The 144,179-nt window shown below is 44.7% G+C and overlaps 3 protein-coding genes across 3 annotated transcripts in view; 2 read left to right on the plus strand and 1 right to left on the minus strand.

The window, feature by feature from the left end:
• Nucleotides 1-4,510: 4,510 nt before the first annotated feature.
• MRPL45 (mitochondrial ribosomal protein L45) lies at nucleotides 4,511-10,683 on the plus strand. Its single transcript, XM_044298251.1, has 8 exons — nucleotides 4,511-4,608; nucleotides 6,800-6,998; nucleotides 7,642-7,759; nucleotides 8,318-8,416; nucleotides 8,687-8,735; nucleotides 8,822-8,971; nucleotides 10,123-10,293; nucleotides 10,374-10,683. The coding sequence occupies exons 1-8, from the start codon at nucleotides 4,567-4,569 to the stop codon at nucleotides 10,470-10,472; spliced, it is 927 nt and encodes a 308-aa protein (XP_044154186.1). The 5' UTR covers nucleotides 4,511-4,566; the 3' UTR covers nucleotides 10,473-10,683.
• A 47,261-nt stretch (nucleotides 10,684-57,944) lies between these two features.
• LOC122942011 (probable G-protein coupled receptor 158) lies at nucleotides 57,945-113,491 on the minus strand. Its single transcript, XM_044299506.1, has 13 exons — nucleotides 112,528-113,491; nucleotides 78,981-79,490; nucleotides 78,718-78,946; nucleotides 71,467-71,575; nucleotides 65,761-65,845; nucleotides 65,385-65,578; nucleotides 64,196-64,264; nucleotides 63,993-64,102; nucleotides 63,671-63,909; nucleotides 61,324-61,462; nucleotides 60,950-61,055; nucleotides 60,727-60,870; nucleotides 57,945-60,511 (listed from the first exon to the last, which is right to left on the minus strand). The coding sequence occupies exons 1-13, from the start codon at nucleotides 113,489-113,491 to the stop codon at nucleotides 58,124-58,126; spliced, it is 5,286 nt and encodes a 1,761-aa protein (XP_044155441.1). The 3' UTR covers nucleotides 57,945-58,123.
• Nucleotides 113,492-134,851: 21,360 nt separating this feature from the next.
• Nucleotides 134,852-144,179, plus strand: part of SOCS7 (suppressor of cytokine signaling 7) — a 24,495-nt gene continuing 15,167 nt past the window's right edge. Inside the window, exons 1-4 of the mRNA XM_044299507.1 lie at nucleotides 134,852-135,552; nucleotides 140,772-140,836; nucleotides 140,912-141,016; nucleotides 141,283-141,384. Coding sequence (XP_044155442.1) covers nucleotides 134,966-135,552; nucleotides 140,772-140,836; nucleotides 140,912-141,016; nucleotides 141,283-141,384 — 859 coding nt within the window. The 5' untranslated portion in view covers nucleotides 134,852-134,965. The remainder of the gene's footprint in view (nucleotides 135,553-140,771; nucleotides 140,837-140,911; nucleotides 141,017-141,282; nucleotides 141,385-144,179) is intronic.

Raw genomic sequence — 144,179 nt, forward strand, 5'->3', positions numbered from 1 at the left:
TTGCATACTATGTAGTGGGAAGCTGGACAAAAAATGCAAAGTGTGCAAAGCAGTAATCAAAGCAAAAGGTGGCTACTTTGAAGAACCTAGAATATGACATATTTTCAGTTGTTTCACACTTTTTTGTTATGTATATAATTCCACATGTGTTAATTCATAGTTTTTATGCCTTCAGTGTGAATCTACAATTTTCATAGTCATGAAAATAAAGAAAACTCTTTGAATGAGAAGGTGTGTCCAAACTTTTGGTCTGTACTGTATATATATATATATATATATATATATATATATATATATATACACACACACACATACATATAAGCAAAAAATGGAACAGCACCTCCTGAGACAAATCGCAGGTGCAAGCTACCCGGCAATAATACAGCAAACAAATAAAGTAGCAGCACACCACTAAATGCACTAAGACTGAGTGAACTGGTGAATGTGTGAACAGGGTCAAATACATGACGCCAATACTTACTGCAAAGCAGTGAAGAAGCTCTTAGCGCATATTATTGATCAAAAATATGTCGGGGGATGGGCGGGGAGTGCAAAGTTCCAAAGAGGATGCCTGGTCCTCTATAATATACATATAAGCAAAAAACAGAACTCAGTCTTAGTGCATTTAGTGGTGTGCTGCTACTTTATTTGTTTGCTGTATTATTGCTGGGTAGCTTGCACCTGCGATTTGTCTCAGGAGATGCTGTTCCGTTTTTTGCTTATATGTATATTATAGAGGACCAGGCATCCTCCTTGGAACTTAGCACTCCCCACACATCCCCCCACCCCTTGGTGTTTTTAATCAGAGTGAAAATGGAGCTGGACCCTCCATGTTAGAGTAGGTCCTACCTGATAAGAAGCTACCTTGTCGTCTGGTAGGTGGGCCCAACATATTTTTGATCAATAATATGCGCTAAGAGCTTCTTTACTGCTTTGCAGTAAGTATGGGCGTCATGTATTTGACCCTGTTCACACATTCACCTGTTCACTCAGTCTTAGTGCATTTAGTGGTGTGCTGCTACTTTATTTGTTTGCTATATATATATATATATATATATGTATATCTTTGCACATATATATATATATATATATATATATATATACACACAGTATATATGTTTTTGTGTATATATATATATATATATATATATATATATATATATATATATTGTGGGGATTTGCTCTGGTAGACAGGCTAACGCACGCAGTACAGAGGCAACCACAAAGTCTTTAACTTAAACAGTTCAGTGTTTTATTCACACATAAGGAAAAACAAAAAGTAACGGTTTGCAGTCTTGGTGTTCGTTCACACCATAAAAAGTCCACAGAACAAAAGCCTTCACCTGGTCAGCAGTTTTCCAACCTGCAGTCCACAACAGGCTTTAGGGCCTGCTTCCCAGCAGGCGTCTCTCAGCCCTTTAGCATGGCACAAGTTCTCAGTTCCCAAACATACAGAGACTGACAGCGCTCCACTGTCAGAGAGGAGTAATCCACACCCAGCTGAGACTGCTGGCAGTGTTTGATATAGGCAAGTAAAGACCCGGCCTGGAAGGTGGGGAGAAGCCACCCACCCAGCACTTTGGCTACTCCCAGTAAGAGCCGGCCCGGATCGGCTTTACAGCCATACTAACAGTAAACAATGTCAATCAGTACTAGCTGCCGCTGACCCTTGAAGTTACAGACTCTTACCTCACCGAGGCCAGGAACCTCGGTGACACATACCTTCCGTCAATTATGGCCCCTTGCGCCTTCCTACTATATACACACACATATATAGATTACTGACAAAAAGTTAGGGATATGTGTTTTTTGGGAGAAATTTATAGAAAAAGTTCACGCTACAGTTATCATGGAAATAGGGCATTTAAGTAGAAGCAGCAATGGTGATTTCCTCATCTCAATTTATTGAAACAAAAGCCAACAACGGTGGTGGGTATACTCCCACAAAAATGAGCATCAATTACAGCTTGACAACGATGTATCATGCCGTTCACAAGTCGACTTATTGTCTGCTGAGGTATGGCATCCCACGCTTTTTGAAGGGTGGCCCTCAGGTCATTGAGGTTCTGGGGTACAGAGTTATGAGCCTCTACACGGCGGCTCAACTGATTCCATAGGTTTTCAATCGGATCCAGGTCTGGAGAAAGTTCAGGCCACTCCATTTGAGGTACCCCAGTCTCCAGCAGCCGTTCCCTAATGATGGGAACTTGATGATCTGGAGCATTGTCGTCCATGAAGATGATTCTAGGCCTGTGTTGTTCATGCAGAGGCACAATGACTAGATTAATGTTATTTAAGTAGTATGGGCTTGTCACTGTACCATTCACAAAGTGTAGGGCAGTTCTGTATTGACTAGACACACCTGCCCACACTGTAACGCCACCAAAGGCTCATCTGTGGCTGATGCACAGAGCTCTCCTTCACGTCTCCAACATCGTTTGCAGCCATCATTTCTGCTCAGCGTGAATCTACTTTCATCAGTGAACAGCACTGAGGCCCACTGGTCCCTGGTCAAGTGTAGATGCTCCCTGGCCATGCAAGACGATGACGCCTGTGCCTGGTGGTGTAGTCAGGTACCCTTGCAGGTCGTCTAGCACGCAGACCACGCTGATGTAAACGGTTTTGAATGGTCTGATATGACACTTGGTGCCTCTCACCTCCATGAAATGTGCCTGGATTTGTGTGGCATTCATCATCTGGTTCCGCAGGCAGGGGCGGACTGGGAACTTAAAGTGGCCCTGGAAAAAAAAAAAGTGTCCCCATTTTGTAGGCAGGTCCAACTTAACAGAAGGTGGGACAACACAAGTAGGAAGGGTCAACAATACCATAGTAAAAAATACCATCCCAGCAGAAGCAAATAACACAGTGTAGCACAATATACTGCCTAAAAAGCTGGCCCTCTGTGGTGGCCATCAATAGCTACCATCTTCTGTCCTCCTCCAGTTGTCTATGGAGCAGGGGGCTTAGGAGGTGAGAGCCACAGCAGTTGAATTCAGGAGAGCATGTGTGGTTGCTGGCTGGGTACATGAGTACCTGATTCTCTCAGCTTTCATTAGCACTGAGAGCTCATTATGTACTCAGTCAGTGGCAGAGCGGATGACTTGGGTGGCCCTTGGGGCATCGGCCCACCAGGAAATTTCCCTGTACGGGCCAATCTGCCCCTGTCCACAGGGCATTGTTCCAAATGAAGCGGTCATCAGTCTGGGATGTGGCCAAAGGACGTTGACTTCTATTGATTGTAAGCTCTTGTGATCAGGTCCCTCACTCTGAGTGTTTGAATTGTATTTTAGGTTTGTTTTTATATAACATCTAATTTTGCGTGTGCCCTTTGATTTGTAAAATGCTGCACAATATGTTAGCGCTATGTGAATAAAGATTATTATTATTATTATTATTGAAACACTGTCTTTCACTAGTTCTCTAAAAGGGCCGCATAACGGACCTGAACGCTGCTTCAGTGATGCGACCTCTTGGCATTATAATGATTTATAATGCTGTGAGTTCCTGCCCAACCTCTACTGTAATGAATAGTACTCACATAATGCCATCAGTACAGCTCGTTACAGCGGAGGGCGGAAAGAAACCCACACCATTAAATCAATCATTATAATGCCAAGAATCCACATGACAGGAGCAGGGATCAGACCGGGGAATAGCGTGAATCCCGGAATGAACACACGCGCCAGCGTGTTAGACTCTGTTCACAGTCCGGCCTTATGTTTTTACCTAAAGGGGTTGCGTCACTTCACCAAATCGCATTTATCATGTAGAGAACGCTAATACAAGGCACTTACTAATGTATTGTTATTGTCCATATTGCTTCCTTCCTGGATTCGTTTTTCAATCACATTTTACACATTATACACTGCACGTATCCATGGTTATGACCATCCTGCATTCCAGCAGCGGTGGCCGTGCTTGTACACTATAAGAAAAAGCACCAGCCTATGTGAGCTCCCATGTTCTCAGCCACCAGAGAGGCCGGGGCACTTTTTCCTGTGGTGTGCAAGCACGGCCACTGCTGACGGATTGCATGGTGGTCATAACCATGGAAACAAGCAGTGTAAAATGTGATGGAAAAATGAATCCAGCCAGCAAAGGAGGCAATATGGACAATCACAATACATTAGTAAGTGCCTTGTATTAACTTTCTCTATATGATAAATGCCTTTTACTGAAGTGAGACAACCCCTTTAAGCCAAGCTTCATCTTGATAGAATCCATAAGCTTATTAATGGCCATCTTCATTTTTCCAACAGATTTTTGTTTGTTTTACTGAATAGCTAAAAAAAACATGTAAACCTGACAGAAAAGAAGCAAAGGAGCATGAACATGGCTTCACCTCTACATCATCGACCACTGCAAAAAAGTAACACAAAAAACCCCACATAAAAGCTGATTATTAAGAGCTCATTCACACTGTGACATTACTGCCATCTGGAACCGTCCTTCACCTCCTCTCATCACGTGACACAGTCAGCCACAAGCCCCGCCCACGCCCCGGCTCTCGGTGACAGCTTTGTCCACGTGACCGTGCAGCTTCCCAGCGTTCTGTGCGAGCTGAACATGGCGGCCTCCATGAGGGTTGTGAGGGCGCTGGGTGAACCTGTAAGTTCTGGATTTATAAGAGGTGACAGTGAAAACATGCGCTAGGTACAGCGGGGATGATTGCACCTACCTACCTGCCTGGAGATTTTCAGGGCAGGTGACCGCGTCCTGTCCAGGGATTATCCTCCTCCTCTGTGTGTGCATTCTTGTGTGTATATATATATATACTCCGGGTAAACTTCAGAACATACATGGGTTACCCCACGTTGGACCACTCCCTGATAAGGGGCAGACCCAGGTCCGTCACCCTGGAAACAGTGAACCAATGTGTTAACCCTTAGTTGTCCGTAGGGCTGTTAACTACACAAACCTAACAAAGCACCTAATAATATAACATTACAGCAAGTAACCCTTTGCAGCAGTCTCTTTGGAATACTACACAAATTTATCCTCTAGGACGGGGCACAACCCCATCTGCCTTCCTGCCCTCCAGGTTCCCCTGATACCTTATAATACATTATTTGTGTGTGTTTTAACCTGTGACTGCAATGAAACTGTTTTCATTCACTGACAGGAAGCACAGACTTTCCGAGATCTTTATACGGATGACCTATCCTCTGGATAGGTCATCAGTATCTGATCGGTGGGGGCCCGACACCCAGAACTCTGCTGATCAGTTGTTTGAGAAGGCAGCAGTGCTCTTGTCAGCACCACGGCCTCCTCGCAGCTCACCAAGCACAGCGCCGTACATTGTATAGCGGCTATGGTTGGTATCGCTCTCAGACTCGGAACGGTTGCGGAACGGGTGCGGACAACACTTGCGGACGTGTGATTGGAGCCTTACTGCGAACATCGGTGCCTTCTCAAACACCTGATCGGTGGGGGTCCTGGGTGTTGGACCCCCACAGAACAGATACTGATGAACTGTCCTGAAGATATCATCAGTATTTCAATCTCAGAAAACCCAATTAATAGCCAGGAATTAAGCTGCGTGCCTTTACCTTATCCAGTGGTCGCCATTACTATACATGACACTTTACAGCCGCTCCCTGGAGGTCCGTTTTCTTGGGACATGTAGAAGATGGGAGAATCTTGTCTCCTCTTAGGTCTTGGACATAGGCAATCCTCTATAAGTTCCATCTGTCAGGTCGTATAGCTTACAGAGGGTTGTCTAGACTGGAGAGAAGGAAAGAGCCTATTAGTTCTTAAGCACCTAATTGTGGGGCGTCCCCCCTGCTCGGGACCCCACTCTGTAAGCCAGCAGAAGCACGTTTTTCTGGTGGACCCAGCTCGCATACGGAAGATCCTTCATATGATCGTTTATCGTAAACGCTGTGGATTTCCATACAGAAAGGTGGATGAGGTTTAAACATTTCCCGCAATAAAATCTGCACATTTGCCTTGTAGTGTGGACTATAAATCCCCTGCTTGTCAATCAATGCTGCAGATATGTCCCCCTTTGTAGTTCTTATCTGTGACGTTTCGGTAATCAATTCTGTCCCTCAGATTATGGCCAGCTGTGTTGTGGATAATCCGCAGCGGACCCACCGTGTGGGGCTGTACCTAAGGCCTGACTCAGACGGGCGAGTTGAGTGCAAAAAAAAAAAAACACCACGCGTTGCAGCGTGATTTCTAGTTGTGACCTCTGATTGCATGACATTATAATGATTTATAAGGCTGTGTGTTCCTACCAGACCTGTATCTACCGAATTACACTGACGGCATTGTAGCAGAACAATTCAGTACATTCTAGGTCTGGCAGGGACAAATCATTATAATGCTGTGCAATCAGGGGTCAGAACGGGAAATCACGCTGCCATATGCAGAGTGTTTCTCGCACTGAACTCGCTTGTCTGTGTCTGGCCTGATAGTACATTTACCCAAAACATATGGCCAGCGGGAAGTGATCTCCGGGGATTTCTGAAGCTGACCTGCAGCAATCAGCAGACTCCGTGCAGCCTTCATTGTAAGGGTATATTCACACGGCGGTTTTCCAGACCGCGCCAAGGATGTCCATGTCCGTTCTTGGAGCAGATTCCGCACGGACACCACAGGAAAGCATGGCAAAAGTCTGCCCACGGTTTAGGCTCCATTCAGTGGGGCTAAACCACAAGCAGGTCCGCGCCACTGAAATTGAAAAACCAATGTGAAGAAGCGGTGGTCATGATGAGACACTTCATCTCGTGTTATAGAGGATACTGATCAGGCAGAATTTGCCATTTGACACCAGCATCTCCTTTTAATCTTGTAGGGGCTTGCTGCCTTTCTCAGTCCTATCCGGATGCTTTCACCAATCACAGTTATACCTGTAAGAACCAAGAAGAGACTGTTTAAGCCGCCATCTTTAGGAAATAAGCTTACTGTGGAAGCAATGATAAGGAAAGCCAAGGCTGCTGGAATTGTAGCGCCGCAAGAAGACTTGGAACGCCCAATTAATATCTCCTGCACAGGTAAGACCCTCAGTGCAGTTTACTTAAAGGGGTTGTCCGGGTCCAGAGCTGAACCCGGACATACCCTTATTTTCACCTAAGCAGCACCCCTGAGGCTAGCATCGGAGCATTTCATGCTCCGATGCGCTCCCTTGCCCTGTGCTAAATCGCGCACGGCAAGGTCTATTTTGTTTTCAATAACACAGTGCCGGACGGAAACTTCTGCCCGGCAGTGTGTTCGGTGACGTCACCGACTCTGATGGGCGGGCTTTATGGGATTTAGCTGATGGGATTTAGCGCTGCCCTAGCCAGTAAAACGGCTAGGGCAGCGCTAAATCCCGCCTATCAGTGCCGGTGACGTCACTGGGCTTCCTGGCAGCCCAATGGAGAGCCCCGGTACGTCACCGGATCTCCAAAAAATGCCTTTGCCCTGCGAGATTTAGCGCAGGGAAAAGGAGAGCATCGGAGTATAAACTGCTCCGATGCTGAAGTCAGGGGGGCTGCCGGGGTGAAACTCTGAACCCGGACAATCGCTTTAAAGGGTTAGTCTCACCAGAGACATCCTCTATGACATAGGACTCATGTTGCCAGTGAAAAGCAAGATTTTTCTGCAGTATGTTTAACGCATGTTCGCCGTTGTTCAATGTTCTCTCTTTGTTTCCAGCTGGAATACTTGATCCATATGTGCCTCCAGAAGGTGATGCCCGTCTGTCCACGCTTTCCAAGGATGGTTTAAAGCAAAGAACAGAGCAACTGAAACAGACAGCGGCCTCTCAGTTGGCGTATGTCCTAGCAGTAAAATCACGGAGCAGTTTTTCTTTGCAAATGTCCTAAAACTCTTGATGTTCTTCTTATGATCTTTCCCACACATTCCAGCCACATTCTTCCCTGAGTGCATAGAACATGTTGTATATAGAATACCGGGCCCGTTTACATACATATTTTTCTCTATTGCTGTAGAGCAGGGGTGCCCCACGTGCGGTCCCAATCTTCTGGTCACATAAATGCTTGTCTTTGTCTATTGGCTGCCAGCATGCAATCTACGTCAGAGAGCACGGACAAGCAAGTACTAATGCCTGGCATTTATGGCATATACTTTCAGATGGTAATACCCTTTTAAGTTTTATTGCAGCCCTTGGAATTGGTTTGATCTGACAACATGGCCGTCGGACCAGAAAAGGTTGTGCCTCCGTCCTGTAGAGGGCTTAGGTTTTAGGAGAGATGCACCATTTTTCCTTGCATGTTTTCATTGTCATGGATCACGTGTGTACACAGATTTCCTGCATGTTACTAACTACTCACTAACTGCGCATATTAACAGATCTGTTGTTTATATGCAGGATTCGAAAGATCAAAAATTATGATGAGGATTTTAGCACCAAGACCTTTCCAGAGGAAGCTCGGGAGATCTTCATTGAAGCGCACAACTGTCTGACACAGTAAGAAGCTTTGCATTTCTATATGCCTGAAATGTTTATGCTGACGGGTGAGATGCTGAGGATTCACCTGGGTCTACTGAGTTTGTCATGTTGTTTTTATAGTAAAATGGTAGTGGGTAGCTCAGGGTGCCAAATCCACACTGTCACTACTTGGCAGAATCCAATACCGTTTCTGGCTGTTGTGGGGATAGTGGAGAGGTACAATGAGGAAAATCAGAAGGGGAACCGTCCTTGACCTGAACTCACTGTGAAATCCTTCTTCTGTTCAAGGTTTGATCGTCATAAATTACACTCACTGGTGACAGAGCGCTGCTATCCCGTACGTAACCAGTTCTTATATATGTATAAGAAGTATGTTTTTCCCACCCAGAACCCTATTCTTATTTTCATATTTCTGTGTTATAGGAGATGGTGCAGGGTAACCGGTATCGTACAATACACTGGTCTTTTGTTGAGTCTCTAGAGCCACCCAAAATAGTGCAGGTTCGGTGTCCAGAAATGGTTACCAAGGGAAACCTGTACGGGCAAGTGACTGTCCGTATGCACAGCAAACAGGTGAGGGACCGAAAATGGCCATCCATACTTTACTGCAGTGTACCGAGTATTCTCCCAGACTCTCCTCCCTCTAACTGGCATATGTTTAGCACAGTTTGATCTCTCAGACTACTGCTGGCCATACTGAAAATAATGGGGTGTCCTCTACTTGATGTATCCAGTAGGGGTGGTTTGATCCATTGCACATTACAGGCAAATCTTTCATCTCTTGCACAAAATGGGCATATGAACTGATTTCTGTGGGAAATGTAATAATGCTCCGCAATTGAAATGAGTCAACATCCATGTTATACAAGGACAGGCTGGCTCTGTCTTATACAGGAAGGGGAAATACGGAAACGGAAGGCATACGGAGTACCTTCCGTTTTATTTTGCGGATCCATTGAAATGAATGGTTCCGTATATGGAATGCCAAAAATGGAACGTAAACGGGAAAAAAACAACGTTCGTGTGCAAGAGGCCTAAGGCTGTGTGACTAATCAAATGAATTTGATTAATTAATTTTCTTTCAGCCAGACGTTCATGAAATGCGGCAATGTCAGGCTGTACACGGCTCCCATGTGTTTACTGTTAACCCCTAGCGTTGAGCTGCAGTAGCTGATGTAGGGCACCTGTAGAAGTGACACCTGGTACTTATTTGTCATATTGATACCCGGTCTATTTCTCTTTAATAGTGACACTGGGTCTGCTTACCTGCAACTTGGTCTACTTACCTGTAGGGAGGACTGGAGGAGGATATATAGTATTTTCCCTTTTGTTTCTGAAATAAAAGGGTATTCTGCTACTTTTGGCTCCCCTATATATACATTACATACCATCCTCCAGTCCTCCCTCTATATACCCTCCACCAGTCCTCCCTCTATATACCCTCCACCAGTCCTCCCTCTATATACCCTCCACCAGTCCTCCCTCTATATACATAGAGCTGAATGTTGTGGCAGTGTGCATGAGAGTCTGCCGCTCCATTCAAACAGGGTGACATGTGCCCCCATTCTTGTGATCAGCAGGGGCCCCAGCGTTCAGACCCCAGCCAATAGACTTATTCCCTATCTACAGGATAAGTTGTTTTAATGGGACTGCCCATTTAGGGAGTTCCATATAATACATACCTTTTGCACCTGGTGGTCACTGTATATATGATTTGTTTATAGACCTTAATAATCTATGATCGGTTTGGTCGGGTGGAATGTGGGAGTAAAGAACCACGGGATGTTCTAGAGTACTTGGTGTTTGAGCGTCACTTGGTGAATCCCTACGGATCATGGAGGTTGCATGGCAAGATAGTGCCTTCCTGGGCACCACCCAAAGAGCCAATTGTGAAGGTCAGTAGCGTCAGAACAATTTTAACTTCCTCATGTTTCAGGAGCCATTGTTAATTTAAATTTGCCGTTTTTTTTTGTAGACTGTGATGTTATCAGGTCCAGTATTGAAGCCCGAGCAGGAGCTAGAAGATGTCTCTGTGGAGAAGCAGGAACTCGCACCAAAACAGTGGTATAAATAAGACACCGACACCTTTCTTCTTGTGCATTGAAGCAGGCACATTCATAAGTGTGAGCACTTGAATTTATGATTTGAGGACAATATTGCAGAACCTTGGCTCGTGGTTGGTGTACTGTTTGTAACATCCATGCTGTGTGCAATATTATATGCCCTGGTATATGAAAGTTTTGTAATAAAATAAAGTTTTGAGTTATTTCAAGACTTGCACCAGGCTGCTTGGCATGTGCATTGTGTGTGTTTTTTGTATTCATGTCAACCTGGTAGTTGTTGGGTTGCAATAGTTCAAAAATGTTTGCAGGAATTATGTATATAATGTTGTAGACATGAGTGTAACTTCTTAATATATGGTGTTTAGGATGTTTGCGCTGTTCCTTGTGAAGCACTACTTATGTGTCCTCCAGGTCTTCTCCAAGGACAGCCCAGTTGCTCCTATGCTGAAAATGGCCACTAATCAGCATCTCCCATTTTAACGCACTGTGCTAGTATCCTCAGGTGAAGATATTATACCAATCTGTGCATGCAGTAGAAAATAGTGTAGTGCGTTACAATAGGAGACAGTAATGGATGGGGTTGCTTCATGTGCCTCCCATTAGGGCCATTTTCAGTATGTGAGGGACAGGGCTATCTAGTCAAACTTATACATCATGGGCCTTTGGGGTAAATTTGGCACATTTTTGCACACATTTTTGCACTTTAAATCTTTTAAACAGGATTAGTAAATCTTCCCCGCTATATAAGAAGTGGACAACCACTGTAATAAGGAGCAGATGACTTCAATGAAAAATTATAGGGTTGTCACGATACAAAAATTATGATTCTGTTTCGATACCATAAAAAAGTATTGCGATACTTGATACCACGCAAAAAAAGCTGCGTGCATTCCGTATGTTATGGAATGTCCGGCCCATAATCAAACAGTCCTATCCTATTTTTTTGGGGGACAAGGGACTAAAAAATGGCGAATCGCACGGTTTTTATTTTCTTAAATTTTTTATTTTCTGTTATGGTATTCTCTGCATAGGAGAGATTTTTTTACATTTTAATAGTTTGGACTTTTTGGACGTGGCGATGTGTACCGTAATATGTTTATTTTTTATATGTAAAATTAGGAAAGGGGGGATTTAAACAAAAAAATTTTTAATTTTATTATTTTACTTTTTATTTACTAACTATTAGCCCCCTTAGGGGCTAGAAACCTTGTCCTATTCACCCTACTATAGCTCTATTAGGGTGTCTAGGACTTCACACTCTCCCTGCTGCCCTGTGCTTTGTGCACACAGCAGCAGGGAGCTTACCATTGCAGCCAGGGCTTCAGCAACGTCCTGGCTGCCATGGTAACCGGTTGGAGCCCCATGATTACACTGCATGGGCTCCGATTGGAACTGCCACCAATGATAAGGGGGAGGGGACCCTGTGACCACTGTTACCAATGACTTTAATACTGGGGTTGGGGGGGGGGCAGGCACACTGCGCCACCAATGTTTTTAATACTGGGGGGGGGCGCACTGAGCCACCAATGAAGATAACTCGCCTATTAATTCAAATACAGGAGGTGGGTGCAGGCTGCAGAATCATATAGATTCAGCCCTTAGCAACCAGTCTGCATAAAACTGCAATTTCACTATTCAGTTAAGATACACTGAGCAGACGGCAGATCTCCCTTCCCAGTTCTGCACTGCTTCAACTCTGCATTGTCCAGCTCTGCTGAGTGAGGGAGCGTCTGCCAAGCGCAGGGACAGGGAGAAGTGCACACAGCCCAGGCACTGTTATCAGCTGCTGGGGAGGACCTGGCTCTAATCATTTACTTACAGTCCCTGGCTGTCTGCAATCTGACCTTGCAGGCTTCTGCGTCCTCCGTCCTTCAACACAGAGGACGGACCCTGCATAGCAACCTGATTTTAAGCACAGGTAAAAGTAGACAGTGCAGGGAACAAAACTGTGGAATTAAGGGGTAATTGAATACACAGTGAAAAGTTTAAATAGGGCCACCAAGGTGATATTAATCACCACAATCCAATACTCAAAAAATAATACGACAGTTATACTTTAACCACTTCAACCCCGCTAGCTAAAACCCCCTTCATGACCAGGCCACTTTTTACACTTCGGCACTACACTACTTTCACCGTTTATCGCTCGGTCATACAACTTACCACCCAAATGAATTTTACCTCCTTTTCTTCTCACTAATAGAGCTTTCATTTGGTGGTATTTTATTGCTGCTGACATTTTTACTTTTTTTGTTATTAATCGAAATTTAACGATTTTTTTGCAAAAAAATGACATTTTTCACTTTCAGCTGTAAAATTTTGCAAAAAAAACGACATCCATATATAAATTTTTCGCCAAATTTATTGTTCTACATGTCTTTGATTAAAAAAAAAATGGTTTGGGTAAAAGTTATAGCGTTTACAATCTAAGGTACAAAAATGTGAATTTCCCTTTTTTTTTATACACATACACATCTTTTTTTTTTAAAAACATATTCCCCTACAACTTTTAGCGCCGATGATAGCATTCTAAGTTTCTGCGCTGTCGTTTTTTTTAGTCTATTTACGTAGGCCATAATATTTCCCCTAAGCACTGTTTTTCCTGCTCTCCATATTAACTGAGTGTTGCCCGAGTCAGCATTATGTTCCCAATATTCCATCCACCAATGTTTTAACATTTCTACAAATGACTCATTTGAGGCTAGGTCAGACGGAAATCTCCATAAAAAATCCTTAGCCCTCGGATAGTTGTCTGTAAGATTCATGATCACGGGAGAGTGGTCAGATATAACCAGATCTCTTATTTCCACGTCTTGGGTTTTGCGTAGTATCGATTCAGAAGTCAGAAAATAATCCAGACGGGACCAAGAGTCGTGTACTAGGGAGAAGTGGGTATATTCCCTGTCCTCTGGATGTTTAATTCGCCATGCATCATGTAGCCCCAGATCTCTCACTACTGTACCTAAGATCTTATCCCTCTGACGAGGCGCTATGTGCTTGCCTTTCACATTGTGCCTATCTTCCACATGACACATCACCGAGTTCATGTCCCCTGCTATAATTTTATGAGCATTTGTGTCCTGCATGACCAAACTCCTCACATTAGCATAGAATTCTTTGTTAGCTTCGTTTGGACCATATAGATTATAAATACTTACGACTTCAGCTGGGAATTGTAAAACTACCTGTATCCACCTTCCCTCTGTATCCTCCTGTACCGAAGAAACCTGACATTTTAGATTTCTATGTAATAATATCAATACTCCTCCCTTATTTCCTAATGGCGGGGAGCCTAAAACTTGCCCCACCCACAATTTATGCATGCGGGGGAAGTCTTTCCTATCTAAGTGGGTTTCTTGGAGTAAGGCAATATCCGCCTTAAGGCGCTCAAGATGTCTGAGAACCATCATTCGCTTTTGGGGGGACTTTAACCCTTTGACGTTCCAAGTAATTAACTTTGTCATCTTGCTATTTTTAAGCTATCTGGCCGAACCATCATATTACAGTCGAGATGAGCCCCTTTTACCCCCCCCCCCCCCCCCAACCCCTAATGCAAAATACATGTTAACTGCAACTTGAACCAAAAGCCCATCTTTGGGCCATAAGTAGTAACATACATCGACTTCACTTCTTCCCAGCATAATCTCCCCTCCTCACCAGGACGCACTGCATCCAACCTCCACCCCTGAGAAAGACTTTGCTCTTACCATAAGATACGACATATAAGCAATATCACCCCCCCCCCTTAAAGGAACAGTACCCTGCAACATTACCCAACGTCCCACAAAGCATAGAGTTCAGGTGAAGGTTACACTCTTCTTGGGTCTGATCTTCTTTTTGTTCTCGCGTAGCTGCAAGTCCTTGGACTCCATCAGGTCTTGGGTAAGAACTGCTGCAAGTCTCGGCGCGCTATCTTCGGATCTTGAAACGTAAATAGATGGCCATCCGGCGAATGAACTTTTAATGTGGCAGGGTAGATCAGCGCAAATTTGATTTGCTCCTGGTAAAGACTGGAGCAGATTGGCGAAAACTCCCTCCTGCGCTTCGCCACGTCCACAGAAAAGTCCTCAAAGAGGAGGATTCGGGAGCTTCCTATCTCTAGAGGGTCTCTCCGCTTCTTGTACGCCCGCAAGATCGCTGCTTTGTCCGAATAATCCAGGTATCGGACTATCACTTGCCTTGGCCTCGGAGTCAGCGCTGTGTGATTTTGCAAACTTCCCTGTCGCTGCTCAGCCGGTCCAATTCTGTGTGCCCTTTCCACTTTGCACGCTGCTGGCAATTGCAATGCCATGGGTAGATCTTTCTCACAGAGAGCCACCAGGTCACGCGCGGGAACCGATTCTGGTACTCCGACCAAGCGCAAGTTGTTCCTGCGGGATCGATTTTCCAGATCCTCTATTTTCGCCTTCATCTGTTTATTTTCTATCTGGAGAAGAGAGCATGCAGCCTGACTTTGGGCTTGCGCATCTTCCAGTGCACTTACTCTCTCCTCCACCGAGTCAATCCGGCGACCTTGTTCAGAAATATCATGGTGCAGCTGCGCCAGCGAGGCCGTCACCGTAGTGGCCAGTGATTCCTGCAAATCAGGCAATATTCGCGCTGCCACTTCTAGCGCTAGGCTTTTGTAATCTATGCCTGCAGGATGTTTATCTCCCTCCTCACTCATGTCTGCATGAGGAGGTGCCGAAAGGTCTTCACTGGGTAACTGCGTGGGTGGGGGCAGGTCCGCCATTTCGCGCGACACCGCCAGTGCCTGAGTCGCTTTCTGCTGGTTCTTTTGCTTGCTTCTGCTCCCCATAGTTATCAGAAACCGTTCCATGCACCCCGCAAGGGATACACAGAGTACCGGTCTGGTCAGGTCTTGACAAGATCGCCGAGGGGCAGTGGTTTGCAGAGTAAGTCGGAGCGGAGCTCTACTCAGTGCCTCCGACCATGCTGGCGCCGGAACCGGAAGTGTCGAATTTCCGCTTTTTGAAGCAGCTCTGACTTTCTGAGCACCTGTTATGTTTCCTGAGGTTCTACAATGCCCAAACAGTAGAAAAATCCCACAAATGACCCCATTTCGGAAAGTAGACAACCTAAGGTATTCGCTGATGGGCATAGTGAGTTCATAGAACTTTTTATTTTTTGTCACAAGTTAGCGGAAAATGATGATTTTTATTTTAATTATTTTTTTTCTTACAAAGTCTCATATTCCACTAACTTGCGACAAAAAATTCTAGGAACTCGCCATGCCCCTCACGGAATACCTTGGGGTGTCTTCTTTCCAAAATGCGGTCACTTGTGGGGTAGTTATACTGCCCTGGCAATTTAGGGGCCCAAATCTGTGAGAAGAACTTTGCAATCAAAATGTGTAAAAAATGGCCTGCGAAATCCGAAAGGTGCACTTTGGAATATGTGCCCCTTTGCCCACCTTGGCTGCAAAAAAGTGTCACACATCTGGTATTGCCGTACTCGGGAGAAGTTGGGGAATGTGTTTTGGGGTGTCATTTTACATATACCCATGCTGGGTGAGAGAAATATCTTGGCAAAAGACAACTTTTCCCATTTTTTTTATACAAAGTTGGCATTTGACCAAGATATTTTTCTCACCCAGCATGGGTATATGTAAAATGACACCCCAAAACACATTCATCAACTTCTCCTGAGTACGGCGATACCAGATGTGTGACACTTTTTTGCAGCCTAGATGCGCAAAGGTGCCCAAATTCCTTTTAGGAGGGCATTTTTAGACATTTGGATCCCAGACTTCTTCTCACACTTTCGGGCCCCTAAAAAGCCAGGGCAGTATAAATACCCCACATGTGACCCCACTTTGGAAAGAAGACACCCCAAGGTATTCAATGAGGGGCCTGGCGAGTTCATAGAATTTTTTTATTTTTTTGCATAAGTTAGCGGAAATTGATTTTTTTTTTGTTTTTTTCTCACAAAGTCTCACTTTCCGCTAACTTAGGACAAAAATGTCAATCTTTCATGGACTCAATATGCCCCTCACGGAATACCTTGGCGTGTCTTCTTTCCGAAATGGGGTCACATGTGGGGTGTTTGTACTGCCCTGGCTTTTTAGGGGCCCTAAAGCGTGAGAAGAAGTCTGGAATATAAATGTCTAAAAATGTTACGCATTTGGATTTCGTGAGGGGTATGGTGAGTTCATGTGAGATTTTATTTTTTGACACAAGTTAGTGGAATATGAGACTTAGTAAGAAAAAACAAACAAAAAAATATATATATTTCCGCTAACTTGGGCCAAAAAAATGTCTGAATGAAGCCTTACAGGGGGGTGATCAATGACAGGGGGGTGATCACCCATATACACTCCCTGATCACCCCCTGTCATTGATCACCCCCCTGGTAAGGCTCCATTCAGACGTCCGTATGATTTTTACGGATCCATGGATCGGATCCATGGATACATGGATCGGATCCGCAAAACACATGCGGACGTCTGAATGGAGCCTTACAGGGGGGTGATCAATGACAGGGGGTGATCAGGGAGTGTATATGGGTGATCACCCCCCTGTCATTGATCACCCCACTGTAAGGCTCCATTCAGACGTCCGTATGATTTTTACGGATCCATGGATCGGATACATGGATACATGGATCGGATCCGCAAAACACATGCGGACGTCTGAATGGAGCCTTACAGGGGAGTGATCAATGACAGGGGGTGATCAGGGAGTGTATATGGGTGATCACCCCCCTGTCATTGATCACCCCACTGTAAGGCTCCATTCAGACGTCCGTATGATTTTTACGGATACATGGATCGGATCCGCAAAACACATGCGGACGTCTGAATGGAGCCTTACAGGGGGGTGATCAATGACAGGGGGGTGATCTCGGGTATCGCGGGAGGACGCGTATATGCGTCCACCCAGAAGAGCAGGGCCGCCGGCAGGACGCAATCATGCGTACGGCGGTCCTGTAGCGGTTAAAGGGAGTCTGTCATCAGAAAATTCCCTGTTAAACCAAGCACAATGTCTTGTAGGGCTAGCTCAGCTGAATGTAATGTTACCTGTCACTTAGTGATCTGTTGCTTCTTTCTGAAGAAAAGGTGCTTTTAATCTGTATGCAAATGAGCAATTAAGTGCACCGAGGGCGGGCCTAAGTCACTTTGTGTACCCTTTCTTCTGCGGCGTCCTCTGCCAGTCCTCCCTCTCCTTGATTTACAGAGTCATCACACCTGGTCCTGTTGATGAAAGTGCGGGCAGAGAAAGCCGGAGAAACAAGGGTGCATAGAGTGACTTAGGCCTGCCCTCAGTGCACTTAACTGCTCATTTGCTTACAGATTAAAAAGTACTTTTTCTCCAGAATGAAGCAACAGATCACTAAGTGACAGGTAACATTATATTCAGCTGAGCTAGCCCTACAACACATTTTGCCTGGTTTACCAGTGAGTTTTTTTGGTGACAGACTCCCTTTAACCACCTCCGGACCGCCTAACGCAGATCTACGGTCCGGAGGTGGCAGCTGTGCGCTCAACGACGCATATACGCGTCATCTCGCGAGACGCGAGATTTCCTGTGGGCGCGCGTTCACAGGAACGGAAGGTAAGAGAGTGGATCTCCAGCCTGCCAGCTGTTTTGATAACAGCGTCTAATATACCTGCTACCTGGTCCTCTGGTGGTCCCTTTGGTTTGGATCGACCACCAGAGGACACAGGTAGCTGTGTAAAGTAGCACCAAACACCACTACACTACACTACACCCCCCCCTGTCACTAATTAACCCCTTATGAACCCCTGATCACCCCCCCGTCATTGATCACCCCCCTGTAAGGCTCCATTCAGATGTCCGTATGATTTTTACGGATCCATGGTTCGGATCCGCAAAACACATACGGACGTCTGAATGGAGCCTTACAGGGGGGTGATCAATGACAAGGGGGTGATCACCCATATAGACTTCCTGATCACTTCCCTGTCATTGATCACCCCCCTGTAAGGCTCCATTCAGACGTCCGTATGATTTTTACGGATATATTGATCGGATCTGCAAAACACATACAGACGTCTGAATGGAGCCTTACAGGGGGGTGATCACGCATATAGACTTCCTGATCACCCCCCTGTCATTGATCACCCCCCTGTAAGGCTCCATTCAGACGTCCGTATGATTTTTACGGATCCACGGATACATGATTCGGATCCGCAAAACACATACGGACATCTGAATGGAGCCTTACAGGGGGGTGATCAATGACAAGGGGGTGATCACGCATATAGACTTCCTGATCACTTCCCTGTCATTGATCACCCCCCTGTCATTGATCACCCCCCTGTAAGGCTCCATTCAGACGTCCGTATGATTTTTACGGATCCACGGATACATGGATCGAATCCGCAAAACACATACGGACGTCTGAATGGAGCCTTACAGGGGGTGATCAATGACAAGGGGTTGATCACGCATATAGACTTCCTGATCACTTCCCTGTCATTGATCACCCCCCTGTAAGGCTCCATTCAGACGTCCGTATGATTTTTACGGATCCACGGATACATGGATCGGATCCGTAAAACGAATACGGACGTCTGAATGGAGCCTTACAGGGGGGTGATCAATGACAGGGGGGTGATCACCCTTATAGACTTCCTGATCACCCCCCTGTCATTGATCACCCCCCTGTTATTGATCACCCCCTGTAAGGCTCCAATCAGACATTTTTTTTGGCCCAAGTTAGCGGAAATTATTATTTTGTTTTTTTTGTTTTTTCTTACTAAGTCTCATATTCCACTAACTTGTGTCAAAAAATAAAATCTTACATGAACTCGCCATACCCCTCACGGAATCCAAATGCGTAAAATGTTTTAGACATTTATATTCCAGACTTCTTCTCACGCTTTAGGGCCCCTAAAATGCCAGGGCAGTATAAATACCCCACATGTGACCCCATTTCGGAAAGAAGCCATCCCAAGGTATTCCGTGAGGGGCATATTGAGTCCATGAAAGATTGAAATTTTTGTCCCAACTTAGCGGAAAGAGAGACTTTGTGAGAAAATACAAAAAAAAACAATTTCCGCTAACTTGTGCCAAAAAAAATAATAATTCTAGGAACTCGCCATGCCCCTCACAGAATAACTTGGGGTGTCTTCTTTCCAAAATGGGGTCACATGTGGGGTATTTATACTGCCCTGGCATTTTAGGGGCCCGAAAGCGTGAGAAGAAGTCTGGGATCCAAATGTCTAAAAATGCCCTCCTAAAAGGAATTTGGGCCGCTTTGCACATCTAGGCTGCAAAAAAGTGTCACACATGTGGTATCGCCGTACTCAGGAGAAGTTGGGGAATGTGTTTTGGGGTGTCATTTTACATATACCCATGCTGGGTGAGATAAATATCTTGGTCAAATGCCAACTTTGTATAAGAAATTGGGAAAAGTTGTCTTTTGCCAAGATATTTCTCTCACCCAGCATGGGTATATGTAAAATGACACCCCAAAACACATTCCCCAACTTCTCCTGAGTACGGCGATACCAGATGTGTGACACTTTTTTGCAGCCTAGGTGGGCAAAGGGGCACACATTCCAAAGTGCACCTTTCGGATTTCACCGGTCATTTTTTACAGATTTTGATTGCAAACTTCTTCTCACACATCTGGGCCCCTAGAATGCCAGGGCAGTATAACTACCCCACAAGTGACCCCATTTTGGAAAGAAGACACCCCAAGGTATTTTGTGATGGGCATAGTGAGTTCATGGAAGTTTTTATTTTTTGTCACAAGTTAGTGGAATATGAGACTTTGTAAGAAAAAATAAAAATAAAATCATCATTTTCCGCTAACTTGTGACAAAAAATAAAAAGTTCTATGAACTCACTATGCCCATCAGCGAATACCTTAGGGTGTCTACTTTCCGAAATGGGGTCATTTGTGGGGTGTTTGTACGGTCTGGGCATTGTAGAACCTCAGGAAACATGACAGGTGCTCAGAAAGTCAGAGCTGCTTCAAAAAGCGGAAATTCACATTTTTGTACCATAGTTTGTAAACGCTATAACTTTTACCCAAACCATTTTTTTTTTTTACCCAAACATTTTTTTTTTATCAAAGACATGTAGAACAATAAATTTAGCGAAAAATTTATAAATGGATGTCTTTTTTTTTGCAAAATTTTACAACTGAAAGTGAAAAATGTCATTTTTTTGCAAAAAAATCATTAATTTTCGATTAATAACAAAAAAAGTTAAAATGTCAGCAGCAATGAAATACCACCAAATGAAAGCTCTATTAGTGAGAAGAAAAGGAGGTAAAATTCATTTGGGTGGTAAGTTGCATGACCGAGCAATTAACGGTGAAAGTAGTGTAGTGCAGAAGTGTAAAAAGTGGCCTGGTCATGAAGGGGGTTTCAGCTAGCGGGGTTGAAGTGGTTAAAAGCACAGTCTGCATTTTACCTTTTCTGATATTTAGACTATAAGAATTGTGTTCATGTCAAGATGTACGTAATATAACACTTGCGCTGAACATGCCTGTCCTAATTAATAGTTAATTAATTGACTTGGTCACTGAATTAGCCATGCCTGACGCTGCAAATGTCAAGAAAATTATCCGTTAAATTGTACGTCCATAGACATGATTATTATTTAATGCTTTTTTACTTTTCTCATTCAGTAACTTTATAGTTATTTGTTTTGTGAACGCCACATACAGTCCTTATATTCAGCTTGTGCTGTAGTGTAAAAGGAACCTGGGATAAAAACTGATCATGTAAGGGTACTTTCACATTTGCGTTAAAAGATTCCGGCAGGCAGTTCCGTTGCCGTAACTGCCTGCCCGATCCGGAAATCCGTATGCAAACGGATAGCATTTGTTTCCGGATCCGGATGCGGCTTACAAATACATTGAAATACTGAGATCCGTCTCTCCAGTGTCGTCCGGAAAAACGGATCCGGTATTTATTTTTTTCACATTTTTAAAGGTCTGCGCCAGCACAGACCAGGAAACCAGATCTGATTTTCCGGAACACTTGGTACCGGATCCGGCATTAATACATGTCAATGGAAATGAATGCCGGATCTGGCATTCCGGCAAGTGTTCCGGAATTTTGGCTGGAGAAAATACCGCAGCATGCTGCGGTATTTTCTCTGGCCAAATACCGTGAGAGAGACTGTACTGAAGACATCCTGATGCTTACTGAATGTAATGCTTTCCATTCAGAATGCATTAGTATAAACCTGAAGCGTTTTTTTCCGGTATTGAGCCCCTGTGACGGAACTTAATACCGGAAAATAGAAACGCTAGTGTGAAAGTACCATAAGACATAACGAGAGCGTATCAACCTACATACAGTATTCCCCTGTGTGCTAAAATAAAAATAACCACAGAGTATCCAAATAACCCAAAAAAGGGAGGGAGAATGTATATGTTGGAAGCGCAACACTACTGAAGAATCACGATACAGAGAAGGTGCCAGACGAAAGTGGCCTGCATGGACACTCATAAGAGCAGTGAATCACAATCTATAGATAGAGAATGCTTACTGAGAGATAAGTTTAACCACTTCAACCCCCCTAGCTGAAACCCCCTTAATGACCAGGCCACTTTTTACACTTCTGCACTACACTACTTTCACCCTTAATTGCTCGGTCATGCAACTTACCACCCAAATGAATTTTACCTCCTTTTCTTCTCACTAATAGAGCTTTCATTTGGTGGTATTTCATTGCTGCTGACATTTTTACTTTTTTTGTTATTAATCGAAATTTAACGATTTTTTTGCAAAAAAATGAGATTATTCAGTTGTAAAATTTTGCAAAAAAAAACGACATCCATATATAAATTTTCCACTAAATTTATTGTTCTACATGTCTTTGATAAAAAAAAAAAATGTTTGGGTAAAAGTTATAGCATTTACAAACTATGGTACAAAAATGTGAATTTCCGCGTTTTGAAGCAGCTCTGACTTTCTGAGCACCTGTCATGTTTCCTGAGGTTCTACAATGCCCAGATAGTACAAACACCCCACAAATGACCCCATTTCGGAAAGTAGACACCCTAAGGTATTCACTGATGGGCATAGTGAGTTCATAGAACTTTTTATTTTTTGTCACAAGTTAGCGGAAAATGATGATTTATTTATCTATTTATTTTTTTCTTACAAAGTCTCATATTCCACTAACTTGTGACAAAAAATAAAAACTTCCATGAACTCACTATGCCCATCACAAAATACCTTGGTGTGTCTTCTTTCCAAAATGGGGTCACTTGTGGGGTAGTTATACTGCCCTGGCATTCTAGGGGCCCAGATGTGTGAGAAGAAGTTTGCAATCAAAATCTGTAAAAAATGACCAGTGAAATCCGAAAGGTGCACTTTGGAATGTGTGCCCCTTTGCCCACCTAGGCTGCAAAAAAGTGTCACACATCTGGTATCGCCGTACTCAGGAGAAGTTGGGGAATGTGTTTTGGGGTGTCATTTTACATATACCCATGCTTGGTGAGAGAAATATCTTGGCAAAAGACAACTTTTCCCATTTTTTTTATACAAAGTTGGCATTTGACCAAGATATTTATCTCACCCAGCATGGGTATATGTAAAATGACACCCCAAAACACATTCCCCAACTTCTCCTGAGTACGGCGATACCACATGTGTGACACTTTTTTGCAGCCTAGATGCGCAAAGCGGCCCAAATTACTTTTAGGAGGGCATTTTTAGACATTTGGATCCCAGACTTCTTCTCACGCTTTCAGGCCCCTAAAATGCCAGGGCAGTATAAATACCCCACATGTGACCCCATTTTGGAAAGAAGACACCCCAAGGTATTCCGTGAGGGGCATGGCGAGTTCCTATAATTTTTTTATTTTTTTTGGCACAAGTTAGCGGAAATTGATTTTTTTTGTATTTTCTCACAAAGTCTCCCTTTCCGCTAACTTGGGACAAAAATTTCAATCTTTCATGGACTCAATATGCCTCTCCCGGAATACCTTGGGATGGCTTCTTTCCGAAATGGGGTCACATGTGGGGTATTTATACTGCCCTGGCATTTTAGGGGCCCTAAAGCGTGAGAAGAAGTCTGGAATACAGGGAGTGCAGAATTATTAGGCAAATGAGTATTTTGACCACATCATCCTCTTTATGCATGTTGTCTTACTCCAAGCTGTATAGGCTCGAAAGCCTACTACCAATTAAGCAGATTAGGTGATGTGCATCTCTGTAATGAGAAGGGGTGTGGTCTAATGACATCAACACCCTATATCAGGTGTGCATAATTATTAGGCAACTTCCTTTCCTTTGGCAAAATGGGTCAAAAGAAGGACTTGACAGGCTCAGAAAAGTCAAAAATAGTGAGATATCTTGCAGAGGGATGCAACACTCTTAAAATTGCAAAGCTTCTTAAGCGTGATCATCGAACAACCAAGCGTTTCATTCAAAATAGTCAACAGGGTTGCAAGAAGCGTGTGGAAAAACCAAGGCGCAAAATAACTGCCCATGAACTGAGAAAAGTCAAGCGTGCAGCTGCCAAGATGTCACTTGCCACCAGTTTGGCCATATTTCAGAGCTGCAACATCACTGGAGTGCCCAAAAGCACAAGGTGTGCAATACTCAGAGACATGGCCAAGGTAAGAAAGGCTGAAAGACGACCACCACTGAACAAGACACACAAGCTGAAACGTCAAGACTGGGCCAAGAAATATCTCAAGACTGATTTTTCTAAGGTTTTATGGACTGATGAAATGAGAGTGAGTCTTGATGGGCCAGATGGCTGGATTGGTAAAGGGCAGAGAGCTCCAGTCCGACTCAGACGCCAGCAAGGTGGAGGTGGAGTACTGGTTTGGGATGGTATCATCAAAGGAGCTTGTGGGGCCTTTTCGGGTTGAGGATGGAGTCAAGCTCAACTCCCAGTCCTACTGCCAGTTTCTGGAAGACACCTTCTTCAAGCAGTGGTACAGGAAGAAGTCTGCATCCTTCAAGAAAAACATGATTTTCATGCAGGACAATGCTCCATCACACGCGTCCAAGTACTCCACAGCGTGGCTGGCAAGAAAGGGTATTAAAGAAGAAAATCTAATGACATGGCCTCCTTGTTCACCTGATCTGAACCCCATTGAGAACCTGTGGTCCATCATCAAATGTGAGATTTACAAGGAGGGAAAACAGTACACCTCTCTGAACAGTGTCTGGGAGGCTGTGGTTGCTGCTGCACGCAATGTTGATGGTGAACAGATCAAAACACTGACAGAATCCATGGATGGCAGGCTTTTGAGTGTCCTTGCAAAGAAAGGTGGCTATATTGGTCACTGATTTGTTTTTGTTTTGTTTTTGAATGTCAGAAATGTATATTTGTGAATGTTGAGATGTTATATTGGTTTCACTGGTAAAAATAAATAATTGAAATGGGTATATATTAGTTTTTTGTTAAGTTGCCTAATAATTATGCACAGTAATAGTCACCTGCACACACAGATATCCCCCTAAAATAGCTAAAACTAAAAACAAACTAAAAACTACTTCCAAAAATATTCAGCTTTGATATTAATGAGTTTTTTGGGTTCATTGAGAACATGGTTGTTGTTCAATAATAATATTAATCCTCAAAAATACAACTTGCCTAATAATTCTGCACTCCCTGTATAAATGTCTAAAAATTTTTACACATTTGGATTCCGTGAGGGGTATGGTGAGTTCATGTGAGATTTTATTTTTTTGACACAAGTTAGTGGAATATTAGACTTAGTAAGAAAAAACAAAAACAACAAAAAAAAACAATTTCCGCTAACTTGGGCCAAAAAAAATGTCTGAATGGAGCCTTACAGGGGGTGATCAATGACAGGGGGGTGATCAGGGAGTCTATATGGGGTGATCACCCCCTTGTCATTGATCATTCCCCTGTCATTGATCACCCCCCTGTAAGGCTCCATTCAGACGTCTGTATGATTTTTACGGATCCACGGATACATGGATCGGATCCGCAAAACGCATACGGACGTCTGAATGGAGCCTTACAGGGGGGTGATCAGGGAGTCTATATGGGTGATCACCCCCTTGTCATTGATCACCCACCTGTAAGGCTCCATTCAGACGTCCGTATGTGTTTTGCGGATCCGATCCATGTATCCGTGGATCCGTAAAAAATCATACGGACGTCTGAATGGAGCCTTACAGGGGGGTGATCAATGACAGGGGGGTGATCAGGAAGTCTATATGGGTGATCACCCCCTTGTCATTGATCACCCACCTGTAAGGCTCCATTCAGACGTCCGTATGTGTTTTGCGGATCCGATCCATGTATCCGTGGATCCGTAAAAATTATATGGACGTCTGAATGGAGCCTGACAGGGGGGTGATCAGGGAATCTATATGGGTGATCACCCCCCTGTCATTGATCACCCCCCTGTAAGGCTCCATTCAGAGGTCCGTATGTGTTTTGCGGATCCGAACCATGTATCCGTGGATCCGTAAAAATCATACGGACGTCTGAATGGAGCCTTACAGGGGGGTGATTAATGACAGGGAAGTGATCAGGAAGTCTATATGGGTGATCACCCGCCTGTCATTGATCACCCCCCCTGTAAGGCTCCATTCAGACGTCCGTATGTGTTTTGCGGATCCGATCCATGTATCCGTGGATCCGTAAAAATCATACGGACGTCTGAATGGAGCCTTACAGGGGGGTGAACAATGACAGGGAAGTGATCAGGAAGTCTATATGCGTGATCACTCCCTTGTCATTGATCACCCCCTGTAAGGCTCCATTCAGACGTCCGTATGTGTTTTGCGGATCCGATCCGTGGATCCGTAAAAATCATACCGACGTCTGAATGGAGCCTTACAGGGGGGTGATCAGGGAGTCTATATGGGGTGATCAGGGGTTCATAAGGGGTTAATAAGTGACAGGGGGGGGGTGTAGTGTAGTGGTGTTTTCTGGTACTTTACACAGCTACCTGTGTCCTCTGGTGGTCGATCCAAACAAAAGGGACCACCAGAGGACCAGGTAGCAGGTATATTAGACACTGTCATCAAAACAGCGTCTAATATACCTGTTAGGGGTTAAAAAAAATCACATCTCCAGCCTGCCAGCGAACGATCGCCGCTGGCAGGCTGGAGATCCACTCGCTTACCTTCCGTTCCTGTGAACGCGCGCGCCTGTGTGCACGTGTTTACAGGAAATCACGGCTCTCGCGAGATGACGCATATATGCGTGACTGCGCAGAGCTGCCACCTCCGGACCGCAGATCTGCGTTAGGCGGTCCGGAGTTGGTTAAAGGGCATCTTTCAGCAGATTTGTACCTGTCAAAATGGCTGATTTGCTGTATGTGTGCTTGGCAGCTGAAGACATCTGTGTTGGTCCTGTGTTCATATGTGCCCACATTACTGAGAAAAATGATGTTTTATTATATGCAGATGAGCCTCTAGGAGCAACGGGGACGTTGCTGTTACACCCAGAGGCTCTGCTCTCTCTGCAACTGCTGCACCCCCTGCACTTTGATAAACAGGAGCAGGCAGTGAAAACTTGATTATGTCTGGTCCTGTCATTCAAAGTGCAGAGTGCGTGGTAGTTGCAGAAAGAGCAAAGCCTCTAGGTGTAACAGCAACGCCCCTGTTGCTCCTAGATGCTCATTTGCATATATTAAAACTTCCTTTTTCTCAGCAATGCAGGCACATATGAACATGGGACCAACACAGATGCCTTCGGCTGCCAAGTACACATGTAACAGGTCAGCCAGTTTCATGGGTTCAAATCTGCTGACAGGTGTCCTTTAAGGGGAACCCGTCATCAACTTTATGCTGACCGTACTGAGGGCAGTATAAAGTAGTGACAGAAATGCTGATTTCAGCGGTGTGTCACTATCAGCTAAAAGTATGTGGTTGCCGAGAACCAGCATCATAATCATTGCAGCCCAGGCCTTGAAAAGAGTCAAATCTACCTGAGAAGAGTCATGGTTATTCCTAATGTCCTGTTCTCCTGCCACCTGCTGATGACTGACAGTCTTCTACCTAGATTTCTCCCTTTCCTCTCTAGGAGAGAACTGCCAGTCATCAGCAGGTGGGAGAGCAGGAGATTAGGAATAACCATGACTTTTCTCAGGGAGATTTGACTCTTTTCAAGGCCTCAGTACGGTCAGGATAAAGTTGATGACAGGTTCCCTTTTAAGGGGTATTTTGGTTTTATTATATTGATGATATCAGGAGAGGTTATAAATATCAGAACTGGTTAGCTAAGAGATTAAATGTGTGGCTTCCCCAACTGGTTAATAATGACAGGTAGGCTTTGTCTGCTGAGGATATTACTAGGAAAGTGATAGATATGGTGGAGGTGGCTAATTGGGGAGGCGTGGAGGCTCTTTTATTAAGTTTGGATGCTGAAAAAAGCATTTGACCGCTTAGATTGGTCTTTCATGTTCCACACCTTGTATCATTTTGAGTGGGCCTTTTTGTACGGGCTTTGTGGAGCGTCTACTCCTCTCCAAAGGCTTTGTTTAGGTTACCTCATGCACATTCCTCGGCGTTCCTCTTATGTAATGACTTGCCTGGGATGACTTTTGTCCCCTCTTCTATATGTTCTGAGTATTGAACCCCTTGCCGGCCAAATTAGGCTAAATCCAAATATACATGGCATACTGGTTTGTGATAAACCCTTCATAATATCCTTATTTGCTGATGATGTACTGCTAACTGTAACCCGCCTGGTGTTGTCCCTGCCCAATTCACATGATACAATTGATTGCGATAGCCTGCTTTCTGGATATAAATTGAATAGCACTATGGCTACTGTCACATCTGCGATTTTGCTGGACCCATTATGAACAGATCTGGTTGTATTATCTCTAAAATAGCCATGGCAGATCCGGCGCCCATTGACTTACAATGTTTTTTCTGTCAGAGAAAACTGATCTGGCACCATTGACTTACGTTGTGTTTCAGGCCGGATCTACGCTAGGGGGAGGGTCTGTTAGCTATAAAAGCTCAGCAGACACCAGACTCTCCCTCTCTGCCTGCAGTGAGTCCATTCTAAACTACTTTCCAAGTTGTTTTGCAGAGGGCGTCTCCCAGTGGTGACCAGCATGGGAATTCCTCCCATAAACAGAAGCACCTAACTTGTGCCAACTGTGTGATACCGATGTCGGACTCCTATGAATACAATAGGTGTCCCTTATGCCGTCCTCCTCCGACGCAACCCACGATGGGTGACATGTTTGGCTGGCTGAGGGAATTCATGGGTAATTCCATTATGGAGATCAAGAGCGCCCTTTCTTCTAAGAGTGCCAGAGTTTAGTCGCCAGGTCCTGTACCTATGGCTGAAGATGTCATTTCGATTGAAGACCGTTCCTCCTCCTCTGATGAAGATGATGCCACTTATCTTTTTCCTGCTGAGAAGACGCAAAGACTTCTACGCTCCATCTCATCAAGGGATCATAATGTTGAGCAAGGGGAAGCTCCACCGTCCACCTCTAGGGGGCCATGGGCCTTTAAAGTGGATAAAGATTTAAAAAAGCTTATGTTAACTGAATGGAAGCATCCTGAAAAAGTTCCAGTTCTCACAAAGATATTTAAACTGATGTTTCCTCTCCAGGAGTCGGAATCAGAACTGTGGGTACCGCCTCCGAAGGTCGATATGGCGATCTCCAAGTTGTCTAAGAGGACCTTAGTTCCTTCTGATGACGGAAGCAACCTTCAGGATCCATTAGATCGGCCAGCCGAGTGCACTCTGAGGTGCAGCTGCAGCCTATGCTTCAGTTGTTTCTTCAGAAGTCGCAGAGTTTGTTCGGTCCCGCGTTCTCAGAATCCAGTCGGACCTGGAATCTGGAGTCTTCAGAACTGACGTGCTAGACCAGTTCAAGACCTTGCTCCTTGGAACTGACTTTTTGTATGACGCTTCCACACAGCACCTAAAATTAACCGCCAAAGGCATGGCTCTCTCTTCCACCAGTCGGCAGCCCCTATGGTTGCCTCCCTGGGTTGCCGATAACTCCTCCAAATTCAATCTGTGTGGCTTACCATATGAACCAGGAAGACTCTTTGGTTCAGAATTAGATAAGTTAATGGAGAGCCTGGCTGATAAAAAGGGGAAGTCCCTCCCCCAACAATCCTTTCGGGGCAGTAAGAAGTGCCCCCATAGATGCCCCCCAATAATGATCCCAGGGCCCCTCCAGGTCTCAGAGACATCAGTAGTTGTCTAGACGCGGACGGGGTCGCGATCGTGGAAAGGACCGTGGAAAAGAAGCGGATCTATGACTCTCCTGCTTACCTTCCCCCATCCCCTCCAAATCGTCTGCGCGATGCTCAGAATTTCAGTTCCCCTCCGGTTGGAGGTCGTCTAAGTTTATTTCAGCAGGTCTGGCTGCAAAATATTCCGAACCAGTGGGTCCTAGAAATAATTATGTTGGGGTACAAAATAGATTTTGTGTCCCCTCCTCAAGAGCAGTTTGTTTTAACCAGAACCCTAAACCAGACCAGTCTATCTTAGAGGATTCTGTCCTCCTTTATGTTCAAAAAAGGGCCCTAGAGGAAGTTTCTCCTCGCGAACAAGGGCTGGGAGTACACTCCCCCGTTTTACTAGTTCCGAAGCCGCCGGGTGATTGGCGCATGATCATAGACCTGCGTTGCCTAAATCGGTTCATAAGACTAAAGCGCTTCAGAATGGAGACCATTCGATCACTTATCAGCATCCTAAACCCGGCGATCTAATGTTTACCTTAGATCTGAAGGATGCTTTTTCCCATTCATCCAGCTCACAGGAGATTTTTTAGAATTGCGGTCTCCATAAGAGGGGGGGTAAAACATTACCATTTTGCTGTGCTGCCTTTTGGCATTTCCTCAGCTCCCCACACTTTCACAAAAGTTGTGGCTCCGGTTGTCGCCCAACTCAGGCTTCAAGGGCTAGAAATCATGCCATACCTAGACGACTGGCTTCTAAAAGCCTCCACTCTAGACGTTCTTTTATCTCATCTTCAGCTGGCTCTTCAGTCTCTCCAGTGCTTGGGCTGGCTTATAAATTGGGAAAAATCAGAGATCGTTCCATCTACTTCCAGGATGTTCCTGGGTTTTCTTGTAGACTCCTAACGGATGACTCTTTCCCTCTCTCCAGAGAGGAAGGATCGATTGATAAGAGCCGCGCAGTTCCTCATGGCACCTCGGCGGGTGTCCATCAGAACACTCATGAAGATATTAGTCCACATGTCAGCATCTGCGGAAGCAGTTCCTTGGGCCCTATGACACCTATGTCCACTTCAGGAAAAAGTCTTAGCAGTCTGTAATCGCAACCCCAAGGGTTGGACAAGACGCACTCCCTGTCTACCGAAGTCCGTTCCTCCCTCAGGTGGTGGAGGAACCTATCGGATGGGAGGTCCTTGATTCAACCTCGTTGGATCACGTTGACCACAGACGGCTCCCTTCTAGGTTGGGGAGCCCATCTGGAGGAGAATCCAGTACAAGGTACCTGGAGTCTGCAGGAGAGGCTTCTCTCATCCAATCTGAGAGAATTGAGAGCAGTTCGTCTTGCTCTCAACCACTTTGCTCCTCTTATCCGTGGGAAGGCGATAAGAGTCCGCTCGGACAATATGACGGTAGTCGCTTACATCAACAGACAGGGAGGCACAAGATCTCAACCTCTCCTCCAGGAAGTTGGTTTTAATTCTTGCTTGGGCAGAAACCAGTCTATCCCACCTTTTGGCTGTTCACATCAGAGGGGACCTTGCAGATCAGCTGAGTCGGGGTCTGCTAGTTCCACACGAATGGTCATTAAACAGAGACGTTTTCACCCAGATCACACTCCGGTGGGGTGTTCCAGAGATCGACTTGATGGCGACCCTCTTGAACGCCAAGGTGGACAGATTCTGCTCCCTCTACAAGGAGGACAATCCTCTGGCGATAGACGCTTTGTCCATAACATGGAGGTTCAGGCTGGCTTACATATTCCCTCCAATTTCCATGATACCAAGGGTATTGACGAAAATCAAGCAAGACCAGACCCCGGTCATTGCGATAATACCATTCTGGCCAAAGAGGTCTTGGTTCACCCAGTTCATCAAGATGAGTCAGGGCACATATTGGGGACTTCCCCTAACGCAGGACCTTGTGTATCAGGACACAGGTCCCTGCCTAGATCTGAGGAGACTCAGTCTGACAGCCTGGAGATTGACAGGTCCCTACTAGAAGCTAGAGGGCTTTCTGCGGAGGTCTTGAGAACCATTTCACACTCCATGGCGGAGTCTACAAACAAAGCTTACTCAAGGATATATAAGATCTTCCTTCAGTGGTGTGCTGATAAAGAGGTTGTACCCTCAGATCCTCCTCCTTCAGCGATTCTACAATTTCTGTTCTGCAGGACGGCCTGGACAAGGGTCTAAGCCCAAAAACGCTCAGAGTAACTACCAGTGCGCTTTCTGCTTTTTTAGGCAGACCTTTATCTCAAGACCCCCTACTCAGGAGGTTCCTCAAAGGAGCCGAAAGATTAAAACCTAGAATCCTGAGACCTATCCCTGAATGGGATTTATCTGTAGTTCTGAAGGGGCTATCCTCTCCCCCCTTTGAACCCTTGGAAAATGTGGACCTTAGATTTTTATCTTTGAAGGTCACATTCCTACTGGCGATAACTTCGGCCAAGAGGATTGGAGAACTTCAGGCCTTGGCGGCCGCTGAGCCTTATACTCTCTTCCTCCAGGACAGAGTTCTGTTGAGGTTTCTACAGACCTTTGTCCCCAAGGTACCATCACCTTAACGGTTTTATGTCTCTCTCCCTCATCTCCGGAGGAAGAAGCCCTCCATTCCTTGGACATTTCAAGAAATCTCATAATCTACCTGAACAGAACTGCAGACTTCAGAAGATCCGAACACCTCCTGCTGTCCTTGTCGGGGAAAAGCAAAGGTCTAAAGGCCTCTAAACCCTCTTTGTGTAGATGGGTAAAAGAGGCAATCCATGAAGCTTTTCTACCTCAGGGTTTGGCTCCTCCATCCTTTGTCACTGCCCAATCTACAAGGGCAGTATCTGCTTCGTACGCAGAGAAACAGCCTCTTGGAGCTCCCACAGCACCTTTATAAAGCATTACCGCCTAGACTCTAGGCGCTCTGAGTAGTGGCATTTGGATGTACCATTCTCAGTGCCGCCCTCTCATAAAAAAAAGAAGAGAACGGGGAACCCTCCCAATTTGTCTGTTGCTCCTTGCTAGGTCCCCACTTGTGCTGCTGGTTAGGACGTAAGGGAAGCGTTAATTTTAACGTAAATTTGTTTTCCCTTAGTCCTAACAGCAGCACACAAATTTCCCACTCTATTTTTGTTTGTGTACTTGCTGATAAAGCACTGGTTTAAGGGCGGGTGTCCCTTTATAGGGGGTGGGTTAATTGTTTAATTGTCTTGGTAGTAATTTTAATCAATAAAAATTCCACCTGTCCTACCAGTTTTACAGGGGAGAACTCCCCACTTGTGCTGCTGTTAGGACTAAGGGAAAACAAATTTACGTTAAAATTAACGCGCCTCTTCTGTCCAGAACGGGGCTTGGCTCTCTTTCACGCAGCGGATTCCGCGCACGGGATCCGCTTGTATGAAAGAGCCCTTATAAAACCTGAGTCTCCATGGTAACTATCCATTAGGAAGTCCTAAGTACTTCTGAAAGAAATTTTTGTGAGCACTGTGCTTGTAAAGTTCACAATAGACACATTTATCTGTAGTAATCTGTGCTGTCAGTTCTTACACACATTACGCTAGGTTCACCGCTCCGTTTCATAAATCCAGTAGTCTGTTCCGGCAGAGGAGCAGACTACTGGAGAGCATAGCTGGACGCCGCCAGATCCCCGTTCACTATAGTGTTGCTGTCGTCCTCTTAAAGGGATTCTGTCACCAAGTTTTGGGCTATAGAGCTGCGGACATGCACGGCTAGATCGCCGCTAGCATGTCCGCAATATACCTGTCCTATAGGGCTGTGTGCTTTTATTTTCTTTAAAAAAGGATTTTAGAGATATGTAAATTAGTCTTGTAGGTGTCCAAGGGGCTGTACGAACCTTCCTGGTGCCCAGCCGTGCCCAGCCACGCCCGCCTGTGAAGGAGCCCAGCACTGTCTATGTCCTCTGAATCTCCTCCTTTCATCAACGATAGATTGCCGTAATCCCGCGATGCGCGAGCTCGCGCAGTGCCGGTATAGTGTTCCTTCCCTGTGCTGGCATCAGCCTCAGGGAAAGAACTGCGCATGCGCGAGCTTGCGCATCACGAGATTACGGCAATCTATCGTTGATGAAAGGAGGAGATTCGGAGGACATAGGCGGTGCTGGGCTCCTTCACAGGCGGGCGTGGCTGGGCACGGCTGGGCACCAGGAAGGTTCGTACAGCCCCTTGGACACCTACAAGACTAATTTACATATCTCTAAAATCCTTTTTTAAAGAAAATAAAAGCACACAGCCCTATAGGACAGGTATATTGCGGACATGCTAGCGGCGATCTAGGCATGCATGTCCGCAGCTCTATAGCCCAAAACTTGGTGACAGAATCCCTTTAAGTCCTGAATTAGGCAAAACACCCTGTTAGGATTGCCCAGTGTGCACATTAGGTGCGAACTGCCTCCACCGACCACACCATTAGGGCTCATGCAAACGGCCGTTGATCGGCCATTCTGTGCATTGCGGACCCTATTTGCGGTCCCCAATGCACGGGCAACATCCGTGCGGATTCCGTAGACGGATCCAGACCCATTCAACTTGAATGGGCCTGTGATCCGTCCGCACTGCAAAAAAGTAGTGCATGTACTACTTTTTTTGCAGTGCGGGGACATTGAGAGAAACGCCACGAAAGCACTCAGTAGTGTTTCCGTGGGGTTCCGTGTCTCTGTTGCGCAAGTGAATGGGTCTGCATCCATGATGCGGGGTGCACACGACTGGTGCCCGTATAATGTGGACACGCTATTCGCTGTCCGCAATCTGGGCATGGACGGGCAACAGCCATGTGCATGAGCGCTTAATGTGCATGCCTGACCAAATACTGTATGTGTGGGAGATTTATCAAAACTGGTGCAAATGAAAACTGGCTTAGTTGCCCATGGTAACTGTTAGAGAAATGATCCAGCTTTTCTGAAAGTGGATATTACAAAGGACTCTATGTTTCCATTTCTCTGTGTGCGTGATAGAAAATGGAGACAACTTACAGCTGAAAAACAAGAATTAAGCTGAAAGACAATGTTAGCATCTGTGTGAGATAAGATTAGATAAGCGTGCGTGCTAATAACCAAATATGCATTCTGTGCTAAAAACACAGTCTTAGCTATTAACTCGATAGTGGAATATTTAAAAGCCTACAGAATATTAACCAATCAATAGATGGATTCAGTTCTAACCAATTAGAAGTACTATATGTGTACCAATCAGAAGCCATTATTGAAATATCTGTAAACCAATCATGTTTTACTTTAAGAGGTTGCACCCTTTGAACTGTGTATAAATAAAGGGCCCAGGACACTCCCTCTTTGGGATCCTGGCAGAGTATGCGCTGACCGCTGTCATTTTCCTCCGGCGACGGCATTCACCTGAACATGTGGTCTTGATAATCATGTGACTGACCCTTGGTCTGCCACAACAGTAACCAATCAGATTCCACCTTCCATATTTAGAGCTCCTTTGGACAAAGAAAGGTAGAATCTGATTGGTTGCTATGGGCAACTAAGCCAGTTTTCCTTTGCGCCAGTTTTGATAAGGCTAGGGCTACACGACGACATGTGTCGCGCTACACATAGGGCACAACTACACTGCTACATGTATCGCACGACATTGATGTTGCACGACAATTTTTATAATGATAGTCTTTGGTGTCGCGCTGCGAAAAGACAGTCGCAGAAAAAAATCCATCTTGGATGGATTTTTTGCTACTGTCGTGTCGCAGTCGCAGCATGTCGCAGTGCGACACCATAGACTATCATTATTAACCACTTCAGCCCCGCTAGGTGAAACCCCCTTCATGACCAGAGCACTTTTTACACTTCGGCACTACACTCCTTTCACCGTTTATCGCTCGGTCATGCAACTTACCATACAAATGAATTTTACCTCCTTTTCTTCTCACTAATAGAGCTTTCATTTGGTGGTATTTTATTGCTGCTGACATTTTTACTTTTTTTGTTATTAATCAAAATGTAACGATTTTTTTGCAAAAAAATGACATTTTTCACTTTCAGCTGTAAAATTTTGCAAAAAAAAAAAGACATCCATATATAAATTTTTCGCCAAATTTATTGTTCTACATGTCTTTGATAAAAAAAAATGTTTGGGCAAAAAAAAAATGGTTTGGGTAAAAGTTATAGCGTTTACAAACTATGGTACAAAAATGTGAATTTCCGCTTTTTGAAACAGCTCTGATTTTCTGAGCACCTGTCATGATTCCTGAGGTTCTACAATGCCCAAACAGTACAAACACCCCACAAATGACCCCATTTCGGAAAGTAGACACCCTAAGGTATTCGCTGATGGGCATAGTGAGTTCATAGAACTTTTTATTTTTTGTCACAAGTTAGCGGAAAATGATGATGATTTTTTTATTTTATTTTTTTTCTTACAAAGTCTCATATTCCGCTAACTTGTCACAAAAAATAAAAAATTCTAGGAACTCGCCATGCCCCTCACGGAATACCTTGGGGTGTCTTCTTTCCAAAATGGGGTCACTTGTGGCGTAGTTATACTGCCCTGGCAATTTAGGGGCCCAAATGTGTGAGAAGTTCCTTGCAATCAAAATGTGTAAAAAATGGCCTGCGAAACCCGAAAGGTGCACTTTGGAATATGTGCCCCTTTGACCACCTTGGCAGCAAAAAAGTGTGACACATATGGTATCGCCGTACTCAGGAGAAGTTGGGGAATGTGTTTTGGGGTGTCATTTTACATATACCCATGCTGGGTGAGAGAAATATCTTGGCAAAAGACAACTTTTCCCATTTTTTTATACAAAGTTGGCATTTGACCAAGATATTTCTCTCACCCAGCATGGGTATATTTAAAATGACACCCCAAAACACATTCCCCAACTTCTCCTGAGTACGGCGATACCAGATGTGTGACACTTTTTTGATGCCAAGGTGGGCAAAGGGGCACATATTCCAAAGTGCACCTTTCGGATTTCACCGGTCATTTTTTACACATTTTGATTGCAAAGTTCTTCTCACACATTAGGGCCCCTAAATTGCCAGGGCAGTATAACTACGCCACAAGTGACCCCATTTTGGAAAGAAGACACCCCAAGGTATTCCGTGAGGGGCATGGCGAGTTCCTAGAATTTTTTTTTTTTGTCACAAGTTAGCGGAAAATGATGATTTTTTTTTTCTTCTCTTTTTTCCTTACAAAGTCTCATATTCCACTAACTTGCGACAAAAAATAAAAAATTCTAGGAACTCGCCATGCCCCTCACGGAATACCTTGGGGTGTCTTCTTTCCAAAATGGGGTCACTTGTGGCGTAGTTATACTGCCCTGGCAATTTAGGGGCCCATATGTGTGAGAAGTACTTTGCGATCAAAATCTGGAAAAAATAACCGGTGAAATCCGAAAGGTGCACTTTGGAATATGCGCCCCTTTGCCCACCTTGGCATCAAAAAAGTGTCACACATCTGGTATCGCCGTACTCAGGAGAAGTTGGGGAATGTGTTTTGGGGTGTCATTTTACATATACCCATGCTGGGTGAGAGAAATATCTTGGCAAAAGACAACTTTTACCATTTTTTTATACAAAGTTGGCATTTGACCAAGATATTTATCTCACCCAGCATGGGTATATGTAAAATGACACCCCAAAACACATTCCCCAACTTCTCCTGAGTACGGCGATACCAGATGTGTCACACTTTTTTGCTGCCAAGGTGGGCAAAGGGGCACATATTCCAAAGTGCACCTTTCGGGTTTCGCAGGCCATTTTTTACACATTTTGATTGCAAGGAACTTCTCACACATTTGGGCCCCTAAATTGCCAGGGCAGTATAACTACGCCACAAGTGACCCCATTTTGGAAATAAGACACCCCAAGGTATTCCGTGAGGGGCATGGCGAGTTCCTAGAATTTATTTATTTTTGTCACAAGTTAGCGGAAAATGATGATTTTTTTTTTCTTCTCTTTTTTCCTTACAAAGTCTCATATTCCACTAACTTGCGACAAAAAATAAAAAATTCTAGGAACTCGCCATGCCCCTCACGGAATACCTTGGGGTGTCTTCTTTCCAAAATGGGGTCACTTATGGCGTAGTTATACTGCCCTGGCAATTTAGGGGCCCATATGTGTGAGAAGTACTTTGCAATCAAAATCTGGAAAAAATAACCGGTGAAATCCGAAAGGTGCACTTTGGAATATGTGCCCCTTTGCCCACCTTGGCATCAAAAAAGTGTCACACATCTGGTATCGCCGTACTCAGGAGAAGTTGGGGAATGTGTTTTGGGGTGTCATTTTACATATACCCATGCTGGGTGAGAGAAATATCTTGGCAAAAGACAACTTTTCCCATTTTTTTACACAAAGTTGGCATTTGACCAAGATATTTATCTCACCCAGCATGGGTATATGTAAAATGACATCCCAAAACACATTCCCCAACTTCTCCTGAGTACGGCGATACCAGATGTGTGACACTTTTTTGCAGCCTAGATGCACAAAGGTGCCCACATTCCTTTTAGGAGGGCATTTTTTGTTTCAATAGTTTTTTATTTTATCAATAAAACAAAGAAGTATTCGGACATAGACACCATCACAGTAGTCAGATGAGAAGATGCGTTATGACAATACATCAGTGGGCGCAGCCACTGCCACACAATAATGCACAATACACCATAACCATACATATCAGCAGTAACCCAGGTGTAACGCCAAAACACCTACAGGTGTTATCCACATTCCGCAGCATAGGCCATGCCGCCGTATACACCAACAGTATAAACAGATCAAACCAAGAGCTGTGGATAACCACAGAGCAACCTAGGGTAAGGCCTCCTCTAGGGAAGAGGAAATAACGGAGGGATGGGGGAGGAGCACACATAAGGAAGGGTTAAGAAATACCCGTATCGTATTTCAGCTGTATCTCCGCTGCTTCCGCCTGTATCCCGGACTCCCTCCTCAAGGGGAGTAGAAGGGACTACTGATCCACTCACTCCAAGTCGCCTGTCTCAATTTAATGGGTATGGTTGATGGGGGTAATGAATGTTCATACCTGCAAGTCTGATTAATCTCTTGGAGGAGGGCATTTTTAGACATTTGGATCCCAGACTTCTTCTCACGCTTTAGGGCCCCTAAAAAGCCAGGGCAGTATAAATACCCCACATGTGACCCCACTTAGGAAAGAAGACACCCCAAGGTATCCAATGAGGGGCCTGGCAAGTTCATAGAATTTTTTTTTTTTCCGCATAAGTTAGCGGAAATTGATATTTTATTTTTTTTCTCACAAAGTCTCACTTTCCGCTAACTTAGGACAAAAATTTAAATCTTTCATGGACTCAATATGCCCCTCAGCAAATACCTTGGGGTGTCTTCTTTCCAAAATGGGGTCAGTTGTGGGGTGTTTGTACTGCCCTGGCATTTGAGGGTCTCCGCAATCATTACATGTATGGGCAGCATTAGGAGTTTCTGCTATTCTCCTTATATTGAGCATACAGGTAATGAGATTTTTTTTTCCGTTCAGCCTCTGGGCTGAAAGAAAAAAATGAACGGCACAGATTTCTTCATTCGCATCGATCAGGGGGAAAGGCGTCTGCCAGGACATAGGAGCTCCGCCCTACATCCATACCCACTTAGCTCGTATGCCCTGGCAAACCAGATTTCTCCATTCGCATCAATCGATGTGGATGAATAAATCATTGCCGGGATTTTATTTTATTTTTTTATATATATACAAAGTGTTTGCCAAAGCATAGGAACGCCGCCTCCTCCTCAGCTCGTATGCCTCGGCAAACGTATCTGTCACTGCAGAGGAGAAAATCCCGTCTTGCAGCGCCGCATACACCGACTTGCGTGTAATCTGACAGCAGCACAATGCTTCTGTCAGAATGCACATCGGTGCTGCAGCTAGTAGATCGGTTGGTCCACCTGGAAGGTAAAAAGTCAAAAAAAAAAAAAATGAAAAAACCAGGCCACAACGCAATAATTTTATTAACTTTGGAACAGAACATGTAACTTTAACTTTTTGAACTAAACATTAACGTGTTTGCTTACCTGTGTTTTTTTTTTTTTTTTACCTTTATAGAACAAACCTCTCCTTCCCCATGGGTCAATGTGCAAAGCGCAAATCGCCCAAAGATGTGGCGAAGTGCGTTATGCACTTTGTCCCATGTGAAAGGAGACGTTTGCAGCAGCTGTGAGTGAATGGGCCCTAATAGCCCTGTGTGCCTATCCTGGTGAGATGATCCCTATGCTAATAGTGTACCTGTGAGTGGTACTTCCGGAAACACTCTCCAAAGCATAGGGCAGGGTGGTCGGGACAGTCAGGACAGAAATAGTGGGTGTCACGCCTTATTCCACTCCTGCTACAGACACGACATTTTTTTCGGGGTGGCGGTCGGTTTGAGGTACCAGGAACGACACTGGGGAAGTGTCGCTCGTGTAGACGGCTAACTACACTGGTGGATGGGGCCACGGAACCTCCTGGATACAGGAGGTTCGCGATGATCTCTTCCTGAAATTTGAGGAAGGATCCAGTTCTCCCAGCCTTACTGTAGAGAACAAAACTATTGTACAGAGCCAATTGAATTAAATATACAGACACCTTCTTATACCAGCGTCTGGTGCGTTGGGAAACTAAATACGGAGACAACATCTGGTCATTGAAGTCCACCCCTCCCATGTGGAGGTTATAGTCGTGGACTGAGAGGGGCTTTTCAATGACACGGGTTGCTCGCTCAATTTGTATTGTCGTGTCTGCGTGAATGGAGGAGAGCATGTAAACGTCACGCTTGTCTCTCCATTTCACCGCGAGCAGTTCTTCGTTACACAGTGCGGCCCTCTGCCCCCTTGCAAGACGGGTGCTAACGAGCCGTTGGGGGAAGCCCGCGCGACTAGTTCGCGCGGTACCACAGGCGCCAATCCGTTCTAGAAACAAATGCCTAAAGATCGCCACACTTGTGTAAAAATTGTCCACATAAAGATGGTACCCCTTGCCGAATAAGGGTGACACCAAGTCCCAAACTGTCTTCCCACTGCTCCCCAGGTAGTCAGGGCAACCGACCGGCTCCAGGGTCTGATCTTTTCCCTCATAGACACGAAATTTGTGGGTATAGCCTGTGGCCCTTTCACAGAGCTTATACAATTTGACCCCATACCGGGCGCGCTTGCTTGGGATGTATTGTTTGAAGCCAAGGCGCCCGGTAAAATGTATTAGGGACTCGTCTATGCAGATGTTTTGCTCTGGGGTATAAATATCTGCAAATTTCAGGTTGAAATGGTCTATGAGGGGCCGAATTTTGTGGAGCCGGTCAAAAGCAGGGTGGCCTCTGGGACGGGAGGTGCTGTTATCACTAAAGTGCAGGAAACGCAGGATGGTCTCAAATCGTGTCCTGGACATAGCAGCAGAGAACATGGGCATGTGATGAATTGGGTTCGTGGACCAATATGACCGCAATTCATGCTTTTTTGTCAGGCCCATGTTGAGGAGGAGGCCCAGAAAAGTTTTAATTTCGGAAACTTGGACTGGTTTCCACCGGAAAGACTGGGCATAAGAGCTTCCCGGGTTAGCGGTTATAAATTGTGTGGCATATCTGTTTGTTTCGGCCACAACTAAGTCTAAAAGCTCCGCAGTCAAGAACAGCTCAAAAAATCCCAGGGCCGAACCGATCTGAGCTGTCTCAACCCGAACTCCAGACTGGGCGGTGAAAGGGAAAACTACGGGTGCGGCGGAAGTTGGGGACTGCCAATCAGGGTTTGCCAGCACCTCTGGGATTCTAGGGGCTCTACGGGCACGTCTTTGCGGTGGCTGCGACGGGGTCACTACTGCACGTGCCACCATACCAGCTTCAACTGCCCTTCTGGTGCTCGCTACTTCACCAGGTTGTACGGCAGTGCTGGTACTAGGTCCAGGAAGGGCTGGGCTGCTGGTGTATGCCTCACCACGTAATCCGACAGCACCAGCCCCACTCTGCTGCTCTTGAAGCGGATCCTGCGCAACCTGCGGTCTAGCGACACGGGGCCGGGTACGCCTGCTGCTATCAGGGACCTCAACCTCCTCGTCCGAACTTTGGGTCAGAGAGCCACTGCTTTCTACAGGTTCGTATTCTGACCCGCTGGATTCATCAGATGAGGGTTCCCACTCCTCATCCGACTGGGTCAGAAGCCTGTAGGCCTCTTCAGAAGAATACCCCCTGTTAGACATGTGGGCAACTAAATTTAGGGGTATTCCCTGAGACTACCCAAGAAAAAAAAAGCAAGCCTGTCTTACAAAGGGGAGGCTAGTGAAGTACCGGAGGCCGCTGCGGTTGATAAAAAATATCAAAACTGATTTTTTTATCGCCGCAGTGCGTGTAAAGTGAATGTGCAGTGATCAAAAAAAAAAAATTTTTTTGTCACTGCGGTGGGGCGGGCGGGGGCGGGCGTGGGCGAACGCATGTGTGGGCGACCGATCAGGCCTGATCGGGCAAACACTGCGTTTTGGGTGGAGGGCGAACTAAAGTGACACTAGTACTATTATAGATCTGACCGTGATCAGTTTTGATCACTTTCAGATACTATAAAAGTACAAATGCTGATTAGCGATACGCTAATCAGCGAATAACGGACTGCGGTGCGGTGGGCTGGGCGCTAACTGATCGCTAACTACCTAACCAAGGGACCTAAACTATACCTAAAACCTAACGGTCAATACCAGTGAAAAAAAAAAAAGTGACAGTTTGCACTGATCACTTTTTTTCCTTTTCACTAGTGATTGACAGGGGCAAGAAGGTGTGATCAAAGGGTTAATTGGGTGCTGGGAGGTGATCTGGGGGCTAAGTGTACTGTAGTGGGTACTCACAGTGATGATGTGCTCCTCTGCTCCTCTCCTGGAACCAACCGACCAAAAGAAGGAGCAGAGGAGCACAGCAGCCATATAACCCCATCATATTTACTAATATGTGGGGTTAAATGGCTGCTGATTGGATTTTTTGAAAATCATCAACCTGCCAGCCAATGATCGTGGCCGGCAGGTTGATGACGAACTTCTTCTTTGAATTTTGCCGGCCCGCGATGCGCATGCGCGGGCCGGCATACCCGGAAATCTCGCGTCTCGCGATAGGACGCACCGGCGCGTCCACCCAGAACAGCACGACCGCCGCGAAGACGCAATCCTGCGTACGGCGGTCGTGAGGAGGTTAAAATTGTCTAGCGACACATGTCGTCGTGTAGCTCTAGCCTAAATCTCCCCCTGTATGTTTCAATTGGTAAAGACAGTGGGAGTCATTTATAAAGACCAGCATTTTTGGGCTTAGGCCTGGTTATAAATTAGGCACACCTGGCAGTCCATGCGCTCCTGGAGGAAAAACTCCTCCAGCCCCTGACTGGAGTAGTTTTCACTCCGCTTTCACCCCTGTTTCTAGTAAATTTGTCGGGCCCAATGTCTCTGTCCCGGACATCACCACTCCCAAGTGCAAAAACGCCAGGGTGACAAAATATTCTTGTACAGGCATTTAAAGGGATTCTGTCACCTTGATTTTGCCTATAGAGCTGCGGACATGCGGTGCTAGGTGCCCAGCACCGCTCACATCCTCCAAATCTCCTCCTTGCTCCCGGACGTCACAAAGTTAGAGTGCCGTAATCTCGCGGCTAGCGTATGCGCAGTTCATTCCCTGAGGCTGATGCCAGCACAGAGAAGGAACACTATGCCGACACTGGCATGCTGCATACTCGCGCATGCGCGAGATTACAGCGCTCTAACTTGGTGACCTCGGGGAGCAAGGAGGAGATTCGGAGGATGCGTGGCTGTGCTGGGCTCCTCCCTAGTAGGCGTGTCTGGGCTCCAGAAACGTTAGTAACAGCCCCTTAGGCTCCCTACTTGCCTCATTAACATATATATAAAATGTTTTTTTTTGCCTAAATAAAAGCACTCAGAGCTATGGGGAATGTATATTGCAGATGTGCTAGCCGCGATCTAGCAGCACATGTCTGCAGCTCTATAGGCAAAAAATTGGATCTTGTGACTTTTTTTTATGGGAAAAACTGGCGTAGTGCCCATCGTAAAAGACCCTCTGTATGTTTGGTTCTGATTCCACCAGACATCTGGAGTTAGGTGACCGTTACGCATTAGATTGTCAGTAGATTACATTGGCAGCCTGAGGGTAGCCTATACATACAGCTTTCATCATATTTACATCTGCTTCGTGCAAAAGTCATGGGGTGAAACAGTCAGCTGCAAGCTGTATGCAAGCAAACGTCTGTGTATTGTGCCACGTCATTCTCCCCAATACCATGTGCTAGAGGCAAGGAGATAACTAGAAATATTGATTATCTATCCAGTATCCATTGTTAGGCCTAGTTCACACGAACGTATGGCTTTTATAGTTTTTTGCGGTCCGTTTTTCACGGATCCGTTGTTCCGTTTTTGAGTTCCGTTGTGTTTCCGTTTCCTTTCCGTATGCCATGTATACAGTAATTATATAGAAAAAATTTGGCTGGGCATAACATTTTCAATAGATGTTTCAGCAAAAACGGAACGGATACGGAAGACATACGGATGCATATCCGTATGTGTTCCGTTTTTTTTGCGGACCCATTGACTTGAATGGAACCACGGAACGTGATTTGCGGCCAAATATAGGACATGTTCTATCTTTCAACGGAACGGAAATACGGAAACGGAATGCTTACGGAACACATTCCGTTTTTAATGCGGAACTATTGAATTGAATGGTTCTGTATACACAAAAAAACGGCCCGTATACTCGCAAAAAAAAAAACGTTTGTGTGAACTAGGCCTTACTGCTAACAAAAAGGGGGTTAGTCAGCACATCCCAAACACAAAGAAAAAAATACAATACAATAAAGTACAATAATGCCATAGTAATAGAAAGTGTTCTGGTGCTAATGCTATGCTTATTTTGTAAATTTGAGATTCTTGGCAAATACATTTTGTACAAAATTATTTGGGCCCGTCTGCCACAAGTCAAGGCGGCTGAGCCCACTCTATACCTCTCCTGGTGCCAAAAGGCTTCCAGGGAGAACAGGCTACGGCTTTAGGGCTCATGCACATAACTGTATAAGCGGACCATATGTCCCGGAGCGGCATACATCGTGCGCACGGGAGCACACAGCATCATTGGTTACTATGATCTTGTAAGTGCAGGACAATAGTCCCCCTTTCACACGTGCGAGTTTTCCTCGCGGGTGCAATGTGTGACATGAACGCATAGCACCCGCACTGAATCCTGACCCATTCATTTCAATGGGTCTGTGTACATTAGCATTGTTTTTCAGGCTTTACTTCTGCCTTGCGTGAAAATCGCAGCATGTTCTATATTCTGCGTTTTTCACGCAGCCCTGGCCCCATTGCGGTGAACGGGGCTGCGTGAAAAACGCATTGCATCCGCAAGCAAGTGCGGGTGCGATGCGTTTTTCACTGATGGTTGGAAACCTTCAGTTTTTTATCACGCGCGTGAAAACGCATCAAAACGCATTGCACCCGTGCGGAAAAAAAAACTGAACGCAACCGCAGACAAAACTGACTGAACTTGTTTGCAAAATGGTGTGAGTTTCCAAGAACGCATCCGGACCTAACCTGTCACACTCATGTGAAAGAGGCCTCAGGGCATTATTCTGGTACTCCCCTGGTTTTCACCCTGTACAGGCATGTGGACTTTACTTCAGGGGAGTAACCAGACCGCTACCTCCTCAGATTGTCCCGGTGTACTTCTGACCCCCTGGAAACAAGAACTTTGATGCCAACACCAGGATGCTCAGGAACTAGAAACGCACTAAAACCGCAGGCACAGTCTGAACAGGTACCAAAACTAGAATGCAGGTCTCTAGAATCCAGATAGCACACAAACAGGCTGGACAGCTAAAGCACAAACTGAACTAAGGGCAAACGAGCAGGGTAACATAGACTGAATACAGCAGTATCATATCAGACATGACAGTGGGCACAGATCAGGCATACAGACTGGCAAGGACTGGACAGGCAAACAGAAGCAAATACCGTTGCTCAGCCAAGGGACAGGAGAGACAGAACATGTAGCTGGGGGCTCATTAGCCCCAAAACACATGCAGAGGCATTAACCCCTGACAAGGCACATAGATACACACAGTGGGTCATTTTCAAACATCTTTACTCTAGTTTTTAAAATGTCGCATGACCCCCTTTTTGCAGCTTTTTTTTAACACTCGTGCGACAATATTTTGTCACATAGGTGTACCGTTCGACACATAGAAGTGTCGAGGGTATGGCAGGGGTGCACCAAGCTGGGGCTGGAACTTTTTCCCCAACATATTTTCCAACATGGAAACAGGTGTAAATGTTGGCTAAAAAACTACTCCAGGCAGGGGCTGGTCTAGGTTTTCTGCCAGGTGCACAGACTGCTAAAGGTGCACCTAATTTGTGACGAGGCCTGTGCCTTGTCATAAATTAGGGGCATCTTCCCCCAGCAAAGCCAGTGAAAAAGGGGAAACAATGACTGGAGTAAAAAGCCAGTCTTATTAGTGTTTAGTTATTTATTTATTTATTTTTTTCTCTGTGTGTGCCAACTTTGGGGGGCAGAGGAGGACATGGGGGCAGTGTGGGGGCAAATCACTTCATGGGGAGCAGTATGGGGCAGATTATTACATGGGGCAAATCACTTCATTTGGGTCAGATTATTACATGGGGCAAATTACTTCATAGGGGTGTAGTGTGTGGGCAAATTACTTCATGGTGAAAAATTATTTCATGGGGGCAGTGTGGGGGCAAATAATTTCATGGTAGGGCAGTGTGGGGGAAATTACTATATGGAGGTAGTGTGGGGGTAAATTATTAAATGGGGCAGTGTAGGGGAAATTACTATATGGGGCAGTGTTGGGGGCATTGCTATTAGGGGACATTATTTTTGGGGCCACTATATATAGGCATTATTACCTGGAGCACAATATAGGGTGATATTATTACTGGGGGCACTCTAGGAGACATTATAACTGTGTAGATACAATAGGGACCTTTGGGACAATTTATCAAACTGGTGTAAAGTAGAACTGGCTTACTAGTCCACAGAAACAGATTCCACCTTTCTTTTATCACAGCTCCTTTGGAAAATGAAAGGTGGAATCTGATTGGTTGCTAAGGGCAAGTAAACCAGTTCTACTTTACACCAGTGTGATAAATGACCCCAATTATGAGAAATCTAACATGTCTGTGTAACCAACTCTGTAGAGACGAGATGCGGCTGAAAGAATTTGTCATGGCATTCTTTGTCAAATGGAGTAGAAGAGGAAAGAGAAGGTCTACATGACAGGAGATGTCACTGGAAGTAAGAAGTATGTGGTGCTGCATTCTCCTATATGTAGAGCGGGCTGACTACTGTGACCTGCGTCTCATCTTCTCATCCAAGTCTTTTTTTTTTTTTATTAAATCTTTATTTTCATTTAAAAAAAGTCAAATATACAGCATAGATCAATGCAGCATAATAGTGTGAGCTATACCACCCCTCGTGCCCGCTTGAAGTCAACTACGTCGAGCTCACAAGACACGGTATGGTCCATGGTTACCAAGACGTGACGTTATGCCCTCCTGGAGGAGCAGGTAAGGTCAGCTTGGTACAGTTTAACAGACACCTCCTGTCCACGCGGGCACTGAAGGCAACAAGCTGAGAGAGCCTTTTCACTGCCACAGTGAAACAGCGCATTCTCAGCTCGGGTAATCTGCCACCAGCTTCTCGTTTGATATAAGCCCGGTCCGCTAACGGGATTATATAGGGTGAGAAACCAACCTGTGGTAGCTTATAGCTTGGCCAAAACACGGACGTGGGGATTCATGATCGAGATACAAGACAGCACAAGATTAAATTATATATTTAATTGCTTTAAGGGCACAATAGATATAACACTATACAAGCAGAATATATACATTGGTCTGAGGATACAAATCCAGGTAATATGGTACAAACAGGATTACACAGAGCACAAGTCAGTTACCGGGTAGATGAATGATCCTTTGCTGTATTCACATGGAGGGCAGTGATGTCAGCTGGTTGCAGGTCCGTCTAAACACATGGCACGATGTGACCCTCCTTCAGAGGAAAGGCACCCCCGCTTGCTGGCACAAGCCTTTTAAGCAGTTCTGGGACTGGCATCAAATGAGCCACAAAACTGATTATGGCTCATAGCTCCAGACAAGAATGTTGCAGGGAGGTGGTTCCAGGCCCAATTGATCCACCTGGGTTCCAGCTACAACAGTCCAAACATGGTGCCGCTATGGGGTTTCTGTGGGGACTTATGTATATCTCCCCTCCCGGGCATCCTAGCATCAATCCAGAACCACGTGGATGTTTGGCTTTGCCTCAGGATCGCAAAAAGATAACCGAATTATGCTTGGGATGGACGGACGATTCATTACTCCTTATGAAATGTCGGTGCCAACATGTCTGTGGGAAAGTGATAGATCTGGTCCAGGGCTGAGACCTCCTGCCAGGAGTTTTCCTGCTAGATCCTCCTGGTGCCTGTCAGCTGGGTGTGATTTTATCCACCTGGGGCCTCCTAGAAGCCTGGACCCCTGGGGGGTTTTCTCCCTTGCTATCTGACAGCAGATGGCTGGGGGGTGAGAACATATTTTGCATGTACACTGACTATGAACATGCAAAAGGTGAATCAAATGAAAATCAGTGCTGCCAGTAAATGATAATCCATATTCCTCACAAATAGATACAAACAATTTGGGGCAACAGGCCCTAATATCATGTGAGTGATACATATAGCTAGAAAGTCATCATGTCCAACATAGAAATATTGCAGTAAAAGGCAGAGGTGTAATGCGAAGGTGTAAATAAGTTTTTTCACAAGAGAATTCACATATATGCGTCTCAAGGATAGAGAGAGAGGGAGGAGAGATGTCATTAGGTTGTGGAGGAGGTAGTAGACCCATTGCTCCACTGTATCCAGGGGGCGTATAAGTCCAGGTATTTGTCATGAGAGAAATTTTCCCAGCTAGATAATTCTTCCAGTCTGCATATTTCGTAGACCTTATGAATCCAATCTGTCAATGAAGGTACTTTTTCAGATAACCAATGTAACGAGATAAGTAGTTTCGCTGCTGCAATTAGGAGGAAAGGCAGCGAAAATCTAAATGACTACTAAATGAGTAGTGTTTGTCAGATAGGTTTAAGAGCACCAATGAAGGTGAGATGGGGACTCCTGATGAGCAAATTTGCTTGATAGCGTTTGTACTGACTTCCAGTAGGGGACTATTTTAGGACATGTCCACCAAAAGTGATAGGCCGGGCCTTGGTCAAAGTGGCATCTCCAACAAACTGTAGGCTTAGAGGGGTCCATTTTATGAATTATGTCTGGAGTTCGGTACCACCTCGTGATTAACTTATACAAGTTTTCTTGGAGCCGCACACATCTCGAGAAGTCATGAGAATGTCTGAGAACCAGGGATGTGTCGCTTTCAGGAAGTATTATTCCCATATCTTTTTCCCATTGGTGGAGAAAATGTTTTTTTGGGAACATTTATTTCTGATATTTTATTATAAAAAAGGGAGATTCGTTTTCTCCAGAGGTTAAGAGAGTTGATTATTGCATCGTATCAAGAAGTAATGTAATGTCTCTGTGCAGATTTCAAGTACTGCTGGCAAAATAAACAAGTGAGAGTAATGAATGGAGGTCCACTTTGAAACCTGGGGTGAATCCTGAAGCGATGCCCGGACATCCGACATAGTGGGTATTGAGTTTCCCTTCAACAGGTCCCTAATAACTTGATCTCCAAAAGCATACCAAACCTCTAGGGCAGTGGTGGCGAACCTATGGCACGGGTGCCAGAGGTGGCACTCAGATTCCTCTTTATGGGCACCCACACCCAGGAAAAAGTTTGTGGTGTAACAGTATGCCTTAGACTTTTCCTGCCATTCGTCAGCACAGGGCGCACTATGAACAGGCAGCACATTAAATGCAGACAGGCTGTTATAGCTAAGGGTAGGTTCACATCAGCGTTATGGATTCCGTTATGGCTTTCCATTATAACATGGTTATAACCGAAAATAACGGAATCCATAAGACGGAAGTCAAAAACGGAAGACTTTAGGAGGCATTCTGTTTTGATCCATCGACAGGTTTTGGTTTTCCGTCTTGCATAACATGAACCAGGCGGATCTGTTATGATTCCGATTAGACTTCTATTATGACGGAAAGCAGAACGGAATGCCTTTTAAAGGCTTCCGTTTTGACTTCCGTCATAATACAAGTCTTATAGGCAGCATAAAGGATCCGTCCTGGTTTTTGACTTCCGTCTTATGGATTCCGTTATTTTCCGTTATAACCATAACGGAATCCATAACGCTGATGTGAACCCACCCTAATTGATAAAGTACATGGAAGATATACTATACTGGTATTCAGGGTAAATTGCCGTGTTGGCACTTTGAGATAAAATCAGTGGGTTTTGGGTTGCAGTTTGGGCACTCGGTCTCTAAAAGGATCACCATCACTGCTCTAGGGTATCCATGTAGTTTGCTTGTAGGGAAAAAGGGAGAGGTCTAATTGGCATGAAAGGCGAGGGGCCGTTAGGGAGGTTAAGAAGGGGAGATAGCTTGGCCAGGTGGTATAGACTCCTTTATGTGATGGAGGAACTCCAAGGCCTAGCCCCCCTAGAGTAGGGGATTTCCATAATTTGGCATAATCAGAGGTAGAGAGTAACCTGTGAGCACTTTGACACCCCAACTTAGTGTTGTGGGGGTTTAAAAGCTCAGAATGAAGTCTCAATTGAATTGATTGATAGTATATTTTAACATCCAGAAGCCCAAGACCTCCTCTGTGTTTTGGTAGTGCCAATGTGGAATAAGCCAAACGGGGCCTGGCCTGTTTCCAAATAAAGGAGAAAAGCCTGCGGGTAGCCGAAAGATATGAGTCTGGTAGAAATATAGAGAGTGTTTGCATTAGATAAAGCAATTTTGGAAGTTTGTATGTCTTCACTAAATTTTTCCTGCCTATCCACGACATGTATGGAATATTGAGGTCTTTTAGTTGTGTGTTTTGATATTAGACAGGAGTGCAGGATATTTCAATTGGAAAGTTAAGTTAGGGTCACTGGGAATGTTCACACCAAGATAGTTGATATGAGAGCTAGCCCACTGAAAAGGATATTTCTTAGATAAGTCGGACACTACTTTGCTGGGGACATTAATTCCCATAGCTATGCATTTAGAGAGGTTTATCTTAAAGTTGGACATTTGGCCAAAGTCATTGAGCAAGTTAAGGGTGGCTGGAATCGCCACAACAGGATCAGACAAGAGCAGAAGCATGTAGTTTGCAAAGGCGGCTACAGTGTGGGTCACTGGCCCTACCACCAAGCCTTGTATATTGTTGTCTTGTCTGATGGCCTGTATAAGTGTCTCCAGGCATAAAATAAAAAGAGAGGGCGATAATGGACAGCCTTGGCGGGTGCCGATTGAGAATGAGGGAGAAACCACCCCATTAACTCTGACCTTTGCATGGGGGAGGAGTACAGGGACAGGATCGCCCATATAAACTGGGAAGGGAAGCCAAATTTGTGGAGGGTGGCCTCCATAAAACTCCAATCCACTCTTGTTAAAATGCTTTTTCAGCATCTGTACTGAGCAAAGTGAGTTGGGTATTAGTTGCTATTGCGTATTCTACCGCTTGTTAGACTCTAAAGGTGCTGTCCCTGCACTCTCTACCCCCCACAAATCCAGACTGTTCAGGGGAAATCAATTTCTGGAGAAGCGGGGAGATCCTGCAAGCCGAATCTTTATGTCGGCATTTAAAAGTAAGATGGGTATATAACTTGAGGGGATTTCAGGGTCTTTGCCTGGTTTGGGCAGTAATACAATATGGGCTTCTAAAGCCTGTGTCGCCGGAGGGGATCCGGAAAGTAATGTATTGAAATATGATACCAGTTGCGGCCCCAGTACACCCAGGAATTTTTTTTATAATAGGAGATCGGTAACCCATCAGGTCTAGGACTTTTGCCATTGGGAGTTGATTTGAGGGCTTTTTGAATTTCCATAAAGGATACTGGAGCAACAAGTGCGTCACTTTCCTCTCTGGACAACATGGGCAATTTGAGGGAGGCTAAGAATTGTTGTGTTTTATCTAACCTAGTAGCAATAGTAGCAAGTGCAGTAGTTGCTTCTTGGGGGCGGATGTTATATAAAGACTAGTAGTAAGAGGAAAAAAAAACTGCTATATCTGGAGTGGAAACTAGAGTTTTGCCCTCACCTGATTTCATCTGTCTAATGTGTGATTGTTCCGCACGCTTTTTGATAAGCGCAGTCATGATCTTATTGCCCTTGTCTCTGTTGGCGTAGTGTTTGTGTCTTATCCTAAGAGAGGCCCGGGCAGCTTTTGTGTTAAGCAGTGTTTTGAGCTCATTTCTCAGAACAATCAGAGCTTCATGGTCTTTCAGAAGCAAGTGATCTCCTATGAGTACCCTCTAAGTTTGCTATTTGTGACAGGAAAGATGTAACATGTGCCATGCATTGTTTCTTAAGATGAGAACCTAAGGAAATAAGTTCCCTGCACATGACTGACTTGTGGGCTTCCCATAAAGAGACAGGGGAGGTCCCTGATGAGGAATTGAGCTTAAAATTCCTCCAAGACTTTTTTATAATCATATGTATTTTAAATTTGGCAACTAAAATTTTTATTTGTCACCTGCAGTCCTATGTAACAGCCCAGATAACAGTATTAACTTTCTGTGTACAGATAATGTATTAGATGTTCAATGCAGTCCTATTTAACACCTCACATAACACAATAGTTAACTGTGTTATCTGGGGTGTTACATAGGACTGCAGGTAACATCTATGGCATCTGTACTCAGAGAGTTATGAGATGGTGGGGGTCTGACTCCTGGCACCCCCACCAATCAGCTGTTTGAGGAGACCGCGATGCCCCAGTGAGCGCTGCAGCCTCTTTGCTCCTTACCAAGCACAGCGCTGTCTATTTGATAGCACTGTGCTTGGTATTGTAGCTCAGCCCCAATCACTTAGATGGGACAGAGCTGCAGCTAGGCCATGTGAACGATGAATGTGATGTCATATGGCCTAGGAAGAGACTGTGGCACTCACAAAGCACCGCAGCCTCTTCATACAAAAAATAAATTCAACTAAAATGGAGGGAGGGGTCCGAGTTGGGTAGACAGCCCCGGGCCTATCATGCACTTAATCCGCCCCTGGTCGGCAAACGTGAACTGTCATACCGAGAAATGACCCACAAGTACCTGGCACAAATACACACGGGACAGTGGCAACAATGAACACCACTGTAGCATCTATCTATCTGGGTATCACATACATACAGTCAGGTCCATATAATATTGGGACATCGACACAATTCTATATTTTTTAGCTCTATACACCCCCACAATGGATTTAAAATAAAAAAAACAATATGTGCTTTAACTGCAGACTGTCAGCTTTTTAATTTGAGGGTATTTACATCCAAATCAGGTGAACGGTGTAGGAATTACATCAGTTTCCATATGTGCCTTCCACTTGTTAAGGGACCAAAAGTAATGGGACGTAATAATAATCATAAATCAAACTTTCATTTTTTAATACTTGGTTGCAAATCCTTTGCAGTCATTTACAGCCTGAAGACTGGAATGCATAGACATCACTAGACGCCGGCTTTCATCCCTGGTGATGCTCTGCCAGGCCTCTACTGCAACTGTCTTCAGTTCCTGCTTGTTTTTGGGGCATTTTCCCTTCAGTTTTGTCTTCAGCAAGTGAAATGCATGCTCAATCGGATTCAGGTCAGGTGATTGACTTGGCCATTGCATAACATTCCACTTCTTTCCCTTAACCTCTTCAGGACACAGGGCGTACAGGTACGTCATGATGTCCTGGTACTTAAGGACACAGGGCGTACCTGTACGCCCTGTGTATTTCCGATCACCGCCGCGCAGCGGGTGGTGATCGGAAGCCGGTGCCTGCTCAAATCATTGAGCAGGCACCTCGGCTAAATGCCCAGGGGGGTCCCGTGACCCCCCCATGTCGGCGATCGCCACAAACCGCAGGTCAATTCAGACCTGCGGTTTGCGGCTTTTATCTATTGCGGCGGTGGGCGGTGCCATCGGGTCCCCATGGGGCTGTGCGGGGGACACGATGGCATGGAAGGCAGCGTGATGCCTTCCTGAGGCATGTGCACTGCCTTCCGGTGAAGAGCCTGTGAGATCCAGCCCCCTGGATCTCACAGGCCCTGGAAGCTGTATGAGTAATACACACAGTATTACAGCCAATGCATTCCAATACAGAAGTATTGGAATGCATTGTAAAGGATTAGACCCCCAAAGGTTCAAGTCCCAAAAAGTTGAAAAAATAAAGTTTTCCCCCCCAAAAATTAAAAGTTTCAAGTAAAAATAAACAAAAACGTCATTTTCTCCAAATAAAGTTACAAAAAATTGGTAAAAAATAGGGGCAAAAAAAATGTATACATATTAGGTATCGCCGCATTCGTATCGACTGGCCCTATAAACATATCACATGACCTAACCCCTCAGATGAACACCGTAAAAAAATAAAAACTGTGCTAAAGAAACCATTTTTTTGTCACCTTACATCACAAAAAGTACAACAGCAAGCGATCAAAAAGGTGTTTGCCCACCAAAATAGTACCAATCTAACCGTCATCTCATCCCGCAAAAAATGAGCCCCTACCTAAGACAATCGCCTCAAAAATAAAATAAAAATATGGCTCAGAATATGGAGACACTAAAACATCATTTTTTTTGTTTTAAAAAAGCTGTTATTGTGTAAAACTTACATAAATTAAAAAAATATATTATATATATTATAGTATACATATTAGGTATCGGCGCGTCCGTATCGACCGGCTCTATAAAAATATGACATGACCTAACCCCTCAGATTAACACCGTAAAAAATAAAAACTGTGCTAAATAAATAATTTTTTGTCAGCTTACATCACAAAAAGTGTAATAGCAAGCAATCAAAAAGTCACACGCACCCCAAAATAGTGCCAATAAAACCGTCATCTCATCACCGCAAAAATCATACCTTACCCAAGGTAATCGCCCAAAAACTGAAAAAATTATGGCTCTCAGACTATGGAAACACTAAAACATGATTTTTTTTCTTCCAAAATGAAATAATTGTGTAAAACTTACATAAATAAAAAAAATGTATACATGGCCGCGTCCGTGACAACCTGGTCTATAGAAATACCACATGATCTAACCTGTCAGATGAATGTTGTAAATAACTGAAAATAAAAACGGTGCCAAAACAGCTATTTCTTGTTATCTTGCCTCACAAAAAGTGTAATATAGAGCAACTAAAAATCATATGTACCCTAAACTAGTACCAAAAAAACTTCCACCCTATCCTGTAGTTTCTAAAATGGGGTCACTTTTTGGGTATTTCTACTCTAGGGGTGCATCAGGGGGGCTTCAAATGGGACATTGTGTAAAAAATCTGCCTTCCAAAAACCGTATGGCATTCCTTTCCTTCTGCGCCCTGCCTTGTGCCCGTACAGCAGTTTACGACTACATATGGGGTGTTTCTGTAAACTACAGAATCAGGGCCATAAATATTGAATTTTGTTTGGCTGTTAATCCTTGCTTTGTTACTGGAAAAAAATGGATTAAAATAGAAAATATGCCTAAAAATTGAATTTCAGAAATGTCATCTCCATTTGACAATAACTCTTATGGAACACCTAAAGGGTGAACAACATTTATAACATCAGTTTTGAATACCTTGAGGGGTGTAGTTTCTTAGAGGGGGTCACTTTTATGGAGTTTCTACTCTAGGGGCGCATCAGGGGGGCTTCAAATGGGACATGATGTAAAAAAAAAACTGTCCAGCAAAATCTGCCTTCCAAAAACCGTATGGCATTCCTTTCCTTCTGCGCCCTGCCGTGTGCCCGTACAGTAGTTTAAGACCACATATGAGGTGTTTCTGTAAACTACAGAATCTGGGCAATAAATATTGAGTTTTGTTTCGCTGTTAACCCTTGCTTTGTAAAAGTAAAAAAAATATTAAAATGGAAAATCTGCCCAAAAAGTGAAATTTTGAAATTGTATCTCTATTTTCCATTAATTCTTGTGGAACACCTAAAGGGTTAACAAAGTTTGTAAAATCAGTTTTAAATACCTTGAGGGGTGTAGTTTCTAGAATGGGGTAATTTGTGCGTGGTTTCTATTATGTAAGCCTCGCAAAGTGACTTCAGACCTGAACTGGTCCCTAAAAATTTAGTTTTTGAAAATTTCGGAAAAATTTCAAGATTTGCTTCTAAAGTTCTAAGCCTTGTAACATCCCCAAAAAATAAAATATCATTCCCAAAATGATCCAAACATGAAGTAGACATATGGGGAATGTTAAGTAATAACTATATTTGGAGGTATTACTATGTATTTTAGAAGTAGAGAAATTGAAACTTGGACATTTTCAATTTTTTACAAATTTTTGCTATATTTTGTATTTTTTTTATAAATAAAAATGATTTTTTTTAACTTCATTTTACCAGTGTCATGAAGTACAATATGTGACAAAAAAAACAATCTCAGAATGGCCTGGATAAGTCAAAGCGTTTTAAAGTTATCACCACTTAAAGTGACACTGGTCAGATTTGCAAAAAATGGCCTGGTCCTAAAGGGCTTCTGTCACCCCACTAAAGTCATATATTTTTTTGGGCTACTTAAATTCCTTATACTGCGATATATCAATATATAATGCTCTTACTCATTTTCGTTCAGCAGTTTCTTAAAAAATCAGACTTTTATAATATGTAAATGACCTCTCTACCAGCAAGTAGGGCGGCTACTTGCTGGTAGCAGCCGCATCCTCCTTTCATAAAGACGCCCCCTCCTCATGTTAATTGACGGGGCCAGCGAACGCGTTCGTCCTCTGGCTAGCCCTGTCAGCGTTCAAAATCTAGCTACTCTACTTGCTGGTAGAGAGGTAATTTACATATTATAAAAGTCCGTTTTTTGAAGAAACTGCTGAACGAAAATGAATAAGAGCATTATATATTGATATATCGCAGTATAAGGAATTTAAGTAGCCAAAAAAATAATAATATGACTTTAGTGGGGTGACAGAAGCCCTTTAAGGTGAAATAAGGCTGTGTCCTTAAGGAGTTAAAAAAAAACACTTTGATTGCTTTTGCAGTATGCCTTGGGTCATTGTCCATCTGCACTGTGAAGCGCCGTCCAATGAGTTCTGAAGCATTTGGCCGAATATGAGCAGATAATATTGCCTAAAACACTTCAGAATTCATCCTGCTGCTTTTGTCAGCAGTCACATCATCAATAAATACAAGAGAACCAGTTTCATTGGCAGCCATACATTCCCACACCATGACACTACCATCACCATGCTTCACTGATGAGGTGGTATGCTTAGGATCATGAGCAGTTCCTTTTCTTCTCCATACTCTTCACTTCCCATCACTCTGGTACAAGTAGATCTTGGTCTCATCTATCCATAGCATGTTGTTTCAGAACTGTGAAGGCTTTTTTAGATGTCGTTTGGGAAACTCTAATCTGGCCTTCCTGTTTTTGAGGCTCACCAATGGTTTACATCTTGTGGTGAACCCTCTGTATTCACTCTGGTGAAGTCTTCTCTTGATTGTTGACTTTGACACACATACACCTACCTTATGGAGAGTGTTCTTGATCTGGCCAACTGTTGTGAAGGGTGTTTTCTTCACCAGGGAAATAATTTTTCGGTCATCCAGTTGTTTTCCGTGGTCTTCCAGGTCTTTTGGTGTTGCTGAGCTCACCGGTGTGTTCCTTCTTTTTAAGAATGTTGCAAACTGTTGTTTTGGCCATGCTTATTGTTTTTTTTTTATCTCTCTGATGGGTTTGTTTTGTTTTTTCTTCCTAATGATGGCTTGCTTCACTGATAGAGACAGCTTGGATCTCATCTTGAGAGTTGACAGCAACAGATTCCAAATGCAAATAGCACACTTGAAATTAACTCTGGACCTTTTATCTGCTCATTGTAATTGAGATAATGAGGGAATAACACACACCTGGCAATGGAACAGCTGAGAAGCCAATTGTCCCATTACTTTTGGTTTCTTAACAAGTGGAAGGCACATATGCAAACTGTTTTAATTCCTACACCGTTCACCTGATTTTGATGTTAATACCCTCAAATTAAAGCTGACAGGCTGCAGTTAAAGCACATCTTGTTTGTTTCATTTTAAATCCATTGTGGTGGTGTATAGAGCCAAAAATTTTAGAATTGTGTTGATGTCCCAATATTTATGGACCTAACTGTATCTACCAACTTTTGTCTTTTTAAATAAAGTTCTGTATGTACAAACTAGAAGGCGGGAAAGAAAAGAAAGACTTTTTATTTGTAGATTTGGGCACAGACAAAAGGATCATATGTATGCCATAACTTTTTGGGCAGAACAGTTACAATTTTGCAAATATTTCAAAGTGTATCTTAAAATCAAAAGTTTATGGTAATATTCTCCATTGGCCCTATGCTCACACATATTTCTGAGGAAAACTGACAAGCTTACTTCTGTCTTATCACACTCATCTTTAAATTCTATCTCTCATACAATTTTGTCCTATTGTCATTTTCACATTCAAAACCTTCTAGACTATTTATCTTTACATGAGAGCTGCCATAGGACACCTTCTCTTAAATTTTACTGAAAGTCCCAAGGGCAAACATCAGCTTTGTTGTCTGGGACATCAGTCTCATTGCCTTCAATAGGTTCTTCATGAATCTCCCACGGACAAATCTCTGCCAGTTTGTTTGACTTCTCAACCCCTGTAGCCTCTGCGATTTTACTGTTTGTATCTCCTGTGTTACCCTCACTGGTCTCTTGCCCATCAGAACACCTCTTACTTTTTTCCACCAGTGAGTAGTGATAGCGCCTATCATGCTTTGCATTGGTTTTGGAGGAATAGAGGTCACCAATACGGCTCTCACTCTTGCTCATGATTTTGTTCAGTGGTCTAGAATCCTCAATTGACAATTGACTTTGTGACTTCATTAGCTGACTCTTAGACGGCCTGCTAGACTGGGAGGATTCCCATGTAGATGGTTCATCCATTGCCTTTGAAGGTGGTTCCCAGCTGTGACTCTGTGACTGACTCATAGTTGCAGGAGTTCCTTCGGAATCTAGACTTTCCCAAGGACATATCTCTCCCCTTCTGGCTTCCAAATCCAAACTATCTGAGGTTTTAGACTGAACAGGACATCCATCAAATGTCTTGCTCTGTGATTGGCTGAGTACACCAGGAGAACCTCCAGATTCTTCACTCTCCCAAGGACACACTGCATCTCTTTGCTTGCCAAGTACTTCAAGCTTTAAGGCAAGTTTACTCCCACTCAAACCTCCCATTTGCAATACTTCATCATTTGCTTCCCATGGACATATATCTTTTATTGCTTTTCCTATATCTTTCCCTTCCCAGGGACAGATATCTATTTTTACGTTTTTCTCCTCACCTTCCCATATATTTTCATTACGACCCTTTTTTCCTTCTACTGAAAGGCTATGAAAAGAAAGGTTGCTACCTGACTGACTAAGTGGACCGCCTGCACCCTCACTGTCTGTACTCTCCCATGGGCATATTTCACTTCTTCTACTTTCCACACTATTGGATTTTTGTGGAACGTCCCTAGGATCCTCCATGCTTTCCCAAGGGCAAACTGCCTCTCTTAGCTGGCTCATTCTTTCTAACCTGCTGGCTGATGGCGATTGTTTGGAGGCTTTTGCAGAAGAGTATTTCTCCTCTTGTTCAATCTTGGCATCTATATTTTTATCTGGCTTTGAGGAAGAGCAAATGAGCCCTTTATTTTCCACCATGTGGAATGCTGGGGGGGTTTGTTTCTGGTCCACTGTATAACTGGATTCTGTGTCCCATGGGCAAACTTCTTCATGCAACTGTTTATTTGTATCTACAGTTTCCTCCACAACGTGCGTCATCATTTCCTTGTTTTCTTTTAACATAGGTGTCCCTTTAAATGCCCTGACCGCAAGAACTAAACTTTTCAGGGTATTTTTGTATTGCGGTCTTTTCATTTCTACTGTTTCTGTCTTATTCACCCCTGCTTCTGTTGTATCTAACCCCATTCCTTTGGATGCTGTTTCTTCATGTTGAACTGTTCCAGGCCTAATGGTTAGAGGAGAAGAGCATTCATTTTCATTTTGTTTTCCACATCGATGACCCTCCTCTGGACTCTTGGGCTGTTCACTACTTTCTAAACTATGATGCTTCCCTCCCACCTCTCCCTTCTTTACACGTGAAACATGTGGCTTTCCTGATGAATGAGAGCTGTCCAAACTGCTGCATTTCCCTGGTGCATAGGTTACATGCTTCTGTGACCGATTTTCAGACTGTGATGGAAGCTCTTGAACTTCCCATGGACATACTTCTGCTTTGTCAAAGCTTCCACCCAATAAAGGGTTTCGGCTTCCTTCCAGTGTTCGCTCTGTTGAGACGTCTGTAAGTGGTCCCTTTCCTCTAGCACTTCCCATCATGCTATGGGATTTTTGTAGAGTCCCAGGCTGTACACTTAATGGCTTTTTATCAGCTAGTAGATTATGGGCACTAAGAGATTTACAAACCAAGGGGGCCTGACGAAGAGAATCTCCTCGTGAACGTAGCGATACATTCCGAGCAAGATTCCGTCTCATGAGGGAGTCTCGCAAGGAGGCATCCCGTGCTGAGCTTTCCATTCGTGGAGAAGTAGCTCCCGCATCCTTGGATTCTTGCATGTGGTCATAAGTGCTTTGTGATTTTCTTAAGGAAAGAACTCTCTGCCTCAAAGACTCCTCACGCAATTTAACACTACTACTGTCCTGTTGACGCCGCCTTTGTCCACTAGAAGAGCCTGGTGACCCCTCACGTTCTTCACGTCCACTTTGCTTTGAAACAGAATCTGGGATTTCAGCAATACGTCGAATAATGGACCGACCAAGTCCCCTTCGAGAGCTGCGTTTCTTCTGCAAGTGGGGATTGTTTAGAGTCATTTTCTTTGTTTTATGGACTTCCAACTGAGCATAAAGTTTCTTCAGTTCATCCTGTAGACAAGAATATGAGACGTGACAAACTGTTAGGACTGTGTGACGATATGTAGATAGTGTGTATATTTATATGCTGGTGGAGCATATATTGAGTAATGCATTTGTTTTCTATCCTGTGCACTTCTTATCAACTTTATGATATATTTTTATTTGTAAAAGCTATGGATCCAAACTTATGTTCTATCATCCATAGAGCTGTATCTAGGACTCACTCTGATGTCATCAGGGTCCAGGCTGTGCTCACTCCAGGCTGATGTGATGCTGCTATTTAAGTTGGATCGAGACCGTCTTAGATCCAGTTCATCTTCATACACCTCCGCAATCTCTTCTCTAGGAGGACCTCCTGCATGCAAGAACTAACACAGCCGCTTACATTGGGATCTGGCGAGAGAACATCTTCTATATAAATGGATGAACACAAATAATATGAATTACCTTGGGCACAAACATCAAGGTCAGTGTCATTGTGACTGTTCCATGTGTGTGAATGAAGAAGAGAAGCAGTGTCCAGTCCGGATGAAGTGATGGGACCATAACAAACCTAAAGTGAAGAAGACAATGTAACAGACTGTCACAGGATTGTGAATTCTTGCATTGTATATCATGCTACAAGACATATTTTGAGTCGATTAGTGCTAATGACTGAATGCATAATGCTAAGAGTTTATATTTTACATGCTTTCTGAATGCACAACTAAAGACCACATTAAGGTTAGAAGGATCATCTTCCAAAAACTGATGTGCAAACCATGGAGTGAAGTTGTGGAGTGACACAACATTTACTAGCATCTTGATGCATCTGGCCTCACCTGAGAATATGGAATGCAGTTGATATAAGCATCTCATTGTGTATGGCTAGTCCCATGTAACGTGGCTCATGAAAAGCAGAGGGCACTGTACGAGCTCCATAACACAGGTAATTGCCCCAACAGAGGAAGAGCAACTCAGCTGTGGAGAGAACAGCATCACAATAAGACAAATATCAGGTCTGAGCATTTTTTATCACATCACACTTCTTTTGCATAACATATACACTGTACTATATGGCCAAAAGTACAGTACGTGAAGTAGCATTTCCCATCATGCCATGGAAGAGGTCATTGCAATCAGGTGCATAAAATCAAGCACATAAAACACAAATGTATATTTAAAAGTAGCACGTGTCCAATTGTCACCCACCACTACCTGGCCAGGGATACAGGTGTGAATGGGTCTCCTGTAAGGCAGAAAGCAATAATAGTCTTGTGTAGGTCAGCTAATCAATACTGAAAGTGTCCGCAATGTCTTCCAGGCAGGTTTCCAAACCAAAAGGCATGCCAATTTCAAAATGTCATAGCAGGACAAAAGAAAAAATGTAAAGAGGGGACAAATTGTGCAGACCATTGGGAAATTTTAAAAATCAGCAGCTTTAGGCCTCTTTCACATGAGCGAGTTTTCCGCAAGGGTGCAATGCGTGACGTGAAGGCATAGCACCCACACTGAATCCTGACCCATTCATTTCAATGGGTCTGTGTACACAAACTATTTTTTCACACATCAGTTCTGCGTTGCGTGAAAAGCGCAGCATGTTCTTTATCCTGCATTTTTCACGCAGCTCTGGCCCCATAGAAGTGAATGGGGCTTCAGTGAAAAACGCATTATATCCGCAAGCAGGTGCGGATGCAATTGTATTTTTCACTGATGTTTGCTAGGAGATGTTGTTTGTAAACCTTCAGTTTTTTTATCACGCACGTGAAAAACGCATCAAAACGCATTGCACTCTCACGGAAAAAACTGAACAACTGAACGCAATCGCAGACAAAACTGACTGAACTTGCTTGCAAAATGGTGCGAGTTTCACTAAACGCACCCGGACCTAATCCATATCGTTCGTGGGAAAGGGGCCTTAATCTCCATTATCAAAAAGGTGAAAACATATTTGGCATATCAAGCATGCGAGAAGCTGCTCATCAGCCCTACCCTAGGTTACTCCACATTCAGCTTCTTCTGGGGCATGCCCTAATTACCTTTGTGAGTATGGAGGTTATAGATGTTTTCCCTGCTGTCTGGAATATTTATCCCCTCTTTACATTTTGAAATTGGCATGCTAATTGGTTTGGAAACCTGCCTAGAAAACGTTGCGGACATTTCCAGTATTGAGGAGTGGACCTACACAAGACTATCATTGCTTTCTGCCATAATGGAGACCCATTTACTCTTTAATCCCTGCTTGGGTAGTGGCAATTGGACACCTGCTACTTTTAAATATCCATTTTTATAGACCAAGGATATTGCATTTCATGTCACTTTGTGAATTGAGGGTTAGTGGATTTACCCTCCGAGCTCTGGTATTCACCAGCTGGATATGCATATGATTGGCCAACTTCTTCTGTCTTGATAAAGTCAAGCACACAACCATGCAGTCTCCATAAAAAGCATTGATGGTAGTATGGGCAGTAATGAACAGCTCTGTGACTGTGACATGATGCTGTCATAGGTTGGCACCTTTGTTCCTAGTTAGTTTGTGAAGTTACTGATTTGCTAGATATGTGAAAGTAGGAAATGATGTAGACTCATAAAGCGTGTCCATCAAATTATAAAGTGTGTGCCACATAAATATCACCTATCCATTGTTGCATCACCCATACGCAGTTCCAAAAGTGACATCAACACAAAAAAGCACCTGCACAAACCCCTAATGTCAGGGGTGCACAACCAATGAGGCCAGGTGAGGCGATCACCTCAGGCAGCACCAGGTAGGGGTAAGAGGGGAACAGCGGAAGAGCCATGGGCAATGAGCACTTTAATTGTGGCAAAGGGATCAGGTTAAGAAAGGCAGCAGAAAGGATAGGTGCACCCGTGGCTAATGTCATCTAGGTACATTTCAAGTGTTGGCTGGAGTGCTGTAGAGCTTGCTGTCGGTGGACTTTGGAGCAGTGGAAATGTGTTCCCCGGAGTGATGAGTCAAGTTTTACTATCTGGCATTGCTGTGTGCACAGTAGGGAAGGGATACAAGATATGGGGCTACTTTTTGGGGTTTGTGCTAGGCCCCTTATTTCCACCGAAGGGTGTGAAGGTCAGCTATCCACATACTTTTGGCTATATCATGTATCCCCTGGTTTATTGCTGGTTGTCACATAATAGAATATACACGTAAAATTGGCTTAGGGGACTTACCCAGAGACATCATGTAGTCCCATCGATCATAATCACATGTGTAAAAGATCAGCCCGTCTTGTGTTTGTGTGCGGATGACCACAGGAACACCTCTTTGTAAATTCTCCAGTGTCCCTACAGTCCATGCCACAAGGAACCAGATACAAACCGCCAAGATGATACACAACATACGTAATAATCGCATACTTGTCATATACGGCACACGCTGGGCAGTCCTCGATAGGAAAACTTTCAGTACCCTGTTATAATGTATCGTACATGACATATATTAATCCAGGAAACCATGCATGACCAACTGGAGCAATATCATCTACAATCTTACCTGTACAATTTTAGTATAATGGTCCCATATACAGTACAGAAACCAAGTAGACGGAACCACCGAAGGGCCATGCAACGGAACACACTGGGTTTAAAAAACACAATAAAAACCTGAAATAAAAAATAAAAAAAATTAAGAAAAATAAGAGCTCCCCATGGATTTACTGTATGTATTGTGAAAAAGCCAAGATATTTTCAACTCACTGGAAAGTAGAGCAGCAGTGACCCGAAAAGGATTGTCTCCAGGAGGATTAGACCTGAGGCTCGAATCCTCTGTATGGGAAGAGACAAGGTGCAGGTGTTATTTCTTAGGAAGAAGATGTCTTGGGACATGGATGAGCAACCTTTTGGCAGTCCAGCTGTTCCTTAACAACATTCTACATTTGACAGTCTGTATACCAAAATGAAATCATCTTCACTATTAATTATAATCAACATTTAGCTGTCAGCTATAGCTATGGTAAGATACGCAATGACAATAGAAACAGCTTTCAGGCATATTTAAAGGGGTTATCCCATGAATAATGTAAAAATTGAAAATCAGACAACTCCTTTTAACAAAGCTAGAACCAGCCCTGTACCTCACATGGATCCAGAGATCTCCACATTCATTGCTCTGCTAGATTTACATCAAGGGGAGTGTCTTTTCTGCTGCAGCTAAGGGGGCGTGTCTATGCTCTACCTATCACAGCTCAGGAGGCAGTAGAAGGATGAAACTGAGCATGTGCAGCCTTCTCAGTGAGCAGGTCAAAGAAATAAGAAGAAAACAAACAGCAGGTGGCGCTATACAGATACATTTTATTGAATAACTCATTGGCTATACTAAATTTTTAATTACATGCATTTACAAAAGTATTCAGATCCATGTGTTGGTTTGAAAACTGTAGAATATTTTTCATGGGACAACCCCTTTAACACTTTTCTATGAAACAGCAATGAAAATATGCATCAACGTGATGAGGACTGAATGTGCCAGGCAACATTTACAAATCTTAAAAAGGTCTAGTCAGCTTTCCCGCCATGTCTTGTTATGTAAATGCGGAAAATGGCATTGCAGGGGTGTTTTAGAATTCAAATCGTTGATCTATTATTCCTCCTATAAACATAAGAAAAAACTAACAAGTGGGAATTACCACTACTCTTGTCTATGGGGAGTGCCCCCACAGATTCTGACACTGCCCGTGCTTACATTTACAGGTGGAATAACAAAAGAATGGCACAGTTGTTTTACAAAATATGATTCACAATGTTTACTTTACAGGGAATTCAAGTATTTACTGAAACAGACAAGCCAGAAGAGCTGGCAGGTCCTCGTCAAACCAATCTAGAAATAGAAATGTGTAATAAAATTGCAGTACTTTGATGAATACACAAATGCCCATACAGTACTCACTTTGCTCTCTCGGAAGTTGTAGGACACCAGCATACTTAAGAAGACTCCCAACATCCCAGTAGCTTGTAACGACAACACAGTAATACGCAGAGCCCAGTCTTCTTTCACCATGCAAGGTGAGCTATCTACACAAGTGGCACAGCCCTTAGTACAAGGTAGACAGGAGGTGGACCCAAGGTAAGAGTTGTCGGGACCTGCAGGGCGTGCAGATGTACTTAGAGAGTGATATGGACACATAATCTGTTCTTGCTTGTAAACACACACAGTAATTGTTACACCCACAAAAATACAAAACTCGGATAAGTAGATAGCTATAATTAAGAATACACATCTATGTACATAAACACAAAGATATTTGCACACAGTGTTACATTACCCTCAGGCTGTCTCCTGTAGTAGCCAGGCTGGCACACGCATCGGTACCTGCCCAAGATGGAGCCGTCTCTTTCATCCGACACGCACTAAGTGGGGGGATACGCAGCTCAGAACATGGCAACTATATGAGAGTACTAAAAATGTACATTTTCAATAGGTTTTCTGGGGGTTAAACTATTAGGGACCTATTAGCATAGGCTATCAGTATCAAATCGGCAGGGTCTGACACCCCGATCCCCACCTATCAACTGTTTTCAGGAGCTGCAGTGCCACCAAAACTACACCAGCGGCCACTACACTTAGTGTATGGAGTGGTGCAGGTCGGCAGCAGCTCCTATAACAGCTGATGGTGGGGGTTCTGGGAGTCAAATCTGATATTGATGACCTATCCTATGGACAGATCATCATTAGCTATTTCTCAGAAAACCCCTTTATTCATCCCGTAATAGGGATTTTTATTCTATGCATTAACAGTCAATGAGAACTCTTGTCTTTACTGTAACGTCAATGAAGGATAAGCAGAACTTACATATCCCAGCATCGGAACAAGAAAGGTATCATTAATGAGGGTGGTGGTGCTCGCAGATAGAGATCCTGGCCATGGGTCCCGTCATGTGATAAGCATATAGAAATCCGCAGCACTCCTCCAATAGTGAAAAAATCCGGTCTTTTATTAAACCAGCAGCATAACTACAGCGACGTTTCAACCACCTCTGGTCTTTATCAAGCTGCTTGAGGAGTGCTGTGGATTTCTATATGCTTGACTGTAATGTGAAATCCCCAAAATACACTCCTCAACATTAAAATTGCAACACCAAGAATGAAAAGTTGTGGAATTATGGAAATCACAGGATTGATAGACATGTTAATGCAAAAGATAAAAAAAATGGAAAGTAAATATTCAAAACCTCTTGATTTATTCAGTATCGATCATGAGTGCCATGCACAGAAATACACGCACTTACACTGCTTGGCATGCTGTCAATTAATGGTTGTCTGAGGAATGTTTTGCCATGCTGAATGCAGTTGGGCATGCAAATCATCAAGATCTGGTGCCAGCAGTTCCTTTGCAGTTGCCAACCAATGACGTCCTATATTTGCTCCATGGAAAACAAGTCCGGAGATGCTGCAGGTCATGGTAGCATGTTTAGGCCATGCAGAATGTTCACAGAAGCATGAGCAACATACAGCCTATTGTTGTCCTGCTGAAAAACGGCTTTTGGGACACTTTGGAGAAAAGGCTGTACCACTGGTTCCATGACCAAATCAATTTAACGCTGAGCTGCTGGTGTATCTTAAATTAAGACTGGAGGGGTAACAGCTGCCATACATTATGCCACCCCACACTATACAGGAGAAACTCAAAAAATGTGAATATCGTGCAAAGTTCATTTATTTCAGTAATGCAACTTAAAAGGTGAAACTAATATATGAGATAGACTCATTACATGCAAAGGGAGATATTTCAAGCCTTTATTTGTTATAATTTGGATGATTATGGCTTACAGCTTATGAAAACCCCAAAGTCACAATCTCAGGTCCCCTTTGCTCAGGGGGTATGGATTAATTAGCTGACTAGAGTGTGACACTTTGAGCCTAGAATATTGAACCTTTTTTCCAAATTTCTAATTTTAAGCTGCATTAATGCAATTCCTTTCAATTTGCATTACTGAAATAAATGCACTTTTGCACAATATTCAAATTTTTCGAGTTTCACCTGTAATCTTAGGAGTAGGACTGGTGTGATGTTCCGTTGTAAAGCCCTCTTCCTGGTATTGCCCACGTGGTCTCCAGACCAATTTCTGGCTATCATTGTGTCTGAGACAAAAGCTGGACTCATGACTGAAGAGGATAGACCTCCATTCCAGTCTCCATTGCCATCTTGCTGTGCATCGTGATAGCATTTGAGAGTGGTGGCGTGCGGTCAATGGAACACCTGCAGCTGGAAGTCTGACTTGTAGCCCAGTGTTGTGCAAATGCCTTCCAATGGTTCGTGTAGACACTGTTTGCCACCCTAGGCTTGGGACATCCGATTTCACTTGCAGTACAGAATGGATCACTAAGTGCCATTCTACTAATCAGACGATGAGGATCCGTCCGTGCAGAGGTTCTCTTCTGTGCACCTCTTGCTGTCATTCCAGCTCATCATCTCGGCCTCGGCGTGTAGTGATCTGCCCGAGTGATAAACAGAGGTCTCTCAGTTCAAGGATTCTGTTTCTCTCAGCTTGTAACAAGCGTTGATAACTGTCAACTGTGAACAGGAGGCATCGCACAATCATCCCACATGTCTTGATCCGATTTTTGAGGTTTCATGTGGCCAAAAATCTTCCAATGAGGCTTTTATTTCCTCCCCTCACATGCCACAGACTGGAGCTAGGTGCTTGAATATGTGATCATCTGCAGATCGTAGTGACACCTGCTACTTCCTCGATTTGCATAACTTTACGACTTGTCCTTCTTGGTGTTTCAAATTCAAAGTTGAAGAGTGTATTTCTATTCATTAAAGGGGTCGTCCAAGGATTAGAAAAACATGGCTGATTTCATCCCAAAACAGCACTACACCTGTTCACAGGTTGTGTGTGGAACTGCGGCTCATTCCCATTCCATTCAATAAGGGTGCATTCACACGACTGTGCTGTGTTTTGTGGTCCGCAAATTGCGGATACCAGGACCGGAACACACAGGACCGGCGTTATATAGAAAATGCCTATTCTTGTCCGGTCTATATTTTTCGTGGGGGCTCAGAACGGAACAACAGATGCGGACATCATCTTTTGCATCCCCATTGGATGCGGACCCATTAATACGGTCGTGTAAATGAGCCCTAAAGCTGAGCTTCAGTAGCAGTCATGTTTTCTAATATACGCAACACTCCAATAGTATAGCAGCTTACATTGATTTACCAAACCACATTATTAAAGAGTTGTCCCATAATCTACACAGGATCTGATCACTGGGGTCTTCAACTTCTGGAACCCCCACAAGCACACGGCTCATGTAAGCTGCCAATGTATTCAGTTATCTCCATCAGTCCCAAAGACCAGTGGGGATTCTAGAGGTTGGACCCACAAGATTTAGACTCTTATCCTCTATAACACACTTAACTGACATACTAAATATCTAAACAAAATGCTTAGTTTAGGCTACTTTCACACTAGCGTTCGATCGGATCCGTTCTGAACGGATCCGATCATATTAATGCAGACGGAGGCTCCGTTCAGAACGGATCCGTCTGCATTAAAATGGCAAAAAAAAGCTAAGTGTGAAAATAGCCTCGGACGGATCCGTCCAGACTTTCAATGTAAAGTCAATGGGGGACGGATCCGCTTGAAGATTGAGCCATATTGTGGCATCTTCAAACGGATCCGTCCCCATTGACTTACATTGTAAGTCTGGACGGATCCGCACGCCTCCGCACGGCCAGGCGGACACCCGAACGCTGCAAGCAGCGTTCAGCTGTCCGTCTGTCCGTGCGGAGGCGAGCGGAGCGGAGGCTGAACGCCGCCAGACTGATGCAGTCTGAGCGGATCCGCTCCATTCAGACTGCATCAGGGCTGGACGGCTGCGTTCGGGTCCGCTCGTGAGCCCCTTCAAACGGAGCTCACGAGCGGACACCCGAACGCTAGTGTGAAAGCAGCCTTACTTGTATTTCTCTTAATTTGTATATAACATTTCAAGAGTAAGGAACACCAATCTTGAATAGGCTGTACAGGCTTAGAAAGCCATGGTTGTTTTCTTTAAAAAAAAAAATGTTGCAATACCATACAAAGCCTGTAGACTGGTGTGGTGCCGTTTTTTGGGTGGGAAAACAGCCTTGTTTTCCTACTCTTGTAAAACCCTTAAAGGGAACCTGTCATCAACTTTCGGCCTCATGCACACGACCGTTGTGTGCATCCGTGGCCGTTGTTCCGTTTTCCGTGATTTTCTGCTGACCCATTGACTTTCAATGGGTCAGTTGAAAACTCGGAAAATGCACCGTTGTTCATCAGCGGCCGTGATCCGTGTTTCCTGTCCATCAAAAAAATAGGACCTGTCATTAAGCAATGCGCCGCACAGACCTGTCACTTACCAGTAGGAGGAAATCCGGCCGGTCACAGACAGCGCAGCGGGTAAGTATGATGCTTCTAATATTGCTAAGTAACCATAGCAACCAGGACTGCAGTAGCGTCCTGGTTGCCATGGTTACCGATCGGAGCCCCAGCGATTATACTGGGACTCTGATCGGAACTCACCGCTGCCACCACTGATCGGGGGGGGGGGGGGCCAGGCCGCACACTGGCCACCAATGAAACTAATACAATAGAGGGAGGGAGGGGGGGGCCGCACACTGGCTACCAATGAAATTAATACAATAGAGGGAGGAAAGGATGGGGAGCCGGGGGGGCCGCACACTGGCCACCAATGAAACTAATACAATAGAGGGAGGGGGGCCGCACTGGCCACCAATTAAATTAAAACTGGGGAGGGAGGGGGGTCTGCCCCCTGCTGCCTGGCAGCCCCTGATCTCTTACAGGGGACTATGATACGCACAATTAACCCCCCTCAGGTGCGGCACCTGAGGTGTTAATTGTGCTGATCACGGCCCCCTGTAAGAGATCGGGTGCTGCCAGGCAGCAGGGGGCAGTCATGTACACAGTTCTTAGTATATTCTAACTTGAATCGTCCCCAACACCATTGGAACGCCTCTGTGTTAGAATATACTGTCGGATCAGAGTTTCACGATCTAACTCATATCCGACAGTATATTCTAACATAGAGGTGTTCCCATGGTGATGGGGATGCTTCAAGTTAAAATATACCATCGGATTGGAGAAAACTCTGATCCGATGGTATAATAGGGACTCCTGACTTTACATTGAAAGTCAATAGGGGACGGATCCGTTTGCAATTGCACCATATTGTGTCAACGTCAAACGGATCCGTCCATATTGACTTGCATTGTAAGTCAGAACGGATCCGTTTGGGTCCGCACGGCCAGGCGGACACCAAAACGATTTTTTCTTCATGTCCGTGGATCCTCCAAAAATCAAGGAAGACCTACGGAAGAAAAAACGGACACGGATCATGGACCTACGGACCCCGTTTTTGCGGACCTTAAAAAAAACGGTCGTGTGCATGAGGCCTTATGCTGACCGTACTGAGGGCAGTATAAAGTAGTGACAGAAATGCTGATGTCAGCGGTGTGTCACTTATCAGCTAAAAGTAAGTGGTTGCCGAGAACCAGCATCATAATCATTACAGCCCAGGCCTGGAAAAGAGTCAAATCTACCTGAGAAGAGTCCTGGTTATTCATAATCTCCTGCTCTCCTCGCCCACCTGCTGATGATTGGCAGTTCTCTCCTAGAGAGGAAAGGAGAAAACTAGGCAGAAGACTGTCAATCATCAGCAGGTGGGCAGGGAGAGCAGGAATTCATGAATAACCAGGACTCTTCTCAGGTGGCCGGGACCCTTTTCCAGGCCCAGTCTACCATGATTGTGATGTTGGTTCTTGGCAACCACTTACTTTTAACTTATAAATGACAGACCGCTGAAATCAACTCACCTGTCTCTACTTTATACTGCCGTTTGTATGGATAGCATAAAGTTGATGACAGGTTCCCTTTAATTTTCATCAATACTTTACCCTCTAATATAACAAAATGAATCATTCATTCTAGAATAAGTATATCCAAGTAGGTCTCCAGATGATGGTGGTAGGTACTATTACCTGTGTACTGTTCTCATCACAGCTGTGAGTGTTGGCAAACCAGGTAGACCCTTGGGAGCACTGGTCTATCCCCAGATTCAATAGTCGCACATCCACATGTAGTGTTCCCCTATGAAAGGAAAGTTGCACACTAGTATTTTCACATAGGTATGGCAGCTATGAGAAAAGATTACATGTATATCTATAAAATTAATATATTATGTTAATACATTGCATTAGTAGTTTTGTACTAATTCTGAGTTGTCTGTGAAGGTTCTCATTTATCCAGGTCATGGTATATATGTAAAGAATAAATCAAGGCAACTGGACGTACTGTAGATTTCTTGAAAATGTTTCACTCGTTCTTCCAACGAGCTTTCTCAATTCTGAGTGACTGTACAAAAATTCTGGGAATAAATATGTAACTGAATCCACATCTGGTAATTATACCCAGCATTGGGTCAAAGGTGTTGATTCCATTATCCTAATTGGAGATATGGATTCAGTTACATATTTATTCCCAGAATTTTTGTACAGTCACTCAGAATTGAGAAAGCTCGTTGGAAGAACTAGTGAAACGTTTTCAAGAAATCTACAGTACGTCCAGTTGCCTTGATTTATTCTTTACAGATATAATTCTGAGTTGCAGCCTTTATGAGAAACCAGAGCTGAATTCACAATACTGCCGGTAATCATTGGAAACTGTCAACAAGCTTATCTGACACATCCTAGAATATTAACTGGCTTTCCTTAATGCAGTTGCCATGTACACATCCAATTTCAGCTATTCTTTTGATTATCATGGGTCAGGATCTTTAGTGCAAGCGACCACGGAACAATGGGATTGGACTGTTTCGGACATACAGGTTCTTTCACAAGTCCTGATGCAGGGCCATAAGGAGCACTGATCAATGATGCAGCAAGTCACTTATAAGGTCAATGCAAACTGCATTGGGGACGAATGATCATTAGTACGATCATTCCTTCCCACCACAGTTTGCATATTGTAGGGAAGTGCTGCCGACATGGTTAGATAATCTGCCTACAAACTATTATTTTGGTGGTTACATAAAATATCCAGTCAGGTGTTAAATGGGGGCTTGCTCATCTGCTGGCTGATCTGTGGGCTGTTTAGATGTGACTATGATCAGTCGATCATTTCCTACGGGTGTTTGTTACCGCTCACTGGAGTGTATAACATGTAGTTCATGATACGGTTTTCCTTCTTTCTGCAAAATGTCACAATCTGCTCATGTAAACTTATGCTGGCCTTGCCTAAAAGTACAATGAGGTGTTTCATACTTGACATCCATTTGTCCGACAATTCATATCTGATGTGTATGGCCAGCTTTAGTTTTTCTGTAAATATCTGGATTATAAAATTGTCTGTAACGCAGAATCAATACAATGGATAGCCATAGCACAATCTCTTATAACTACTGTCAATGGCAAAAGGTGAATATAGCTGTAAAGGTTCCAGGGTACACGGGTTTTCCCCACTCTGGGACCCACACCTATGTGGAGAACAGTGACCGCATCCAGGAGGGAAAATAATGGAGCACAGCTGCTTGGCTGTTTCAGTGACTACCATACAGTGCCGTACCCACCATGAAAGCAGACAACGCAACTACTATATGAACTGCCTCTCCTTTGTCCAACATTCACAGCAATTTTCTACAGCTGCCACTAGGGGAGCTTAGTGGCATCGATATGTTTACAGCTTACACGAGTGCAACCGTAACTGTATAAATTCCTATGCACTGAGCTCCCCCTAGTGGTAGCTACAGCCAACCTGTTTTAGAATATACTATGTAAGGGGAAGCAAAGGATTTTGAACAGTATGTGGGAGATTTATCAATGTATTTATGCCATTTGTCTAGTATAAATACATTGAGAAATAGGATTTTCAGAATGATCGCCATATTTATGAAGTAGCTGTTCCACTTTTTCCAACATAAAAGTTGGGTAAGGCCTCATGCACACGACCGTTGTTGTGTTCCGTGTCCGTTGTTCCGTTTTCCGTGATTTTCTGCGGACCCATTGACTTTCAATGGGTCCATGGAAAATTCGGAAAATGCACCGTTTGTCATCCGCGTCCATGATCCGTGTTTCCAGTCCGTGAAAAAAATATGACCTGTCCTATTTTTTTCACGGACAACGGTTCGCGGACCTATTCAAGTCAATGGGTCCGTGAAAAAACACGGAGGCACACAAGATTGTCATCCGCGTCCGTGATCCGTGTCCAGTTTTTTTCCCTATCATTTGCAAGGCAAACTTGACTTAGATTTTTTTTCTATTTCCTTCATGTCTGGTGATCCTCCAAAAATCAAGGAAGACACACGGAAACAAAAACGGACACGGATCACGGAACAATGGAACCCCGTTTTGCGGACCGTGAAAAAATACTGTCGTGTGCATGAGGCCTAAGACAGAGAGCAATTTTTTATTATTAAAAAGTTTCTCCACTCAATTAAAAAAAAAAGTTAACGCTGGCCATATATATTCAATAGCTGTCAGCCGAACAATTCTTCAGCCGACAGCTATCTCTCACATACACATCCGGTTTTGCTGAGCATGTATGTGTTGTCAATGAGGAAAGAGGAGAAGGCTGCCACCAGAGACTTATCTCCTGGGAGAACAAAAAGATTGAGCAAAGAAATTCACTTTACCCGATCAGTCTCTCCTTCAGCATCATCTGTTGGGCGGGAGTCAGGAGCTCCCCGTACACATTAGACTGTAGGTTGAACCTGACAATACACTAATAAATATGGGTGCATTTAATTTTGCTATTGGGCCCTTTGAGGTCTGTGTTACTACTCTGTTCACATAGAAGTGAATGCAGTGAGCCGATCACATCCATGGTCACCTGTCCGTTCCTTCTCCACCTGGATGTGGTGTTCTCCATATAGATGTGGCCCAGTGAGGGTTCAACCTTTGTGAGCCCTGACGATCAGCGTCAACGTTTAGGTCATTCATGTTACAGAGAACCTCTTTAGCATATGAACCATAGTACCATGGTATAATGACGACCCTGTCTGTAAAGTCAGAAGTCACTAATTCACTACTACCTCTACTACTTCTACTGCTGCTACATCTGAAGCAATAATATTACTGGCAGTCACATGAATAAACACTTGGGTGTATCTACAGTATATAAATATATATAGTGATATTGGAGGATGACTGGGGTTTATTAGTGAGTACAAGACAATAGATAATTGGAGAGTTATGTATGATTGGTAGATAATGATGGGTGAGACATGAGCTGAGATGGGGTCATTGAGGCATGATGTGACTGTATATTAAGAGAACAATGGTGCTAATCATAAATAGATTTGTAGGTGAGAAGTAAATGTGATAGGCCAATATTTCCTTGTGTATAGGGGCCTATGGGGAGACTATTATGGGAAGACTATTTGGGGTCAGAAGGATCGCAATGTTGGGTTTGAACATGTCTAATCCTTTATTCTGGCAGGAGATAAGCCCTATGTGTGGCTGACAGTGGCTTATTCCTCGCTCACTTCATTTTCCTAATTCCCCTATAAACAGGCAGACTAGGCCAAGATAGCCTTCAAACATATAAGGTTCAGATATATTTTGAGTGATAAACACTGAAACTCTTTGTCTTCTTTTATTTTGTTATTAAAGGGGTTGTCTGGGATACTGATATTTGATGGCTTATCCTTAGGATAGGTCTTCAATATCTTATTCGTGGAGGTCCGACTCCCGGCAACCCTGCCGATCAGCTGTTTGAAGAGGCTGGGGTGCTCCAGTGAGCTCCATGGCCTCTTCCAAGGGTAATTATGTCATGTTCAGCAGTAATGTGGCCTAGGCAAAGCTCAGTTCCATTCAAGTAAACGGACCTGAGCTGCAGACACAGCCGCTATGCAATGTACGGCACTGTGCTGGGTATGCTTTGAAAGGCTGCAGCACTCACTGGAGCACCGCACTATCTTCAAACAGCTGATCTGTGGGGGTGTCAGGCGTCGACAATCAGATATTGATGACTTAGGCCTCTTTCACACGGGCGTCATGTTTTTTGCCCGGATAAGAGGCGGGTGCGTTGCGGGAAAATGCGCGATTTTTCCGCGCGAGTGCAAAACATTGTCATGCGTTTTGCACTCGCGTGAGAAAAATCACGCATGTTTGGTACCCAGACCCGAATTTCTTCACAGAAGTTCGGGCTTGGGATTGATGTTCTGAAGATTGTATTATTTTCCCTTATAACATGGTTATAAGGGAAAATAATAGCATTCTGAATACAGAATGCTTAGTATAATAGTGCTGGAAGGGTTAAAAATAATAAAAAAAGTTAACTCACCTTCTCCTCTTGTTCGCGTAGATCCCGGTCTGTTCTTTAGCTGTGGACTGAATGACCTGAGGTGACGTCAGATCACATGCTCCAATCACATGGTCCATCACCATGGTGATGGAGCATGTGATCTGACGTCATCAAAGGTCCTTCAGCCACAGCTAAAGAACAGACCGGCCTCTACGCGAACAGGAGGAGAAGGTGAGTTAACTTTTTTATTATTTTTAACCCTTCCAGCACTATTATACTAAGCATTCTGTATTCAGAATGCTATTATTTTCCCTTATAACCATGTTATAAGGGAAAATAATACAGTGAATAGACTGTCACCTAGAACCCATGCGTGAAAATCGCACCGCATCCGCACTTGCTTGCGGATGCATGCGATTTTCACGCAACCCCATTCATTTCTATAGGGCCTGCATTACGTGAAAAACGCACAAAGAGGAGCATGCTGCGATTTTCACGCAACGCATAAGTGATGCGTGAAAATCACCGCTCGTGTGCACAGCCCCATAGAAATGAATGGGTCAGGATTCAGTGCGGGTGCAATGCGTTCACCGCACGCATCGCACCCGCACGGAAAACTCGCCCGTGTGAAAGGGGCCTTAGGCTACCCATATACATGTGGCCTCACCACAAAATATAAGACATGTCCAATACTTCGCCTCAACATACGGACCTATTGAAGTCGATGAGCCCGCACCATGATCCAGGATGCGGCGTGCACACAATTTGTATCTGGGTTTTGTAGATCCGCTGCTTGCAGACCACAAAACACGGTCATGTAAATGCACCCTTATCCTAAGAATAGGCCATCAATATCAAAATCTCAGACAATCCCTTTAATGCAATCCCAATGTATGTAATTAAAGGGGACTTTTGGTTTCAGTGAATGAAACTTGAATAATGGAAAGTTCTACAATTCTCCAATATGCTTTCTATATTCATCAGTGGATGAAAATGGATAGACAAGTACATGGCTCTTTAGAGGTACAGTTTTCAGAGCTGTATTTTGTACCTGCATGGTCATCATATGGTCAAGATCAATATTTAACCACTGGAATTTATCCACTCGCAGGCAGAAAGCAGAGATCTTAAATGCCATGAGGACTTGATACAGAAAATATACAGGATAATTGTATAACATTTCAATGGAATACCCCTTTAAGCAGTGGCGTAGCTAGAAATGACTGGGCCCCCTTTGCAATTGTTTCTATTACATCGTGTTTACATGATGCCACGGTTAATGTGAAAGATGGGTCTACGTGCGGACTCGAAATGCCCTAGGTGTGCTGCCCCGGAAGCAGACCTGATCCATATGTTCTGGTCCTGTTCGGAATTGGCGCATTTTTGGAGTACAGTATACAAACAAATTGAAGAAAGTTATGACATCACCTTACCGACAGTGCTTTTGGTGGTTTATCTTGGGTATGTGGAGGACCTCTCCATGTCCACTAATCATAAACTAGCGGTCACCAAATTGCTATATGTTGCTCGTAAATCCATTGCTATGCATTGGATACAATCAAGGCCCCCATTAGAATCCGAGTGGATAAATAAGGTTAATCATATGATATCTATGGAGAGTGGTATCTACATTAAAAGAGGTACGGTACAAAAATTCCAGAAGCAGTGGCAGATGTGGCTAGCCGATCCTGGCCGGGTGTCTCAAAGACTGATGCACATATGGAATGGTATGGTTGTTCGAGGGTTTGGGAGGACTAATTAAAGAGTGCATAAGTAGTTGCTGCATCTATGGGGATATCAAGTGTAAACGGTATTGCAGTATTTTACTTTTTACTGTAGGAGTGGTCACACGGAGGGGGGGCAGGGGAGCGGGGAGATGGGTTCAGGATGGATCACATTTGTTTAACGTGATAACAAACGTTTTTGTCATGCTGTTTCCATATGCTTATATGTTATATATCAAACTTCAATAAAAAAGAGCTGATCAAAAAAAAAAAATGACTGGGCCTCACAGCAAATTTTTGAATGGGGCCCCCCTCCCTCAGTAATTTTTTCGCGACCTCTTCCTTTCATGCCGCCCCCATTCCTGTGGCTAGTAAAGATCGCTCTCTCAGACCAGGCCCGGCAGCTGTTCCATCCGTTTTCTACACTGTCTATACTGCCACTGTATATAATTTCATTATGTAATACTGTTGAGGGGGCCCTGACAAAATCCTTTAGTCCTCCTCCTCCTGGATGGGTCCCTTCTGGGTCAGGGCCCCAAAGCAGCCGCCTCCCCTATAGCTATGCCCCTGCCTTTAAGTTGACAGCTTGTACCAGACACAACTGGAGCATCACAAAATTAGGATAATATGAAATGTAACTATATGGCTGCAACATAAGCAAAAAGAACAACTAAAAAATCTAAAAATCCTAAAAAGAGACATAAGGCTTTGAACAGTTATCGGAATAAGTGAAGGTTGGTTGGTGAACCAGTATTCTGTGACTAAGGCAACAGTAATATGGCAGTTGTCTATGGATTTTCTAATGAATTAGGGGACATTGAGATGGAAAGGCAGGGGTATGCACAAGCAGTTTGGACATGGCATTCTAGTGCCATCTGTTCTCTGAGAGCTGGTGGATGGGAGATTTGCAGCTTAACAGCTGCTCAGTTTGAGGGCGGATGTGAGTGATACAGAAATCAGCATGTGAGAGTCTAATCTGTTGGGGGGGGGGGGGGGTAGATGGACAGGTGAGAGGTAGGATGGCTGTATAGCAAGCAAAGTAAACAAACAAACTATGCCTACTAACCAGCGTATTATAGTATGGCCCAGTTAGTAAAAATCCCCCTGAGAGTAATAATCATATTGTATCATCAACAGAGACATTAAAGATACATTTTCAGTCAGACTCTCATCCATCCCCCTCCCATCACTCCCTCCTCCATGTTCCAAGCTTCTCAAAGATCCCATCTGTCCTCTTCCCACACATTAATATGGAGGTTCGCTTACTTAAACTCTGGACTCAGATCAGGCTTCAGTCCATAAAATGCCGTGACAAGTGAGACCATCCATCCTTGTACAAATCGACCACCCTCACACTCCAGAAAGGGTTTAGACCACTGAACATGGCTTGGGTCCACAATAAAGCTGTCACCCCGTCTCCACTTTGGAGTTTCTAGGCTCTGGAGGTCATTTAGTAGAATCGCTTTGGTAAGAAATGGGTTGGCCTTGAAAGGTGCTCCAGTTACCAATGTCCATCCTGTGTCTCACACGATGAAGGGATGAAGAGAGATCCTGAAGCAGAATTTCATGACCAACCTTAGTGGCCTGAAGAAGCAGCTGGGGCTTGGAGGACATGGGGTATGCAGTGAAGGAGAGCATGGCCCTGTGTATATGTTGATCCCCTCCAGCCAGACTTCGAACCAAGGCATGATACCATTCCATATCCTCCCTTATGCTGGATTCTCGCATGTCACTAGCTTGGAATATCATGTTAAGGAAGTTGGTAGCGTGCAATAAATAGTCCAGTGGCCTTCTGACATGATGGAGAAGTGACTCAGGTGGAGACCCCTGCAGATCTGTTACCTCAAATCTCCTTGAGCAGTTGGCTTCTGATAGTGAAAGAAGGTCACCAGAGTGTAGGAACTGTACAGCTGCCTTTTTGCCTTCTTCATCAGGCTGGTCTGGATAGGGCGTGGAAGGCTCAAATGGAGTTGTTTGGGTTGGTAATGTCGAAGATGGGGGAAATGGAAGGGAATATGAAACCGGAGTGGGGGAAGAGTCTGGAAAAAAGAGAACAGACACAGGAACTGAGGGAGTTGGCAGAGGAGATAAAGATGTTGGTGTAGGAGAGGGGGTTGGAGTCGGTGTCCACTCGTCAATGGCATTATTCCAAGAAGGGCTCTGAAAATCCTCGCTGGCATGGAGAAAACGCTGGGCATGATGGCACCATAACAGCGCCCACCATAGCACCGCCATCTCTCCGTGAGGAAGAAATCATGCCAGGGATGCCATCCCTGCCAATCCTTGGAGAAGTCTTGGCCAGTTCTCTTCTGAACATGGACACCCCATCGCACAGAAGGACCAGATACCTGTCAGGGCGTGAATCGCCAGTTGTCTGATGCCATCTACAGAGGAATCCCTAAGCAACAGATATCTGCTATGGTCTCACGTGCAGTGTGGACGTATCTAGTCTTCTCTATTGCACTAAGATTCCCATGCTTCCTTTCCACTCCCTCCTGTCTCACCCCTCCCTCTGTATCTCTACATCTCCATCCTGTTACATCCCCTCACCACTTTCTCTCTCTCAGGCTCCGTTTCTCGCTCCCTCACTTATCAATCTTCCTCGCTATATTTTCTATCCTCTGTGATTCTCTCTATTCCTCTCTCTCTCTCTCTCTCTCTCTCTCCTGTAACCCCCTCCCTGTCTATCGTGCTCTGGTTATATGTACGTCACTTCGTTCCCCAATCTGTGTCTGGCACTGCCCCCTGCCCTGTGCCCGCTTCCCATGACAGGGCTGCCTAATCCCTGTGCTTGCTAACAGATCGAGGTGTGAGAGCAGGGAATGCTGGGGGACGATCAAAAGACTCAAATGCAAGGGAGGAGAGTCTGGGTGATGCAGATGTTATGAGAAAACCGGTAGATTATCATGGGTACTATGCCACATCGAGGCAAGAGGCTGAATAAGATATGTTTGTAGAGAAAGATGAAATGCATTGTTCATTAGTACATGGCACTGTAATTAGGAGGTCAATGCACTGTTAAACAGAATTGCTGGCAAGGACTAATGAAGTTTAGAGGCATGGCCATAGGGAAAAGCAGAAATTTGTGTTTGCCTGAACTATGATGGTAGTCATCATCTCTGCAATCTGCGGGGAATATAGAAAACAAGTTGGCTCATGGAGTGTACTGCCCTATTTTGCACGAGATGCCAGCTGCTATTGCCCAGTGGAGAACATCAAAGGTAAAGAGTTACCAACGTAAAGGTCAGACAGAGACATGGCATCAAAGATAGCATGACTGCATGATGCCCATGGTAGAGGGATTAAGTAGGATGCAGACAGTTTCGTGGTGATAGTCTTGTGGGAAAAGGGGGGTTTGTTCTTCTTTATTCCCTATGCTAGGAGACGCTAGATGTGTCGTCACACCCTGCCTAAAACTCCATGGCAACTGAGTTCTGCCCCCTCCATCAGCAGCATCAGACAGTCTGCTGTGAAAGCGGCGCTTGTACAGGAACATGGGGCTTCCCTTTGATAGACAAGAGACTGAGTAAGAGATGTAATGGAGACAGATGAAGACAGGAGACAGCAGATAGTGTGGAGAAATACAAAGTTACATGATCTGACGAGGTGGCAATATTACTGAGCAGATTGACGGGGAGGTAGAGGGGAGACAGCTCTATGTCATTCTGTCACAAGAGTGTGGGTTTCAAGTGTCTATCACTGTCTGCTGTACGTAGCATTTTTTTGAGCTGGAATATCTAAAAATCCTCACTACAAGGACTACACCAGCGTGATATTAAGAGGGCAAAGGGTGGCAGTGACACCTGCCACCAGGTTACAGGGATGACATCACTCATGGGTATTTTGTCAAAAGGCCGAATAACCAAAAGTCAGTGAATTATGCAACTGGCATTTATGACATTGACTTTCCAAAGCCACAGACAGAACAATTACGTATATTCTGTATTAAATTGGAGGCATAAAAAGGTCCAGTAAAGGCCGGCCGATGCCCTGTGCAGTAGTTTTTTTATGCCTCATCCCATAGTCAGCATCAGACTGAAGTCCCTTGAGCACACCAGATGAAATGATTGTGAGGGCCCACCCGCTGTGTATATAGGACCTTAAGGGCCCAGTTTTATTAGGGGTGCGTTATTGTCAGAGCTTGGGACCACCGGAAGATCCTCTGGTACTCTGGTGGGCCAGTCCGATGTCCATAGTGTAACATAGTGCCCAAATAATAGAATTATGCAGGGTAGCCAAACCATGCAATGTTAAATACCACTGCTCATTTAATAAACTAGTGACTAGAGCTGGATCCAAAACAACTGCCTTCCCATGGTTTTTAGCACCAAGAGGCCCATGCTATCAAGGCCAGTTATCCCCCTTTCAGAGAGGCACGCGGTGAACCCTATTCAACTGCATAGGTTACACATCCCTAAGGCTGACCATGGATACTGACTGTAGTGCCCCCTGGACTTCTGAGGGTGCTGTATTAGTGCTCAGAGCTGTAGTATGCATGAGCCCATATGAAAATTGGGCAACTGTGAAAAGCATTTGGTAATCTGATGATATACAGGTCCTTCTCAAAAAATTAGCATATTGTGATAAAGTTCATTATTTTCTGTAATGTACTGATAAACATTAGACTTTCATATATTTTAGATTCATTACACACTAACTGAAGTAGTTCAAGCCTTTTATTGTTTTAATATTGATGATTTTGGCATACAGCTCATGAAAACCCAAATTTCCTATCTCAAAAAATTAGCATATTTCATCCGACCAATAAAAGAAAAGTGTTTTTAATACAAAAAAAGTCAACCTTCAAATAATTATGTTCAGTTATGCACTCAATACTTGGTCGAGAATCCTTTTGCAGAAATGACTGCTTCAATGCGGCGTGGCATGGAGGCAATCAGCCTGTGGCACTGCTGAGGTGTTATGGAGGCCCAGGATGCTTCGATAGCGGCCTTAAGCTCATCCAGAGTGTTGGGTCTTGCGTCTCTCAACTTTCTCTTCCCAATATCCCACAGATTCTCTATGGGGTTCAGGTCAGGAGAGTTGGCAGGCCAATTGAGCACAGTAATACCATGGTCAGTAAACCATTTACCAGTGGTTTTGGCACTGTGAGCAGGTGCCAGGTTGTGCTGAAAAATGAAATCTTCATCTCCATAAAGCTTTTCAGCAGATGGAAGCATGAAGTGCTCCAAAATCTCCTGATAGCTAGCTGCATTGACCCTGCCCTTGATAAAACACAGTGGACCAACACCAGCAGCTGACATGGCACCCCAGACCATCACTGACTGTGGGTACTTGACACTGGACTTCAGGCATTTTGGCATTTCCCTCTCCCCAGTCTTCCTCCAGACTCTGGCACCTTGATTTCCAAATGACATGCAACAGTCCAGTGCTGCTTCTCTGTAGCCCAGGTCAGGCGCTTCTGCCGCTGTTTCTGGTTAAAAAGTGGCTTGACCTGGGGAATGCGGCACCTGTAGCCCATTTCCTGCACACGCCTGTACACGGTGGCTCTGGATGTTTCTACTCCAGACTCAGTCCACTGCTTCCGCAGGTCCCCCAAGGTCTGGAATCGGTCCTTCTCCACAATCTTCCTCAGGGTCCGGTCACCTCTTCTCGTTGTGCAGCGTTTTCTGCCACACTTTTTCCTTCCCACAGACTTCCCACTGAGGTGCCTTGATACAGCAGTCTGGGAACAGCCTATTTGTTCAGAAATTTATTTCTGTGTCTTACCCTCTTGCTTGAGGGTGTCAATGATGGCCTTCTGGACAGCAGTCAGGTCGGCAGTCTTACCCATGATTGCGGTTTTGAGTAATGAACCAGGCTGGGAGTTTTTAAAAGCCTCAGGAATCTTTTGCAGGTGTTTAGAGTTAATTAGTTGATTCAGATGATTAGGTTAATAGCTAGTTTAGAGAACCTTTTCATGATATGCTAATTTTTTGAGATAGGAATTTTGGGTTTTCATGAGCTGTATGCCAAAATCATCAATATTAAAACAATAAAAGGCTTGAACTACTTCAGTTGGTGTGTAATGAATCTAAAATATATGAAAGTCTAATGTTTATCAGTACATTACAGAAAATAATGAACTTTATCACAATATGCTAATTTTTTTAGAAGGACCTGTATATACAGGTCCTTCTCAAAAAATTAGCATATTGTGATAAAGTTCATTATTTTCTGTAATGTACTGATAAACATTAGACTTTCATATATTTTAGATTTGTTACACACCAACTGAAGTAGTTCAAGCCTTTTATTGTTTTAATATTGATGATTTTGGCATACAGCTCATGAAAACCCAAAATTCCTATCTAAAAAAATTAGCATATCATGAAAAGGTTCTCTAAACGAGCTATTAACGTAATCATCTGAATCAACTAATTAACTCTAAACACCTGCAAAAGATTCCTGAGGCTTTTAAAAACTCCCAGCCTGGTTCATTACTCAAAACCGCAATCATGGGTAAGACTGCCGACCTGACTGCTGTCCAGAAGGCCATCATTGACACCCTCAAGCAAGAGGGTAAGACACAGAAAGAAATTTCTGAACAAATAAGCTGTTCCCAGAGTGCTGTATCAAGGCACCTCAGTGGGAAGTCTGTGGGAAGGAAAAAGTGTGGCAGAAAACGCTGTACAACGAGAAGAGGTGACCGGACCCTGAGGAAGATTGTGGAGAAGGACCGATTCCAGACCTTGGGGGACCTGCGGAAGCAGTGGACTGAGTCTGGAGTAGAAACATCCAGAGCCACCGTGTACAGGCGTGTGCAGGAAATGGGCTACAGGTGCCGCATTCCCCAGGTCAAGCCACTTTTGAACCAGAAACAGCGGCAGAAGCGCCTGACCTGGGCTACAGAGAAGCAGCACTGGACTGTTGCATGTCATTCGGAAATCAAGGTGCCAGAGTCTGGAGGAAGACTGGGGAGAGGGAAATGCCAGATGCCTGAAGTCCATTGTCAAGTACCCACAGTCAGTGATGGTCTGGGGTGCCATGTCAGCTGCTGGTGTTGGTCCACTGTGTTTTATCAAGGGCAGGGTCAATGCAGCTAGCTATCAGGAGATTTTGGAGCACTTCATGCTTCCATCTGCTGAAAAGCTTTATGGAGATGAAGATTTCATTTTTCAGCACGACCTGGCACCTGCTCACAGTGCCAAAACCACTGGTAAATGGTTTACTGACCATGGTATTACTGTGCTCAATTGGCCTGCCAACTCTCCTGACCTGAAGCCCATAGAGAATCTGTGGGATATTGGGAAGAGAACGTTGAGAGACGCAAGACCCAACACTCTGGATGAGCTTAAGGCCTCTATCGAAGCATCCTGGGCCTCCATAACACCTCAGCAGTGCCACAGGCTGATTGCCTCCATGCCACACCGCATTGAAGCAGTCATTTCTGCAAAAGGATTCCCGACCAAGTATTGAGTGCATAACTGAACATAATTATTTGAAGGTTGACTTTTTTTGTATTAAAAACACTTTTCTTTTATTGGTCGGATGAAATATGCTAATTTTTTGAGATAGGAAATTTGGGTTTTCATGAGCTGTATGCCAAAATCATCAATATTAAAACAATAAAAGGCTTGAACTACTTCAGCTGTGTGTAATGAATCTAAAATATATGAAAGTCTAATGTTTATCAGTACATTACAGAAAATAATGAACTTTATCACAATATGCTAATTTTATGAGAAGGACCTGTATAATACAAATATGTAAAAATCATTTACTGTGTTACAATTGTTTCTACGGTTTGTGCTGTTGATGTCCATCTTCAGACACAATAGCAGGATAAAGCATAAGCAGAACTGGATTTACATAGGAACGGCCATAAAAGATAATTACGGTACATTACATTGGAAACTGGACAACTTGATACATGTCACTAAGGACAGCAAAAATGAGGTGATAGTGACAGCCTGTTCATGTTCTCCTCTAGCATGCGGCGTACGTAGTGGACAGGGTGACACCTAGCGAAACTCATCTGTCTGTCTCTCCCTCCCACAGGCTCTATATAGAATGGATTCTCCGCCTATGTCACTTCCAATTAGTGCTGTATGAATGGAGAGATCAGGAGGACAGATGGCTGTAGTGAGCCTGGGGAGTCATGGATGTGTCACAGATGTGAGGGGAAAGTGTTAAGCTCACTAACCCTTTCCCTCCATTCTAGATCATTTCATAACATAATGTACAATCAGCAGAATATGAACATTGCATGATGCCATCACAACCTTGAAAGGGTTTTCTACCATGATGAATTGCAGGCCACAATGGTGGGCTATATGTTGCTGCGATATCGCAGCCATGTTGCAGTTTTTACAACAGTTTTCTTAAATTGTGCCAAAACACTGCAGATTTGCTGGGTTTGTGCAGAAACAACACCAAAAACTGCTCTATGAACACAAACCCAGCCTAAATCTGTTTCTTTAGTAAAGTAATTGGGTGGATTAAGAAAGTTTATTTTTATTTTTTTACAGTACTTTTGCTTTTACACTAAAGATGTAACATTTAAAGGGCATCTGCCAGCAGATTTGTACCTATGACACTGGCTGACATGTTGTATGTACATTTGGCAGCTGAAGGCATCTGTGTTGGTCCCATGTTCATATGTGCCCGCATTGCTGAGAAAGATGGTTTTAATATATGCAAATGAGCCTCTAGGAGCAAACGGGGAGTTGCCATTACTCCTAGAAGCCCTTTATCTTCAACTGCCTCACCCTCTGCAATTTGATTGACAGGGCCAGGCAGTGAAATGTCATCATGCACATACTGTCACAGTGTAGGGGGAGGGGAGGAACACCAGAATGACAACAGAAGGAAAATGACCAGGAACTAGGCCTCAAGGCTAGGGAAAGGGAAATGTGACCACCTAAGGAAACTGTAAACCTAGCCCTGACTCCTGTCAGTATGAATAGACCCTGAAGGTGGGAATATTCATACACCGTGAACCTAGGCCCTAGTAACCCTGAAAATCCCTTGGATTAGCGACAGGGTCTGAGACTACTGGTTCCTTCCCAGATGAACGAACCAGCATCTCCCTGAGGCCTAGTAAACAACAAGCAAATGGGAGCAACAAAATACCAAGAGAAGTACACTTATCTTCAATAGAAAATGGATGAGCAGGAACTCAGATGAGGACCACACACCAGCTCTTCCAACTCCAGGCAGAGAATATCAACCGCATGGTATGAAGTCTGAGTCCAGACTAAATAGAGGAGCAGTAATGACCACAAGCTACACCTGAGACAAGAGATGTGGTCATTACTAACAACAACACTGCAAGAAGTGAAAACAGATAGGCTGTCAGATAACCTAACATGCAGCCAGTCTCTCAGATCTTCTAACCTATGTCACGGGAGGGATCGTAACACTACCCCTGTCAATTAAAGTGCAGAGGGTGCGGCATTTGCATAAAAAGCAGAGATAGTTTTTATACGTACAAATCTCCTGACAGATGCCATTTAACCCCTTCCCAACCAGCGCTAGGTGGGACTTTAAAGATGACAGGCGCCACATTGTGGCCAAACATGACCACGGCACCTGGAGGCGCAAAAACTTCCTCCCCCTCATGAGAATCTGGGGTAGCCAGATGGTGTGTGAGCCAGCCTCTGTATTCCTCAATGATGCGAGGCGGCCGCACATTAGTTCCTATTAAGCCCCTGCCAAATCAACCAAATCGATGTGGCACAAAGCTGTTAGTGTACCTGACCTAGAGGGGTCTGATTACTGTACAATATGCCTGCCCACACCATAGTCCCAGCAGTAGGACTAGTGTGACGTTCCATTGTAAAGGCCTCTTCATGGCATTGCCACAAGGTCTCAAGACCAATTTCTAGCTATTATTGTGTCAGAGATGAAGCAGGACTAGTTGCTGAAGAGGATAGACCTCCATTTCAGCCTCCATTGCTGTCTTGATAGCCTTTGATAGTGGTGGTATGAGGTCAAAGGAACACCTGTAGCTGATCGTCTGGCTGGTAACCCAATGTCGTGCAAATGCCTTCTGATGGTTTGTGTAGACATTGTCTGCCTCCTGCAACATCAGATTTCACTTGTAGTACAGAATGGATCACTATGCTTTATTCTTCTAATAAGACAATCCGTCAGTAGAGAAATTTGCCTCTGTGCACTTCTTGCTATCATTCCAGTTCATCATAGTACTCCCAACCATCGGGACATGCAACATTGAACAGTGGTGACATCTCAGCATAGGAGCATAGTGATCTGCTGGAGATAAACCGAGGTCTCTTAGTTCAAGGATTCTGTCAGTTTGCAACAAGTATTAGCATGGTAATGAACAGGAGGCATTGCACAATTATTGTACATGGCTTGATTCATTTTGTGAGGTTTCAGATGTTGAAAGTGAGACATTTTACCATTTAATGAATTAACTCCTTTAAATCTTGAAGGCAGCAACACACCACAAAAAAGTTGGGACAGGGGCAACAAAACTCTGTAAAAGTAAGTGATACTAATAAAAAACAGCTGAAGCAATTTCAAACTAAGTCAGATGACTGGGTATAAAAATAACTAGTGAGGCAGAGTCTCTTAAAAGCATAGATGGGCAGAGGTTCACAAAAAAAAAACACATCTAAAAATTTCAGAAAAATGTTCCTCAACATAAAATTGCAAAAACTTTGACTATCCAACTGTTTACTGTGCATAATGTCATTAAAATAGTCAGAGAATCTGAAGAAATCCATGTGCACAAGAGACAAGGCTGATACTGGATCAATATTTCGTCAATACTGGATGCTTGTGATCTACGGGTGCTCAGGTGGCACTGCGTTAAATACAGAGATGATTCTGTACAGGGAATCTCTACTTAGGCTCAGGAACACATCCAGAATGTATTGTCTGTGAACACCAATCGCCATGCAATCCGCAAATACAAGTTAAAGCTGTATCATGCTATGTTAACATGATCCAGAAATGTTGCTGTCTTCTCTGGGCCAAAGCTCTTATAAAATGGACTGAGGCAAAATGAAAAACGGTTTTGTGGCCAGATGAATCAATATTTGAAATAATTTTTGGAAACCACGGATACTGTGTCCTTGGGACTCAAGAGGAGAGGGACCGTCCAGCTTGTTATCAGTGAACAAGTTCATAAGCCTGCATCTCTTCTCTGATAGTTGGGGTTGCATTAGTGCCTATGGCATGGGCAGCTTACACATCTGAAAAGGCACTATCAATGCAGAACAGTATATAGAGGTTTTAGAATAGAATATGCTCACATTCAATGCTAAACCACATACTGCATCCATCACAAGAGCATGGCTCCAGGTGCTAAACTGGCCAGCCTGCAGTCCAGACCTTTCACTAATAGAAAATATTTGGTGCATCATGAAGTGAAAAATACGGCAAAGAAGACCCAGGACTGTTGGGCAGATAGAATCTGATATCGGACAAGAATTGGACAATATTAATCTCCCAAAACTCCAGCTTTTGGCCTCCTCACCTCCCAGATGTTTACAGGCTATAAATATAAAAGAAAAGAGAATGCTATATAATGGTTGACATGGCTGTCCGAACTTTTTTGAGATGTGTTACTGCCATCAATTTCTAAATGAGTTAATTTTTTCATGAAATTGTAAAATGTCTCACTTTCAACATCTGATATGTGTTCTATGGTCTACTGTGAATAAAATATGTCTGTCAGGTTTGCAAATCATTTCATTTTTATTTTACATTTATTTATATTTTACACAGCATCCCAACTTCTATGGAATTGGGATTGTATATCGAGCAGGCATATTCACAGCACTTTACATTTCAGATGATACATGTATAAAGTTATTAAGATATTATATTGTAACAAGCGAAATGAGAGCCCTGCACGCAAGAGCTTGTAATCCATGGGAAAATAGGGATGACACAAGAGGTAAAAGTTACAAACAATAGTCCAGTCATCCAGTGGCGTACATAGAGAAGTAAGGGCCACATAGCAAGGATCACACCAGGCCCCCCACACAGGAGAGAAGGGTTTCTGCCTAAACCCCTTTCAATGACCCTTGGGCCGTTTTTTCCACTGCTTCATTTCCTAAAAGTTGTTCCTTTAGGTCCTGACCAAGTTTTCACCTCCAGCGGAAGAGGAGATAATCCCAACTAAGACTGGGCCCCCTCTTGCCCTGGGCCCAATAGCAGTTGCATGTTCTGCCGCTATGGTAGTTACACCCCTGCAGACATATTTTATACTAAATAGAATAGTGCATATAGAGCTGCATGGGCCAGTTACCAGCTATTATCTGTGTATATAGATATGAGGTGCATTAGGTGTGAGGGACAATGTTAAATGAAGGGATGAGGTTCTGAGGAGAAATGGTGATAAAGAGTCAATCTATAAAAAGTGATAGTCTTAAACATATGGCCCTGATTTATCATTCCTTTATTACAGAATTCTGGCTCAAAAAGTCGCAAAATAGGGCTTTTGCGACTTTTTGCACCCACGAAAAACTTTTGTGACTTTTTTTCATTTTTGCACCAATCACTCCTGTTTTGTAATGTGGGTGGAAAAGTAGATATGGTTAGCATGTTAATAAGTCTTACTCCATATTTACCATTGAGACTTAAAAAAAAAAGACTCACTCCAGTAGGAGGGTGGAGTAGGAACACTGGAGTATCTTTTGTAGACAAAAGTGTTAGGTTTAAGGATAAGACAAATTTATCAAACAACTGGTGGGGGGGCGTGGCCTGCACGTTGATGGCAGTGGCTGCTTGAGCTTTCGGCTCCGTCATCACCCATCCTAAGCAGCTCAAATAATTCACTGGAGAGACTCTTTTTTCATCCCAAGCTGCTCTGGTATACCCCAGAGATGGGCAAGATTAAAAAGAGGCAGGCGCCGAAGAAAATGACTGAGTTCTTTGCCAGAACTCCACCGCCTAGCTCCGGGGCCTAGGGATCACCCGCCTCAATATCGCATATGCCTGCGTCTCCGGCCTGGATTACTGAGCCCGCAGGAGAGGCGCCATCACCCCTGCCTGCAGAGTCGGGAGCCCTTGCTATCACAGAGAGCTCCCTGCGTACGATGTTGGACTCTTTACGGTCCTCACTAAGGGCTGATTTCTCCTGCATGTTAAGGGAGTTGAAGCGCAATATCCAGGGCCTGGGAGAACGCGTGTCTCATGTGGAAGGCAAGATGGCGGAATACGCCGCCTCACACAACTCCCTGATTGATGCGCATGAAGCGCTAGAAGATGACATAACGGCCATTAAAAATAAAATCCAGGACCTAGAGGACCGCCACAGGCGGAACAATGTGCGAATTAGAGGCATACAAGAATCAGTCTGCCCCTGAGAGCTGTAATTTTTCTTACAAAACCTACTAAAAGAAGCCATTCATGACCTCTCGGAGCGTGACCTTGAGATTGACCGGATTCACCGCATCCTGAAGCCCAAGGGGCTGGATCCTTCAGCTCCACGCGATGTTATAGCTCGCATCCACTTTTATCAAGTCAAAGAAAAGTTCCTGAGAAACTTACGCCTAGATCCAACCCCATTGGATTCTTTCAAGGAGATCTCGGTTTTCCCAGATCTGTCTGCAGCCACGCTGGCGAAAATAAAGGAATACGCTCAATACACCAGAATTCTACGTGACCAAGAGATTCTATATAAATGGGGTTTCCCAGTAAAATTGCTTATTTTTGTTAAAGGGCAGCTGACTGCCTGCAACTCCCCTTAAGATGTAGCGGCCCTTCTCAACAGGTAGGGCCTACTCCCTGGAGGCCCTGTCACCCGGCACATTCAAAAGAACAAACTGGACAAAGTCCCCTCCCACCCCCGAGTGGGAACCAGCTTGACTCCCCGACATTCCCTCACCAGATATATTTTCGGATGGATGATGTCGAGATGTGTAAGAACTCTCTGCCAGTTCATTTCCCCCCTTCCTATACAGTCTGCTTGTTCGGAAAAGAGGTGGTCTCACTGCCTCTAAGCAGACTCCCTTTAATCTGTCTGTTCTTCATATGTGAATGCTAATAGTACTTTCACTTCCTTATGTTGTATGTTACAGTTTACCCTTTTACTTATGTTGGTTATTGTACATTTACGGTGGTCCACTCCCACTTATAACACACAGTGATGCATGTCTAAGGTTTCATATATCAATGATCTTCGAGGGGTTGCCTCTAGTAGGCACGTACACTTTCCATATGTCCCCTTATGGCTGAGTTAAAGTTCTACTCTAACAATGTGAGAGGCCTGAATTTCCCGTTCAAACGCTCTCAATTATGGCTTGATCTACTTCGCACTAAATGTTATGTGGCCTTAATACAGGAATCTCATTTACTGGCGGTAGATCAGCATAGGTGCACTCACCGCCTCTTTCCTCCCATCTTCCACTCCCCAGCCGTTAAAAGATGTAAAGCTGGAACCTTTATTTGTGTTAAGGCATCAGTAGCTTTTGCGCTTCATCAATTTATAGCTGATAAACTGGGACGGTATGTTATCTTGATATGCTCCGTGGAAGAAAGGACATATACTATTGTCTCTGTATATGCACCGAATTCTAGACAGAAGTCTTTCTATAACAGATTATGTAAAAAAACGCAAAAGGTGGCAAAAGGTACCATTATAATGGAAGAAGACTTCAATATTCCGATAGATGCGGAGGTGGATTGCACCTCACATGCTGGTGCCCTACGCGAGATCTTAGGATCTCTGGATTACACAATATCTGGCGCTACCAGCATGGGGGAGAGCGTGATTTCACGCATCTCTCATCTTCGCAATCCCGCATGGATTATTTTTTCATTTTAAGGGATCTTCTGCAAAATGTAGTTAGATCCGACATTATGATAGCCACCTCGTCGGATCATGCCCCAATATCCGTACTGATAACCACAGGGTTACCTAATCAACCCCTCCCCCTATGGAAACGTAACCAGTACTTACTCAAATGTCCCAAGCGTTTAGAGGAACTCGGATCTCATCTATCCGAGTACTTCACAATTAATAATTCTCCAGAAATCTCACCTTCCACCCTGTGGCAAGCCCACAAGGCCTACATGAGGGGAATCCTCCTCCAGTACGCCTCCCGAATGAAAAAACTAAGAGACCAACAGCTCAAAGATGCCCTGGTACGGCTAGAAACAGCGAACCAACGTTATAAAAATAGTTCCACCCCTACTCACCTGGCTGATATGCGAGGCCATCAGTCGCATCTCCGCTCACTTCTCTTATATAACCATGAAAAATCATTACGTAGGTTTCGGACCACATATTACCATATGGGAGATCGGGCTGGATCCCTTCTAGAGAATACACTACGTGCAGAATTATTAGGCAAATGAGTATTTTGACCACATCATCCTCTTTATGCATGTTGTCTTACTCCAAGCTGTATAGGCTCGAAAGCCTACTACCAATTAAGCATATTAGGTGATGTGCATCTCTGTAATGAGAAGGGGTGTGGTCTAATGACATCAACACCCTATATCAGGTGTGCATAATTATTAGGCAACTTCCTTTCCTTTGGCAAAATGGGTCAAAAGAAGGACTTGACAGGCTCAGAAAAGTCAAAAATAGTGAGATATCTTGCAGAGGGATGCAGCACTCTTAAAATTGCAAAGCTTCTGAAGCGTCGTCATCGAACAATCAAGCGTGTGGGTCGCAAGAAGCGTGTGGAAAAACCAAGGCGCAAAATAACTGCCCATGAACTGAGAAAAGTCAAGCGTGCAGCTGCCAAGATGCCACTTGCCACCAGTTTGGCCATATTTCAGAGCTGCAACATCACTGGAGTGCCCAAAAGCACAAGGTGTGCAATACTCAGAGACATGGCCAAGGTAAGAAAGGCTGAAAGACGACCACCACTGAACAAGACACACAAGCTGAAACGTCAAGACTGGGCCAAGAAATATCTCAAGACTGATTTTTCTAAGGTTTTATGGACTGATGAAATGAGAGTGAGTCTTGATGGGCCAGATGGCTGGATTGGTAAAGGGCAGAGAGCTCCAGTCCGACTCAGACGCCAGCAAGGTGGAGGTGGAGTACTGGTTTGGGCTGGTATTATCAAAGATGAGCTTGTGGGGCCTTTTTGGGTTGAGGATGGAGTCAAGCTCAACTCCCAGTCCTACTGACAGTTTCTGGAAGCCACCTTCTTCAAGCAGTGGTACAGGAAGAAGTCTGCAAGGTAAGAAAAACATGATTTTCATGCAGGACAATGCTCCATCACACGCGTCCAAGTACTCCACAACGTGGCTGGCAAGAAAGGGTATAAAAGAAGAAAATCTAATGACATGGCCTCCTTGTTCACCTGATCTGAACCCCATTGAGAACCTGTGGTCCATCATCAAATGTGAGATTTACAAGGAGGGAAAACAGTACACCTCTCTGAACAGTGTCTGGGAGGCTGTGGTTGCTGCTGCACGCAATGTTGATGGTGAACAGATCAAAACACTGACAGAATCCATGGATGGCAGGCTTTTGAGTGTCCTTGCAAAGAAAGGTGGCTATATTGGTCACTGATTTGTTTTTGTTTTGTTTTTGAATGTCAGAAATGTATATTTGTGAATGTTGAGATGTTATATTGGTTTCACTGGTAAAAATAAATAATTGAAATGGGTATATATTTGTTTTTTGTTAAGTTGCCTAATAATTATGTACAGTAATAGTCACCTGCACACACAGATATCCCCCTAAAATAGCTAAAACTAAAAACAAACTAAAAACTACTTCCAAAAATATTCAGCTTTGATATTAAGGAGTTTTTTGGGTTCATTGAGAACATGGTTGTTGTTCAATAATAAAATTAATCCTCAAAAATACAACTTGCCTAATAATTCTGCACTCCCTGTAGACTTAAGAAAAGGGCTGCACACTCTAAGATTGAAAAGCTATATCATGAAGGTAACACTATCATGCACCCGCAAGAAATATCAAATGCGTTAGCCTCATATTATGCGAAATTGTACAATCTTAAACATGACCCCTCAACTCCTCAGCCCGAAGTCTCAGATATGTCCTTCTTTCTGGGTACTCTCAACTTGCCTACTCTATCGGACGCCCACTTAGCCTCAATCAACCTAACTATTACTGAAGAAGAGATGACAATAGCTCTCAAATCTACCCCCAGCGGTAAAGCTCCAGGGCCTGACGGCTATATAATAAATTACTATAAGGTGTTTCAGACTCAGCTCCTCCCCCATTTATGTTCTCTATATAATCACTTTTTTACAACACGATCAATCCCCTCAGAAATGCTCTCCGCCATAGTGGTTACTCTCCCAAAACCGGGCAAAACTCCTGACACCCCTGCCAATTTTCGCCCCATATCCTTGCTCAATTCGGATTCAAAACTTTACGCGAAAGTCTTAGCTACCCGCATCAATAAATATCTCCCATCCCTCGTGGACTTAGATCAAGTTGGTTTTGTTCCGGGGAGACAGTGTAGAGATGGTACTAGGCGCATGCTCAATCTGGTGCAGTTAGCAGCAAAATCCAGGAACCCCACAATGCCTTTTTCCCTAGACTCAGAAAAAGCCTTTGATAGGGGTTCCTGGGTCAGACACTCCAGACTTTTGGTCTGCGTGGGAATATCAAGACAGCTGTATTGGGCTTGTACACAAATCCAACCGCCAAAGTACTAGCCTCTGGGTTTATGTCCGACTCGTTTAGGATCACCAATGGAACGCGGCAGGGGTGTCCATTGTCGCCGCTAATATTTGCGCTGATAATGGAGCCTCTGGCGGCCACAATTAGAGCCTGCTCCCAAATTGAGGGAATTAAAATAGGCAAGACGTCCCATGTGATCGGGCTATATGCTGACGATGTATTACTGACCTTAAAGAGGACCTTTCACCGATTATGACACTGTGAACTAAGAATACAGACATGGAGAGCGGCGCCCGGGGATCTCACTGCACTTACTATTATCCCTGGGCGCCGCTCCGTTCTCCTGCTATGCCCTCTGGTATCTCCGGTCACAAAGTTATGGTAGGCGGAGTCTGCCCTTGTTCTTCTGTAGCGCTGGCCAATCGCATTGCAGAGCTCACAGCCTGGGAGAAAATAACCTCCCAGGCTGTGAGCTCTGCGCTGCGATTGGCCAGCGCTAGAGCAGAACAAGGGCAGACTCCGCCTACCATAACTTAGTGACTGAAATCTCTGCCTACTATAACTTAGTGGCCGGAGATACCGGAGGGCATAGCAGGAGAACGGAGCGGCGCCCAGGGATAATAGTAAGTGCAGTGAGATCCCCGGGCGCCGCTCTCCATGTCTGTATACTTAGTTCACAATGTCAGGATCGGTGAAAGGTCCTCTTTAAAAAACCCAGAGAGTTCTTTGGCTGCCTTAACGCGCGTGCTGAACAAGTTTTCAAAATGCTCGTACTATAAGCTCAATATTACTAAAACTAAAGTTTTGGATTTCTTTATTCCGGAAGGCACTGCGAGCAAGCTAAAACAACGCTATCCTTTCCAATGGGAAGATAGATCTGTCACATACCTAGGGGTGGAACTCGCTCGCAGTGTAGCGGAAACAATTTCCATTAACTTCAGAAACCTACGGGCGGAGCTTCCGGCTGATTATTCCCAAATGGCACAAGTTCAGCTCTCTTGGATGGTGCGTATTAATGCAGCTAAAATGCTCTCCTTGCCAAAAGTATTATACTTTTTCAGGTGTCTCCTGCTACAAATACCTAAAAAACTTATCACTCAACTCCAATCGGATCTATCCAAGTTCATTTGACAAAACAAGCGCCCAATAGCTTCCCTCTACCCTTCCATATGGGCGGCTTGGGGGTCCCCTCCTTCTACAAATAGTATCTAGCCAATCTTACAGAACAAGCACTGGAATGGTGGTCCCCGTCCGCGCCTCAAAAATGGTTACAAATAGAAGAGTCGTTCACTAGACAACAGTCCCTGCCTGCTCTCCTAGCTGCCTATAGCTTGAAACGAGTTTGTTTTAGCATCCTCTCTCCACAATGCAAGCAACGCTATTTATTTTGTCACATCTTACGGTTGCTCTAAAATTATTCAACATCCCAAGGGAAAAAATTCCCTTAATTTCACTAGCATATCTTACCCCGGACTTGGACTTAACAGTGTGGTCCAATAGCAGGATACAACATCTCAGTTGCTTATACTCAGGCTCATCCCTGGTAGACATTCAGTTTTTACATTGTAACTACTCCCTCCCGCACTCTCAATTCTACCAATTTCTCAGAATTAGACACCTGCTAAATAATCTCTTGCAACCATGCTCTCAAGCTAGTACTAATATTTGTCAAGCATACTTTTCAGCTGCCACACCATGCCGCCTTAGGCTATCATCTTTGTATTCGGGCATTTTCTGTAGTCTAACGGGCGCTAAACAGCCATACATGATCAGGTGAGAACAAGAGCTTAATGTCAGGTTCACTGTTGCACAATGGAAGGCCACAATGTATTGGTCCTTTAAAAGCTCTAAATGTTTAAACCACGTTGAGCAAGTCAGAAGGATCCAATTGAGGTGGTATCTGACCCCTAATAGGTTAGCCCACTGCTTGCCAGGTTACTTTCCTCTTTGTTGGAGGAAATGCGGGAGCATAGGAACCCCCTGCATATGTGGTGGGAGTGCCCATACACTAGCTTATTTTTGGTGTAAAGTGGAAACCCTGATTCACCAGGTCACTGACCTCAAATTTACCCTTACCCCTGCTCTTTCCATTCTTCGGCTGGGCCTGGTGGAAGTCGCTCCAAAAGCGCACTGGGTGGTGGCACATATTCTGTCCGCTGCTCGCAATGTTATCACCCGACAAGGGAAACAGGCGCGTACTCCTACAATTACTGACGTAATTCAATTAATTACCTATCACACGCATTGTGAAATGGTTTTTGGGCCCTCGTCTGCTGCCCACATTCGCTCACACAATCACTGGGTCCCATGGCTATTCAGCAGATTCGCAAATGCACTACCTGAATGCTTGAGGTAACCTATTCCCTTCGCTCCACTCACCTCTGGTCCCCCCCCTCCCCCTTAATGGCACCACCACAGATGGAATACTGTCTTCTCATGCTCAGATTTCTTCTGTTATATGAAAGTAACTCTTACACCTGTGTGTTGGAACATTTATTGGAATTGTTAGACTCCACTGTGTACATCATATGTACAATGTATTGCACCATCATTTTATGTACGTGTATTTTCTTTTCTTTCTTTTCTTCTTTTGAAAATGTCAATAAAAATTTATTGAACATTATCAAACAACTTGTGACATTTGATAAATGTGGCATACAGTACTCCAACATAGCACAAGCAAAACTGACTTTAAATATTACCCTCATGATAAATCCCCCCTTATGTTTTTAGGACATTCTTAAAACTGTGGATTTTGGGAGTTAAATCTGATTGACTGTGGGGGTGTATTCTACAGAACTGGAAGTGCGAGGTTTGGATTATGAAGGAGGTTAATCTTAGATTGTTGCCAGACGGAGAGCATGGGTAGGGTGGTAGACAGGGCTGAGGGAGATGTAAGGGAGTGAAGCACTGTGGAGGGCTCTGTGGGCAAGGAGTTTAAATTGTATTCTATAGTAGAGGGCCAACCAGTGTAGTGACTGGTACAGGATGAAGGCAACGGAGTAGCAGTTTGACCAAAGGATAAATCTGGTTGTTGCGTTCAGGATATATTAGAGAGGGGAGAGTTTATTGGGGGGGGGGGGGGGGGATAATCAGTAGTGAGTAACAGTAATCAGGATGAGAATAAATCACAGCAACAATATGAGTTTTGGCCATTCCCACAGTAAGAAAAGAGCAGATTCTGGAGATGTTTTTGAGGAGCAGGTGTCATGAAGCTAGCAAGTGAGTAAAGGAGTGACAGCAGCAGTGTAATGGTAGGGACATACACTGAGATGGAAATATCAGGTTTTCATAAGTTACTAGATGATGGAAACACAAGAAGTTCCATTTCTGAAAGATTCCGTTCTATGTACAGAGAGGACATGATGTTAGGCAGAAAGACAATCAACATGAGACTGTAATAAGATAATTTGTGGGATTGAGTAATTGCTTGTGCAATTATAATGTGAGCTATAACAAGAAAGATCTAATGAGAGCCTTCCGTAGCGCTACTCCATTAGAGGGCATTGACTAATCTGTGGATTAGAAAAGGAATGCATACAAGTTTACTGTAGTTCTTGGTGGACACAGAGAGAAATTTATAATGATATTAGAGTTCCTAGTGGTGCTAATCCAGGTTTCTATTGATTTACAGATAGATATTATACTAGGAAACTTCTAGTTCACGTGTGCTGCTTTTTGTTTGGTTTTATACTTTTTATTACAAGAAAAACATATTTTCTGGCTCCATATCTCCTCATCTCATTACTATTCAGGCTCCCCAGGGTTCACTCCTATGTCCTCTTCTCTCTACGCAGTTCAGAACTGTGGTATTCAGTACCATCTCAACTCCGATGGCACACAATTATATAGCTCTTCCCATGATATAATTTCTGCACTACTACAAAGCAACGGTGATTGTTTGTCCACTGTTTCCCACATCATGTTCTCTCTGTATCTGAAACTGAATCTTTAAAAAAAAGTTTCCACCATTTAATAATCTACTGTATCTAAACTTGACATTTCCATTTAGTGTGCGCAGAGTCAGACTGGGTTCCTTAGACCCACCAGAGGAAATTATTCTCCCAACCCCATATCATCGATAAAGTCTAAGAGATTTTGATTCAAAGTGATAGATCCTATCAGCAATTTATTGTCTCCAAAGTCATTTCCCAATTTTTTTTCTCCTCGACCTTTGGGGCCCACTAAGGTATCAGAGCCTGGGCCCCACTAAGGATCCTCTGGTGGGCCAGTCTGACGCTGAGTGTGTGGTACTATCATAACTCCTGTCCTGGGATTATGTTCAACTGAAATCTGTCCTTAAAAAGGTTTTCTGTGATTTTATTTACTGATTACCTAGCCTCTGAATAGGTCATCAGTATCGGATCGGTGGGGGTCCGACACCTGGGACCCCCACGATCAGCTGTTTTGTGAAAGCAGCAGTGCTTCTGTGAGCTCTGCTGCCTTTTCAAAGCTCACCAAGCACAGCTGTCATGATACTAGTGGAATACTGCTGGAATCCAATGGCAGGGACAAGGCCTAAACACAGGAGGCACTGGAGTCTTGAACAGGAGGTAGTAGGAATGCAGATGAAGGCATGGATCCAGATGAAAAGTCAGGAAGAAAACCAGCGAGCGGTCAGCAGGTGTCCAGGAGTTGCAGGGTAAACCGCAAGGAGTAGGAACAAACCAGAGAGAAAGTTCCAGGCGCGAGGACTGCACAAGCAGGAGCTAAAACACAATACTCAAGCAATGAGTAACAGGCTTGAGAGGTTTATATATGAAACAGGAAGTAAGATGGCACCCAGCTGTGACACAATCCACCATCTTTACTGAGGGAAAACTTAAGGGCAAGACAGTCTGAACTAAACAGACATAGGATGATTCCTGACATTACTCCCACCTCAACAGCGGCCTCTGACCTGGTCTCCCAGGATGTCTTTGATGAAACTATTTGATCAGTCGGGGAGCATTAATGTTACTCACAGGTATTGTAGGTGGTTCCTGAGAATTCTAGAGTCCAAGATTTTCTCTACAACAAACTGTTCTTGCCCATCTATCTCCACAGCATCAGGAGGAGGAAGGACACATTATGGAAAAGGGTTGGGCATGGCAGGCTTTAATAGAGACACATGAAAAACAGGATGAATCTTCATTGATTGTGGGAGTTTGAGTCGAACAGCTACTGGACTAATTATCCCGATAATCTTATAAGGCCCAACAAACTTATATCCTAGTTTTGGTGAAGGAACCTTAAGTTTCAAATTTCTGGTGGAAAGCCATACTTTATCCACCACTTTATAGATTGGTGCTGGTCTACGAAATTTATCTGCCGCCTTCTTGTAATTTTCTTAAACCCTCTTTAATGTTCCTTTTAGTAGTTAAAAATTTTGCTGTAATGCAGAGATCCTTTCCGCGACTGCTGGAATAGGTGAAACAACGGGGAATTTGGGAAGAATATTTGGATGATACCCCAAATTTGCAAAGAAAGGAGTTTGCTTGGTGGAGGCATTTTGGGAGTTATTGTAAGAGAACTCAGCCACAGGAAGCAGATCGACCCAATTATCTTGTAAAGGACAGATATAGCATTGAAGATACTGTTCCAGAGTCTGATTTGTGCGTTCAGTTTGTCCATTAGATTGTGGGTGAAAGGCGGTTGATAAATTAATATCAATATCAAGTGCTGTGCAAAAACTACACCAAAATTTTGATGTAAACTGCACCCCGCGATCCGAGATAACTTCTTCAGGAACTCCATGAAAACAAAACACATTCTGAACTACAAGGTCAGCTGTGTCTTTGGCAGAAGGTAGGCCGGTACATGGAATGAAATGTGCAGGCTTGGTGAGCCGGTCAACTACTACCAGAATATTTTTTTTTCCCTTAGAGGTAGGTAGATCTACGATAAAGTTCATGGAAATAGAACCCCAGGGAACCCCAAGGACGAGAGGGGACCGACAAAGGCTGTAACAAATCCATGGGTGAAGAATGTGGAGTCTTGCATCTAGCACAAACGCAGCATGACATGACATATAATTATGACACATAATTTTAGAATTTCCAGTCTTATTGTTTTGGGTATATATAGCTGCTGCCCATGGGTCCACACCTTGTTCTTAAGCATTAAATGCACATCATCAGGTGGTTGAGACAGCAAGGAGTCGGGTGTTATAGTCCTTTTTTATCTCTTCAAGCAAGTCCTTATTATGGATTACTCCCACAAATTTAGACTCAGGAACAATAGTCCTGAGCGGAATAGTAGAAGTGGAATCGCTGGAAAAGATTCTAGATAGAGCATCTGCCTTGCCGTTACGGGAACCGGCAAGAGATTACAAAGTTGAATTGGTTGAGGAATCTCTCCAGAGATATTTGATTAGGTTCAGGTCGGGCTCTAGATGGGCCACTGAAGCACATTCACAGAGTTCTTCCTAAACCACTCCTGTGTTGTCTTTGCTCTGTGCTTAGGGTCTTTTTCTTGTTGAAAGGTGAACCTTGGACCAGTCTAGGTCAAGAGCAATCTGGATCACATTTTCATTAAGAATATCACTGTACTTTGTTCCATTCATGTTTGAAAAACATCCCACAGCATGATGCTGCCACCACCATGCTTCACTGTAGGGATGGTATTGGGCAGTGCCTGATTTCCTCCAGACATGACACTTAGAATTGAAGACAAAAAGTTCAATCTTGGTTTCATCAGAAAATCTTGTTTCTCACAGTCTAAGAGCCCTTTGGGTGCTTGTTTGCAAACTTGCAAACTCACGTGTCTTTTACTGAGGAGAAGCTTCTTTCTGGCCCCTCTGCCATAAAGACCAGATTGGTGGTGTGCTGAAGTGATGGTTGACCTTCTGGAAGTTTCTCACATCTGCACATAGGATCTTTAGAGCTCAGCCAGAGTGATCATTGGGTTCTTGGTCACCTCTCTTATTATGGCTTTTCTCCCATGATTACTTAGTTTGGAGGTGCGGCATCAGTTTTGTCCCTATTGACAGTGAATGGGGACAAAACGCAAGTGTTTTTCTCCGGTATTGAGATCCTCTGTCGGTTATCAATACCAGAAAAGTTAAACGCAGATTAAAAAGTAGCCTATGTTCCGTGGTGGACATACCACATGTGCCATAAAATTAGCAGCTGGAAATCAAGCAACTCACATAGGGCATTTGCTGTTGGTGTCCACTGCTTTATCATTAGCTATATGTGACAGGACCTCTGGATTTACCACTGTAGGACCAGCCTATTTTTAGTCTTAACCTCTTCAGGACCAGGCGATGTTCCATTTTCATGTTTTTGGTTTTATTCCCTGCCTTCCCAGAGCCATAACTTTTTTTTTATTTTTATGTTCACATACAGGTATGAGGGCTTCTTTTTTGCAGGACAAGTTGTACTTTCTGATGGCAAAATTTAATATTGCATACTATATGATGGGAAGCTAGAAAAAAAATCTAAATGGGGTAGAATTGGAAAAAAATGAAATTTCACCACAGTTTTCTTAGTTTTGTTTTTATGGTGTTCCCTATGTAGTTAAATTGACCTGTGCCCTTCATTCTCTGGGTCAGTACGATTACAACGATACCACATTTATATTGTTTTTCTTTTGTTTTAGCAGTGAAAAAAAACTCTGGAAAACATTTTTTCTTTGCATCGCCACATTCTGAGCCCCATAACTTTTTTATAGTTAGGTCTACGGAGCTGTGTGAGGACTTATTTTTTCGTTGCATGATCGGTAAGTTTGATACTATGTTGGAGAGTGTATGGTATGTTGATCACTTTTTGTTGAATTTTTGGGGGGACGTAAAGTGACAAAAAAAGGCAAATTAGAAATTTTGATTTATTTTTATGCTATGCCATTCCCCATATTGGATACATATTTTAATAGTACTGGTATTAAAAGGCCAGGAAACACTCGGGTGCTGGTTTTAGCATTCTCAGATGCTGTGGATCACATCTGAAGGGTTAATGTGTGAGATCGGCAATATTGCCAATCACAGCATTAGCCCCAGATCTCTGCTGTTTAAAAAGGAAGAAACCCAGCAGCTATGGCACCCGCGTGCTTGCTAGTGGGCACCATTTGTACATGTACAGCAGAGGTCCGGAAAGGGTTAAAAGGGTTCTTCAGGATTATGGGTGTATGGGCTCTTCCGATTCCTGGTCTGTTTAGTTCCAGCCAGGGTAAGAATGAGGTTAAATGCACCTCTGAAACCAATGACTGGCCTCAGGGGTGACGTTCCCCCAAGCGGCTTGTCACTGCTGGGCCATGTGCCAATTGGTAACACATCATTGCTGAGGCCAGTCATTGGCTGCAGTGGCACATGTGACCTTGTCCATACCCCAGCTAGTAGTAAAGAGACCAGGAAGCAGAAGGTCTCCAAACAGAGCCAGGGCACTGGAACGGAGTGGCAATCCTGGAAGACCCCTTTATTAAGGATTTTTTTTAACCTCTTTAACATTAGTTGTTTGGTTATGGCTTAGTCATTTAAGGGCCTGTTTTATTGGGTAAAAAGTTTTTGGGTTACAAGTTATAACCCATTGATTAAAGAGGTTTTCTGGGACCCTGAAAATTTTGGGCAAGGGTGGGGAATTTTTCTTTGTTTTTTTTAAAATTTATTTTAGAATATTCCCAGCCTTCAGACTAATTTTTGGGGTGGACGGTGAGGAGGAAAACCTATGAGTGTGAAGCTCAGAGCTGCTGTAGATTTCAGTTTTCTTTTACACCAGTAAACATGTAAAAGAAGCTAAATGTGCTGGGCCTGCTGCCCCCCTCCCCCCATACACCAGTAAACATGTAAAAGAAGCTAAATGTGCTGGGCCTGCTGCCCCCCTCCCATACACCAGGATTCTGGGTGTTCTCCAGGATTCTGGGTGTATGGGCTCTTTCGGTTCCTGGTCTATTTACTTCCAGCTGGGGTAAGGATGGGGTTTAGGCTAGGGCTACACGACGACATTTGTCGCGCAACAATTTTTATAATTATAGTCTATGGTGTCACACTGCGACATGCTGCGACTGCGACACGACAGTTGCAAAAAATCATTTGAAAGGGAATGGAACGCAGAATATAGAACATGCTGCGATTTTCACGCAACTCACAAGTGATGCATGAAAAACATTGCTCATGTACAGAGCCCCATTGAAATGAATGGGTCAGGATTCAGTGCGGGTGCAATGCGTTGACCTCATGCATTGCACCTGCGCTGAATACTCGCCCGTGTGAAAGGGGCCTAAGGGCTCATTCACACGACCATATGAATGGGTCTGCATCTGTTCTGCAATTAGTTCCGTTCCGCGGAAGATAGAGCATGTCCTATTCTTGTTCGCAATTACTGACAAGAATAGGCATTTTCTATCATAGTGATGGCCATGTGTGGTCCGCAAATTGCGGAACGCACATGGGCCGGTATCTGTGTTTTGCGGATCCACAATTTGCGGACCGCAAAACACTACAGTGTGACTGTAGCCTTGGAGTGAGGACAGCCACCGTGAACAAACACCACTCCTATCAGTGCCACAACTACCACTCCTCTTCTCTCAGCACTCTCACTACATAAGTGTGCGTCAAATGTGGTCCTATAACCTAGTGTGAGCAGAGCCTACAGAATTTTTCAGAGGTATCATTTTCAGCTTTTCTAAAGTGTGCCATGATATAATTTGGATTATCCTAACTACACCACCCCTCCTCATATGAAAGGTAGCTGCTGAAACCCCCTGGTGAACAGCTCACCAGGGGTTTCGCCATTGGAAGGTGCCACTTGCAGTACAAGCCAACAGTTTATGGCACCTATTCAAATCGATGGGTTATGGGTGCCTACTGAAAGGGGAATTACATAGTACATTTTTATTTTTGAATATATATATAGTATACACTCACCTAAAGAATTATTAGGAGCACCATATTAATATGGTGTTGGATCCCCTTTTGCCTTCAGAACTGCCTTAATTCTACGTGGCATTGATTCAACAAGGTGCTGATAGCATTCTTTAGAAATGTTGGCCTATATTAATAGGATAGCATCTTGCAGTTGATGGAGATTTGAGGGATGCACATGTCATGTTCAAGAAACCAATTTGAAATGATTCGAGCTTTGTGACATGGTGCATTATCCTGCTGGAAGTAGCCATCAGAGGATGGGTACATGGTGGTCATGAAGGAATGGACATGGTCAGAAAAAATGCTCACGTGGCATTTAAACGATGGCCAATTGGCACTAAGGGACCTAAAGTGTGCCCAGAAAACATCCCCCACACCATTACACCACCACCACCAGCCTGCACAGTGGTAACAAAGCATGATGGATACATGTTCTCATTCTGTTTATGCCAAATTTCGACTCTACCATTTGAATGTCTCAACAGAAATCGAGACTCATCAGACCAGGCAACATTTTTCCAGTCTTCAACAGTCCAATTTTGGTGAGCTCGTGCAAATTGTAGCCTCTTTTTCCTATTTGTAGTGGAGATGAGTGGTACCCGGTGGGGTCTTCTGCTGTTGTAACCCACCTTTCTTTCCCATTCTGACATTCAGTTTGGAGTTCAGGAGATTGTCTTGACCAGGACCACAACCCTACATGGATTGAAGCAACTGCCATGTGATTGGTTGACTAGATAATCACATTAATTAGAAATAGAACAGGTGTTTCTAATAATTATTTAGATGAGTGTATATATACAGTGCTGATCAAAAGTTTAAGACCACTTGAAAAATGGCAAAAAAATATATTTAGCATGGCTGGATCTTAACAAGGTTCCAAGTAGAGCTTCAACATGCAACAAGAAGAAATGGGAGTGAGACAAAACATTTTTTGAGCATTCAATTTAATGAAAATAACAAATAAACTTAATCAGGCTGTTTTTCAGCTGATCAAAAGTTTAGGACCACACCTCCAAAAAAACAAAAAAACAACAACAAAAAAACAGAAATCCAACTTCCAAACATGAACTCAGTAATGAGTAGCTCCGCCATTATTATTTATCACTTCAAAAATTTGTTTCGGTATGCTTTATGCAAGCGTTTCCATGAGGTGAGTGGGAACATTTCTCCAAGTGGTGAAGACGGCCGCACGAAGGCCATCTACTGTCTGGAACTGTTGTCCATTTTTGTAAACTTCCCTTATCATCCATCCCCAAAGGTTCTCAATTGGATTTAGATCAGGGGAACACGCAGGATGGGCCAAAAGAATGATGTTATTCTCCTGGAAGAAGTCCCTTGTCCTGCGGTCATTGTGTACTGTAGCGTTGTCCTGTTGAAAAACCCAGTCGTTACCACACAGACGAGGGCCCTCAGTCATGAGGAATGCTCTCTGCAACATCTGGACATAGCCAGCGGCCGTTTGACGCCCCTGCACTTCCTAAAGCTCCATTGTTCCACTGTCACGGATGGTGTTGCAGAAAACTAGAAGACACAAATGAAGATCCGACTGACTTGATCCAAAACACCTGAACACCCTATAATAGTGAGGGGACATGACCACCGGCTCCCTACACTAAATACGGAGGGAGTCAGGGTCACCTAGGATCAAGACCACAGGAAAACATAAATTAAGGAACAGACTTATCTTGTGGATGCAGCAGTAGCAGCTTCTAGCATCAGCACAGTCCAGGAAGTTGTATAAACCGCAAGGTGAGGCAGTATGGGGAGGAGATATATAGGGAGGCAATTACTGCTAATAGATGACAGCTGGGAGAGGGAGGAGAGATGTCAAAACGAACGCAAAACAAAAGAAGATCATGCAGGAAGTACTGAAGAACGTCTATCAGAACTTCTCAAAGATCTGGTGGTGACATCCACTGAAGGAAAAAGCACCCCAGACCATTATGGCACCCCCTCCACTGTGGGGCGTAGAAAACATCTCAGGTGGGATCTGCTTGTGTCACGAGGGTGTCAAGAGCCACGTCTGACTCCGTTATACCCGGGGTCAGGAAGTCGCAGCGGGTGGCTGCGCGCTCTATGTCTAAAGATCACGGTGTTTCTTAGTGTTTGTTTTCTGTGTTTGCCTTGCTATCCTTTTTGTCTCACTCAGGGATCCGTAGCTTCTGCTCCTCAGCTGTTTCTTGTCTGCCACTCCCAAACTCCTTATATTCTCCTCTCACACTTCTCTTGTTGCCAGTTATAGAGCTTCCTGCCTGGACATCTATGCTGACCCACTGGAGCTGAGAATCTGGTTGTTGTTCCAGAGTGCTACCCTCCGGATCCCTGTTGGGCTTTTTGTTGTCTCCTGTTGTCGCCCACCTGGGATTATATGTTTAGTTTGTATTGTCTGTCCTCCCCTTGGTGTTTTCCTTTAGAGCTAGTGGTGCGGACTAGTGTTCCCACCGCCCTGTTCACTATCTAGGGCTCATCCTAGGGAAAGCCAGGGTTTTAGGCACGTGATCGGCGTACGGGTGAGGAACCCGTCTAGGGACGACAGGGCAGCCAGGCGCCAGTCGCAAGGTGAGTCAGGGGTCACCACCTTCCCTCTCACTAGGGCAGGGCCTCCCTCTTTTCCTCCCTCCGTGTCACGTATGTGACAGTTACGCCGATCGTGATAGCTTGTCATGCCAGTAACGTTGGAAACCATCAGGACCATCAAGGTAAAAAAAAAATCTCATCAGAGAATAAAACTTTCTTCCACCTTTGAATGTCCCAACCGAGCAGTTCTGTGGTGTTCAAGGAGACGAGGTCTTTGTTTTTGAAGCCCTTCAGTCTCAGATGCCGTCTGATGGTTTTGGGGCTGCAGTCAGCTCCAGTAAGGGCCTTAATTTGGGTCGAGGATCGTCCAGTGTCTTGACGGACAGCCAATTGGATCCTCCGGCTCAGTGCTTATGAAATTTTTTTTCCTTCCACTTGACTTTTTTGTTCCATAACCCTCAGGATCATTTAAGAATTTAAGAAATTCCAAATGACTGTCTTAATGCGTCCCACCTCAGCAGCGATGGCGCGCTGTGAGAGACCCTGCTTAGGCCTCTTTCACACTTGCGTTGTCCAGATCCGGCGTGTACTCCACTTGCCGGAATTACATGCCGGATCCGGAAAAACGCAAGGATCCGTCTTCAAAATGCCGGATCCGTCTTCAAAATGCTTTCAGTGTTACTATGGCAGCCAGGACGCTATTAAAGTCCTGGTTGCCATAGTAGGAGCGGGGAGCGGGGGAGCGGTATACTTACAGTCCGCGCCGCTCCCGGGGCGCTCCAGAGTGACGTCAGAGCGCCCCATGCGCATGGATGACGTGCCATGCGATCACGTGATTCATGCGCTTGGGGCGCCCTGACCTCACTCTGGAGCGCCCCGGGAGCCACGCGGACGGTAAGTATGCTGCTCCCCCGCTCCCCACTACACTTTACCATGGCTGCCAGGACTTTAGCATCCCGGCAGCCATGGCAACCATTCAGAAAAAGCTAAACGTCGGATCCGGCAATGCGCCGAAATGACGTTTAGCTTAAGGCCGGATCCGGATCAATGCCTTTCAATGGGCATTAATTCCGGATCCGGCCTTGCGGCAAGTCTTTAGGATTTTTGGGCGGAGCAAAAAGCGCAGCATGCTGCGGTATTTTCTCCGGCTAAAAAACGTTCCGTTCCGGAACTGAAGACATCCTGATGCATCCTGAACGGATTTCACTCCATTCAGAATGCATTAGGATAAAACTGATCAGGATTCTTCCGGCATGGAGCCCCGACGACGGAACTCTATGCCGGAAGAAAAGAACGCAGGTGTGAAAGAGCCCTTATGCAGTTCAACAACCCGACGTTCAAAAAGGGAGAGTTTTTTTGCCTTTGTCATTACATTAAAGGCATGTGGACCTAAACTTTTGATCACCTGAAAAACAGCCTGTTTCAGTTTATTCGTTGTTTTCATTAAATTGAAAGCTCAAAAAATGTTTTGTCTCACTTCCATTTCTTCTTGTTGCATGTTGAAGCTCTACTTGGAACCTTGTTAAGATCCAGCCATGCGAAATAGGATTTTTTGCCATTTTTCAAGTGGTCTTAAACTTTTGATCAGGACTGTATAAATATATATATACAGGGAGTGCAGAATTATTAGGCAAATTAGTATTTTGACCACATCATCCTCTTTATGCATGTTGTCTTACTCCAAGCTGTATAGGCTCGAAAGCCTACTACCAATTAAGCATATTAGGTGATGTGCATCTCTGTAATGAGAAGGGGTGTGGTCTAATGACATCAACACCCTATATCAGGTGTGCATAATTATTAGGCAACTTCCTTTCCTTTGGCAAAATGGGTCAAAAGAAGGACTTGACAGGCTCAGAAAAGTCAAAAATAGTGAGATATCTTGCAGAGGGATGCAGCACTCTTAAAATTGCAAAGCTTCTGAAGCGTGATCATCGAACAATCAAGCGTTTCATTCAAAATAGTCAACAGGGTCGCAAGAAGCGTGTGGAAAAACCAAGGCGCAAAATAACTGCCCATGAACTGAGAAAAGTCAAGCGTGCAGCTGCCAAGATGCCACTTGCCACCAGTTTGGCCATATTTCAGAGCTGCAACATCACTGGAGTGCCCAAAAGCACAAGGTGTGCAATACTCAGAGACATGGCCAAGGTAAGAAAGGCTGAAAGACGACCACCACTGAACAAGACACACAAGCTGAAACGTCAAGACTGGGCCAAGAAATATCTCAAGACTGATTTTTCTAAGGTTTTATGGACTGATGAAATGAGAGTGAGTCTTGATGGGCCAGATGGATGGGCCCGTGGCTGGATTGGTGAAGGGCAGAGAGCTCCAGTCCGACTCAGACGCCAGCAAGGTGGAGGTGGAGTACTGGTTTGGGCTGGTATCATCAAAGGAGCTTGTGGGGCCTTTTCGGGTTGAGGATGGAGTCAAGCTCAACTCCCAGTCCTACTGCCAGTTTCTGGAAGACACCTTCTTCAAGCAGTGGTACAGGAAGAAGTCTGCATCCTTCAAGAAAAACATGATTTTCATGCAGGACAATGCTCCATCACACGCGTCCAAGTACTCCACAGCGTGGCTGGCAAGAAAGGGTATAAAAGAAGAAAATCTAATGACATGGCCTCCTTGTTCACCTGATCTGAACCCCATTGAGAACCTGTGGTCCATCATCAAATGTAAGATTTACAAGGAGGGAAAACAGTACACCTCTCTGAACAGTGTCTGGGAGGCTGTGGTTGCTGCTGCACGCAATGTTGATGGTGAACAGATCAAAACACTGACAGAATCCATGGATGGCAGGCTTTTGAGTGTCCTTGCAAAGAAAGGTGGCTATATTGGTCACTGATTTGTTTTTGTTTTGTTTTTGAATGTCAGAAATGTATATTTGTGAATGTTGAGATGTTATATTGGTTTCACTGGTAAAAATAAATAATTGAAATGGGTATATATTTGTTTTTTGCTAAGTTGCCTAATAATTATGCACAGTAATAGTCACCTGCACACACAGATATCCCCCTAAAATAGCTAAAACTAAAAACAAACTAAAAACTACTTCCAAAAATATTCAGCTTTGATATTAATGAGTTTTTTGGGTTCATTGAGAACATGGTTGTTGTTCAATAATAAAATTAATCCTCAAAAATACAACTTGCCTAATAATTCTGCACTCCCTGTGTGTATATATATATATATATATATATATATATATATGTATATATATATAAAATGTAAAAACGGGCAGCACTCCAGCAGATAAAAATGAAAAATAACTTTATTTACCCATAAGGCTGATGCGACGTTTCGGCTCTACACAGGAGCCCTCCTCAAGCAGTGTGTACAAACCAAACACTGAACATATATAGTGCTGTATCAAACCATAACCATTTACATATCAGGTGAACACAATTCATTATAATTAATAAATAATCAAGATAAACAGTGCATTACAATTGTATAAAAAGAATATAACTCAAACACTCCATATTGCCTAATCGTGATACACATGATTGTATAAAAATTACATCCATGATTATAAAATATAACAAAGTATATATGCAAACACATAATTGTTATTATTATTAGTGCCAACTGTGGACAATTAAGTAAAGTGTCAGGTGCTTACTGCGTAGGTGATATGCACGGAGAGCGAAGGAGGGAGGTCGGCTGTCATCCATGTTAACATGTGCGATCCGGCGTGCCTGAATCGCCATTGCGCATGTCCGTGTGACGTGTAATTCATGCTTCTGTCTTGCACTGACCTCGTCATATGGCGCATGCGCTTTCAAGCCATAACCTCAAGTCGGCCATCTTGGATAGGGGTAAGATCAGCCCGTTGTTTTGCGCAGGCGCACACAGTAACAGCCAAGTCCGGTACATTGCAGGATAAGGGTGATGATGGCATATAGACATGCCGAGTTACACAGGTGGCTAGGTGGGCTCGGATGAAGGTTACCACAACAGAATTGAGGTGGAACCGCCAGCCGTGACCAGAGAGCGACTGCGCATCTGCACCCATCACTACCTTAACAAGAGGGTTCTCCTCATAACAACCAGCCATGCATGTAACAGACCATAACAGAAAAACACAAAAAAACTGTATTTTGTTAAACCAATAGTTTCAGAGCATCGTAATCGCACAGCCCACATGAATGCGATACCACTTCTCCTCTCCTCAGACTCCGTAGCGTACCATCTACAAAAGAATAATATAAATGAATAATATATTAAATTAAGAAAATAAAAAAATTAAAAACTTAGCAGGATAAACAAAAATCTATGTTTTATACACACAAATCACATAATTAACACAGAGACAGTCGACATTAAAATGCATGAGTACAGGGCAAACCACATAACTAGCCAACCCCAACCTTGTAATCCACGTTCAGACCATGCGGTTTGAGGGAATCTAGTGTGTAGATCCATTTTAACTCTCTCTTTTTTAAGAGGCCAATCCTGTGACCACCTCTCCTGGGCATTGGTATGTAATCGATAATACAACACTTCAGATCTTTCTCTGTGTGCTTAAAGTTGACAAAATGTTTTGACACTGGTAAATCCAGTTGTTTTTTCCTAATGCTAAGTCGGTGGTTGTTAAACCGTGTCTTAAAGTCAGTTGTCGTCTCACCGACATACACCAGATTACATGGACATATAATTACGTAAATAACATAACTGGAGTCACAAGTCAGATAATGTCTTATCTGATGTGAAACCCCAGTCTGGGGGTGTATGAAGGTCCTACCCTTGAGGATATACTTGCAATTCACGCAAGACAAGCAAGGAAAACAGCCGACACTACTACCTGTCAGTGTCAGCTGCCTTGCTGTTTTCAAAGTCCCCACATCGGCCCTCACCAATTGGTCTTTGAGACTCCTAGACCTACGGTAGGACATGATAGGAGGAGAGTGAAATTCCTTGACTGTACTGTGGCAACCACCCAGTATGTTCCAGTGGCGTCCAATGATATTGCCTATATCTGTGCTTTGTTCACAATGAGTTGAGATAAAGGGGATCCTGGTCATCTGTACTTGTTGTGTTTTTCTTTTTAGGATATTATCCCTATTGAGTTGACTAACCAATTTCTTTTTCTCTTGCAATAATTTAGTTGGATAACCCCTTCTCTCAAATTTGGGCATCAATGTATCTAACGTACTATCAGCTACCTCAGGGTCTGAAACAATACGTTTAGCCCTCAAGAACTGTGAGTATGGAAGAGATTTCACCATAGATCTAGGGTGGTTACTGTTGTATGTCAGTAGCATATGCCTGTCGGTCGACTTAGTAAACAGTTCTGTCTGTAACTTGCCAGCCGACAGGATCACGCGAGTGTCCAGGAATTGCATTTCTACATAAGAGTGCACCAAGGTGAATTGCAGTGCATTATCGATTCCATTAAGGAATCTATGGAAATCAAAAAGTTGTTCAATACCGCCAGTCCAGATGAGGAAGATGTTGTCTATGTACCGCCACCACGCCCTAGCATATTGGAAGTGGTGGCTTCCATAGACGACATCTTCCTCAAATCGACGCATGAAAATATTGGCATAAGTTGGGGCCTCATTGGACCCCATCGCCACGCCCTGTTCTTGAATGTAATAAGAATCTTGAAATAGAAAATAATTGTACCTCAGCACAATTTCCAACAGGGATATAATAAACTGTTGGGAACAGTGAGTGAGTGAAGATTTCTCCAACAACGAAGAAACTGCAGCTAGTCCTTTATGATGGTCTATTGAGGTGTAGAGTGAAGTTACATCAAATGATGCCAATATCACCCCCTGTACATCCACCAGATAAACCTCACGCAGTTTAAGCAAAAAATCGGTAGTATCACGAATATATGAGCTGCCTCCACATGCAAAGCTACGTAAAACCTTGTCAAGGAAGATGGCAACATGACTGAAGATCGAGTCCGAACCCGATACAATGGGGCGGCCAGGTGGATCAATGAGGGACTTGTGGATCTTAGGCAACACATAAATCACAGGAGTGACCGTATGCGTTACAGTAAGAAAATCCATAAGTCCCTCATCGATGACCCCCGCATACAAGGCTTCAGTCAATACATTGTCAATCAACCCAGCAATTTTAAACCTTGGGTCAGAGTCAATGTGTCTGTAGACGGTATTGTCACCCAATTGCCGCATGATTTCGGCAATGTATTTATGGGTATCTAGCACGACCACCGCACCGCCTTTGTCTAATGACCCTGCCTTACGTAGTCAGTTTTGTCAGGGGTTATCTGAAAGGATGAAAGATGCCCTTGCTTTTCATGAGTACCCAGATACTCTAGAGAATGCCATGTCTTTGGCTATACGGTTGGATAGACGTATCAGAGAGAGGTGTAAGGGTCCCTCTGCGCAAGGAATCCCTTCTGCGTATGGTTTCGTCTCACCTGCTGCCCAGGGTGATATTACTTATAACTCTGGGGTAGGGGAGGAACCCATGCAGTTGGGTCAGATACAGTCATGTGAAAAAATTAGGACACCCTTTGAAAGCATGTGGTTTTTTGTAACATTTTTAATAAAAGGTTATTTCATCTCCGTTTCAACAATACAGAGAGATTAAAGTAATCCAACTAAACAAAGAAAACTGAAGAAAAGTCTTTTCAAGATCTTCTGTAAATGTCATTCTACAAAAATGCCTATTCTAACTGAGGAAAAAGATAGGACACCCTCACATGTATTCCCTCTTAAATTGGCTCAGATCTCACACAGGTATATCACACCAGGTGCACATAATTAGTAGATCGTTACTCTGCATGTTGAATGAGGCTTGCCCTATTTAAACCTCAGACATTTAGTTTGGTGTGCTCCTGACTGTTGAAGTGAGAGTGAGCACCATGGTGAGAGCAAAAGAGCTGTCAGAGGACTTCAGAAAAAAGATTGTAGCAGCCTATGAGTCTGGGAAGGGATTTAAAAAGATCTCAAAAGATTTTGAAATCAGCCATTCCACTGTCCGGAAGATAGTCTACAAGTGGAGGGCTTTCAAAACAACTGCCAACATGCCCAGGACTGGTCGCCCCAGCAAGTTCACCCCAAGAGCAGACCGCAAGATGCTAAAAGAGGTCTCCAAAAACCCTAAAGTGTCATCTCGAGAACTACAGCAGGCTCTGGCTACTGTTGATGTAGAAGTACATGCCTCTACAATCAGAAAGAGACTGTACAAGTTTAACTTGCATGGGAGGTGTGCAAGGAGGAAACCTTTGCTTTCCAAGAGAAACATCGAGGCCAGACTGACATTTGCCAGAGATAAAGTTGACAAAGACCAGGACTTCTGGAATAATGTTCTTTGGACAGATGAGTCCAAAATTGAATTATTTGGACACAACAGCAGAGGACATGTTTGGCGTAAACCAAACACAGCATTCCAAGAAAAGAACCTCATACCAACTGTGAAGCATGGAGGTGGAAGTGTCATGGTTTGGGGCTGCTTTGCTGCAGCAGGACCTGGTCAGCTCACCATCATAGAATCCACGATGAATTCTACTGTGTATCAGAAGGTGCTTGAAGAACATGTGAGACCATCAGTTAGAAAATTAAAGCTGAAGCGGAACTGGACCATGCAACATGACAATGACCCAAAACATACTAGTAAATCAACCAAAGATTGGCTGAAAAAGAAGAAATGGAGAGTCCTGGAATGGCCAAGTCAAAGTCCAGATTTGAATCCCATTGAGATGCTGTGGGGTGACTTGAAAAGGGCTGTACGTGCAAGAAACCCCTCAAACATCTCACAGCTGAAAAAGTTCTGCAAAATTTCCTCAGACCGATGTCGAAGACTGGTAGATGGCTACAAGAACCGTCTCACTGCAGTTATTTCAGCCAAAGGAGGTAACACTCGCTATTAGGGGCAAGGGTGTCCTATCTTTTTCCTCAGTTAGAATAGGCATTTTTGTAGAATGACATTTACAGAAGATCTTGAAAAGACTTTTCTTCAGTTTTCTTTGTTTAGTTGGATTACTTTAATCTCTCTGTATTGTTGAAACGGAGATGAAATAACCTTTTATTAAAAATGTTACAAAAAACCACATGCTTTCAAAGGGTGTCCTAATTTTTTCACATGACTGTATCTTTTTGTTCTGGTAGGAAAAACTTTAGGAGATTACATAATCTATGTTACTACTGTGGAAAAAGTGACAATTTTGTTTATGCTTGTCCTTTTGTTAAACCGCATGATGATATGAAAGAAAAAAAAAACGTCCTGACTCTTTTTTTTTAAATAGCGTTTATTTGACATTTTTGCATTTAATACAACACTCCCAAGGGGAGAACAAAGAAGAACAATTCCTCATGACACACGCACTCACATTAGCAAGTTCATCGTCAACATATATCTTGACCATAAAAGACATAAATGCGACTTTAATACAAGGTATCCCTGTCATCACTAAGTTGCTTCTAGAACTCACTCAAACCTCATACACACTCTCATACACACATTGGGTGATACAGTCACCATCGCCGATGACTTCAAGTCGTACCCTCAGCCTGGACCCAAAGGCCCCAGATTTTATGAAATCGATCAGGCATTCCCCTTGCCTCGTATGTTGATTTATACATCTGAAGGTCCTTATTTATGAGGAGTACCCATTGGCTCACTGTAGGACACTTGGGCGGTTTCCAGTTCAAAAGTATATTCTTCCTCCCATAGAACATCAACAATCGTAACAGTATTCTATTATATTTGGAAGGAGTAGCTTCAGAAACTAACCCTAACATACAGATTACTGGGCTACAAATCCCTGGGAGCCCCAGCTTAGCATTAATAAAGTCACATATTCCCTTCCAATACGTCTTCATCACCGGGCAGAGCCAAACCATATGGAAGAAAGAGCCCCTAGCCTCTCCACATCTATCACAACCTGGATTCGGTATCTGCCGCATCTGATGAAGACGCAGTGGGGTCAAGTACACTCTATGCATCCATTTAGCTTGAATGAGCTGATCCCTAGCTCTTATAACCGATGTCCTCCACCTCAGACGCCACTCCTCCAAATGAGAATCTTCCAACTCCGGGATATCTTCAGCCCATTTAACAAAGGAACAGGAGATTCTTGCATTTTGACAATTTCAGCATAAAAGGAAGAAATTGGTTTGTTTTCTCAAAAGATCGGAAGATCTCTTCATGAAACAATTGTGTTAGATATTTAAGGCCCTTCCTAGGCCAGAATTCAAAATCTGAAAGGTGCAAGAGCTCCGGAAGGAGCTTGTTACGCCAAAGTGGAGTGTAAGGGGACCAGGTGTCGCCTGTCAGATTTTCGGTATGTATCGCCACAAATCTCACCCAAGCCTCGATAACTGTTACCATAGTGTCCGTATAATTCCCAGGACCTGTGGCCCTGCCCCCCCTATACACCAGATTAGCTAGAGCTTCATAGGACCCAGCCAGCGCCGCCTCTAATACCACCGCTGGGTTATTAGCATCCGCCCTAATCCGCCAAGACGCCTAGCTAGGACTTTGGCTAAGATTTTTGCGTCCGTATTTAGTAGGGAAACTGGCCTGTACGATGCACACTGATCCGGAGGCTTCCCGACTTTGTGAATCACCACGATGGTCGCCTCTCCAAAGGAAGAAGGCAACTTCCCAGACTCATATGTATAGTCAAAAAGTCTAAATAGACGTGCAGATTGCAAAGTGACATCCAACCTGTACCATTCAATCGGGAAGCCGTCTGGTCCAGGTGACTTCCAGGACGCCATGTCCTCGATTGCTGCCCTGATTTCCCCTTCATCAATAGATCTCCCCAAATACTTACTATCGGCCGCAGCTAAAGGCGTAAGTGGGATGGATTGAAGGAATGAACGGATCTCATCCAGAGAAGAGATGGATTTAGAACTGTATAGGTCAGTATAGAACTGAACAAATTGTTCACAAATATCTCCCGGTCGATATACCTTCAAGCCATCCCCACAGGTAATGTGTGGAACTACCGTCTGTGACACCTCAGTTCTAGCCAGTAAAGCTAAGGCACTCCCATTTTTGTCTCCATCTGCAAAGACTAGGCGCCTCTGGAATAGCAACTTCTTCTGGGTGTACTCTGTGAGATGCAAGTTAAGCTTCCTCTGTGTCCCATAGACTACAGGTCACAACATTTGGTTCTGTGATATAAGCCTGTTCTTTCCCTACTACCTCGTCTTCTAATTTAAGTCTAGTGGCACTCAGTTCTTTCCTATATGATGCAATTGCCTGGATCAAGGTACCACGTGACTTTAAAGGCCTCCCACTCCACCAGAGGATTAGTCGTCCTGACTCTTGGTAGCGTGAATGGAGTAGTGGAACAAGCAGGTATGCAAGCTCCCTGTAATTCTCATTTTCTCCTTCCAGCTATGGTGGCGCTAGACGGTTAAACCTTATTGACTTTCTTTTTCTTCAAAATCTGGATCTAAGTACGTGCACTTTAGAAAGGGAGATTCCGGTGTTTGCAATAGATTCTTCACCTCTTTCTCAAAGGAGTCTCACTCATATTGCACATGGTATTCAGTTAAGGGTGGGTGATTAACATGTAGAGTTTATATCTTGTTTTGTCATGAGGGATTTGCCTGCTCCTATGCTCCTATAGTCCTAGGTTTACCGTGGTTGACAAAACATAATCCAATTATTGATTGGCAAGCAAGATAAATTATTGGTTGGGGAGAATTTTGTTTGGAGAATTGTCTTGGCACATCTATCTCTGGGGTGTCCACTGCGGTTCTACCTCAATATCTCTCAGACTTTGCGGATCTTTTCGGAGGGTGGGACCCAGGAATTGTCCCCTCATCGTGACTATGATTGTCCAGTTAATCTCATCCCAGGAGCTAAGTTGCCAAAGTCTCGCCTTTATAATCTTTCCCAACTTGAAAGAGAGGTCATGCGAAAGTATATCGCCGAGAGTTTGGCAAGAGGTCATATTAGGCCATCTAAGTCTCCGGTGGCAGTAGGTTTTTTCTTTGTCAAGAAAAAGGATGGATCACTGAGACCACGTTTGGATGTTCGGGAATTGAACCGTATTACGGTCCGGGATCCGTATCCCCTTCCTTTGATCTCCGACCTTTTTAATCAGATTGTTGGTGCCAGGGTGTTTTCCAAGTTGGATTTGAGAGGGGCCTACAATCTGATCAGAATCAATGAGGGGGATGAGTGGAAAGCGGCCTTTAATACGCACGAGGGTCATTTTGAGAATCTGGTTATGCCTTTTGGGTTGACGAACGCGCCAGCGGTATTTCAGCGATTCGTCAATGACATTTTTCATCACTTGGTGGGGAGTTTCGTGGTAGTTTACTTAGATGACATTTTAATTTACTATCCTGATCTGAAGACCCATCAGGATCATGTGAGACAGGTTTTGACGATCCTTCAGGAGAATAAGTTATATGCCAAATTGGAAAAATGTGTGTTTTCTGTGCAGGAGCTTCCGTTTTTGGGATATCTGCTTTCCGACTCTGGTTTTCGTATGGACCCCGAAAAAGTCTGGGCGGTTCTGGAATGGGACCGACCAGAGAATCAGAAAGCTTTGATGCGGTTTTTGGGGTTTACTATTATAGAAAATGTATTCTATACTATTCCACCATTGTTAAACCTCTGACTGATATGACAAAGAAGGGCACTGACGTCTCTGTTTGGTCGGAGGAGGCATTGCAGGCCTTTTCGACTATTAAGGAGTGTTTTGCGTCTGCTCCTATTCTGGTGCAGCCCGATGTGTCTCAGCCATTCGTGGTGGAGGTGGATGCATCAGAAGTGGGGGTGGGAGCGGTGCTGTCGCAGGGTTCTTCTCCTGGCAAATGGGTCCCATGAGGAACTATGATGTGGGAGATAGAGAATTGCTGGCTATCAAGTTGGCCTTTGAGGAATGGCGTCACTGGTTGGAGGGGGCTTCTCACCCCGTTACTGTTTATACGGATCATAAGAATTTGGCTTACCTGCAATCTGCCAAGCGTCTGAACCCTAGACAGGCCAGATGGTCACTGTTTTTTACCAGGTTCAATTTTGTTGTTACTTTTCGTCCGGGGGTCAAAAACATCAAGGCAGATGCGTTGTCTCGCAGTTTTCCTGGGGGAGGCGATTCAAAGGATCCAGCTCCGATTTTGGCTGACGGGGTTGTGGTTTCCGCTCTGTATCCCGAATTGGAGATGGAGGTGTTGGGAGCCCAGGAGGGGGCTCCTGGTTCCTGTCCCCCAGGGAGGTTGTTTGTTCCCGAAGAACTGCGATACAAGGTTTTTCAAGGAACATCACGACACTGTCCTTGCCGGATATCCTGGTGGTAAGTCCACCTGTGACCTTGTTTCTCTGAGGTTCTGGTGGCCCGGGTTATGTAGGAGCATTGAGGATTACGTGGCAGCTTGTGAGACCTGTACACGATCTAAGGTTGCTCATACTCGACCGGGTGGTTCACTCCTTCCTTTGTCTATTCCGTCTCGTCCTTGGACGCACTTGTCCATGGACTTTATTACGGATCTGCCGAGTTCCTTGGGGAAAACAGTAATTTTGGTGGTAGTTGATCGTTTTAGCAAGATGACTCAATTTATATCGTTAACTAGTCTGCCTAATGCCAAGACTCTTGCGCAAATTTTTGTTGACAATATCGTGAGATTGCATGGTATTCCTTTGGATGTGATTTCTGATAGGGGCACGCAGTTTGTCTCCAGGTTCTGGAAGGCGTTCTGCTCTCGGCTTGGCATTCAACTTTCGTTCTCTTCGGCTTTCCATCCGCAGTCGAATGGACAGACGGAGCGTACTAATCAGAACCTGGAGACCTACTTGAGGTGCTTTGTGGCGGAGAATCAGGAGGACTGGTCCTCATTCCTGCCCTTAGCGGAAGTTTGCTTTGAATAACCGTAGACAAGAATCCACGGGTAAGTCGCCATTTTTTGGCGCATATGGTTTTCATCCCAGTACCTTTTCTGGGACTAGTGACTCTGGGATGCCAGAGGAGGAAAGGTTTTCTTCTACCTTATCCTCTATCTGGCGGAGGATACAAGTGAATTTGGAGACGATGGGTGAGAGATATAAGCGAATGGCTGACAGGAGACGTGTGACTGGTCCGGACCTGTGTGTGGGTGATCTGGTGTGGTTGTCCACTAAAAACATTAAATTGCGAGTGCCATCTTGGAAACTGGGTCCAAGATTTATCGGCCCGTACAAAATATCTGCGCTGATCAATCCAGTAGCGTTTCGACTGGATCTTCCGCAGACTTGGAGGATCCATGATGTGTTCCATAGATCTTTATTGAAAAAATATGTGAGACCAGTGGAACCATCGCCATTGCCCCCTCCTCCTGTTCTGGTCGATGGGAATTTAGAGTTCGAGATCTCCAGGATTCTTGTTTCTAGAGCTCTTGGGGTCAACGTCAACGCCAGCCGACTGGTTAGGGCTTTTCACAGAGCCCACCCGGATAAGGTTGGTCCGGGGTGCCCGGAGGTCACCCGTAGAAGGAGGGGTACTGTCATGCCCTGCTCGGATGGTGTGCGGAGGTCTGTCAGATTGGCAGCACGTGTCTAACCTTTTGTTTGTTTTGGAATCATGCTGGATCTGCCTTCCTTCAGGTGCTCTGGGTGGGGTCATTGGCTTAAATTGCCTTCAATCCCAGAGGGCAGTGCGGGTTATAGATTTCTGTCTGGCCTTGGATTCAAGGAAGGAAGGATTGTCTGTTCCAGCTCAGATAAGGTTGATTTCTGTTTGTGTGGTTTGCTGTCTAGGCTATTTGTGTGTCTTCTGCCCCTTCTCCCCTTTCACCATCTCAGGGATTCTAGGGTGTTTGCAGTCCAGGCACGAGGACACTTCATACCTACCATCAAGGTCTGAATGTGGGCTTAGCAGCATAGGGAGAGAAGTCAGGGATGTGCTAGGAAGCGCTACAAAGAAACTGGCTCACATGCGGACCGCCCCAGGAAAGGAAGACCAAGAGTCACCTCTGCTGCGGAGGATAAATTCATCCGAGTCACCAGCCTCAGAGCCTCAGAAATCGCAGGTTAACAGCAGCTCAGATTAGAGACCAGGTCAATGCCACACAGAGTTCTAGCAGCAGACACATCTCTAGAACAACTGTTAAGAGGAGACTGTGTGAATCAGGCCTTCATGGTAGAATATCTGCTAGGAAACCACTGCTAAGGACAGGCAACAAGCAGAAGAGACTTGTTTGGGCTAAAGAACACAAGGAATGGACATTAGACCAGTGGAAATCTGTGCTTTGGTCTGATGAGTCCAAATTTGAGATCTTTGGTTCCAACCACCGTGTCTTTGTGCGACGCAGAAAAGGTGAACGAATGGACTTTACATGCCTGGTTCCCACCGTGAAGCATGGAGGAGGAGGTGTGATGGTGTGGGGGTGCTTTGCTGGTGACACTGTTGGGGATTTATTCAAAATTGAAGGCATACTGAACCAGCATGGCTACCACAGCATCTTGCAGCGGCATGCTATTCCATCCGGTTTGCGTTTAGTTGGACCATCATTTATTTTTCAACAGGACAATGACCCCAAACACACCTCCAGGCTGTGTAAGGGCTATTTGACCATGAAGGAGAGTGATGGGGTGCTGCGCCAGATAACCTGGCCTCCACAGTCACCGGACCTGAACCCAATCGAGATTGTTTGGGGTGAGCTGGACCGCAGAGTGAAGGCAAAAGGGCCAACAAGTGCTAAGCATCTCTGTGAACTCCTTCAAGACTGTTGGAAGACCATTTCAGGTGACTACCTCTTGAAGCTCATCAAGAGAATGCCAAGAGTGTGCAAAGCAGTAATCAAAGCAAAAGGTGGCTTTGAAGAACCTAGAATATGACATATATTCAGTTGTTTCACACTTTTTTGTTATGTATATAATTCCACATGTGTTAATTCATAATTTTGATGCCTTCAGTGTGAATCTACAATTTTCATAGTCATGAAAATAAAGAAAACTCTTTGAATGAGAAGGTGTGTCCAAACTTTTGGTCTGTACTGTATATATATATATATATGTATATATATATATATATATATATATATTTATAAAAATGAGATTAGTTTCACATGCCGATGTATGTGGTAATAGTGTACACATAGGTAGAAAAGAGAAGTGGCCAACTCAGGGCTATGCATTGAAAACACATGAGGCAAGAATGAGCCAATATCTGCAGAGAACATGAGAAGTGTTGCTGTAATACTCATCATTAATAATCCGAGTCTCAGGAGAAAAATAATAGCTCCAGTCATTATTTTACTAAATATGTACAGCAGAACTGTGAGATGTACAGGAGGACGGGCGACAATCACATTGCAATCCTGACAGATATACAGGTCCTTCAAAAAAATTTGCATATTGTGATAAAGTTCATTATTTTCTGTAATGTACTGATAAACATTAGACTTTCATATATTTTAGATTCATTACACACCAACTGAAGTAGTTCAAGCCTTTTATTGTTTTAATATTGATGATTTTGGCATACGGCTCATGAAAACCCAAATTTCCTATCTAAAAAAATTTGCATATTTCATCCGACCAATAAAAGAAAAGTGTTTTTAATACAAAAAAAGTCAACCTTCAAATAATTATGTTCAGTTATGCACTCAATACTTGGTCGGGAATCCTTTTGCAGAAATGACTGCTTCAATGCGGCGTGGCATGGAGGCAATCAGCCTGTGGCACTGCTGAGGTGTTATGGAGGCCCAGGATGCTTCGATAGCAGCCTTAAGCTCATCCAGAGTGTTGGGTCTTGCGTCTCTCAACTTTCTCTTCCCAATATCCCACAGATTCTCTATGGGGTTCAGGTCAGGAGAGTTGGCAGGCCAATTGAGCACAGTAATACCATGGTCAGTAAACCATTTACCAGTGGTTTTGGCACTGTGAGCAGGTGCCAGGTCGTGCTGAAAAATGAAATCTTCATCTCCATAAAGCTTTTCAGCAGATGGAAGCATGAAGTGCTCCAAAATCTCCTGATAGCTAGCTGCATTGACCCTGCCCTTGATAAAACACAGTGGACCAACACCAGCAGCTGACATGGCACCCCAGACCATCACTGACTGTGGGTACTTGACACTGGACTTCAGGCATTTTGGCATTTCCCTCTCCCAAGTCTTCCTCCAGACTCTGGCACCTTGATTTCCGAATTACATGCAAAATTTGCTTTCATTCGAAAAAAGTACTTTGGACCACTGAGCAACAGTCCAGTGCTGCTTCTCTGTAGCCCAGGTCAGGCGCTTCTGCCGCTGTTTCTGGTTCAAAAGTGGCTTGACCTGGGGAATGCGGCACCTGTAGCCCATTTCCTGCACACGCCTGTACACGGTGGCTCTGGATGTTTCTACTCCAGACTCAGTCCACTGCTTCCGCAGGTCCCCCAAGGTCTGGAATCGGTCCTTCTCCACAATCTTCCTCAGGGTCCGGTCACCTCTTCTCGTTGTGCAGCGTTTTCTGCCACACTTTTTCCTTCCCACAGACTTCCCACTGAGGTGCCTTGATACAGCACTCTGGGAACAGCCTATTCGTTCAGAAATTTCTTTCTGTGTCTTACCCTCTTGCTTGAGGGTGTCAATGATGGCCTTCTGGACAGCAGTCAGGTCGGCAGTCTTACCCATGATTGCGGTTTTGAGTAATGAACCAGGCTGGGAGTTTTTAAAAGCCTCAGGAATCTTTTGCAGGTGTTTAGAGTTAATTAGTTGATTCAGATGATTAGGTTAATAGCTTGTTTAGAGAACCTTTTCATGATATGATAATTTTTTGAGATAGGAATTTTGGGTTTTCATGAGCTGTATGCCAAAATCATCAATATTAAAACAATAAAAGGCTTGAACTACTTCAGTTGGTGTGTAATGAATCTAAAATATATGAAAGTCTAATGTTTATCAGTGCATTACAGAAAATAATGAACTTTATCACAATATGCTATTTTTTTAGAAGGACATGTATATATTCTGATAACCCTGATAATTAAAGGGATTTTCTGGGAGTTCAATACTGATAGTCTATCCTCAGGACAGATCATCAATATCTGAGTGGTGGGGGTCCTACACCCGACATCCCTGCCAATCAGCTGTTTGAAAAGGCCGCCACTCTTCAGTGAGTGCTGTGGCCTTCACACAGCATACCGAGCACAGCGCCAACCATTGTATAATGGATGTGCTTGGTATTTCAGCTCAGGCCCATTCACTTGAATGGGATTGAGATGCAAATGTGACCGATGAACGTGATGTAACTGGCCTAGGATAAGGCTGCAGTGCTCACCGGATGTGTGCCTCTTCAAACAGCTTATTGTTGGGCGTGCAGCAGTCAGACCTCCACTGATTAGGTATTGATGACCTATCCTGAGGGTATCCTGACAGTATAACGTCTCCTTGTGCTGCCCCCATATAGTATAGTGTCTCCTTGTGGCTGCCCCCATACAGTATAACGTCTCCTTGTAGCTGCCCCCATACAGTATAACGTCTCCTTGTGGCTGCCCCCATACAGTATAACGTCTCCTTGTGGCTGCCCCCATACAGTATAACGTCTCCTTGTAGCTGCCCCCATACAGTATAACGTCTCCTTGTAGCTGCCCCCATACAGTATAACGTCTCCTTGTAGCTGCCCCCATACAGTATAACGTCTCCTTGTAGCTGCCCTTATACAGTATAACGTCTCCTTGTAGCTGCCCCCATACAGTATAATGTCTCCTTGTGGCCCCAAGTGTTTTTTTCTTCTAAATGGGCATTTAACGCGATATATATCCTTATCGCAATAAATTTATTAATATCATTATCATGGAAATATTTTTGATATTGCCCAACCCTACGATGAATGTGTCATCACTGGCCTAGGAAAAGCTTAGAGAAGGTCCCGGCTGTCGGACCCCCACCGATCAGATACGGATGACCTATTCCGAGTATAGGTCGTTAGTATTAATGTCTCAGAAAACACTTGGACAACTGGGTTATAAGGCAATCTCACAACAGTCGATCTAGTTCTTAGGTATCAACAGTTCAGTATATCAGGCGCCCTTGTTCTTGTTTGGGGAAAACTCTCCACACTGTTCTAATTTTGGGTTCACAAGATGTTCTGTTACTGCTGGGACCTCCAGTATAAGGCTGGCACTCCTCCTGGGTTGCTGCTCCAAACTGTATCTGGTTCAACTTCTGTATCGCTACATTCTGGTACTGCTCCCTGAATGGATAGTTGGTGGCCAGGCTGCTCCCCCACCTGCAGGATACTCCATATATAGAAGAAAATGGATGACAGCATCACAGGAGTATATTTGAAAAATTCCATTAGCAGTGTATTTCAAAGGTGCATCCACAATCATAGCGCAGTTTCAGCAGGAAACCCCACCTTTCTCGAGAAGACTCCAGTTCTCTCTGCCGCTTCACTCTCTACATGTGATTACACCTGCTCTCTTTCTGTGGCAAGGACCTTCAGAGGCAGGATATGACCAAAAGGTCCTTGCTGCATAAACTCAATACGACATAACAGTTCGAACACTAGGTGGCAGCATAACAATGGACATAATAATTCAATACATTTCTCAGACTCTATGAATTGAAGACACATTACAGTAAAACACACCTATGAAAGAGTACTAATGAAAATAATGGCTGCCAATGGAAAGGCAGAGTAACCTATAAACCAACTACACACATAACAGCTATCAGTAGTCTGACATTTTTAGAGAGAATACTGCCGTACACAGCACATAAAATACCACCCTATTGTGCCTAAATAACATTCAGTATCCAAATAGCACTCTTTAAAGGGGTTGCCCAGTACTTTAAAGGGAACCTGTCATGTGCATGTTTGATTATAATCTAACTAATTATATACAATCATTAACTACTAAAAAGTGCCTTAGATGTATTCACTTACTGGTGTGACAGATGATTATCTCATAATATACACACAAAGATGCCGCATGCCATATGCTAATGAGCTGATTTGAGTCCAGCGTGATGTCATTGAGTCCAGCGTATATTTAATTCAGAGCTATAGCCACTACCCTGCCCACCTGCTGCTGATTCATATGGAAAATAACTGTCAATCTGCAGCCGGTAGGCGGGGAGAGTCAGGAGCTCATGAATATTCAGGACTCATCATTATGAGATGAGCTTTTTAATACAAGATGTTGGCAGATTGACTGGGTCAGTTAAAGAAAGTGACCCAGCATTTTGCTAAGAGAATCAGTCACTTATTTATATTGCCCTTAGTTAGGACACCATAAAACTGGTGACAGGTTCCCTTTAAAAGTGATGGCCTATCCTCAGGAAGTGTCACCAATGTCTGATAGGCAGGTTCTGATACCCCGCATACCTACCAATCAGCTGTTTCGTAGTAGCTCCGGCCCAAGAAGTAACACCACAAGTACGCAGCTCTGTCCATTGTATAGTTGTCACAACTGAGAGTGAGGGAAACTCTCAGCCGTGCGATGTAAGAGGATGAATGGTAGCTGCTAGACCAGGACCACAGGATCAGGGAGCAGGTCACCTCCTATCGCATCCCTTATTCTGACCCTGACTCCTAACCGCATGAGCCAACCCAGATGGTAGGAGGGCTCATACACCGGAACCTCGGGTCCCTACTAGCCCTCAGGGATCCCTGGACTAGGAGCAGGGTAAGACGACCTGTTCCTCCTAGAAACGGACGAACAGGAGTCTCACTGGCCAAGCTGCAAGGAAGGGGGAACATATACAGACATATGGATATGGCAGGTGAACTACACCAGTTCCGAACCTACCTGCCACAGCCTCACTGACTGGAACCCATGCACCAGACCAGTACTGCTGTCCACACAAACACCAAGGAACAGCACACCACAAAACACACAGGTAACCAGGACATCCATAGCTGCAATAAACATAGAAAGGATAACAACATCAACTTAACATCATGCATAACTTTTTATGACCACAAGGGTGGCCCTCACTGGACAGATGGTAAATGAACCAGGAGGATGACTCCAGCATAAACATGGCAGGAGTACCCCTCAGACTTCTGGCTTCCAGCAGGAGCTAAATAGCCCAAGCAGCCACACCCACACCCACACACACACACACCAGGAAAAGAGTTAACCCTTTCATCACCAGAGAAGGTAAGTGTCACTTAAAGGAGAAGTGTACACAGAACAAACTCCCTAACACCAAACATAGAAAGTGAACACTAAAACTCACACGTTGCCAGAGCCAACCCCATGCCGTGACAGCGAGCTGCCTAGCCACCAGCTCCAGCTGCTACACTGCCAACAACCATATGTTGCTAACGGCAACCACACCTGAGGCAACAAACCCAGAGCCTTCACCTGTGGTTGACAACAAAGAACAAACCGCTGACAACTGCATGCGACCAAAGAGTCACGACCATTACCATGGTCGTGACAATAGTGGATGGTGCTGCCTAGTTCTGGGGCCCGATCTACTGCACATAGAGCTACAGCTGACTGATGGGGATGTTGGACCCCTCCTATCAGATATTGATGGCCTATTCTGAAGATAGGCCATCACTTGTAAAATTCTGGACAACCTGTTTAACCACTTTTCTACCACCATATGACTATATACATTGGCAGTAGAATCTTTAAAGATGGCGCCCCCTCCAGAGTGGAGCTGGCGCCATAGATGCCGGGTGCCTGCTGTTGCACACAGCAGACATCCGGGTCTAATGTCTCTAATTGCCGATAACACCTATTGCAGACATTTGATCCCTCAGATGCTGTGGTCAAATGTGACCACGGCATCTCTGAGCTAAAAAATCCCCGCTGAGAGTGGGGAAGGTATTCCTTAATATTGATAGGCCTGAGCGTGCTGAAGGCTCTGATGCTTATCACAAGTATATTCTAATGAAGGCCTGCAGGTGGCAGCACTACTTTGGAATATACAGAATTTTCTGTTCAGTAAAGGATTGAATTCCATTACTGAATAGAAATGGCAATCTGAAGACTGCATGTGGAAGTCCCCTTCTGGGGCCTAAAAAAAATTAGTTTTTTAAAAATATTAAAAAAATCAAAAAATCACCTCCTTTCCCCAAAGGGGGTCTGACATCGGGGAAACCCGCCGATCAGTTGTTCGAGAAGGCAGTGGTGCTCCTGTGAGCGCCTCGGCCTTTTCGGTGCTTTTCCAGGCCCAGTGATGTCATGTTCATCATTAACGTGACCTAGGAACAGCTCAGATCCATTTAAGTGAATAGGGCTGAGCTGCGATACCAAGTGCAGCTGCCGTACAATGTACGGTGCTGTGCTTCGTCAGCTGCCAGAAGGCAGCGGCGCTCACAGAAGTACCACTGCCTTCTCAAAACAGCTGATCTGTGGGGTTCCCAGGTGTCGGACTCCCACTGATCAGATACTGATGACCTATAAAATTAAAAAAAGTTATGGCTCAGGAAAGGCAGGGAGTTAAAAACAAAAATGCAAAAAAAATAGAAAATCACCCAGTAATGAATTGGTTAAAGGCATCGGCCACTTTATGCTAACTTTTAGAAATGTGCTGCAATCAGAGCATCTCCATAAGGCAAGGGCTACGCGGTGACACTGGCGTTTGGGGGGCCAGAAAATGTAACAACATTTGTACCTGGAAACAGATAAAAAAAAAGTTGGCAAAAAACTACTCCAGTTAGGGGCTGGTCTAATTTTTCCGCCAGGCATATGGACTGAGAAATTAGGTGCATCTTCCAGTTAGGGCTCATGCACACGACCGTATGTATTTTAGCGGTCTGCAAAAACTATGGATGACGTCCGTGTGCATTTCGTATTTGGCGGAACGGAACAGCTGGCCCCTAATAGAACAGTCCTATCCTTGTCCGTAATGCAGACAATAATAGGACATGTTCTATTTTTTTGCGGAACGGAAATACGGACATATGGAAACGGAATGCAAGTGGAGCAACTTCCGTTTTTTGTGGACCCATTGAAATTAATGGTTCCGCATACAGTCCGCAAAAAAAACCGAATGGACATGGAAAGAAAATACGTTTGTGTGCATGAGCCCTTAGGCTGAGTTCACACTTCAGTTATTTGATCAGTTATATCCATCAATTATTGTAACTGACCAAATAACTGAAGTGTGAACTCATCCTAACAAACCCAGCGTGAAAAGCCAGTCTATGTAAATGACCCCCATTATGTTTACACAGGAGATAGCTGTCAGGAAGGGGACAGGAACGGGAGATGCTCTGATTACAGCCTATCAGTAGGTTGATTACAGTGCTGTCTCCAGCACATTTTTAACAGCAGAAAGTGGCCATCACCTTTAAAGAGGACCTTTCATCAGAAAATAGTGTGTTAAATTCTTATACGACCTTATGTCTCACTGATGTCCAGACACTTTTTTTCTTTTTCAAAGGGACCCCCTGTTCGCCCGCTACGCTCTCCGTTAGTTATGCAAATGAGGCAACAAAGTTATAGTAAGCGTTGTTCTCTAATTTCTGGTGGGCGCGGTTAGGCTCTCCCTGGCAGCGAGCGCATCCAATCACAACGCCCCGCTCTTAACCAGGGAGAAGAAGCTCAAGTTCTCGCGAGATTCGCGAGAACTTGAGCTTATAGACATCCGGACCGAGCACCATCTTGGAGTCCCCAGCGCAGAGCATCGCCGAACGGACATTTGAAAAAAAAAAAGTGTCCGGACATCAGTGAGAGGAGCCCCATAAGGTCGTATAAGAATTTAACACACTATTTTCTGATGAAAGGTCCTCTTTAAGGATGGGAAGTATGTGCTTCAGCAAAGTGCATGAGATTTTAGGGTTAAATTGCAGTATGAATTGACCTGCGGTGAGGATTTTAATTCCATAGGGGGACATTTATTAAGACTGGCGTTTTCCACACCGGTCTTTAGTCCTTCTGCGCTGTTGGAGGAAGTGCCAAAGTTATGTAGAGGTGCAGGCCTCTACATAAGTTTGGCGCTTCCTCCAGCAGGCTGTGCGACATGCTAGCTCCCTTGCTGGCATAGATTTGAGCCATTTTCCACACCAAAAACTGGCATGGAAAATAATAAATGAGTCGGGCCTACAGGCCCACCCGCTTCCCTGCCTACACCACGCCCCCTTTTCTCACCACTTCAGAAAAGTGGTGTGAGTGGAGAAAAGTCATAGATTTTGCAGCACAATGGCTTGCGACAAAACCTGGGACTTACAGTCAGGTCCATAAATATTAGGACATCAACACAATTATAAATTTTTTGGCTCTATACACCACCACAATGGATTTGAAATGAAACGAACAAGATGTGCTTTAACTGCAGACTGTCAGCTTTAATTTGAGGGCATTTACATCCAAATCAGGTGAATGGTGTAGAAATTACAACAGTTTGCATATGTGCCTCCCACTTGTTAAGTGACCAAAAGTAATGGGGCAATTGGCTTCTCAGCTGTTCCATGGCCAGGAAGACCACAAAAATCAACTGTGGTGGATGACCGAAGAATTCTTTCCCTGGCGAAGAAAACACCCTTCACAACAGTTGGCCAGATCAAGAACACTCTCCAGAAGGTAGGTGTATGTGTGTCAAAGTCAACAATCAAGAGAAGACTCCACCAGAGTGAATACAGAGGGTTCACCACAAGATGTAAACCATTGGTGAGCCTCAAAAACAGGAAAGCCAGATTAGAGTTTGCCAAACGACATCTAAAGCCTTCACAGTTCTGGAACAACATCCTATGGACAGATGAGACCAAGATCAACTTGTACCAGAGTGATGGGAAGAGAAGAGTACAGAGAAGGAAAGGAACTGCTCATGATCCTAAGCTTACCACCTCATCAGTGAAGCATGGTGGTGGTAGTGTCATGGCGTGGGCATGTATGGCTGCCAATGGAACTGGTTCTCTTGTATTTATTGATGATGTGACTGCTGACGAAAGCAGCAGAATGAATTCTGAAGTGTTTCCGGCAATATTATCTGGTCATATTCAGCCAAATGCTTCAGAACTCATTGGACGGCGCTTCACAGTGCAGATGGACAATGACCCAAAGCATACTGCAAAAGCAACCAAAGAGTTTTTTAAGGGAAAGAAGTGGAATGTTATGCAATGGCCAAGTCAATCACCTGACCTGAATCCGATTGAGCATGCATTTCACTTGCTGAAGACAAAACTGAAGGGAAGATGCCCCAAGAACAAGCAGGAACTGAAGACAGTTGCAGTAGAGGCCTGGCAGAGCATCACCAGGGATGAAACCCAGCATCTGGTGATGTCTATGCGTTCCAGACTTCAGGCTGTAATTGACTGCAAAGGATTTGCAACCAAGTATTAAAAAGTGAAAGTTTGATTTATGATTATTATTCTGTCCCATTACTTTTGGTCCCTTAACAAGTGGGAGGCACATATGCAAACTGTTGTAATTCCTGCACCGTTCACCTGATTTGGATGTAAATACCCTCAAACTAAAGCTGACAGTCTGCAGTTAAAGCACATCTTGTTTGTTTCATTTCAAATCCATTGTGGTGGTGTATAGAGCCAAAAATGTTAGAATTGTGTCGATGTCCCAATATTTATGGACTGTATATATATGCCACAATAGTGGCGTATATATTTTTTAATAAATAACCCCCATTAGTTTATGCTGCAGACATCAACTGCAGATTTCGCCAATTGCAGTGCATAGGTCAAAATATGCAGCGAAACCTGCAACAAATCCCAAGTAAATTCTGCTGCAGAAAATCCACCCATAGGCTGTACCCTCAAAGTGTTCCTCTCTGGGTACTTGCACATTATGTTCAGGTTTTCCACACGGATTTTCATGTGGAAAAACCATTGCGTAATCCAGTACCAGCAAAGTGAATGAGATCTGCAGTTTGTGAATCTGTCATGTGCAGAAATTGAACTGGCACTGTGATTTCAAAATCCATAGCAAGTCAATTATTTGTGTGATTTCCCCCATAGACTTCAATGGGGTTGTTAACCAAAAACAGCATAAACACTGCACAAACAACCCATCCAAGCTGCCAAAAATAGTGAGGATTTATGTGCGGATTAATGCAGTTTTCATGCAGATTTTCTGCATAGAAATCTGCACCGTGTGAAGTTACCCAAGTTGCAACACCCGCAGAGTCTTGTACATGGGTCCTGTTGATTAGAATAAGATGAGACCCTCCTAGAGGAATACAGTTGCCCCAAAACATGAACCACCCCTGGATCTCTCCATGCCCGATGTCAGATAAGAATGGAATTAAAGGGATTTTCCAACCCCTAAAATGCCTCCCCATACTCCCAGGCCCCTCACAGAGGTTGTACTTACCTGGCTCCCCGTCACCCGCGTCGCTTCTGACGCTCACACAGCTACTGCTGCCTCTCCCCATGGTGTGGATGAATACATTCGGCGTGGGTAGCCAATAGCAGGCCGTGACAGTGACAAGCCTCCCTAGCATCGCGGATGACGTTAGGGAGGCTCGTTCCCGTATGGGCGTCAAAAGCAATGCTGGGGGGTGGGGAGCCAGGTAAATATAACCTATATCAGGGGCCTGGGTGTATGGTGGGGCATTTTAGGGGTTGGATAAACCCTATAAGAAACACTATAAATTATTTCCCCAGTAATGGCATCATTACTAGACTTGACTTTGACGCCATTGACTTTAAAGGGCCAGTGAATGCCAAGCATTGGTGACATACCGCCATTAATGTCTGATAGCTGCAGGTTCCACCTCTGGGACCTGCACCTATCTCTAGAGTAGAGCTTGTAAATTGAAGGGGTGAGCAACATATCCATCCATTTATATGGGAGTGATGTAAATAGCTGAGCGACGTGCTCGGCTATTTTCTGAAGTCCTATAGAAATGGATGGGAAGTACGCCCACTGGTTAATTCACTTCTGTGGGGTTGACGGAAATAGCCAGCTCGCCCCTTTTTCGTCAGTCCCATAGACATGTGCTCTACTTCACCTTGCAGGCTCCGTTGTAGAGATATCTTAGCGATAAGCCACCAATGCTTGAGATGACACAACCCCTTTAATGTAAGTCCCATGTGACACGTGACTCGCCTGCAACTTTTTTTTTTACATAGATGTTCCTTTAAAGCTGCAGGACTTTCTGTGACTTGCTGTCCCATGACAGATATCACCGTGTAGCCCCGGTCTAAAAGCACGGCCGAATCACAGGTAAGTTTCGGTCGCCTATGGGAGTGAGTTGCGTGCAAATTACAACCAAAAATCCAGCAGTTTTGGATTTCTGTCGTTTCACAGTCACAGCTTTTGGGGAATACAATACCTCGTCATGGAGAGCCCTGTCTGAAGCTCTGAAAAAAAATAGAGCATGTCCTATTCTTGTTCGCAATTGCTGACACGAATAGGCAGTTCTATGGGGGTGCCAGCCGGGTGTATTGCGGATCCGCAATGCACTACGGACATTTGAATGGAGCCTAAGACAGCAGCACTGTGCTGTCTGAGTGTAACTGCAGGGAGAAAGTCACCCTCCCTCCCACCTCTGCAGCTGACAGAAGTTGGTTTTTACCTTCATTTTTTCAACCCCCCTCAAGAGTGGGAGGGGCGTGGCCTAGCTGGATCAGGGGCGTGGCTTAGCGGGACCTCGGGTCGGGGTTTTAAAGCGGTATTCCCATCTTAATGATCACTGTTAAATCTGTTAATGATTTAACAGTGATCATTTTTCTAAATATATTTAATTTACTAATTCCCACCCCTTAGAAGAAAATGAACATATACTTACCTGACTGTTGACTTCCGTCTCCCCTGGTTATGGCCACCGCTCTTCTCCTGAAAAGACGACTTCTTTTCTCCCGGCCGGCCGCGCGCAGTTCCGAAAGCGCACGCCGAGGTATTTTGAGGGTGGACACATTGTGGCAGGGGGTGTGTCTGGACTCCTTTCTGCAAGAGTGACGCCCCTCTGGGCACCTTACTGGCTCATTTGCATATGAAATAAAATGGATTTTCAGAGGATAAAAACATCTATTGCTGGAACAAAGGCACATCTTGAAATAAGGTACTAAGTGCTATTAGGCCATGGCTTTACTTCAATAGCAATTATCCTTGTGACAGATTTCCTTTAAAGCTCTCCTACAGCAGTAAAGATAAATTGCTGGGTTCTTATGGAAACCTGGAGTAAAACTGTATGTGGAGGCTGAAGGACCTGAGAGCTTCTATTGGCTGATAAGGGTCATGTGACCAAGCTTCTATTGGCTAATGCATTATTTTTTTTTTATATCTCAGGAACGGTACGTCCTAGAGAGCTGAGACCTACTTCAAAACCTTCCCGGACACCTGATGTACCTGTGTGCCAAATTTCGTGATTTTAAATGCGATGGTGCGGATTCCTTTAGCGGACATACACACACACACACACACACACACACAGCTTTATATATTAGATTGCGGTATAGCTCAAAGCAACCAATGAAATTTCAGGTTTTATTTTCTACAGTGAGGGTAGAAAATGGAAGCCCTGATCTAATTGGCTGATATCGGCCCTTGTGCAGCAGATGTCAGACTCCACCCCCACACACTGATAAACAATACAGGGACAAGCTCACCACCAAAAATATGGCGGCCTGCGCCTCCAGCGACACTTCTGTAAGAATCGGCGCATTTGACAGATCTATTGGGCGGGGCGTCATTCGCCTGCATGGAAACAGGCGCCGCAGCTGTCGCTCAGCAAACCGGAAGTGACGTCGTCCTGTATCGGATACGGGGGGCGGGCTCCGATGAAGGAGCTGTCGGAGCTCGGGAAGCGGAGCTGGGAGAGGCCGAGGCTCGGGCCGGGGCCTGCACAGCCACCGGGGACATGCGAGGCGCAGCGGCAGAGGAGGAGGCCGCGTCCTACCGGGTGCTGAGCCGGCTGCTAGGCTGCGGAGCAGAAGCCGGGGAAGAGGCAGCCAGGCCCAGGCTCATGGTTTTCCGGAATATGCTGCGAGGAGAAGAGGTGGAGGATGCAGAGGCCTCCAAGGAGCCGGGGGCAGGCGTAGAAGCGGTGCCTGCAGACGGGGTGCCCCAGCCGGCAGAGCTGTGCAACCGGCACCGGAAGGCAACGCAGTCTGGGGTGGGCCTGGAGCTGCAGCTGGGGGCGCTGGGGCTGCGGGGGGCCGGCTGTCCGTGTGAGGAGACCAGCGACGCTCTGCTGGTGCTGGAGGCCCCCGAGGCCCGGAGACTGGAAGAGGAGGAGGACGGTGAGGGGGACGGGCAGGCTGGAGCGGCGGCACGGAGGAGTGCGGGGAGGAAGGGGTCTCTGCGGATCCGTCTGTCCAGGATCTTCCGCACCAAGAGCTGCGCCGGGACCGCGGGAGCTGCCGACCGGAGAGGAGCCGGGGACCTGGGGGGCTCCGGGGGGAGCCTGACGGACATGTGCAGGGACAAGGAGCTGGAGCTGGGCAGGTGAGAGTCCTGGGGCCCACATACCAGGGGGAAGGTCCAGCCGCAGCCTACCACTGCTTCCCTTAGGGCCACTGCACAATAGTGATGCCCCCATAGTGCTCCTTGTAACGCCTCTCCTCCTATTAGGGTGCCCCCGACAAACTATGTTGCCCTCTTAAATGCCACCTCACAGAGATGCCTTCTTATGTGGCCCTTAAAGAGGACCTTTCGCAACTCCTGACATGTCTGTTTAATAGCTTCATGCATTCCCCATGTAATAACAATTCTGGAGCATCTGTTCTTATGTCTCCATGTTGTGTCATCCCTCTATTATTCCTTCTAGAAGTTCTGAATGAATTGCTAGCAGTCTGCAGTAAGGGTACAGAGGGGAGGGGTACCTGCACAGTCTGACAGTGCCTCCCCCCCCCCCCCCCAAGCTGGTTACCTCCCCTCTGTCCTCTTACTGAAGGCTAATAGCAATTCATTCATAACGTCTAGTAGAAATAATAGAGGAATGACACAACATACAGATCCATTGTAACAGTGACAACCCTTGTCTGAAAAAACGGACAAGAATGGGACATCTTCTATTTTTTTTTTTATAGAACGACATACGGAAAAGGAATGTACACTGAGTCATTTTCATTTCTTTGCAGCCCATTGAAATGAACGGTTCTGCATACGGACATGGACACAAAGTACGTCCATGTGCATGAGCCCTAAGGGCTGTTGTTCTCCTTTGGGAGTGGGTACTGGTTCTCATTGAAGAGACCCAGCAGTGTATAGGTACATTGACCAGTGCTTTATGGGAAAAAAGGTATGTAAGGCTACTTTCACACTTGCGGCAGAGTGATCCGGCAAAACGTTTGCCAACTGATGGCATTTTAAGACTGATCTTGATCCGTCTTACAAATGCATTGCAAGAACAGATCCATCTGTCTGTTTGTCATACGGACAAACAGATCTGTTTTGTTTTTATTTTACATTTTTACCGGTCTGCGCAGGCGCAGACTGGAAGGCCAGTTCCGGCATTCAGGCAAGTCTTCTGTTTTTTTTGGGCCGAATATATTACGGCAGCATGCTACGGTTTTATCTCCGTCCTGATGCATCCTGAACGGATTGCTCTCCGTTCAGAATGCATTAGGATAAGGCTAGTTTCACACTAGCGTTCGGCTGTCCACTCGTGAGCTCCGTTTGAAGGGGCTCACGAGCGGACCCGAACGCTTCCGTCCAGCCCTGATGCAGTCTGAATGGACGCAGATCCGCTCAGAATGCATCAGTCTGGTGGCGTTCAGCCTCCGCTCCGCTCAGCAGGCGGACACCTGAACGCTGCTTGCAGCGTTCGGGTGTCCGCCTGGCCGTGCGGAGGCGTGCGGATCCGTCCAGACTTACAATGTAAGTCAATGGGGACGGATCCGTTCGAAGATGCCACAATATGGCTCAATCTTCAAACGGATCCGTCCCCCATTGACTTTCAATGTAAAAGTCTGGACGGATCCGCTCAGGCTAATTTCACACTTAGCCATTTTTTGCCAATATAATGCAGACAGATCCGTTCTGAACGGAGCCTCCGTCTGCATTAATATGATCGGATCCGTTCAGAACGGATCCGATCGAACGCTAGTGTGAAAGTAGCCTAAAACTGATCAGTTCTTTCCCGGTATAGAGCCCCTAGGACGGAACTCTATGCCGGAAAAGAATAACGCTAGTGTGGAAGTACCCTAAATCAGCTCTCCTTCAAAAGGAAGAAGACTGCCTCAGACCAGAGACTCCTCCATAAGGAAGAGACACCCATCTATAGTTGTCTGGTGATTAATGAGGGCACCAGGGCTTGGGACCCTCACCAATCACGCATGGATGTGAAGATATATAAATGGGGCGGTAACGCTCCTATAATAATAAGCACTGATGCACGTGATGAGACCACGTACAGGGCGAGGAGTTGGGGAAGCCTAAGTATAAAGGGATGGGTTTCTTTAGAAAACTCTTCTAATAATAGGATGTGTTATCTTACGGCTATATTTCTCACTGTAAGGACTCATTCACATGACACTGTATTTCGTGGTCCGCAGATCCACACAATACGAATACAGGCCACGTGCATGGCGCATTTTCTTAATAGAACTGCCTGTTCCTATCCCCAACACAGACAAGAAATAGGACATGTTTTATAATTTGCCGCGTCGACACGGATAGCACCCAAACAAGTTGTGTACAATCACGTGGTCACATTTGACCGTGATATCTGAGGGGTTAAATGTCTGCGATTGACCAGAAACTCGGTGGCTATGGCACACGCTGCACTTGTCAACAGGTGCCATTTTTAAAGTGATGACCTCTGCCATGCATGTACGCCGGAGGTCATGAACGTTTAAAGGGGTATTCCAGTTATGTTATCTCCTATCCACAGGATAACTAGGACCCTATTAATTAAAGGGGTTCTGCACTTTGTTTTAACTGATCCATACTCTGGATAGATCATCAGCATCTGATCGACAGGGGTCCGACACCCGGGACCCCCGCCAATCAGCTGTTTGAGAAGGCAGCGGCGCTCCAGCAGCGCCGCGGCCTTCTCGCTGTTTTCCGCTGGCCCAGTGACATCACAACTAGTATCAACTAGCGTGACCGGGGTTAAGCTCTGTTCACTTGAATGAAGCTTAGCCCCACCCACGCTGGTTGATACTAGTCGTGACATCACTGGGCAGCGGTGAACAGTGAGAAGGCCGTGGCGCTGCTGCCTTCTCAAACAGCTGATCGGCGGGGGTCCCGGGTGTCGGACCCCCGCCCATCAGATGCCGATGATCTATCCAGAGGATAGATCATCAGTTAAAACAAAGTGCAGAACCCCTTTAAGATAACAGGTACCCCATGCCCTATGGAGACTGCTGAAGTGTACGGAGTGGCCGGTCGGGCATGTGCGCAGCCGCTCTGTTCATTTGAATGGGAATTCCGGAGAAAGCCGGGCACAGCTATCCAGTGGTAGGATCCCCACCAGTCTAATAGTAAACCCCTATCCTGTGAGAGTTAACTTAACTGGAATACCCCTTTAAGCTTTGATAGCCTCCTTTTTGGTAGCTGTTGAGTATCATATTGAGTGTGGCCTGATGGCTCCGTCCTCCGTGTAGTGGCCAGGCCTGGTTGCTGCTGCACTGCTCCCATGCACGTGAATGGGACAGATCTGATATAGGTCATCAGTACTTAAAGGTGTTGGACAACTTCATATAGTTTTTTCTTAAAAAGCCCACCACGCAGCAGGACCAATTGAGGGAAGCATACCTACCTGCTCCCCAATGCTCAGTTCCAGCTCTCCGGGTCCACCTCTGTCCTCAGTGCGCCTCTCTCCTCACATGTAAACTTGTTTCATGTGTAAATGTGGAGACTGAAGCCCAGTGAAGACAGACTGGTGGACTTTGGGAGCAGGTAAGTATGCTTTATCTGACAGGTTCCGCTGGGTGTATAAAAAAAATACAAATAATAAATAAATATATTTAAACCCCTTTAAGTCCTGTATAAGGGCCCACCCCCTACAATACCTTTGGTCCTGTGCCCTCTCCAGTCTTGTGTCATAGTCATAGGTTTTTGCTGGCAGATCCTGCACGTTGGTGGAGGGGGTCTCTGGGCATGGACAGACACTGGCTATTTATTCCTGGACTGTTGGCTATGTTCCATTATTTAACTTTTTTTTTTTTTTTTTTTTTTTTTTTTTTTTTTTGCTACTTGTCCTATGTCTTTCTCCTGAAAAGGTGCAGTGATTTTTTTATTTATTTTATTTTTCCCTCTTGCTACACAAGCAGAAATAATTCTGAACAGATGATTTCTGTGATGATGTACATGAAGTCTATGAAGGACATGCCATTATGTACCCAGCTAGAGCAGGTCTGTGTGGCTATAGGGCGTGTGCTGATCCTTGGGGCTAGGAGACGCTTGCGGTATGTCATTTGTGGGGGCAGTGTTATGACTGCCTCAGCATTTGATATTTTTGCGTTCCTTTGCCATGAGAACTCTGTATTTTCTTGCTTGATTCATGATAGGGTGCCAGGCCCTCCTTCGGATCCTCTGTCTGCACACAGTGGAGGTGGCATCACATTGCTTTGCAGACTTTTTGTATTTTTTGTATTTTATTTTTGTATTACGATATAGGTTATTGAGATGTGGTTTTAAAGGGAGTCTGTCGCTAGTGACCTCCCTTTATCTTTAGTCGGTCCAAGGCTTTTTTATTTTTATTATATGCATATTAGGCCTTTGGTGCAATGAGGGCATCACTATTGCTTTTGTTGCACATAAGCTCCACTCCTTTTTGTGACCAGCCCTACCCTGGCTGTTTTGATGGACAGGGTCAGGCAGCGGCAAAGCAGTGAGGGAGGGGCTGACCGCAGAAAGGAGTGGAGCTTGGGTGCAACACGAGGAATAGTGACACCCTCGTTGCACCAAAGGTCTAATTTACATATTGACTAAGAAGTATTTTCACTTTGGAACGGGGCCTCGGCTCAACAAAAGAAGAAACATTTTCATCAGGAGAACTCTAGCTATGTGTCTGTGCGAACAGTTGGATGGCAATTACATTGTGCTGCTTACGTGTCATGCAGAAAAAACTATCAGGGTGGTGCATTCCAGAAACCATCGAAAAGCTTGCAATTAAATATGAGTAAAATTAGTTTACTCATGTGTCGCCGACCATATTGCTGCTTTCACAGCTAAACTCCCCTTGAGGCCTAATGCACACGACCATAGCAGGTCTGTGCCTATATTGCGGCCCACAAACAGGAGGTCCGCAATTTACTTGAATGGATCTGCAATCTGGAAGCTGCGGTGTGGAACAGACACGGGTCTGCGTCCGCAGGCGGCGGGCACGCGGCCAGGGCCCGTGCTTTGCGGTCCGCAGGCGGCGGGCACGGTCGTGTGCATGAGGCCTTAGAAAAAAAACAGGCAGTTGAAACTCCACTATCGGATCCATATCCCCCGAATCTGCTGTCAGGAGCCCTCCATACACAGATGATCAGTGGGTTCAGCCGACTTTATCTGATATATAAAATATGGCCCTCTCGACTGGAGCTGCCAGAAGTAGCAGTCCCTGATCTGTGGTTTGGACGGCTCATAGAGGACCTACGACGCTGGAGGTCCAGTCCTGACCAAAGGGAAAGCTTAGATGAATTCATAGTTGAACTGCCTCTAATATCGTCCTGTCTCCAGATGTTACCTATTTCCGTAGAAATTAAATTATCAGTGTGTTCGTTTCACAGGAAGCCCCGTTTGACCAGAACTCAAAGTGCCTTCTCTCCAGTCTCCTTTAGTCCTCTCTTTACTGGTAAGTGGTCAGGGAAACTACGGTGGCTATGGCTTTTCCCACTACATTGTCTAATGTGTTATTCCTATGTGACAGGTGAAACAGTATCTCTAGTGGACGTGGACATATCACACCGAGGTTCATGCTCTACCCACCCCCCTACTCCTCCCCCACCTCCTCGCAGGAGCCTGAGTCTTCTAGGTAATGTGTTTTCTATTGTCTCCTGTTATCCTGCACCTATAGGGACTTCTCTATCAGATGTGGAAATTTAGTAGTTAAAAAAAATGTAAAAATCCTCATATTATTGTGCCCTGCAGCAACCAATGGCAATTTAGTTTTAAGAAATATACTGCACACTTAAGATAATGGACAGGTTTACTATCCTTCTTTTCATTATGTTTCTCAGTTGTTGTGTTTTTTTTTTGTTTTTTTTGTGCTGTATTAATTTTTTTTTTTCCTTCTTCCAGATGATATTGGAGGTATACAACCAGCGTCTGTTCTAGTGGGTCCTATGGGGTCCTCGCTACAGTCCTTCCCGCTGCCTCCACCGCCTCCACCACATGCTCCCGGTCAGACTTTATTACTATGTACTTTATTGTCGGATTTATCATTTTGTATTGATTTTGCAGTACATTTTTAAATGTGGTTTAGTTTACTGTGCATAAAGTAGTCTACATCTTTAAATGGACTTTCTAGAGAGTGATATTAACCAGTCCAAGACTAGGCTGTTTACAATTTATTTTTACTTGGGAGTAGAAAAGCAAGAATTAGGCTTTGTTCACATCACCGTTCAGCCTTTCCGTTCTCCTGCTCCGTTTAGGGGCAAGAGAACGGAAAGGACAGATAAGCACATAACTGATGCCAAACTGAGTCAAACGGAGCCCTTAGGACCCCATAGACTATAATGGGGTCCGTTATGTTTCCGCTCAGAAGATGATTTTAAAGCGGAGACAAAAGTCCTGCATGCACAACTTTTGTCTCCACTTAAAAATCATCTTCTGAGCGGAAACATAACGGACCCCATTAAAGTCAATAGGGTCCTAAGGGCTCCCTTTGACTCAGTTTGGCGTCAGTAATGTGCTTATCCGTCCTTTCCGTTCTCCTGTCCCTAAACGGAGCAGGAGAATGGAAAGGCTGAACGGTGATGTGAACAAAGCCTTATTTTATTTTCTCGTGCGTGGCATTGGGGGACACAGCACCATGGGTATATGCCCAGCTGCCACTAGGAGGCTGACACTAGAAACAAAAAAGTGTTGGCTCCACCCAGGTGGGCTATACCCCTCTGCTAGAGCCAGAACAACTCAGTCTAGTTCTAGTGTCCGTAGGAGGCAGACATGACCTGCTAGCAGGTCCTTTTTCTGCTAATTTTTTATCTTTTATTTTTATTTTTATTTCTTTTAATTTTTTTCCTCTACAGGTAGCAGGGGCGGCTCCATCGTGTTCCACCTTAGTTGTCCCCCTGCGGGCGCGTACTCGGTACCTTGCAGCCACCCAGTCCCCAACGTGACCTGCTTCCGCAGTGGATTCCGGCGGACCCACGGTTTCCGTGTTGAGTCCGCCGAGGGGGTGGTCATGCTGCGCCTGAACTAATCGGAGGGTGAGTATGTGCTTCAGCCCCAACCCCCTCCCCCACCCCCCCACCTCCACTTAGTAAGCTGGGCCTTTGGGGGGGGGGCACCTCTCCTTCTTGGGGTCTCCCCCGCTCTCCTCTCAGGGGGTCGCCATTCTGGAGCCTTTTTTAATGGTGTCGGCCCCTTTAAGACGGCCGGTTTCGGCCCTCGCTCTCCCTACCTCGGTGGCTGTGTCCCCTCCTCTGCCTTCCCTCGGCGCTGGCTGTTTGTTAGCCGCTTCCGCCTCCTGCGCTGGCGGGCGGGGGCCTGCCGGCGGCGGCGCTTTTCTCCTCCGGCGGCACCCTGGCATACTAGAGGCCGCGGCTTTTGCCTGGCCTAGGCCGCGGTCACGTGGGCGGGCGTCGTCTCCGCCTCCTGGGCTTCCCGGGCTTCCTCTCTGCCTCTCCCCTTGTGGGCGTTCCTCCGGAGGCCTCTCTTCTTTCCGCCCAATCCTGCGCCAGCGCGGGCTGCTAGGGGGGCGGTTCTTCTGCCGGACGCTCTCTCTCTCTTCTGCCTGAGCTGTGCGGCCGCGTGCGTCCTCACTCTGTGCGCTCCGGATCCTCCAGCTTCGGTTTTTTCTGGGACACAGCACCATTGGTCGTGGTAGGCAGCCTCTGGCTGACTCCTTCCTCTTCTTTTCAGGTTCCACCACCGAGAGGCCATCATGTCTTCCTCTGGTCAGGCCCCCACTCCCCCTGCCGCCATTTCCACTCATTACGCCTGCTCTGTGTGTAGCAGGAAGTTCCCATGCGGCCAGCCTACGTCCCTCTGTGTGCAGTGCCTCACCCCCGGGCCCGCCCAGTCCGCTCCTGCGGCCTCTACCTTGTCGGTTCTCCCGGAATGGGCTGCTACCCTGTCCCAGGCCATAGGTAGCCTTGCTAGCCTCTCCCAATCCCTGGCGCAGTCTCTGGACAGTCTCCCTGCCCAGATTGCGGCCGCCTCTGGCAGGGCCTCTACCGCTGGTGATACGCCTGGCGACAGTTCCCAGCCTCGCTCCGGCTCTCGGTCCCGCAAACGACCACGTACGGTCTCGGCTGGGTCTCACTCCTCCTCAGTTTCCCCGGATCACTCCCCGGCTAGGTCTGAGTCCGGTGAGATTTCTTCTTCAGCCGCTTCCGCCGCTCCTGGGGACTCCTCCGCTTCAGATTCTGAATCTGAGCGGTGTTCGGCGATGTCGGCAGCAGTGCAGGATCTCATCAGAGCCGTGCGGGACGCACTCCACGTGCAGGATGTCCCCTCGTCCTCCTCCATGGAGGCAGTGTCCTTCCGACGCTCTAAGCGGTCCACTGTGGTTTTTCCCAATCACGAGGATCTGGACGCTCTCCTTGCCAGGGAATGGCGTCACCCTGATCGGCGCCTTCATCTCACCAAGGCTTCTGATGTTCCTTATCCTTTCTCTGAGGATTCGGTCAATCTCTGGACGATGCCCCCCCTGGTGGATCCTCAGGTCGCTCGTCTGGCGAAGGCTACTACGCTTCCCCTGGCTGATGCGGCTTCCTTGTCGGATCCCGCTGATAAACGGGTCGACTCCTTGGCCAAGTCCGTTTTCATCGCAGCGGGCGCCGCCATCCGTCCTGCGTTTGCCGCCTCTTGGGTCGCCAAGGCATGCGCCGTTTGGGCAAAGCAGCTTCTCCGTGCTTTACCTGCTGACTCTGAGCAGGGGGACTTGGCAGTGCTTGCCTCCCAGATCTATCAGGCCTCCAAGTTTCTTTGTGACGCCTCTATGGAATCGGCTCGCCGCTCTGGGCGCGCGG

The sequence above is a fragment of the Bufo gargarizans genome, chromosome 6, assembly GCF_014858855.1.
Source record: "Bufo gargarizans isolate SCDJY-AF-19 chromosome 6, ASM1485885v1, whole genome shotgun sequence".
Taxonomy (NCBI): Eukaryota; Metazoa; Chordata; class Amphibia; order Anura; family Bufonidae; genus Bufo; species Bufo gargarizans.

Coding starts and splice junctions, on each gene's coding strand:
- MRPL45 (XM_044298251.1), top strand. CDS start 4,567: ATGGCGGCCTCCATGAGGGTTGTGAGGGCGCTGGGTGAACCT. Junction 6,999..7,641: donor AATTAATATCTCCTGCACAG/GTAAGACCCTCA, acceptor CTTTGTTTCCAG/CTGGAATACTTGATCCATAT. Junction 10,294..10,373: donor CCAAAGAGCCAATTGTGAAG/GTCAGTAGCGTC, acceptor TTTTTTTTGTAG/ACTGTGATGTTATCAGGTCC.
- LOC122942011 (XM_044299506.1), bottom strand. CDS start 113,491: ATGCGGCAATTGGGTGACAATACCGTCTACAGACACATTGACTCTGAC. Junction 61,056..61,323: donor ACTGCATTCCATATTCTCAG/GTGAGGCCAGAT, acceptor TCTTCACTTTAG/GTTTGTTATGGTCCCATCAC. Junction 60,512..60,726: donor TGGACCCTGATGACATCAGA/GTGAGTCCTAGA, acceptor TCTTGTCTACAG/GATGAACTGAAGAAACTTTA.